Here is a 108,528-nt window from a genome sequence, read left to right as displayed (position 1 = left end):
GCAGTTGCTGGAATGGCCTTAGGTCAGCCATGGCTCTTGCAGAGCTGTCCTTGAAAGTGCAGCTGCTGGGAGAGCTCTCTCAGCCCCACCTTCCTCACAGGGTGTCTGTTGGGGGGGGGGAAGGTAAGGAGATTGTGACCGCTCTAAGACTGAGATTCAGAGTGTAGGGCGGGATATAAAATCAATATCTTCTTCTTCTTCTTCTTCTTCTTCTTCCCTCCTGCTCGCATTAAGTCCCCCTACAATTCCCTGCTGTGCTCCAAATCTTCAGGAATTTCCCACCTGTCGTTGGCCACTCGTCGGTCCTGCTGCTTCTCTCAGTGTTCTCCCTTAGAACAAAGAGAGGCCAGAGGGTAGCACCCTCACCCTGTACCCAGGCGTACTTGTGGCAGGTCTTTCCAAAAAACATCTTGAAAATCATCGCTCCTGAGAGTCCCATTCACATGATGCAACAGGAGAGGCTCTGTGGCATAACTTCAGCTCACAGTCCATGATCAGTGTTCCTAAGTATGATCTTTATTTATGTTATTCAAAAGTTATTCAAATTGTAAGCTTTGCCTGATTCACGGGGCCCAGTCTTGATTAGGCCTTCAAGTGGAACAAGGTTTGAGTCTGGTGAGTTCAGGGTGGTGAGAAACAGAGAGGATTGGGAGGCACTCCAAAGGGATCCGTTGAGGCTGAGTGAGAGGGTTGCCAAGAAACACTCTAGAAATCGTGGTATAACTCTATGGTGCCATAGAGTTTTTCGTGCAAATCCTAGAGTGCCCCCACACCATGTCCCTGGTGCGACGATGGCACTTCCAGGTGATGTCATCATGCTGGGGACGGCACATGGCGAAGGGGCTCTTCAGGGGTTAGGATCCTCCTGGCGACCTGCGCCCTGCAGGTGGTTTGAAACCCCGTTGTGAGCTTGGCAGCCCTACTAGGCAAGTGAGCATCAAAGTGGCAAGTGAGGTTCAACGTGGCCAAGTGCAAAGTAATGCACTTTGGGGCCAAAAATGCTAACTATAAATACAAGTTGATGGGGTGTGAACTGGCAGAGACTGACCAAGAGAGAGATCTTGGGGTCATGGTAGATAACTCACTGAAAATGTCAAGACAGTGTGCGATGGCAATAAAAAAGGCCAACGCTGTAGAATCATAGAGTTGGAAGGGACCTCCAGGGTCATCTAGTCCAACCCACTGCACAATGCAGGAAACTCACAGATACCTCCCCCTAAATTCACAGGAGCCCCGTGGCGTGGAGTGGTAAAGTTGCAGTACTGCGGTCTGAACTCTCTGCTCATGACCTGAGTTCGATTCCGGCGGAAGCTGGATTCAGGTAGCTGGCTCAAGGTTGACTCAGCCTTCCATCCTTCCGAAGTTGGTAAAATGAGTACCCAGCTTGCTGGAGAGAAAGTGTAGATGACTGGGGAAGGCAATGGCAAACCACCCCGTAAAAAGTCTGCCGTGAAAACTTGGTGAAAGCAACATCACCCCAGAGTTGGAAACGACTGGTGCATGCACAGGGGACCTTTCCTTTTCCTTTCCAAATTCACAGGATCTTCATTGCTGTCAGATGGCCATCTAGCCTCTGTTTGAAAACCTCCAAGGAAGGAGAGCCCACCACCTCCCGAGGAAGCCTGTTCCACTGAGGAACCGCTCTAACGGTCAGGAAATTCTTCCTAATGTTGAGCCAGAAATTCTTTTGATTTAATTTCAACCCATTGGTTCTGGTCCTACCTTCTGGGGCCACAGAAAACAATTCCACACCATCCTCTAGATGACAGCCCTTCAAATACTTGAAGATGGTGATCATATAACTTCTCAGATGCCTCCTCTCCAAGCTATGCTGGGGATTATTAGGAAGAGAATTGAAAACAAATCAGCCAGTATCATAATGCCCCTGTATAAATCGATGGTGCAGTCTCATTTGGAATACTGTGTACAATTCTGGTCACCGTACCTCAAAAAAGAGCATTGGGAAAAGCGCAGAAAAGGGCAACTAGAATGATTAAAGGGTTGGAACACTTTCCCTATGAAGAAAGGCTAAAACGCTTGGGACTCTTTAGCTTGGAGAAACGTCGACTGCGGGGTGACATGATAGAGGTTGACAAGATTATGCATGGGATGGAGAAAGTAGAGAAAGAAGCACTTTTCTCCCTTTCTCACAATACGAGAACTTGTGGGCATTCAATGAAATTGCTGAGCAGTCAGATTAGAACGGATAAAAGGAAGTCCTTCTCACCCAAAGGGTGATTAACACGTGGAATTCACTGCCACGGGAGGTGGTAAGTAGTGCTAACAGTGTTTCCTAGGTTAAATCTTGGCGTGTTTTGAAGACCTTCATCTGACCAGGCATATGCAATCATTTCTGGAACTAGGAAGCACGTCACCGCGCAACTACTACCCCACTACTTGGAGAAATTGCATTTTCGAAAACCTGTGCAAGGTTCACTTCCTTTCCATTTGTGGGCTGCCTTCTCCATGCTGGATTTCCAAATATATTGGCCTATAAAGGCCTGTGATGTTGCAGCATTTGCCACAGGCATGACTTGCAAATGCAGTTCTGTTGGGAGGTAAAAATAATAGCATTCAGAGGGAAGCCCCCCCCACACCTCTCCCCAGTGGCAGATTAATCCCTGTGGAGGCCCCCAGGCAGTCAAAATCTTGGGGCCCCCCTCATAAATTATCTCAGAGTCGGTGCGCCTGCCCCACTGCCCATGGACCCTGCTGCAGCCTGCAGGCACCTTCTCAAAAGCCCCTTTTACTAAGCTGCAGGGGAAAGGCTGAGGCAAACCGTTGTGTATGTGGAACCCACTATATTATACAAATGAAGAAGAAGGTGGTGGTGGTGATGATGAAGATATTGGATTTATATTCCGCCCTATACTCTGAATCTCAGAGCAGTCACAATCTCCTTTACCTCCCCCCCCCCCACAACAGGCACCCTGTGAGGTAGATGAAGATATTGGATTTATATCCCGCCCTCCACTCCGAAGAGTCTCAGAGCGGCTCACAATCTCCTTTACCTTCCTCCCCCACAACAGACACCCTGTGAGGTAGATGAAGATATTGGATTTATATCCCGCCCTCCACTCCGAAGAGTCTCAGAGCGCCTCACAATCTCCTTTACCTTCCTCCCCCACAACAGACACCCTGTGAGGTAGATGAAGATATTGGATTTATATCCCGCCCTCCACTCCGAAGAGTCTCAGAGCGGCTCACAATCTCCTTTACCTTCCTCCCCCACAACAGACACCCTGTGAGGTAGATGAAGATATTGGATTTATATCCCGCCCTCCACTCCGAAGAGTCTCAGAGCGCCTCACAATCTCCTTTACCTTCCTCCCCCACAACAGACACCCTGTGAGGTAGGTGAAGATATTGGATTTATATCCCGCCCTCCACTCCGAAGAGTCTCAGAGCGGCTCACAATCTCCTTTACCTTCCCCCCCCCACAACAGACACCCTGTGAGGTAGGTGAAGATATTGGATTTATATCCCGCCCTCCACTCTGAAGAGTCTCAGAGCGGCTCACAATCTCCTTTACCTTCCCCCCCCACAACAGACACCCTGTGAGGTAGGTGAAGATATTGGATTTATATCCCGCCCTCCACTCCGAAGAGTCTCAGAGCGGCTCACAATCTCCTTTACCTTCCCCCCCCCACAACAGACACCCTGTGAGGTAGGTGAAGATATTGGATTTATATCCCGCCCTCCACTCTGAAGAGTCTCAGAGCGGCTCACAATCTCCTTTACCTTCCCCCCCCCCACAACAGACACCCTGTGAGGTAGGTGAAGATATTGGATTTATATCCTGCCCTCCACTCCGAAGAGTCTCAGAGCGGCTCACAATCTCCTTTACCTTCCCCCCCCCCCTACAACAGACACCCTGTGAGGTAGGTGAAGATATTGGATATATATCCCGCCCTCCACTCTGAAGAGTCTCAGAGCAGCTCACAATCTCCTTTACCTTCCTCTCCCACAACAGACATCTTGTGAGGTAGATGAAGATATTGGATTTATTTCCCGCCCTCCACTCTGAAGAGTCTCAGAGTGGCTCACAATCTCCTTTACCTTCCCCCCCCACAACAGACGCCCTGTGAGGTAGATGAAGGTATTGGATTTATATCCCGCCCTCCACTCTGAAGAGTCTCAGAGGGGCTCACAATCTCCTTTACCTTCCTCCCCCACAACAGACACCCTGTGAGGGAAGTGGGGCTGGAGAGGGCTCTCACAGCAGCTGCCCTTTCAAGGACAACTCTGCAAGAGCTATGGCTGAGCCAAGGCCATTCCAGCAGCTGCAAGTGGAGGAGGGGGGAATCAAGAAGATGATGATGATATTGGATTTATACCCCGCCCTTCTCAGAGTCTCAGAGCGGCTCACAGTCTCCTTTACCTTCCCCACCCTCCCACAACAGACACCCTTTGAGGTAGGTGGGACTGAGAGAGCTCTTGCAGCAGCTGCCCTTTCAAGGACAACCTCTGCCAGAGCTATGGCTGACCCAAGGCCATTCCAGCAGCTGCAAGTGGAGGAGTGGGGAATCAAACCCGGTTCTCCCAGATAAGAGTCCGCGCACTTAGCCACTACACCAAACGGGCTCTTTTGGCAATGACACCAGCATCAGCCGCAGTAGGCTCAGTTGCTGGCTCTGCGTATGTAGGATAGGAGAGCTGCAAGCAGGGGAAAACCCAGGGGGAAAAGCCAGCTTGGGGCACCTAAAGGCATGGGGGCCCATAGACCAGTGCCTCCTAGGCCTAATTGTTAATCCGGCTCTGCCTCTCTCCTTTGTGGAATTTCGAGTGCTTTGTGTTCTGCAAAGAAGAACCAGTAGAGGGCGTCCAAGCTAACCTTCAAAGTGCTGCAAGTCCCTAAAAGAACAATAAAACCTAAAGAGGTCACATAACCCTGTTGTTTTCCAGCCTCGCTGCCTGTTCTTTTCGAAGCCCTGAAACTCGGTCACAGTCTGTGGGCTGGAGAGCAGTTCAATTAGACGCGGTTGCCTGGTCTTTGCTAGGCAGGCACTTATATATAAAAACCTTCCTGGGAGATTTTTAAACAGAGGCTAGATGGCCATCTGACAGCAATGCTGATCCTGTGGGTTTTGGGGGAAGGTATCTGTGAATTTCCTGCATTGTGCAGGGGGTTGGACTAGATGACCCTGGGGGACCCCTTCCAATTCTATGATTCTATATCAGGGGTAACCAAACTGTGGCTTTCACACAAATTGTGTAGCTCTCAAAGCCCCCACTGCCTCATCAGCTATCTCCAAGATGGCATTTCTCTCATTAAATCACTTCTCCAAGCCAAGCTAGCCAGCAGTTTGGTGAATGCATTTAAAGTTTTCTTTCCACCTTGCCCTCTCTCCCCCATCTTCCTTCCTTCCTTCCTTCCTTCCTTCCTTCCTTCCTTCCTTCCTTCCTTCCTTCCTTCCTTCCTTCCTTCCTTCCAACCTCCCTCCCTCCCTCCCTTCCTTCCTTCTCTCAAACATTTGACATTCATGTCTTGCAGCTCTCAAACATCTGACGTTTATTGTATGTGGCTCTCACGTTAAGCAAGTTTGGCCAGCCCTGTTCTATATTCTTAGATTCTCTGGTTCAGTATAGCCAGGAATCATTCACGATTTAGCACAAAGGTTTACCGCAAAGCAGAAGCATCTCTAATGTAGGGTGTGTTGGTGAGAAACAAAAGGAATATGGAACTTCTTGAACGGTTTGAACATAAGAGTCCTTTTATTTGAGGAACACCATTCTAGATAGAACAGGGTAGAGGCAAGATAGAAGTCTAACCTAGCCAGGGGTGGAATTCTAGCAGGACCTCCTTTGCATATGAGGCCACACGCCCCTGATGTAGCCAATCCTCCAAGAGCTTACAAAAAAAGAGCCTTGTAAGCTCTTGGAGGATTGGCTACATCAGGGGTGTGGCCTAATATGCAAAGGAGGTCCTGCTAGAATTCCTTACAGGGCTCTCAGTACAGGGCCTACTGGAAGCTCCAGGAGGATTGGCTACATCAGGGGTGTGTGGCCTAATATGCAAAGGAGGTCCTGCTAGAATTCCTTACAGGGCTCTAAGTACAGGGCCTACTGTAAGCTCCGGGAGGATTGGCTGCATCAGGGGGTGTGTGGCCTAATATGCAAAGGAGGTCCTGCTAGAATTCCTTACAGGGCTCTCAGTACAGGGCCTGCTGGAAGCTCCAGGAGGATTGGCTACATCAGGGGTGTGTGCCCTAATAGGCAAAGGAGGTCCTTCTAGAATTCCTTACAGGGCTCTCAGTACAGGGCCTACTGGAAGCTCCAGGAGGATTGGCTACATCAGGGGTGTGTGGCCTAATATGCAAAGGAGCTCCTGCTAGAATTCCACCCCTGAACGTAGCTAACTAGGATGGATGAAGATGCAGTGTACCTGTCTTGCATCTATGATGCCAAGATGGAGAGATTTGGCAATGTGTGTCAAGCCGGAAGGAAGGAAACAGTCCATGGGAGCAGCGATCAAGATTTCAAAGGGATAGCGTCAGATAACAGACACAAAGGACACTCTGGGTCCTGATCGCTCTTTCTTTCTAAGTCTCTTACAATCTTCCTGTGGAATCTGAGGCAGGAAACAGTGTAACCCCCCCCCCCTCTTCCAGCATAGATGAGGTTTTGGGTTTTTTTGAAATAACATTTTATTTTTATGCAACACAAATTACAATATGATACAAAGCGAAATGCAAAATTAACCTTTTTCTGCGATTGCAAGGTAAAGAACAAAATATATTATCTAATCAGAGCCATTAGGTGTTAGTGAAAAATGAGAGAGAGAACAATTAACAATCTTAGATTTACGATAATTGAAGCATATTAATCACGTTGGGAATTTCACCGTTCTTCTGCAGGCACATACTCTATAATAGGGGACCAAATAGAAAAAAAATAAGTCTGCTTCTGGTTCGATGAGCTTTTTCTATGAGCTGGTTCTATGAGACCCAGTTTGGTGCATGGACTCTTATCTGGGAGAACCGAGTTTGATTCCCCACTCCTCCACTTGCAGCTGCTGGAATGGCCTTGGGTCAGCCATAGCTCCGGCAGAGGTTGTCCTTGAAAGGGCAGCTGCTGTGAGAGCCCTCTCAGCCCCACCCACCTCACAGGGTGTCTGTTGTGGGGGGAGAAGATATGGGAGATTGTAGGCCGCTTTGAGACTCTGTCCATAAAAGGGCAACTGCTGTGAGAGCCCTCTCAGCCCCACCCACTTCACAGGATGTCTGTTGTAGAGGGAGAAGATATGGGAGATTGTAGGCCACTTTGAGACTCTGTCCTTGAAAGGGCAGCTGCTGTGAGACCCCTCTCAGCCCCACCCACCTCACAGGGTGTCTGTTGTGGGGGGAGAAGATATGGGAGATTGTAGGCCGCTTTGAGACTCTGTCCATGAAAGGGCAACTGCTGTGAGAGCCCTCTCAGCCCCACCCACTTCACAGGATGTCTGTTGTAGGGGGAGAAGATATGGGAGATTGTAGGCTGCTTTGAGACTCTGATTCAGAGAGAAGGGCGGGGTATAAATCGGCAATTCTTCAATTCTTCTTCTTCTTCATATCAGCTAATTTAGTCATTATATAAATATTCCACAGCTTCATATGCCACAAAGCTAAAGTGGGAGCCGATTCTGCCTCCCATTTTTGCGCAATCGCTACCTTGGGCAGCATAGATTAGAAAAGCGATTCTTCTTTGATTAACCAAGGTTATTTTATGTCTGTTCCGTAAATTCAGTAAAATAAATTCAGGAGATAGAGGCAGTCGCCTTCCCGTAATTTCTGTTATTTTACTAAGTGCCACTTTCCAAAATAAAGTCATCTTAGGGCACCAAAACCAACAATGTATAGATGAGGTTATTAACAACAAAATAATTATGCGCCTAAGGGCCCAAGGGCCATGACATTGGAAGTATAAGGTGCAACCTAATAATATAAAATCGAAATGAAAAGTAGAGATGATGCCCAATAGCATTATTGATTATCTCTGCAATTTCCTCATTTTGCTAAACTGGAGAATAAGGGTGGGTTGCTGGTAGGTTGGGAAATTCCTAGAGATTTTGGGGTGGAGCCTGGGAAGGGCAGACTTTGGGGGATCTCAGTGGGGTACAAGGCCACAGAATCCACAGAATGCCACAGAATGAAGGGCTGTCCTATAGAGGACGGGGTGGAATTGTTTTCTATGGCCCCAGAAGGCAGGACCAGAACCAATGGGTTGAAATTAAATAAAAAGAGTTTCTGGCTCAACATCAGGAAGAACTCCCTGACCGTTAGAGCGGTTCCTCAGTGGAACAGGCTTCCTCAGGAGGTGGTGGGCTCTCCTTCCTTGGAGGTTTTGAAACAGACGCTAGATGGCCCTCTGACAGCAATGAGGATCCTGTGAATTTAGGGGGAGGTGCTTGTGAGTTTAGAGCAATTCCTCAGTGGAACAGGCTTCCTCGGGAGGTGGTGGGCTCTCCTTCCTTGGAGGTTTTTAAACAGAGGCTAGATGGCCATCTGGCAGAAATGAGAATGCTGTGAATTTAGGGGGAGGTGTTTGTGAGTTTCCTGCATTGTGCAGGGGGTTGGACTAGTTCAGGGGTCCCCAAACCCCAGGCCGTGGACCAGTACCGGGCCGTGGCCTGTTAGTAACCGGGCCATGAGTTGTATAATTATTTCATTATATATTACAATGTAGTAGGAAGAAGAAGAAGAAGAAGAAGAAGAAGAAGAAGAAGAAGAAGAAGAAGAAGATGACGACGACAGTGGATTTATATCCTGCTCTCCACTCCGAATCTCAGAGTGGCTCACAATCTCCTTTATCTTCCTCCCCCACAATAAATACCCTTTGAGGTGGGTGGGGCTGAGAGAGCTCTTACAGCAGCTGCCCTTTCAAGGACAGCTCTGCAAGAGTTATGGCTGACCGAAGGCCATTCCAGCAGCTGCAAGTGGAGGTAAGGGAAATCAAACCTGGTTCTCCCAGATAAGAGTGCACACACTCAACCACCACACCAAAATAAAGTGCACAATTGTATCATCCCAAAACCATCGCGACCCCCTTCCCCCGGTCCATGGAAAAATTGTCTTCCACAAAACCGGTCCCTGTTGCCAAAAAGGTTGGGGACCTCTGGACTACATGCCCCTGGAGGTCCCTTCCAACTCTATGATTCTATGAAGCCAACTTTCAAAGCATCCGTCTGCTCCAGGAGGACTGATCTCCTTTATCTGGAGGCCAGTTGTAATTCTGAGAGGTTAAATGTAATTACTGTTAAACGTAACAAGCACCTGAACTTTTCTGTAGGCTGGAAAAGGAAGACAAGGAAGAGGAGAAGGAGAGGTGGAAGGGATCTCTGTGGCCACAATATTGTGCTAGTTTCAGATGGGACAGACTAGGAGGTGTGAATAGTATCAGGTGTGCAGCCGTGGTATCCCGGGAATTCCCAGCATTTAGGACTGAGAAGCCAAAACAATGGAAACTATCCAACTTCAGCGATGGAAACCAGTAGCAATTAGTTGCAATGTGCAAGAGCTTGTAGTGCACTGGTTTCCCCAAACATGTTTACCATGCAGCGCATGCAAATGTAGGCCATTTGCACTACCATCGGCTTCGAAAAACAAAAGAGGAATCCATCTCTTATCTGATTGGCAACCGCCACCCAGTTTCTTCTTTCCATTGGCAGAGATGCAAAACAGCTGTGTTGATCCAAAGCGAAAACTCCAAATGAAGAAGAAGAGGAGGAAAAGAAGAAGAATTGCAGATTTATACCCCGCCCTTCTCCCTGAATCAGAGACTCAGAGTGGCTTAAAATGTCCCATATCTTCTCCCCCCACAAAAGACACCCTGTGAAGTGGGTGGGGCTGAGGGGACTCTCACAGCAGCTGCCCTTTCAAGGACAGAGTCTCAAAGCGGCCTACAATCTCCCATATCTTCTCCCCCCACAACAGACACCCTGTGAGGTGAGTGGGGCTGAGGGGGCTCTCACAGCAGCTGCCCTTTCAAGGACAGAGTCTCAAAGCGGCCTACAATCTCCCATATCTTCTCCCCCCCCAACAGACACCCTGTGAGGTGGGTGGGGCTGAGGGGGCTCTCACAGCAGCTGCCCTTTCAAGGACAGAATCTCAAAGCGGCCTACAATCTCCCATATCTTCTCCCCCCACAACAAACACCCTGTGAGGTGGGTGGGGCTGAGGGGTCTCTCACAGCAGTTGCCCTTTCAAGGACAGAGTCTCAAAGCGGCCTACAATCTCCCATATCTTCTCCCCCCACAACAGGCACCCTGTGAGGTGGGTGGGGCTGAGAGGGCTCTTTCGAGAAATGCTCTCGTGAGAACATCTTAGAGAGAACTTCAACCAACCCAAGGTTACCCATGGGGAGGAGGAGCGGGGAATCAAACCCAGTGCTCCAGATCAGAGTCCGCTGCTCTTAACCCCTACACCAAACTGGCTCTCGTTCCAGTTAAAACTTTTATTTTACTGTGTTGCCATTGGGCAGGGGAGGAGGGGTTGAGCAGGAAAGCATAGGAATGCGGTTCTGTTTGGCTTGGTGCCGGGGGGGGGGTGCGGCCTAATATGCAAATGAGCTCCTGCTGGGCTTTCCCCCCCACTGATGTAGAACTTTGCACTTGCCCTTCTTGAACATGATCGGTATATATTAGTGATGGTATTAGGAATCCAGTGCCAGCAGGGGGTTTTTTTGAGCAGGAACGCACAGGAGCGCAGTTCCGGCTGGCTTGGCCAGGGACTCTGGCAGAAGGAAGGCACTAGGCAGCCGTGAACTCCCAGACGGCGTGCTCCATCTATTCTGCTGCCTCCAGCCTCCATCGGGCTTGAACATATGAACATATGAAGCTGCCTTATACTGAATCAGACCTTTGGTCCATCAAAGTCAGTCTTGTCTTCTCAGACTGGCAGCGGCTCTCCAGGGTCTCCAGCTGAGGCTTTTCACACCTATTTGCCTGGACCCTTTTTTGGAGATGCCAGGGATTGAACCTGGGACCTTCTGCTTCCCAAGCAGATGCTCTACCACTGAGCCACCGTCCCTCCCCAAAGAGGGCTTGCAAAGAGAGCAAGCATGCGGAGCCACCCACAAGCGCCCCCTCCTGGTTGAAGCTGGGCATGCTGCTGCCTGCTCCGTCACATGTGGCTCTCTCTCTCTGGCCGTGTTGGGGTGTGTGCGTGTGTGTGTTGGGCTGCGTGAGCACACACATCTGTGAAATGCAACTGATAGCACTGGACTGTCCTGTGTCAATATGCGGGAAGTGACCTACTGAATGGGTGACGTCATTTCTGGTGATGTCAGGGTGTGGTCTAATTAGGGTTGCCAAGTCCGATTCAAGAAATATCTGGGGGACTTTGGGGGTGGAGCAAGGAGACTTTGGGGGTGGAGCCATGAGGAAGGGTGTAACAAGCATCATTGAACTCCAAAGGGCGTACTGGACATCTCACTTAAAGGGACTGCACAACCACCTTTAAAATGCCTCCCCTCCATTAGAAATAATGAAGGATAGGGGCACCTCCTTTTTGGGCCCACAGAATTGGACCCCCTGGTCCAATCTTTTTGAAACATGGAGGGTATTTTGAGGAGAGGCATCGAATGCTATGATGCAAATTTGGTGCCTCTATCTCAAAAAACAGCCCCCCCATGAGCCCCAGATACCCGTGGATCAATTATCTATTATATCCTATGGCAGGGGTGGGGAACCTTTTTTCTGCCAAGGGCCATATGGATATTTTTAACATCATCCGCGGGCCATAAAAAATTATCAGCTTAAAAAACAGTGCTCCACAGAGGGAGAATGGTTCAGGCCAGCATTCAGGCCAGTGGGGTCTACTGCAGGAAGAAGAACAAGAAGACTGCAGATTTATACTCCACCCTTCTCTCTGAATCAGAGACTCAGAGCGGCTTACAATCTCCTGTATCTTCTCCCCCCACAACAGACATCCTGTGAGGTGGATGGGGCTGAGAAAGCTCTGACAGAAGCTGCCCTTTCAAGGACAACCTCCACCAGTGCTATGGTGACCCAAGGCCATTCCAGCAGGTACAAGTGCAGAAGTGAGGAATCAAACCCTGTGAGCTGGGTGGGGCTGAGAGGGCTCTTACAGCAGCTGCCCTTTCAAGGACAACTCTTGCGAGAGTTATGACTGACCCAAGGCCATTCCAGCAGGTGGAAGTGCAGGAGTAGGGAATCAAACCCTGTGAGGTGGGTGAGGCTGAGAGGGCTCTCACAGCAGCTGCCCTTTCAAGGACAACTCCTGCGAGAGTTATGACTGACCCAAGGCCATTCCAGCAGCCCCAAGTGGAGGAGTGAGGAATCAAACCCAGTTCTCCCAGATAAGAATCCGTGTGCTTTTTTTTAAAATTTAAATTAATATTTTATTAAGTGTACATATATCAACATGTTTATACATCTCATATAAATACATTTCGTTTTTTGCTTATTATCTTCTACAAATCTAACTGAATACTAACAACAAATAAATAAACTCCTTCCTCTTTATCTTATTTCCTTTCTTTACCCGATTTCACCCGATCCCTGTACCACGTTTCCTTATTCTTATTCTAATCCTAATTATATTCTTTTTGTTTCCAAAACTTCTTATTTCACGTACTTACATCTTTACACACTTAATTCTTAAACTTTATCTTCTGTCATGCCTGCAAAGGAAAAATGGACAGAGTTACCTCCAAAGCTGGGTGCTGCAGAAAAATCTCTACAGTCGGAGAGACCTTATATCTCCATGCACCTAACCACTACACCAGACTGGATGGGGAAATCGGTGGAGATTGCCAATGTGGTTTGGACCCAACCCAAAGGATTTTCATCCCTGTCCTCCATCCCCATCAAGTGTTGCTAAATTTACTTGGGGAATTGTTACCGACTGCATTCAAAGTTAGGTTTTTGCCAAAGTACCATGCGTTTCTGCATAGGAGGCAACCTCCACGCGGCCTAGCAAGGACGCTGTATTGCATAATCTTTAACTGTCGTTGACTTATTAACACTGTTTGCTTTTCCTGGGAGAATAAACCTAGAGCAAGCTCGCCCATCAGATAAATGAGTGCGTTTTCCTGCGTCAAAGACTGTGCCTACTGCAAGAGTTCTGTTAGGGTTGCCAGTCTCCAGGTGGGGCCTGGAGATCTTCCTTTTTTTAACAACTGATTTCCAGCTGGCAGAGATCAGCTCCCCTGGAGAAAAGTGGTAAATAGCAACAGGTTCCGATACAAGTGAATAATAAAGCCAGAAAACACCAGAATAACAATAACGCTTTTACACAATAGAGTGTATATGCAACCTACATTCATCAAAATACATGCATAACAATAGTCATCATTAGTAACTTATGAACCACTCCTGATACTAAATTCACAAACGCTGATAATACAAAGGAAAAGGAAAGGTCCCCTGTGCAAGCACCAGTCGTTTCCGACTCTGAGGTGATGTTGCTTTCACGACGTTTTCACAGCAGACTTTTTTTTTACGGGGTGGTTTGCCATTGCCTTCCCCAGTCTTTTACACTTTCCCCCCAGCAAGCTGAGGACTCATTTTACCGACCTCGGAAGGATGGAAGGCTGAGTCAACCTTGGGCTGGCTACCTGAACCAGCTTTCGCTGGGATAGAACTCAAGTCATGAGCAGAGAGTTCAGATCACAGTACTGCAGTACTGCTGCTTTACCACTCTGCGCCACGGGGCCGTGTCATAATACAAACGCAGCTGGAAAAAGAATTCTTTTCACTCTCCCACACTCTGCTGTATGAAGATAATAAGGTACAGTTCCTCAGAGGCAATTGACTTCCTGCTGTTCTCTCTTATGTTCAGCAACTTGGGTGGAGTTCTCAAATCTCCAGCACAGCGTGTCTCCGAGAGAGTATGGGACCGCAGCCTGGGATTCCTCACGGTTTCAGACCTTCATCAGCCTTTTTCTCTCAGTGTTTTATCCTGGAGCCTCAGTACAACATATAACAACTTGGATCAACGCATGCTAATTGCTCTTTCTGTTTCCGGCTCTCCTGGAGAAAAGGGCTGCTTTGAAGAAGAAGAAGATGATATCGGATTTCTATCCCGCCCTCCATTCCAAAGAGTCTCAGAGCGGCTCACAATCTCCTCTACCTTCCTCCCCCACAACAGACACCCTGTGAGGTGGGTGGGGCTGGAGAGGGCTCTCACAGCAGCTGCCCTTTCAAGGACAACCTCTGCCAGAGCTATGGCTGACCCAAGCCCATCTCAGCAGGTGCAAGTGGAGGAGTGAGGAATCAAACCCGGTTCTCCCAGATAAGAGTCCGCACACTTAACCACTACACCAAACTGGCTCTCCTGGTGGACCCTATGGCCTTGTGGCCTGCTGAGGCCCCTCCCCTCCCCAAACTCCCTCTCCTGGCTCCACCTCCAGAGTCTCCAGGTATTTTCCGACACAACCCTAGTCCTGGCCCATGGATGCTTGCAAATGCAGGTCGCCAACTCTGGACTGGTAAATTTCTGTAGATTTGGGGGCTGAGCATAGAGTGGCCAATCCCCAGTTGGGGGCAGAGGATTCCCCAGTTTGGAGGCCCCACCCCCGCTTCAGGGTCATCAGAAAGCGGGGGGAGGGAAATGTCTGCTGAGCACTTCATTGTTCCCTATGGAGACTGATTCCTATAGTGTATAATGGAGAATTGATCTGTGGGTATCTGGGGTTCGGGGGGGGCTGTTTTTTGAGGTAGAGGCACCAAATTTGCAGCATGGCATTCGATGCCTCTCCCTGAAATACCCTCCACGTTTCAAAAAGATTGGACCAGGGGGTCCAATTCTATGAGCCTCCAAAGAAGGTTTCCCTATCCTTCATTATTTCAAGTGGAGGGGAGGCATTTAAAAGGTGTGCGGTCCCTTTAAATGTGATGGCCAGAACTCCCTTTGAAGTTCAATAATGCTCGTCACAACCTTGCTCCTGGCCCCACCCCCAATGTCTCCTGGCTCCACCCCCAAAGTCCCCAGATATTTCTTGAATTGAACCTGGCAAACCTAGGTGAGCATGGGGAGGGTGGAGTATGGGGAGGAAGCTCAGTGGAGATGCGTTGCTGAAAAGTTCTTCTCCAGCAGGGGAACTGATCTCTGGCAATCAACTGTAATTCTGGGGGCGCTTAAGGCTCCACTGGGAAGCAGGCGATCCTAAGGAGCTGAATTCATCAGACATTTAAAACACTCTGCAGCCCTTCTCCTGTCGTGAACGCAGAAAGTTTATGAAACAACCAATGCCCACGCTGCAGGCGGGAAATGGATTACAAAGGTGGAAAACAGTGCAGTAAAAGCAAAGGTGATGCGAACCATAAACACTGCAATAAGCTACAATAAGTTGCAATCCTGTTCCCCTATAAAACGTTCTCTGGAGCAACTGCATAGGCAACAATTGCCCAAATAAAACCTTAAGAACAAGGCCCAAACTAGATGTTACTATTTGTTCATGGCAGAATTGCCAATCCCCAGGTGGGGGCAGGGGATCCCCTGGTTGGGAGGCCCTCCCCCCTCTTCAGGGTCATCAGAAAGCGGGCGCAGGGGAGGGAAATGTCTGCTGGGAACTCCGTTATTCCCTATGGAGACTTATTCCCATAGTAAAAAATGAATTCATCCGCGAGTATCTGGGGCTCTGGGAGAGTTGTTTTTTGAGGTAGAGGCACCAAAGTTTCTGTATAGTATCCAGTGTCTCTCCCCAAAATATCCCCTAAGTTTCAAAAAGATTGGACCAGGGGGTCCAATTCTATGAGCCCCAAAAGAAGGTGCCCCTTTCCTTATTTCCTATGGAAGGAAGGCATTTAAAGAAGAAGATATTGGATTTATATCCCGCCCTCCACTCCAAAGAGTCTCAGAGAGGCTCACAATCTCCTTTACCTTCCTCCCCCACAACAGACACCCTGTGAGGTGGGTGGGGCTGGAGAGGGCTCTCACAGCAGTTGCCCTTTCAAGGACAACCTCTGCCAGAGCTATGGCTGACCCAAGGCCATTCCAGCAGGTGCATGTGGAGGAGTGGGGAATCAAACCCGGTTCTCCCAGATAAGAGTCTGCACACTTAACCACTACACCAAACTGGCTCTCTGTGCAGTCCCTTTAAATGTGATGGCCAGAACTCCCTTTGGAGTTCAATGGTGCTTGTCACACTCTTGCTCCTGGCTCCACCCCCAATGTCTCCTGGCTCGACCCCCAAAGTCCCCAGATATTTCTTGAATTGGACCTGGCAACCCTAGCTCGTGGTGCAGCCACTGTGTGCCTGACTCCATTTCCTGTGGCAGCCATTTTATAACTATGGCCACCACACCGTCCCAGAATTCCAAAGGCACCCGCAAACTCAAAACATTTGAGGATCCCTGTGAAAAATCTACTACCGGGGGTGGGGAGGGCACCTAAGTCTGCAGAAGCGAGAAGCAACTCACGAAAGCTCATGCCCTGGCACAAATCTTGTTATTCTTTAAAGTGCTACTGGACTGTCCCTCTTTTCTGCTGCTAGGATCTTGGGGTAGCTTAAAGTTTTACAGCACAATCCTAAATTGCCAGGTTTGTGTTGGAAAATGCCAGGAGACTGGGTGTGGATCCGGGAGAGGGTGGAGTTTGGGGAGGGAAGGGGCCTCAGTATGGTCCAATGCCCTAGAGTCCACCCTTCCAAGCAGCCATTTTCTCCAGGGGGGCTGATCTCTGCCAGCTGGAGATCAGTTGTAAAAGAGGGAGATCTCCTGGCCCCACCTGGAGGCTGGCAACCCTGTCCGTGGACGTCCCGAACACCTGCATGAATCAGACCATTGGTCCGTCAAGGTCAGTATTATCTACTTCAGAGATCCCCAATCAGTACCTCAGTCTTGTTTGGACTGAGTTTCAGTTTATTGGTTTATCCATCCCATTGCAATCTCCACACAAGTGTTCGGGACTTCCATAGACTCGCCAATTTAAATGTTGAATGTTCCAGGCTATGTACAGGAGTGGCCTTCAACCTCTGTAGATCCAGGGGACGTTGAGCTGGTCAGTCCTCTGACATCAGACTGACATGACACAGGGGAGGCTGTGACCCTCTATTTTATGAATTATATTTATGAGATATTTTAAATTTGCTGTGTTTGGAGGTTCTAGCAGGGGAGCGCAGCTATCGTATACCCTTGAATGGCACACTCCTTCGTGGGATGGTCGTCCTCTTCCACCGAGCGCACAGCTTCGGGAGGGACGCACATGGAGCAGTGAGAGAGGTAGGGGACACTCGCCTAGCCAGCCAGATCAGCCGAATCAACCCTGGCAATCATAGAATCGTAGAGTTGGAAGGGACCTCTAGGGTCATCTAATCCAACCCCCTGCACAATGCAGGAAACTCACAAAGATCTCCCCCTAAATTCACAGGATCCGCATTGCTATCAGATAGTCATCTAGCCTCTGTTTCAAAACCTCCAAGGAAGGAGAGCCCACCACCTCCCGAGGAAGCCTATTCCACTTGAATTCCAATTGAAAACAAATCAGCCAGTATCATAATGCCCCTGTATAAATCAATGGTGCGGTGTCATTTGGAATACTGTGTGCAATTCTGGTCACCGCACCTCAAAAAGGATATTATTAGCATTGGAAAAAGTGCAGAAAAGGGCAACTAGAATGATTAAAGGGTTGGAACACTTTCCCTATGAAGAAAGGTTAAAACGCTTGGGGCTCTTTAGCTTGGAGAAACGTCACTGTGGGGTGACAAGATAAGAGGTTTACAAGTTAATGCATAGGATAGAGAAAGTAGAGAAAGTCCTTTTCTCCCTTTCTCACAATACAAGAACTCGTGGGCATTTGATGAAATTGCTGAGCAGGCAGGTTAAAATGGATAAAAGGAAGTACTTCTTCACCCAAAGGGTGATTAACATGTGGAATTCACTGCCACAGGAGGTGGCGGCGGCTACAAGCATAGACAGCTTCAAGAGGCGGTTAGATAAAAATATGGAGCAGAGGTCCACCAGTGGCTATTAGCCACAATGTGTGTGTGTATATCTATATCTATATCTATCTATCTATCTATCTATCTATCTATCTATCTATCTATCTATCTATCTATCTATCTATCTATCTATCTATCTATCTATCTATCTATCTATCTGGCCACTGTGTGACACAGGGTGTTGGACTGGATGGGCCATTGGCCTGATCCAACATGGCTTCTCTTATGTTCTTATGTTCACTGAGGAACCACTCTAATGGTCATGAAGTTCTTCCTCATGTTGATCCGGGGTGACAGATGTCGCAGCCAGATAACCCCTCACATCCTTGATTTCTAGGGTTGCCAAGTCCAATTTAAGAAATATCTGGGGACTTTGGGGGTGGAGCCAGGAGACATTGGGGTGGAGCCAAGATCAAGGCTGTGACAAGCATAATTGAACTCCAAAGGGAGTTCTGGCCATCACATTTAAAGGAACGGCACACCTTTTCAATGCCTTCCTTCCATAGGAAATAATGAAGGATAGGGGCACCTTCTTTGGGGGCTCATAGAATTGGACCCCCTGGTCCAATTGTTTTGAAACTTGGGGGATATTTTGGGGAGAGGCACTAGATGCTGTACTGAAAATTTGGTGCCTCTATCTCAAAAAACAGCCCCCCCCCCCGAGCCCCAGATACCCATGGATCAATTCTCCATTATTTTCTATGGGAATAAATCTCCATAGGGAAAAACAGAGTTCCCAGCAGACATTTCCCTCCCCGCCCCCCGCTTTCTGACGACCCTGAAGCGGGGCGAGGGTCTCCAAACCAGGGGATCCCTTGCCCCCACCTGAGGATTGGCAACCCTAATGAAAGTGCATTATTTACGGTGTGCAAGTGCAGCCATTATTGACCTTTTTTTTTTTTTGCATCTGTGCACTAGCAGTCATTTGCTGGTGCATAACAGAAAGCACCTTCTGCAAAATGATTGGTTCTATTTAGGGCTTTTTTTGTAGCAGGAACTCTTTTGCATATTAGGCCGCACACCCCTGATGTAGCTAGGGTTGCCAGGTTCAATTCAAGAAATATCTGGGGACTTTGGGGGTGCAGCCAGGAGCAAGGCTGCAACAAGCATAATTGAACTCCAAAGGGAGTTCTGGCCGTCACATTTAAAGGGTCCACACACCTTTTAAATGCCTTCCCTCCATTGGAAATAATGAAGGATAGGGGCACCTTCTTTGGGGGCTCATAGAATTGGACTCCCTGGTCCAATTTTTTTGAACCTTGGAGGGTCTTTTGAGAAGAGGTACTAGATGCTATGCTGCACATTTGGTGCCTCTATCTCAAACAACAGCCCCACCTCCCCTGTCAGAGCCCCAGATCAATGCTCTATTATACCTTCTGGGAATCAGTCTCCATAGGGAATAGTGGAATGCTCAGCAGACATTTCCCCCCCCCCTCCCCGCTTTCTGATTACTCTGAAGCAGGGAAAGGGCCTCCAGACTGGGGGAACCGATGCCTCCACTTGGGGATTGGCTACCCTAGATGCAGCCAATCCTCCTGGAGCGTACAGGGCTTTTATTACAGGGTCTATTGTAAGCTGTTGGAGGATTGGCTACATCAAAGTGTGTGCGACCTAATATGCAAAGGAGGTCCTGCTATAAAAAAGGCTCTGGTTCTATTTCCTTCCCTCCATGTTTCTTTAAAACATCCATTTGTGACTGTTTGTTTGGGGGTTTTTAAAATTTTTGTCACCATTGCAGTGGTGAGATTTTGTTTTGTTTTGCACGCTGCACAATGCATAATGCACAGTTCACAATGTCGGCTCACAGAAAGCTTCCAGAAACCTTTTGTACGTGGATGAAATGGTTTTATTATCCCTCACTCCTATATGACAACACCCAGCTTACCAACTGTGGAGAAACGGCACTTTAGTCTATGGTTATCTGGGAGTTGGCAGAAAGAGGCCATCAAACTGCAGTCAGGCTTCGGCCTAGTCTCTTCCTCCTCTTCCCTCCCTTCCTGGTAGGGTTGCCAATCCCCAGGTGGGGGCAGGGGATCCCCCGGTTTGGAGGCCTTCCCCCCACTTCAGGGTCATCAGAAAGCGGGGGAAGGGAGGGAAACGTCTGCTGGGCACTCCATTATTCCCTATGGAAGACTTCTTCCCATAGGAAATAATGGAGAATTGATCTGCAGGTATCTGGGGCTCTGTGGGAGGGGCTGTTTTTTGAGGTAGAGGCACCAAATTTGCAGCACAGCATCCAGTGCCTCTCCCCAAAATACCCCCCAAGTTTAAAAAAGATTGGACCAAGGGGTCCAATTCTATGAGCCCCAAAAGAAGGTGCCCTGATCCTTCATGAGTTCCTATGGAAGGAAGGCATTTAAAAAGGTGTGCGGTCCCTTTAATTGTGATGGCCATAACTCCCTTTGGAGTTCAATTGTGCTTGTCACACCCTTGCTCCTGGCTCCACCCCCAGTGTCTCCTGGCTCCACCCCCAAAGTCTCCTGGCTCCACCCCCAAAGTTCCCAGGTATTTCTTGAATTGAACTTGGCAACCCTACTTCCTGGTCTGGAAGCAGCAATTCTGAGGCCTCCTAGAAAGACAGATTTTGGGTGGGAAAGTGAAGAGTTTGATTTGAGTCTTGGAGACTGGTGAGTTCTGAAGGTATGGTCATCCAGTGAGGGCAATAGGGAAAGAAGGAGCATTTTTCCTTAGTTTGATTTATTTCTTTTGTTCACTATTTTAAAATGCCTGTATATACCGGTAGTTGTAAATTTTAAATAAATGTTTTGTCTTTTTAAAAAGGTAGTCCCTCTGTACCCCATAGTTTCCTCAACCGCCCTAGACCGCACTACTGCAAGAGGGGAGTCCAGGGAAGGGGGAAGGCATGCAGTTGGCAAGGGTGCCAATCCTCCAGGAGTCTCCCAAAGAAGGACTTTGGTCTCTGGGTTAACCGGGTGCTGGGTTGGCAGAGGATCTTGAGGCCAGGCCTCAGAACTGGCAGGAAGGGGGATTGGGAGTCCTGTTTCTCTCAGTCAGGAAACCCTAAATTGAGCAGGTGGTGGCAGTGAACCCTAGTGGCGGGAAGAAGATTAGCTCCCTTCAGGAGTTGGCAACTCAAAAGGGAGTCGACGGGACTGGGTCTGAAGGCAGAATCGTCCCGGTTCCATAACACCAACTATAATAGCACTTTCAGTTGCTACTCTCTTCCCGCTTGTGGAGGTGGGGGGAAGTTAGTCCAAAATGCTGTGACTAGGTTTCTGATACCTCAACTGATAGGCATACAACACTGGATCCCAATTTCCTCCCTGGTATAAATGAGTTTAAGGGAATTCATAATAGAGCCTTCTATCTGTCCAAGGTCACATTTTACAATCGGCCTTTATAGCTCTTTGTTTTCAGTGCATGCAGTTGGCCACGTTACCAAGATAATGCTCTCAATTACAGGTTACCCAGTGTACATCTATTGGTAGTGCGTCAGAGGTTGAAGATCTTCCTCAAATACTTCTTTGTCCTCTGGAACCCAGAGGTAAATTTTTTGTGGCTACTTTAGTCCATCGGTTTGTGTTTAAGGTAGGCTTCCCAATCCCCAGGTCCAGCGGGAGTTCTTCCGCTTTCCCAGGCTCCTTCCCGCCCTCAGTCAGCTGGCCGGCGGGGGGAAGCCCCGCCCCCAGAGGACCATGTGCCTTTCCACCTCCGGAGGCTTCAGTCTCCAATGGAAAGGCTTCCTCTTGGGATGGTGTGTCTGTGTTGCTGTGAAGAAGTTGGCAGCAACTCGTGAGTAGAGAGGCCAATCCCCTGCTTCAGACTCGCCAGAAACGGGGGGGGGGGAGGGAAACGTCTGCTGAGCACTTCATTATTCCCTATGTGAAGATTGATTCTCATAGGGTATAATGGGGAATTGATCTGGAGGTTTCGGGGCTCTGGGGGAGCTGTTTTTTGAGGTAGAGGCACTAAATTTTCAGTATAGCATCTAGTGCCGCTCCCCAAAGTACCCACCAAATTTCAAAATGATTGGATCAGGGGGTCCAATTCTATGAGCCCCAAAAGAAGGTGCCCCTATCCTTCATTATTTCCTATGGAAGGAAGACATTTTAAAAGGTGTGCTGTCCCTTTAAATGTAATGGCCAGAACTCTCTTGGAGTTCAATTATGCTTGTCACACCCTTGTTCCTGGCTCCACCCCCAATGTCTCCTGCCTCCACCCCCAAAGTCTCCTGGCTCCACCCCCAAAGTCCCCAGATATTTCTTGAATTGGACTTGACAACCCTAGTTTAAGGGTTTACTGGATTTATATCCCACCCTCCCCACCGATGCAGGCTCAGGGCAGCAGAGAAAATCACATTCCTTCTTGTGGACACAGACTTACGTGTTACCTGTATAGTAGCATTATAGACTTGGGTGGCCAAGAAAATTCATCTAAAAAGCTGTGTCTAAAAGTCATACATTTTAGTAATATAACTTTTAAACAATACTAATTGCTTGTTTGGGTAGAATGGACATAAGAAGAGCCCTGCTGGATCAGACCAGTAGTCCATCTAGTCCAGCATCCTGTCTCACAGAGTGACCAACCAGTTCCTCTACAACAGAGCATAGAGGCAGAAGACTTCATAAGAATGTCAGAAGAGCCCTGCTGGATCAGACCAGTGGCCCATCTAGTCCAGCATCCTGTGTAACACAGTGGCCAACCAGGTCCTTTGGAGGGCTAACAACAGGGCACAGAGGTTGAAGCCTTTGTCAGAACACCAGAAGAGCAACATCTGCTGGAACAGACCAATGGTCCATCTAGTCCAGCTTCCTGTCTCACACAATGGCCAGCCAGTTCCTCTGGAGGGCCAGCAACAGGGCAGAGAGGCCGAGGCCTTCATAAGAACATCAGAAGAGCCCTGCTGGATCAGACTAGTGGTCCATCTAGTCCAGCATCCTGCCTCACACAGAGGCCAACCACTTCCTTTGGAGGGCCAACAACAGGGCAGAGAGGCCAAGGCTTTCATAAGAACATCAGAAGAGCCCTGCTGGATCAGACCAGTGGTCCATCTAGTCCAGCATCCTACCTCACACAGAGGCCAACCAGTTCCTTTGGTGGGCCAACAACAGGGCATAGAGGCTGAGGCCTTCATAAGAACATCAGAAGAGCCCTGCTGGATCAAACCAGTGGTCCATCTAGTGCAGCATCGTGTCTCACACAGTGGCCAACGTTCCTCTGGAGGGCCAACAACAGAGCATAGAGGCCAAGGCCTTAATCAGAACATCAGAAGAGCAACACCTGCTGGATCAGACCAGTGGTCCATCTAATCCAGTATCTTGTCTCCCACAGCAGCCACCAGTTACTCTGAGGGTCCAAACAAAATAGGGCATAGAGGTCAATGTTGCCTCCTGATGTTACTTTGAAATTCGGAGGCTTAGTGCCTCTGACGAATGTGACGGCTCTCCTCAGCCCCCATGGCTAGTCGCCATTGATAGACGTCTTGGAAGCTGAGTCTCTGATTCAGAGAGAAGGGCAGGGTATAAATCTGCAGTCTTCTTCTTAAATCACTTTTCTAAGCCAAGCCAGTTTGGAGAAAACATTTAAGTTTAAAGTTGCTTTCTTTCTGCCTCCCCTATCTATTTGCCTGCCTGCCCTCCTTCCTTCCTTCCTTCCTTCCTGTCTTGTGGCTCTCAGACTTCTGATGTTTATTCTATTTGGCTCTTACGGTAAGCAAATTTGGGCACCCTGGCTTGTACAAATCCAGCCTTGGACACAATCCAACCCAATCCTTTGCAAGCTTTCTTGGAGTCTTGGGGTGGAGCCAGGAGCAAGGTTCTGACGTCACATAACTGAACTCCAAAGGGAGTTCTGGCAATCACATTTAAAGGGACCGCACACCTTTTAAATGCCTTCCCTCCGTTGGAAATAATGAAGGATAGGGGCACTTTCTTTTGAGCTCAGAAAATTGGACCCCCTGGTCCAGTCCTTTTGAAACTAGGACAGTATTTTGGGGAGAGGCCCTGGATGCTATGCTGAAAATCTGGTGACTCTATCTAAAAATAACAGCCACCCCCCCAAGAGCCCTGCATATCAATTCTCCATTATGCCCTAAGGGAATTGGTCTCCATAGGGAATAATGGAGTGCCCAGCAAATATTCCCTCCCGCCGCTTTCTGATGATCCCCTGGTCCAGTCCTTTTAAAACTTGGAGGGTATTTTGGGGAGAGGCCCTGAATGATATGCTGAACATTTGGTGCCTCTACTTCAAAAAACAGTCCCCCCAGAGCCCCAGATACTTGCAGATCAATTCTCCATTATACCCTAAGGGAATTGTTCTCCATTGGGAATAATGGACTGGCCAGCAGACATTTCCCTCCCCCCCCACTTTCTGATGATCCTGAAGCAGGGGGAGGGCCTCCGACCAGAGGATCCCCTGCCCCAACCTGGGGATTGGCAACCCTTCTCAGAGCAGTCACAGTCTCCTTTACCTTCCTCCTCCACAACAGACACCCTGTGAGAAGAGTGGGGCTGAGAGAGCTCTGACAAAAGCTGCCCTTTCAAGGACAACCTCCTTTCAAGGACCCAAGGCCATTCTAGCAGCTGCAAGTGGAGGAGTGGGGAATCAAACCTGGTTCTCCCAGATAATGCACTTAACAACTACACCAAACTGTCTCTCTACACCAAAGTTCCTCCTCTCCTTATACCACAGTCCCAACCAGAACTGGACCTCTGCAGTACTTCTAAATTGAGTTCCCACATAGAGCTCACAGCTGATATCCTGCTAATAGTTCCTGTGGTGAACACACAGGAGATGTAATATTTAGTTTGGCTCCCATTAGGGCTTAACTATTGTTGGAACTCTGTCTGGGGCAGTGATGCTCTGTATTCTTGGTGCTTGGGAGGGGTCACAGTGGGAGGACTTCTAGTGTCCTGGCCCCACTGATGGACCTCCTGATGGTGCCTGGTTTTTTTTGGCCACTGTGTGACCCAGAGTGTTGGACTGGATGGGCCATTGGCCTGATCCAACATGGCTTCTCTTATGTTCTTATGTCTGGGGCAGAGATGCTCTGTATTCTTGATGCTTGGGAGGGCTTCTAGTGTCCTGGCCCCACTGATGGACCTCCTGATGGCGCCTGGTTTTTTGGCCACTGTGTGACCCAGAGTGTTGGACTGGATGGGCCATTGGCCCAATCCAACATGGCTTCTCTTATGTTCTTATGAGACACAGAGTGTTGGACTGGATGGGCCATTGGCCTGATCCAGCATGGCTTCTCTTATGTTCTTATGTGTGACACAGAGTGTTGGACTGGATGGGCCATTGGCCCAATCCAACATGGCTTCTCTTATGTTCTTACTGAGGCTTACTTCCAATATAGTTGACAGGACAGAATGTGGAGAAACAGCATGGTTTCCAGTTGGCAAAGGTATCAGACCAGGATGTAGTTTATCTCCCAGCTCCTCAACCTATGCAGAGCATATCATTAGGAAAGCTGGCTTAGAGTTAGAGGAAGGTGGAGTGAAAATTGGTGGAAGGAAAAGAAACAAATGTGAGATATGCAGATGGCACCACATTACTGGTGGAAGATAGTGAAGCTTTGAAACGACTACTGGGGAAGGTTAGAGCAGAAAATGCCAAAGCAGGATTGCAGTTGAACATCTAGAAGACAAAAGGAATCACTACTGGTAGGGCTTTTTTTTGTAGCAGGGGCTCCTTTGCATATTAGGCCACACCCCCATGGTGTAGCCAATCCTCCAAGAGCTTACAGGGCTCTTCATATAGGGCCTACTGTAAGCTCTTGGAGGACTGGCTACATCAGGGGTGTGGCCTAATATGCCAAGGAGTTCCTGCTACAAAAAAAAAAAAGCCCTGAGGAAAATTGCACAAATTTAAGGCTGACGATGAAGAACCTGAGATTGTGAAAAGATTTTCTGTTCCTTGGCTCCATCATCAACCCAAAGGGAGGCTGCAATCAAGAAATCAGAAGGAAGGACAGCGGTGAAGGAGAAAAGATCCTTAAGCGCAGGGCTTGTGGAAAAAAGCCAGCAGGAACTCATTTGCATATTAGGCCACACCCCCTGATGTCACCATTGTTTCGCGCAGGGTTTGTTTGTAGAAAAAGCCCCGCAGAACCTCATTTGCATATTAGGCCACACCTCCTGACGCCAAGCCTGCTCGGAAAAAAAGAGCCTTGCTTAAGTGTAAGGATGTGTCACTGGCAACCAAGATCACGACATAAGAACATAAGAGAAGCCATGTTAGATCAGGCCAATGGCCCATCCAGTCCAACACTCTGTGTCACACATAAGAACATAAGAGAAGCCACGTTGGATCAGGCCAGTGGCCCATCCAGTCCAACACTCTGTGTCACATAAGAACATAAGAGAAGCCATGTTAGATCAGGCCAGTGGCCCATCCAGTCCAACACTCTGTGTCACACATAAGAACATAAGAGAAGCCACGTTGGATCAGGCCAGTGGCCCATCCAGTCCAACACTCTGTGTCACACATAAGAACATAAGAGAAGCCATGTTGGTTCAGGCCAGTGGCCCATCCAGTCCAACACTCTGTGTCACACATAAGAACACAAGAGAAGCCATGTTGGATCAGGCCAGTGGCCCACCCAGTCCAACACTCTGTGTCACACATAAGAACATAAGAGAAGCCATGTTGGATCAGGCCAGTGGCCCACCCAGTCCAACACTCTGTGTCACACTTAAGAACATAAGAGAAACCATGTTGGATCAGGCCAATGGCCCATCCAGTCCAACAGTCTGTGTCACATAAGAACATAAGAGAAGCCATGTTGGGTCAGGCCATTGGCCCATCCAGTCCAACACTCTGTGTCACACAGACAAGTCACACAACAAGTAATCCCACAGCATTTCACAATGGGTGAAAGTTGGCAATAAAGAAAGCGTCATTTCACCTGCTAACTCATGCGGGGGGGGGGGGAGGCAGGGAGGGGGTCACACCTGCCCTCCAGATTCTGTTTCTCCAAGGGTAAGGAAGTGTCGCTGGTGACGAAAAACAAGATAACTCAGATCATAGTATTCCCCGTTAGCAGCCCTTGAATTCAGCAGGAGCTCACAGGAGCACAGCTCCTGAACCTTTCTGATGGCCCCCCTTCCTCCCCACCTACCTTGTCCACTGAATAGTAGGTGCAGCTGCATAACAACCCCTGGATGAGGAGAGCAGGCAGCCAGCCAGCCACCAGAAGCTTTGCCACACCCCCAGCAGCCCTCATTAACCCCTGGAGAAGCCCACGTGTTGGGATTTAAATATACTATCAGCAGAGTAACATGGAGATAGCCACGAATAACAGCCAGGCACACGGTTTAGCTTAAGAATCAAAGTAGTTTACTTTACTCATGAGGAAAAGGTATGACTGGGATTTCTAATATAATAATAATAACTTTTATAATAATAACTTTTTATTTATATCCCGCCCTCCCCGCATAGCAGGCTCAGGGCAGCTTACAACACAAAGAAAGAAGGATTCTAGAAATCAAAGAAGGATTCAATATCCTGTCTAGCTTCTAGGCTGCATCTCGGCTCTCTTAAGTCCTAACCTCAACTGCATGGAGATCTAAGGGCTTTACACAAAGGGCAATAAAACTGACCAAACGGTTTCCCTCAGACCACCACCCAAATATATGGATTAGCCTATTTTGGCTCTCCCTCACTGGTCACTATGCATTTTGACACCTAGCCTTGGCGGGAAGTACGTGCACACATTCTCATTGGCTCTACCTACTCACTGGCTAAACATCAGCATGCATATACAAACACTTAATTAACTCATGACAACAGGAAGTGAAATTGCATCAGAAACCCAACACCACGCCACCCTTTCTTCAGTTCTTATGTAATTTTGGGCAATGGGTGGAGAGCCCCAGGGAACAAGGCCTGCTTGGGTTGGCTAGAGATCCAGCCAACCCAAACAGACCTCGCTCACCTGGGGCTCTCCTGGGCTACCCCTCCCCACACAGTCCAAAGCACAGCAAGCCACCCAGAATCACATAAGAAATGGAGAAAGGGTGGCGCGGGCTTCTCCAGGGGTTTATGAGGGCTGCTGGGGGCATGGCAAAGCCCCTGGTGGCTGGCTGGCTGCTCTCTCTCCTAATCCAGGGATTGTTATGCGGCTGCACCTGCTATTCAATGGACAAGGTAGGTGGGGAGGAGAAGGGGGAACCCTCAGAAAGGTTCAGGAGCTGTGCTCCCGTGAGCTCCTGCTGAATTCGAGGCCTGCTCAGTAGCATTAGCTGTACGCAGCTCAGACGAGCCCCAGTCGTGCCAGCCCAGAAGCAACCAACAACCCACAAGGAAAGCTGTTATCGGTAGCAGCTGTGTGTTGTGGGGGGACATGCAGAACTCATGAAGAAAGGGTGAAGAATGGAGTGGCAGGGAAGAACAAAAGAAGAGTAGGGGAGTTGAAGGGGAGGAGAAACAAGGAGGACGAGACGGAGTCAGGAACACCCCAAAAGCAAGGAGTGACTAACAAGGGTGGTGACAACTGGGTGAAAGGAACAGTCTGGAGAGGAGAGGGAATGAATGGGCTGCTCCATTTTTATGGGCTTCTGTTGCTTTGCTGGGAATAGCAGCTCCGTCTCCAGACATCTGTCAAACACAACAAGAACCTGGCGGTGTGACACCCTCAAGATAATTTCTTCCAGGAGCGCTGAGTCAACCCCAATTTCATCAGGAGCATAGGAGTGTCATTCCATCGGGTCTGATTTATACATAGAACAGATTACGATCTGCCGCTGATTGCACTTCTCAAGAAGAATTTCAGTGCAGCAGGGAAAGTCCGGTCATTAACATTAATCAAGACGTTTAACGCTATCCTTGCTCTGTCATCGACAGAGAACCAGTTTGGGGTAGTGGACAAGTGCCAGATTCTTATCTGGGAGAACCGGGTTTGATTTCCCCACTCCTCCACTTGCAGCTGCTGGAATGGCCTTGGGTCAGCCATAGCTCTCGCAGAGCTGTCCTTGAAAGGGCAGCTGCTGTAAGAACTCTCTCAGCCCCACCTACCTCACAGGGTGTCTGTTGTGGGGGAGGAAGATAAAGGAGATTGTGAGCCGCTCTGAGACTTTGAGATTCAGAGTGGAGGTCGGGATATAAATCCAATATCATCTTCTTCTACTGTCAGTAGAGGTTAAGATGGGGCTCCCTTGTCAGGAGCACATTCAGCCTGTGCTAAAAGCTATGCACTGGCTGCATACTGCATTCCGAATCCATTTCAAGGTGCTGGTACTGACCTATAAAGCCCTATATGGTTGGGGACCTATCTACGGGACCGCCTTTTCCCAGAGAGCCCTGTGTTCCGTAAGTCAAAATCTTCTCTCCATCACCGGACCAAGAGAGGCCAGGCTGAGTTCCACCAGGGCCAGCACCTTCTCAGTGGCAGCACCTTCTCGGTGGTGGAATACCCTCCCAGAGGCCATAAGGGCTCTGCAGGACCTCTCTCAATTCTACAGGCCCTGTAAGACAGAACTATTTTGATTGGCCTACAGCAGGGGTCCTCAAACTACGGCCCGCGGGCCAGATGCGGCCCACTGAGGACGTTTATGCGGCCCGCCGGGTTATGGCAAAATCAGACCGGAAGTGACGTTCGACCTAAACTCGCGTTAGCAACGCACACTTCTGGCACTGGGCTGAGGCGGCGGAGACAGAGTGTGAGGCAATACCGAGGTGAGGTGATTTCCCAGGCCAGGGGGTGTGGTGTGGGGAAGGGAGAGAGATGCAGAAGACGGAGAACTGACGGCCCGCGGCCTTGTACAGTAACGGCAGTCCGGCCCTCCAACAGTCTGAGGGACAGTGAACTGGCCCCCTATTTAAAAAGTTTGAGGACCCCTGGCCTACAGCATCTGAGACGGGAGAGGGCTGCCACATCCTACAAGAACTGTGCAATACCATCTACTGCAGAGGTGTCAAACATGTGGCCAGGGGGCCACATGAGGCCCCCAAGCAAATCAAAAGTGGGTTTGCAACTTACAGGTACACACCTGAACAGCATACTCAAGATTGCTACAGCACAGATGTTGACTCCAGTTAGGGCTGCCAAGCCCCTGGTCCGGGTGGGGAATCCCCTACCTGGGAGGTTCACAACCCACCTGCCCACATTGGGCCAGCAGGGGGAACCTCCCCCTGCGTCGCTGGCACGATGACGTCACCTGGAAGTGACATCATCAAAATGGCAGCGCACACGCAAGCCATTCTAGGCATTTCTGGGAAAACGTTATGGTTTTCCCAGACATCCTAGCCATTTGGGAGGTAACACTCTATGGTACAATAGGTACCATAGAGTTTCAACCTCCCAAAATGGCTAGTGTCTGGGGAAAACCATAGAGTTTTCCCAGAAACGCCTAGAGTGGCCCACATGCGTGGCACCATTTTGATGACATCACTTCCAGGTGACGTCATTTCACTGTGCATGCGTAAAAGTCCCCTGCCAGGACTTGAAGAGGACTTGGCAACCCTAACTCCAGTTTTTGATGCAATAATCCGGAACAAGAGGTGTCAATTTTCAGATACTGTTAAACATCATTGACAGCCTTTCTCAGGTCTTGTAAACTGAGGGTTCTTGGCTTCCTTAGTCAATCGGGGCTTTGCAGATGAGGTTATAACCCCCCAGTGTAGCCAATCCCCTTGGAGTTTACAGTAGGCTCTGTGCTAAGAGCCCTGAAAGCTCTTGGAGGATTGGCTACATCAGGGGTGTGGCCTAATAGGCTACGAAAAAAAAGTCAATGAGATGGAGTCAATCCATCTCATGTTGTTGGGTGTTCCTTTTTCTGCTGCCTTCAACTTTTCCTTGTCTTAGTGTCTTTTTCATTTCTAGTGAGGGTTAAGGACGTAAGAAGAGCCCTGCTGGATCTGACCAGTGGTCCATCTAGACCAGCATACCCTCTTATTCAGAGGGGAAACCAGTTCCTCTGGAGGGCTGACAACAGGGCATATAGAGGCCGAGGCCTTCTCCTGTCGTTGCCTCCTGGCTTTGGGCTTCTGACTACCTCAGAACACGGAGTTTCTGTTGAATCACCAGGGCTATTAGCTCTTGAAATTTTTAACCCCTCCCGAGGAAGCCTGTTCCACTGAGGAACCACTCTGAACTCCCCCTAAATTCACAGGATCCTCATTGCTGTCAGATGGCCATCCAGCCTCTGTTTAAAAACCTCCAAGGAAGGAGAGCCCACCACCTCCTGAGGAAGCCTGTTCCACTGAGGAACCGCTCTAAACTCACAGACACCTCCCCCTAAATTCACAGGATCCTCATTGCTGTCAGATGGCCCTCTAGCCTCTGTTGAAAAACCTCCAAGGAAGGAGAGCCCACCACCTCCCGAGGAAGCCTGTTCCACTGAGGAACCACTCTAAACTCACAAACACCTCCCCCTAAATTCACAGGATCCTCATTGCTGTCAGATGGCCCTCTAGCCTCTGTTGAAAAACCTCCAAGGAAGGAGAGCCCACCACCTCCCGAGGAAGCCTGTTCCACTGAGGAACCACTCTAAACTCACAGACACCTCCCCCTAAATTCACAGGATCCTCATTGCTGTCAGATGGCCATCCAGCCTCTATTTAAAAACCTCCAAGGAAGGAGAGCCCACCACCTCCCAAGGAAGCCTCTTCCACTGAGGAACCGCTCTAAACTCACAAATACCTCCCCCTAAATTCACAGGATCCTCATTGCTGTCAGATGGCCCTCTAGCCTCTGTTGAAAAACCTCCAAGGAAGGAGAGCCCACCACCTCCCGAGGAAGCCTGTTCCACTGAGGAACCACTCTAAATTCACAAACACCTCCCCCTAAATTCACAGGATCCTCATTGCTGTCAGATGGCCCTCTAGCCTCTGTTGAAAAACCTCCAAGGAAGGAGAGCCCACCACCTCCCGAGGAAGCCTGTTCCACTGAGGAACCACTCTAAACTCACAGACACCTCCCCCTAAATTCACAGGATCCTCATTGCTGTCAGATGGCCATCCAGCCTCTATTTAAAAACCTCCAAGGAAGGAGAGCCCACCACCTCCCAAGGAAGCCTCTTCCACTGAGGAACCGCTCTAAACTCACAAATACCTCCCCCTAAATTCACAGGATCCTCATTGCTGTCAGATGGCCCTCTAGCCTCTGTTGAAAAACCTCCAAGGAAGGAGAGCCCACCACCTCCCGAGGAAGCCTGTTCCACTGAGGAACCACTCTAAACTCACAGACACCTCCCCCTAAATTCACAGGATCTTCATTGCTGTCAGATGGCCCTCTAGCCTCTGTTGAAAAACCTCCAAGGAAGGAGAGCCCACCACCTCCCGAGGAAGCCTGTTCCACTGAGGAACCACTCTAAACTCACAGACACCTCCCCCTAAATTCACAGGATCCTCATTGCTGTCAGATGGCCATCCAGCCTCTGTTTAAAAACCTCCAAAGAAGGAGAGCCCACCACCTCCCAAGGAAGCCTCTTCCACTGAGGAACCGCTCTAAACTCACAAATACCTCCCCCTAAATTCACAGGACCCTCATTGCTGTCAGATGGCCCTCTAGCCTCTGTTGAAAAACCTCCAAGGAAGGAGAGCCCACCACCTCCCGAGGAAGCCTGTTCCACTGAGGAACCACTCTAAACTCACAGACACCTCCCCCTAAATTCACAGGATCTTCATTGCTGTCAGATGGCCATCTAGCCTCTGCTTAAAAACCTCCAAGGAAGGAGAGCCCACCACCTCCCGAGGAAGCCTTTTCCACTGAGGAACCACTCTAAACTCACAGACACCTCCCCCTAAATTCACAGGATCCTCATTGCTGTCAGATGGCCATCCAGCCTCTGTTTAAAAACCTCCAAGGAAGGAGAGCCCACCACCTCCCAAGGAAGCCTCTTCCACTGAGGAACCGCTCTACACTCACAAATACCTCCCCCTAAATTCACAGGATCTTCATTGCTGTCAGATGGCCCTCTAGCCTCTGTTTAAAAACCTCCAAGGAAGGAGAGCCCACCACCTCCCAAGGAAGCCTCTTCCACTGAGGAACTGCTCTAAACTCACAAATACCTCCCCCTAAATTCACAGGATCTTCATTGCTGTCAGATGGCCCTCTAGCCTCTGTTGAAAAACCTCCAAGGAAGGAGAGCCCACCACCTCCCGAGGAAGCCTGTTCCACTGAGGATGGTCAGGACGTTCTTTCTGAAAACTCTTTTTATTTTAACCTGTTGGTTCTGGTCTGATTTTTTGTGGCAACAGAAAACAACTCTGCACAATCCTCTATATGATAGCCCTTCAACCAGAATCACAGAAACATAGAGTTAGAAGGGACCTCCAGGGTCATCTAGTCCAACCCCCTGCACAATCCAGGAAACTCACAAACACCTCCCCCTAAATTCACAGGATCTTCATTGCTGTCAGAGGGCCACCTAGCCTCTGTTTGAAAACCTCCAAGGAAGGAGAGCCTGCCACCTCCCGAGGAAGCCTGTTCCACTGAGGAACCTCTCTAAACTCACAGATACCTCCCCCTAAATTCACAGGACCTTCATTGCTGTCAGATGGCCCTCTAGCCTCTGTTTAAAAACCTCCAAGGAAGGAGAGCCCACCACCTTCTGAGGAAGCCTGTTCCACTGAGGAACCGCTCTAACGGTCAGGAAGTTTTTCCTAATGTTGAGCCGGAAACTCTTCTGATTTAATTTCAACCCATTGGTTCTGGTCCTGCCTTCTGGGGTCACAGTAAACAATTCTGCACCCTCCTCTATAGGACAGCCCTTCAAATCCTTGAAGACAGTGATCCTATCACCTCTCAGCCGCCTCCTCTCCAGGCTAAACATGCCCAGCTCCTTCAACCTTTCTTCATAGGACTTGGTCTCCAGACCCCTCACCATCTTCATTGCCCTCCTCTGGACCATGCATCAATACATACACCTCTTCAGAGACTGAATGGAGGGGGCTCACTGCTGAGAAAGAGAGCCTGGAGTCACTGGGAGGGGTGCCAGGGCTGGCAGAGGATGTAGTGATGGCCATAGGAATATGAATATATATGAACATCTGAAGCTGCCTTCTACCAAATCAGACCCTCGGTCTATCAAAGTCAGTATTGTCTGCTCAGACTGGCAGCGGCTCTCCAGGGTCTCAAGCTGAGGTTTTTCATGCCTATTTGCCTGGACCCTTTTTAGTTGGAGATGCCGGGGATTGAACCTGGGACCTTCTGCTTACCGAGCAGATACTCTATCACTGAGCCGCCGTCCCACCGTCCACCGTTTAAATAGCTTTAAAAGGGGGGAAAGTGGAGATGACTGGGGAAGGTAACGGCAAACCACCCTGTAAAAAGTCTGCTGTGAAAATGTTGTGATGCGACGTCACCCCAGAGTCGGAAACGACTGATGCTTGCACAGGAGACTACCTTTACCTTTAGATAGATTCATGGAGGGCAATTCTATCAAAGGCCCTGGTGGCTGAGGAGAACCTCCACATTCAGAGGCACTAAGCTTCTGAATCCAAGAGCCAGAAGGCAACATTTATATCCCGCCCTCCCCGCCGAGGCGGGCTTAGGGCAGCTTACATAGACATGCATATGCGTGAGGAGGCATACTGGTGTAACATTAAAACTGTAAAGCGTGGAGCAATATAAAACATAAAATGCATAAAAAATATTTCGGCGCTATGATCTTAAGTTTTCAAATTTAGAATTCTCTGTAAAGCAGATCTCAAGTTGTCCTCTCCGCAGCTGCTGTACAGCAGATTGTAAGGGGTGGTTCGTATGGTGACCAGAACTATAGTGACCAGCAGTCTAGTTTACAAACGCCTAGTGGAAGAGTGCTGTCTTACAGGTCCTGCGGAACTGTATGAGCTCTCACGGGGCCTTGACCTCTTCCGGCAACTCATTCCACCAGCGTGGAGCCACTACAGAGAAGGCTCTGGCTCTAGTTATGAGCCTGGCCTCCTTAGGGCCGGGGATTGTAAGTAGATTTTGTGATCCAAACCGAAGTGCTCTCCGGGGAACATGTGGGGAAAGGCGGTCCCTAAGGTATGCAGGCCCCTAGCCATATAGGGCCTTAAAGGTGAGAACCAACACCTTGAAACGAACCCGGTATGCGGAACCCAGATTGAAAAGGGATCAGTATGGAAGAGTCATTCAGAAAGCTCTGTAACTGCACTGCGACCGCCCTCTCAATAATCTTGCCCAAGAAAGGCAAGTTTGACACCAGCCAATAATTTGCCAATACAGCCGGGTCCAAAGATGGTTTCTTTAAGAGGGGGCAGACAACTGCCTCTTTAAGAGGCTGAGGGAACGTCCCTTCAGATAGGGGAAGGCCTCAGCCTCTCTGCCCCGTTGTTGACCCTCCAGAGGAACTGGTTGGCCACTTTGTGAGACAGGAGGCTGGCCTAGATGGACCACTGGTCTGATCCAGCAGGGCTCTTCTGATGTTCTTATGAAAGCCTCGGCCTCTGTGCCCTTTTGTTGCCCCTCCAGAGGAACTGGTTAGCCACTGTGTGAGACAAGAGGTTGGGCTAGATGGACCACTGGTCTGATCCAGCAGGGCTCTTCTGATGTTCTTATGAAAGCCTCGGCCTCTGTGCCCTGTTGTTGCCCCTCCAGAGGAACTGGTTAGCCACTGTGTGAGACAGGAGGTTGGGCTAGATGGACCACTGGTCTGATCCAGCAGGGCTCTTCTTATGTTCTTAGGAAGGCTTTGGCCTCTCTGCCCTTTAGTTGCCCCTCCAGAGGAACTGGTTAGCCACTGTGTGAGACTGGAGGTTGGCCTAGATAGACCACTGCTCTGATCCAGCAGGCCTCTTCTGATGCCCTTATGTCCCCTCCCACCTCTCCATCCCTGGTCACCAGCAGAGGATAGGAAGGTAGTGTTGGCAGATCCATCTTGGGCAACTCCTGGAGATTGGGGGGTGGGGGGAGTCTGGACAGACCAGCAATCTCGCGGGAGCTTTAATTCCAAGGGATCCCTGGGTGGTCTCCCCCACCCTGGAGGCTGCCATTCCAAGACCGGGCACCAAGAAGCCCGAGATCCTGAAGCCCTGAGCCTGGGCTAAGGTTGCCAAATCCAATTCAAGAAATATCTGGGGACTTTTGGGGTGGAGCCAGGAGGCTTTGGGGGCAGAGCCAAGAGCAAGGTTGTGACAAGCGTCACTGAACTTCAAAGGGAGTTCTGGCCATCCCACTGAAAGGGACTGCACACCTTTTCAGTGCCTTCCCTCCATTGGAAATAATGAAGGATAGGGACAACTTCTTTTGGGGCTCACAGAATTGGATCCCCGGGTCCAATCCTTTTGAAACTTGGAGGGTGTTTTGAGTGGAGGCACCAGATGCTATGCTGCAAATTTGGTGCCTCTACCTCAAAAAACAGCCCCTCTGGAGCCCAGATACCCACACATCCATTCTCCATTGTACCCTATGGAAATCGATCCCCATAGTGCGGAATGGAGTGCCCAGCAGTCATTTCCCCCTCCCCCACTTTCTGATGACCCTGAAGCGGGGGGAGGAGAGCCTCCAAACCGGGGGCTCCCCTACCCCCACCAGGGAATTGGCAGGGCTGGCCCTAGGGTTGCCAATCCCCAGGTGGGGGCAGGGGATCCCCCAGTTTGGAGGTCCTCCTCCTCCCGCTTCAGGGTCATCAGAAAGTGGGGGAGGGGAGAGAAATGTCTGCTGGGAACTCCATTGTTCCCTATGGAGACTTATTCCCATAGGAAAAAATGGAGAATTGATCCATGGGTATCTGGAGGCGTCTGTTTTTTGAGGTAGAGGCACCAAATTTTCCGTGTAGCATCCAGTGCCTCTCCCCAAAATACCTCCCACGTTTCAAAAAGATTGGACCAGGGGGTCCAGTTCTGTGATCCCCCAAATAAGGTGCCCCTATCCTTCATTATTTCCTATGGAAGGAAGGCATTAAAAGGCGTGCGGTCCCTTGAAACCTGATGGCCAGAACTCCCTTTGGTGTTCAATTATGATGCTTGTCATGGCTCCACCCCCAAAGTCTCCTGGCTCCACCCCCAAAGTCCCCAGATATTTTTTGAATTGGACTTGGCAACCCTAGCTGGCCCTAGATTGCTTGGCACCCTAGGCAAGGTTAATTTCTGTCCCCCCCTCCCCCGCCCGCACTGATAATATCACCCAGCCACAAGAGCCCCGTGGCGCAGTGTTAAAGCTGCAGCACCGCACTCCTAAGCTCTGCTCACGACCTGAGTTCGATCCCTGGTAGAAGCTGGGTTTTCAGGTAGTCGGCTCGAGGTCGACTCAGCCTTCCATCCTTCCGAAGTCGGTAAAGTGAGTCCCCAGCTTGCTGTGGGGAGGGGGAGAAGCGTAGACGACTGGGGAAGGCGATGGCAAACCACCTCGTAAAAAGTCTGCTGTGAAAACGTTACGAAAGCAACGTCACCCCAGAATCGGAATCGTCTGGTGCTTGCACAGGGGACCTTTCCTTCCCACATGGGGGACACCCCATGCTGTGCCCTCCGAAGGCCGGCGCCCTAGGCCGTCGCCTAGTGCCAGAGCCCGCCCTGGGGATTGGCAAGCCAAGGCTGGGCGCCGCCGGATAGAAGAGCCAGGCCGGAGCCCAAACTCCTCCTCCCCAGGCGGGGCGTGCCCGGAGAGAAGGGCGCTGATAAAGTGGCCGGCGGGGAGACGTCGCTCCGCTGCTGCTGCTGCTGCTGGCGGGCTGACCATGGCGGACTACCTGGTGGCCGTGCTCTCGGCCGTCTGCTGGCCCTGCGTGGCCAAGGCGACCCTGGCGGCCTTCGTCCTCTACCTGCTCGTGCGCTTCGCGATGCGCACCGACGGCGACCTCACCCTGCGGTGGCTGGAACGGCGCGGCAAGAAGCCCGGTGAGCCAGCGAGGGCGCCCCCCTCCCCATCCCCGGCCCCGCGTGTGCGACGTGGCAGCGCCTGCTGCGGCGAGGGGGGTGGGGGGTGGCGGGGCGGACTCTTCCCCGGAGCTCCCCTTTTGCAAGCTCCCAAGTCTAGATTAAGAGCTCCGTGGCGCAGAGCGGGAAAGCTGCAGTACTGCAGTCCTAAGCGCTCCGCTCACGACCTGAGCTCGATCCCCGGTGGAAGCTGGGTTTTCAGGTAGCCGGCTCGAGGTTGACTCAGCCTTCCATCCTTCCGAGGTCGGTACAATGAGTCCCCAGCTTGCTGGGGGGAGGGGGGGGAGTGTAGATGACTGGAGAAGGCAGTGGCAAACCAACCTGTAAAAAAGATTTCAGGTTTTCACGGCTGGCATCATCATTAGGGTTTGTAGAATCTTTCGGGCTCAAGTGCCGTGTTCTACTGGAGAAAGGTTGAAAGAAAACCAACGTCTGGAAGAAAACCTTTCTCCAGTAGAACACGGCACTTGAGCCCGGAAGATTCTACAAACCCTAACCTGTAAAAAGTCTGCCGTGAAAACGTCACGATGCGATGTCATCCCAGAGTTGAAAACGACTGGTGCTTGCACAGGGGGCTGCCTTTTTTTTTACCTTTAAGTTTAGATTGCCTTGCAGTGTCCCCTCTAAGCTGAGCTGGCGTGAGCGAGCTCACAGATTTTTAGCCTCCAGCTCACACCTTTTTGTCTTCACTCAGGAAGGATGACCCCAGAGCAGGGTTCTCTCAAAGCTGAGTTAGTGTGAGCTAGCGCACAGATTTTTAGCCTCCAGCTCACAGCTTTTTGTCTTAGCTCAGGAAGGATGACCCCAGAGCACACTCATGGATGCAGGAGCTCACCACTTTATTGCTACGAGCTCACCAAGAAGAATTTTTGCTCACAAGACCAATGGTCCCTCTAAGCTGCAGAGTCTTGTGAGCAGAAATTCTACTTTGTGAGCTGCTGATATTAAAATTGTGAGTTACTGGCCTTAAAGTTGTGAGCTGCTGCATAAATTATTGTGCTCTGGGGCCATTTTTCCTGAGCTAAGACAAAAATGTGTGAGCTGGGGACTAAAAATCCGTGAACTAGCTCACGCTAACTCAGCTTAGAGGGAACACTGCACAAGACTCTGCAGCTTAGAGGGAACATTGTTTCCTTGCAAGTCAGCATTACAAGGTTGGAAACTCAGCCTCTTGAGATGGGGGGGGGGAGGTCTTTCTTGCAAAGGGGATGGCCCTAGGGAAAGGAGGGAAACCTAGCGCTCAGCCTCTTTAGAGAGAGTGTGTGTGGGAGGGTCTCTTTAGCCTAGGGGGGGGTCTTGCAAAGGGGGCTGGGCCTGGGGAAAGGAGGGAAACCCAGTGCTCAGCTTCTTTAGAGGGGGTGTGTGGGGGGAATCTTGCAAGTCTGAATATAAGCTTTTGGTGCATGCACACTTCATCAGATGCAGTGTGCTGTGCAGAGGACAGCTTCTACCCAGAATTAAACTTCTGTTGGTCTTAAAAGTGCCGCTGGATTAAAAGTTTGTACTGCTGTTTCAGACTGACAGGGCTGCTTGCCTGAAACTATTTGCCTATCTGGCTGTCAGTCTGATTGTCCCTCCCTCCCTCACCCACCCCATTTACCTTTCACCCCAAATGGGTGAAAACAGCTTGTGCCCTGTCTCCTTTACTTCATTTTTCACCTCATCCACACCTCCCTTGCAGGGCTGTTAAGTGAATTGCAAACTGATGGTATTTTGCTGTTGGCCTACCTCCTTGCTTGTCCTTTCCCTCCCTCTCCAACTAAAAGCTTGCCTTCCCTCCCTCCCTTCCTCCCTCCCTCCTCCCCTCCCTCCCTCCCTTCCTCTTCCCTCCCTCCTTCCTCCTCACTCCCTCCCTTCGTCCTCCCTCCCTCCCTTCCTTCCTCCTCCCTCCCTCCTCCCTCCCTTCCTTCCTCCTCCCTCCTTCCCTTCCTTCCTTCCTTCCTCCTCCCTCCCTCCCTCCCTTCCTTCCTTCCTTCCTTCCTTCCTTCCTCTTCCCTCCCTCCCTCCCTACCTTCCTTCCTCCCTCCCTCCCTCCCTTCCTCCCTCCCTTCCTCCCTCCCTCCCTCCCTCCCTTCCTTCCTTCCTTCCTTCCTTCCTTCCTTCCTTCCTTCCTTCCTTCCTTCCTCCCTCCCTTCCTTCCTTCCTTCCTTCCTTCCTTCCTTCCTTCCTTCCTTCCTTCCTTCCTTCCTTCCTTCCTTCCCTCCCTCCCTCATCTTGAGCAGCAGATAAGGAATCTTTATTTCTTTAAGGAAAATATCGCAGAGAGATATTTGGTTACAGCCAGTGCAGTTCTTCCATCTCTATCCACTAACATCATATGGGACAGGGAGGCAACCTTTACAGCTAGTGCAGAACGCTGCGGCACGGCTGTTAATGAGGCTGCCGCGATGGGAGCACATTCAGCCAGTGCTGAGAGAGCTGCACTGGCTGCCTGTTGTGTTCCAAGTTCGCTTCAAGGTGTCGGTATTAACCTTTAAAGCCCTCTATGGTCAGGGGCCTGTCTATCTACGGGACCGCCTTTCCCCATATATCCCCCAGAGAGCACTGCGTTCAGGGGCAAAAAACCTACTGTCCGCCCCCGGGCCAAAAGAAGCCAGGTTATGCGTAACAAGATCCAGGGCTTTTTCGGTGGCAGCACCAGAACTTTGGAACACCCTTCCGGAAGCCATTAGGGCCCTGCAGGATTTGTCTGCGTTCCGCAGGGCCTGTAAGACCGAATTGTTTAAGCAGGCTTTCGATGTTTAATTGAAAGAGGGCTGCCCCCGGACATCACATAGAAAGCTGGTGATCGCCGTTCGAGAACTCAATGCCGCCTATACTGTACTGATGCAGCACCATAGAATGGTTTTTAAAAATTGAAATATGTAAATTATGGTTTTATATGTTTTATTGGTTTAATTGTATTGACGTGATGTTGTGAGCCGCCCTGAGTCCACTTGCGAAGAGGGCGGGATATAAGCGGAATGTAATAATAAATAAATAAATAAAATCACATTGGCAAAGGCAAATTGCAGTATCTCCCGCGTGCATCTTTGGTATGCGGATCAGAAACAACATCGTAGCATTAATAAAACATCAAAGATAAGACGGTGACAATTAGAAATGCATCCCAGGGCAATGCAGTAGGATCTTGATATAACAAATGAGACTCTGAAAACCACAACTTGAAAACAGAGAGGGTGTGGTTGCTAAAGCAACTGCAAAGAATCCAAGTGGGCGGAGGAGGTGAAAATGTTTTACCCCTTGTGTCTAAAGGAAAACTTGTACACTGCCAGGCCAACCTATGTGGAGAGGAGTTTCCAAAGCGTCAGTGCCAGCACCAAGAAGGCCCTGCCTCTCATGCCCACATACCTAGCTTCCGCACCAAAGTTTTGTTGCCCACTCTGACTTCCAAAATGCATTGTTTTATTTTAATTGGGGCATCCGCATGGCATCGTAAGAACGTAAGACCACTTGATCAGACCAGTGGTCCATCTAGTCCAGCATCCTGCCTCACACGGTGGCCAACCAGTTCCTCTGGAGGGCCAACAACAGAGCAGATAGGCTGAGGCCTTCCCCTGATGTTGCCTCCTGGCTCTGGGCTTAGTGCCTCTGAACCTGGAGGTTCCCCTCAGTCACCACGACTACAGGGCTTTTTCTGTAGCAGGAACTCTTTTGCTTATTAGGCCACACCTCCCTGATGTCGCCAGTCCTCCAGGAGTTTACAGCAGGCCCTGTAAGAAGAACCCTGTAAGCTCTTGGAGGATTGGCTACATCAGGGGGGCATGCCCTAATATGCAAAGGAGTTCCTGCTACAAAAAAAGCTCTGGTATCCTCCATGAATCTATCTAATCCCCCTTTAAAGCTGCTTATTCCTCTGGCCATCACTACCTCCTCTGGAAGCAAATTCCACATTTTAATTGTCCATCCTGAGCCTAACGGAGCACCATTGTGCTCCAGTTGTCCCATGCCTTATGCTCTTTCCCAAACCTACTTTGTTCTGATCTTTGGGGGAAGAGCACAGTTCAAACACGTGGTCACACCATCTAGATTGGGGTCCTTGAACCTTTTCAGCAGGTGAGCAGAGGTCCATCAGTGGCTCTTAGCCACAGCGTATTGTTGGAACTCTCTGTCTGTGGCAGTGATGCTCTGTATTCTTGGAAGGCCATAGTGGGAGGGCTTCTGAAGTTCTGGCCCCACGGATGGACCTCCTGATGGCACTTGGGGTTTTTTTGGCCACTGTGTGACGCAGTGTTGGACTGGATGGGCCACTGGCCTGATCCAACATGGCTTCTCTTATGTTGTTATGTCCATCACTGGCTATTAGTCACAAGGTATAGATGGAAGTCTCTGTGAGGGGCAGTGATGCTCTGTATTCTTGGTGCTGGGGGGGCAACAGTGGGAGGGCTTCTAGTGTCCTGGCCTCATTGGTGGACCTCCTGATGGCATCTGGGTTTTTGCCCACTATGTAACAGCAGATGGACCACTGGCCTGATTCCACATTGCTCCACTTACATTCTTATGTCTGGAGCAGTGATATTCTGAATTCTTGGTGCTGGGGGGAGGGCGGCAACAGTGGGAGGGCTTCTAGTAGTCCTGGCCCCACTGATGGACCTCCTGATGGCACCTGGGTTTTAGCCACTGTGTGACGCAGTGTTGGACTGGATGGGCCACTGGCCTGATCCAACATGGCTTATCTTATGTTCTTATGTGTGACACAGAGTGTTGGACTGGATGGGCCACTGGCCTGATCCAACATGGCTCCTCTTATGTTCTTATGTGTGACACAGAGTGTTGGACTGGATGGGCCACTGGCCTGATCCAACATGGCTCCTCTTATGTTCTTCTGTGTGACACAGAGTGTTGGACTGGATGGGCCACTGGCCTGATCCAACATGGCTTCTCTTATGTTCTTATGTCTGACACAGAGTGCTGGACTGGATGGGCCACTGGCCTGATCCAACATGGCTCCTCTTATGTTCTTAAGTGTGACCCAGAGTGTTGGACTGGATGGGCCATTGGCCTGATCCAACATGGCTCCTCTTATGTTCTTATGTGTGACACAGAGTGTTGGACTGGATGGGCCACTGGCCTGATCCAACATGGCTTCTCTTATGTTCTTATGTGTGACACAGAGTATTGGACTGGATGGGCCACTGGCCTGATCCAACATGGCTTCTCTTATGTTCTTATGTGTGACACAGAGTGTTGGACTGGATGGGCCACTGGCCTGATCCAACATGGCTCCTCTTATGTTCTTAAGTGTGACCCAGAGTGTTGGACTGGATGGGCCATTGGCCTGATCCAACATGGCTTCTCTTATGTTCTTATGTGTGACACAGAGTGTTGGACTGGATGGGCCACTGGCCTGATCCAACATGGCTCCTCTTATGTTCTTAAGTGTGACCCAGAGTGTTGGACTGGATGGGCCATTGGCCTGATCCAACATGGCTTCTCTTATGTTCTTATGTGTGACACAGAGTGTTGGACTGGATGGGCCACTGGCCTGATCCAACATGGCTTCTCTTATGTGTGACACAGAGTGTTGGACTGGATGGGCCACTGGCCTGATCCAACATGGCTCCTCTTATGTTCTTATGTGTGACACAGAGTGTTGGACTGGATGGGCCACTGGCCTGATCCAACATGGCTCCTCTTATGTTCTTATGTCCATCAGTGGCTATTAGTCACAAGGTATAGATGGAAGTCTCTGTCAGGGGCAGTGATGCTCTGTATTCTTGGTGCTCGGGAGGGCAACAGTGGGAGGGCTTTTGAAGTGCTGGCCCGGCTGGTGGACCTCCGGCCTACGAAGCACAGGCACCCCTAACACCGGGCCTGGCTGGCATGGACCTCTGGCGTCATCTAGTCCAACCCCCTGCACAATGCAGGAGATTCACCACTACCCCCCCCCCCCCCATGACCCTTGGTGTATGCCCATAGGAAGGCAGAAAACCTCTAATTGGCCTGGAGGGAAATTCTTTCCTGACTCCAGAGTGTCAGTTCGCATTACCCTGGGCATGTCAGAAGAGCACTGGCTCGTCCCTAAGGAAGCTGCCTCGGCCATGCATTTGTGGTTGCGAAATATAAAACAGAGAGCCTTTGCCATGCAGAAGCCGCCCCTGTTGGCAGGCCCGGTGCTCGGGTTTCTGGCGCTCCACGCCGTACCCTGCACCGGCCCCCGCTTTAATCTTCGCCTCGCACACGCAAAGTGTGGGCGGCTCGATGAGGTCACCGGAAGTGACGTCATCAGGCCGCCCGCCATGCCGCGTGAATACTCAGGCCGGCTCTCTCCCTCTTCAGAGGGGGCCGGGAAGAGGGAGAGGCACTCCAGTGCGCCAGCAGCTTCACAAGCCTCAGTGAGGTCCAGAGAGCAGTGCGCGCGCTTAGAGCTGGGCGGCCACCTACTTGGCCTACTCCCACGTGCCGGCCCTTCCTGTTGGGGAGCAGTCCTACATCAGGGGAATTACTGGGGGGGGGAATACGTGAACCGACGCTCTTGGGCAGGCCCAGTTCTGCGCTCGTTTGGGTAGAATGGGGACACGAAGCTGCCTTATACAGAATCTGACCCTTGGCCCATCGAGGTCTGCTCAGAGGGGCAGCAAATCTCCAGGGTCTCAGGCAGAGGGGCTTCCACGTCGTTTCCCCACATCATGCCACCTTTTTTATTTTTTGCCATCTTCTGGACATAGGTCAGGGGTCACTGGGCATGTGTGTGGGGAGGTGTTTGTGAGTTTCCTGCATCGTGCAGGGGGTTGGACTAGAAGCATAGAATCGTTCAGGGCTTTTTAGAAAGCAGGAACGCAGGCTTGGTGTCAGGGGGTGTGGCCTAATATGCAAATGAGTTCCTTCTGGGCTTTTTCTACCAAAAAAAGCCCTGGAACCATAGAGTTGGAAGGGACCTCCAGGACCATCTAGTCCAACCTCCTCCACAATGCAGGAAACTCACAAACACCTCCCCCTAAATTCACAGGATCGTCATTGCTGTCAGATGGCCAACTAGCCTCTGTTTAAAAACCTCCAAGGAAGGAGAGCCCACCACCTCCCGAGGAAGCCTGTTCCACTGAGGAACCACTCTAAACTCATAAACACCTCCCCCTAAATTCACAGGATCCTCATTGCTGTCAGATGGCCATCTAGCCTCTGTTTGAAAACCTCCAAGGAAGGAGAGCCCATCACCTCCTGAGGAAGCCTGTTCCACTGAGGAACCGCTCTAAACTCACAAACACCTCCCCCTAAATTCACAGGATCTTCATTGCTGTCAGATGGCCCTCTAGCCTCTGTTTAAAAACCTCCAAGGAAGGAGAGCCCACCACCTCCTGAGGAAGCCTGTTCCACTGAGGAACCGCTCTAAACTCACAAATACCTCCCCCTAAATTCACAGGATCCGCATTGCTGTCAGATGGCCATCTAGCCTCTGTTTAAAAACCTCCAAGGAAGGAGAGCCCACCACCTCCCAAGGAAGCCTGTTCCACTGAGGAATCACTCTAATGGTCAGGAAGTTCTTCCTAATGTTGAGCCGGAAACTCTTCTTAATATTGAGCTGGGAACTGTTGAGACAGAAACTAGGTGACCCTGGAGGTCCCTTCCAACTCTATGATTCGGTGGTCACCGACTGCCCTGTTCCCCTTTAACTGGAGGTGGTGGGGATCGAACCTGGGACCCTCTGCGTGCCAAGCAGTGGCTCTACCCCTGAGCCACAGCCTTTCCTCGAAGTCCCTCTGTCTCCAGCAGGGCCTCCTTCCATGTTAAGCGAGCACAGGGTCTCCGCTTTTGGCCATGCCCCTGAAATGGAATCGCTGCGCCAATGTTATTTTGTTCACTGTGCAATTTCAGAAACCTAATACCTCTCCGTGCCGGCCTGCCCTCTCCTTTAGTTCCGGATTCTCAATTGCTGTGTTAGTCAAAAGCTCCAGCAGATGGAATGTGTATTACAACCGCTGCAAACCATGGCGGGGAAAAAAAACACCCTTTCCCCAGTTCTTAAAAGCATACTGTCCAAAGCAGTTAAAACGGGAAGTAACTAACAAGGGAAACGAGGCTTATCCCTTTCTAGAGAATAAATAACTATAAAGTGCTATATGGCAGGGGTGGCCAACGGTAGCTCTCCAGATGTTTTTTGCCTACAACTCCCATCAGCCCCAGCCATTGGCCATATCGGCTGGGGCTGATGGGAGTTGTAGGCAAAAAACATCTGGAGAGCTACCGTTGGCCACCCCTGCTATTTGGGTGTTTTTTTTAAAAAAAATTAAATCACTGACAAAGGAAAACAAAGAAGTTATTGTTGGAGGAAATGCCTGCAAGCACATGCCAGAAGCTTCCCAAGTGTTTCTGAAAGCCGCAGCATTTGCACGCATGCTTGTAGCTCTTGACCTTTGGCAGAAAGATATGTTGCCGCAGTAACTTGTGACCTATAAAGTCAAAGACAGAGGAAATACCAGCTGTGTATTGAGCCCTGCTTGAAACCGTGGTATGGTGCAAAGGTCCCCAGTGTTTTACAGTTGGCAGGCACTTTCAGAATCCTGCTACAAGGTGGTGGGCGCAGCCACAAAAATGGCTGCCATAGGAGGCGGGGCCAGCTACAAAACATCGGGGAGTGAGGTTATGGGTTATGCCTGCCCAACTTTTGCAGGCATTGTTATTTTGCAAAGAATTTCTGCAGGGAGGGCGCCAGTTTGGTGTAGTGCTTAAGTGCACGGACTCTTATCTGGGAGAACCAGGTTTGATTCCCCACTCCTCCGCTTGCAGCTGCTGGAATGGCCTTGGGTCAGCCATAACTCTCACAGAGCTGTCCTTGAAAAGGCAGCTGCTGTGAGAGTCCTCTCAGCCCCACCTACCTCACAGGGTGTCTGTTGTGGGGGAAGGAGATATAGGAGATTGTAAACCGCTTTGAGACTCTGGTTCAGAGAAAAAGGTGGGGTATAAATCTGCGGTGGTGGTCTTCTTCTTTAATATAGCAGTGCTATGTCAAGTCACAGAAGCTGGATACTGAGTAAATAAATGTTCCAAGAAACTTACACTGGGCAGGGGGGAAGGTAAAGGAGATTGTAAGCTGCTCTGAGTGTAGGGTGGGATATAAATCCAATTTCTTCTTCTTCTTCTTCTTCTTCTTCTTCTTCTTCTTCTTCTTCTTCTTCTTCTTCCTGTCTGATAGGTCTTCAGCATTTCTGCAGAAGATTTGCTTGAAAGGATGCCTCATTAAAACATAGACATAGTGCTGAAAATCATTTTCTTGCCTGCGCAGAGAATGAGTCTACATATTGAGCTAGCAGCCCTGACTCTGGAAGACAATACAGGGGCCCCCCAGGGGGTGGGATAACTTAACAGCTCGCTGCCGAATTGCCATAGTTGGCACCCAGGGACATATGGAAGGAGATGGTCCCATTTTTATATCCTGCTTTTCTTCAAGCAGGACCCAAAGTGGCCTGCAAGAAAAAAAAAACATCAGCAAACAAATGCACATCAAACAACCTCCCCCTCCCAGTTTGGTGTAGTGGTGAAGTGTGCAGACCCTTATTTGGGAGAACCGGGTTTGATTCCCCACTTCTCCGCTTGCACCTGCTGGAACGGCCTTGGGTTAGCCATAGCTCTCGTAGGAGTTGTCCTTGAAAGGGCAGCTTCTGTCAGAGCTCTCTCAGCCCCACCCACCTCACAGGGTTTGATTCCCCACTCCTCCACTTGCACCTGCTGGAATGGCCTTGGGTCAGCCAGAGCTCTCGTAGGAGTTGTCCTTGAAAGGGCAGCTTCTGGGAGAGCCCTCTCAGCCCCACCTGCCTCACAGGGTGTCTGTTGGTGGGGGGGAAGGTAAAGGAGATTGTAAGCTGCTCTGAGACTCAGAGTATAGGGCGGGATATAAATCCAATATCATCATCTTCCCCCAATAAGTAGACCTGGGGTGGTGCTGAATTCACTGCCTGGTGCAATTGAGGTCATAGGCTGTGAGCGACACAGTTCAACTTTTGCTCTGTGTCCGGTGCCTCTGGTCACACCAAACCTTCAGAAAAGTAACCGAGACAGGAAGGGGAAAGGCTATACTCAGCAGAGAAGTTCTCCCCTTCACTCACTTCCTCCCTTCTTGTAAAAGAAAGCCCTTTGCCCACACTGCGTAAGGAAATAGCGGTGGAGCTGTGGCTCACGGGAAGGGCTTCTGCTTTGCGTGCAGAAGGTTCCTGGTTCAGTCCTCAGCATCTCCGCTTAAAAGGATCCTTTAGAACAGATAAAATGAGGTGCTATGGGTCAAAGGAAGTCCTTCTTCACCCAAAGAGGAGTGAACGCGTGAGATTCACTGCCTCAGGAAGGCAGCGGCTATAACTTCAGACAGCTTCAAGAGGGGATTGGATAAACATGTGGAGCAGAGGTCCACCAGTGGCTATTAGCTACAAGGTGGAGATGGAACACTCTGTCAGGGGAAGGGAGGCTCTGTCTTCTTGGTGCTTGGGGGCAACAGTGGGAGGGACCTAAGCGATCTCATTCCATTGTCACAACTAGGCTTTGCCAAGAGGCCTGGCCAGCAGTGCCTTCTCCAGGGCTTTTTTATTAGCAGGAACTCCTTTGCCTATTAGGCCACACACCCCTGATGCAGCCAATCCTCCTGGAGCTTACAACCCCGCCTCCTATGGCAGCCATTTTTGTGACTGGCCCCGCCTCCCACAGCAGTCATTTTTGTGGCTGTGCCCACCACCCTGTGTCGGGATTCTGACAGTGCCTGCAAACTGGAAAATGTCGGGGCTCTGTAGGAAGAGCCCTGTACGCTCCAGGAGGATTGGCTACACCAGGAGGGTGTGGCCTAATATGCAAAGGAGCTCCAGCTACAAAAAAAGCCCTGGGCTTATCCCTTTGACAGAGGCCTCATGGATGCTATTTAGCGGGCGAGATTGTTTTATCTCCATGCCACAAAGAACTGGCCGCTTCCACACGGGACCAGATCGCAGCCCTGAACAGCCCAGCCCAGCCCGATCTTGGAAGCAAGGCAGGGTCAGCCCTGGGTAGTGTTTGGATGGGAGGAAGTCCACCGAGGAAGCCCAGGGTTGCTACGCAGAGGCAGGCAACGGCAAACTGCCTCTGCCCATCTCTTGCTTTGAAAGATGGCACAAAATTATTATCATATGGGCCGGACCTTTTGTCTTTCTCTGACCACAGTGATTAGTAGTCACGGCATCCCGTTCCTTTTTTAAAATTATGATTTTCAAAGGGTTAGACCAGGGGTGGCCAAACGGCATCTCGGGAGCCACGCGTGGCTCTTTCACACATATTGTGTGGCTCTCGCAGCCCCCACTGCCCCCTCGGCTGGCTTGAAGAAGAAATTTGTCTCTTTAAATCACTTCTCCAAGCCAACTGGCAGCTTGCAGAATGAATTTAAAGTTAAAGTTGCTTTCTTCCCACCTCTCTTATAAGAACATAAGAGAAGCCATGTTGGATCAGGCCAATGGCCCATCCAGTCCGACACTTTGTGTCACATAGTGCCAAAAATCCAGGTGTCGAGGTCCCTTCCTCCTCCACACATCTTCCTTCCTCCCTCCCCTTCCCTCCTCCCTTCCCTCCCTTCCTTCCTTCCTTCCTTCCTTCCCCCCTCCCTTCCCTCCCTCCCCTCCCTCCCTCCCCTCCCTTCTCCCTTCCCTTCTCCCTTCCCTCCCTCCCTCCCTTCCTTCTTCCTTCCCTCCTCCCTTCCCTCCTCCCTTCCCTCCTCCCTCCCTCCCCTCCCTCCCTTCCTTCCTCCCTCCCTTCCCTTCTCCCTTCCCTCCTCCCCTCCCTCCCTCCCTTCCTTCCTTCCTTCCTTCCTTCCACCCTCCCTCCCTCCCTCCCTCCCTCCGGATTTCCTCAGAACTCAGTGGTAAAAACCATAGTTTTGGGCAATCCTAGAGCATCCAGTGAAGCCACATTGCCACATTTTGGGATGTTTTTTGGATTTCCCTGGAACTCCATGGTAAAGAAATGGTTTTGGAGAATCCTAGAGCATCCTGTGATACAGTGTCACTGCCTTGAGGGATGCTCTACAATTTTCGTTGAACTTTATGCTCAAAACCTCAGAGTTGGGGGCATCCTCCAGGCATCCCAAGACACAGTGATGGCACTTTTGGCTTTGTGGCTAGAAACATCCTCACGGTCATCATTTCAGTGCCTGCATTCCCCCCCTCCTTGCTAGAGCGAGGGCTGCAGGAGTTCCCTCTTCCCCAGGGGACAAACGGCAACCCTGATCCGTATCCATTCCAAGACGTTCTGCTCACTCCCCAGCCAATGCTTCCTCTAAGCCGTCGAGTCTTGTGAGCAACAATTCTACTTTGTGAGCTACTGGCTTTAAAAGCTGTGAGCTGCTACATAAATTAGTATGCTCTGGGGCCATTTTCCCTGAGCAAAGACAAAAAGGTGTGAGCTGGAAGCTCAAAAAATGTGAGCTGGCTCACACTAACTCAGCTCCGAGGGAACACGGCTCCCAGCTACTGGCGACGGGGGAGGCCTGTGCCACCCTGACGTGTGCCCCTGACAACCTGCGGCTGTGGTTTTGCAAAAGAAGACGACGACGACTGCAGATTTATACCCCGCCCTTCTCTCTGAATCAGACTCGGAGCGGCTTACAATCTCCTATATCTTCTCCCCCCACAACAGACACCCTGTGAGCAGTGTTCCCTCTAAGCTGAGTTAGTGTGAGCTAGCTCACAGTTTTTTTCGCTTCCGACCCACACATTTTTGTCTTAGCTCAGGAAAAATGGCCCCAGAGCAAACTAATTTATGCAGTAGCTTACAACTTTCATGCAAGTCGCTCACAAAGTGGAATTTTTGCTCGCAAAAACTCCACAGCTTAGAGGGAGTGTTGCTACTGTGAGCTGGGTGGGGCTGAGAGGGCTCTCACAGCAGCTGCCCTTTCAAGGACAACCTCTGCAAGAGCTGTGGCTGACCCAAGGCCATTCCAGCAGCTGCAAGTGGAGGAGTGGGGAATCGAACCCGGTTCTCCCAGATAAGAGTCCGCACACTTCACCACTACACCAAAAGCTCGGGCCTGTTCAGAAGCAAGGCCCAAATGTTCAGACATTTGGAAGCTGTTGTGTTGTTGCTTCTTCGGTGGTTGTTGTTTAAACCTGTCCCATATAAAAGTTTTTTTTAATCTGTCCCATATAAAAGTCTCATGTAAATTCCTCTACCCGAAGGCTGAGAGCAGCACTTGATAAGAAGTAGAAAACACTCCACAGATAAGATCCTGTATGAAACCCGCCTCGATTGAAACAAATTACACCTCAACCGCATCTCCATACCTCACACAAATATTGTCTCAACCACATTTCCATACCTCACACAAATATTGTCTCAACCGCATCTCCATACCTCACACAAATATTGTCTCACCGGGGTGTATTGCGATGCTCGGATGAACAGCATCTGGAGGCCTTTTCTGAAAAAAACAGCCCTGTCTTACAGGCCTTTCTAGAAGGCCAAAGCGGGGTTGGAGATTATCGAATGTCCTCCCAGACATTGCTCTAGAAGTGGAGTGAGCTACTGCCGCAAACCCTTCTCAGAAATGAGGGGTGGTATCGGGTGAGATGGGACGGAGAGGCCAAATACACAAGAAAAAGAAGGTGATATTGAATTTATATCCCACCCTCCACTCCGAATCTCGGAGTTTCAAAGCGGCTCACAATCTCCTTTATCTTCCTCCCCCACAACAGACACCCTGTGAGGTGGGTGGGTCTGAAAGAGCTCTCCCAGAAGCTGCCCTTTCAAGGACAGCTCTGTGAGAAGTATGGCTGACCAAAGGCCGTTCCAGCAGCTGCAAGTGGAGAAGTGCGGAATCAAACCAGGTTCTTCCAGATAAGTGTGCACTTAACCACGACACCAAACTGGCTCCCTGAAACATGTGGAACTGTCTTCTACTTAGTCCAGGGCTTTTTTTTTGTAGCAGGAACTCCTTTGCATATTAGGCTACATCAGGGGGATGTGGCCTAATCCTCCAAGAGCTTACAGTAGGCCCTGTAAGAAGAGCCCTGTAAGCTCAAGTAGGGAATTGAACCTGATTCTCCCGGATCTTAGTCTGATGCTCTAACCACTCTACAACACCACTTCTCCCGGCAGGAAGTTGTTTCTGCCAAATGTGTGGGGCACCACTGCCCCATCCAATCCCCCCTTGGGGTCGAGGAGACACAGCCCAAAAGCGACGTACGGTGACTCCGATCGCTTTTTATCCAATGCAGCACAAAAGCATAGATATCAAGGCAGACGGTCTGTTTTGCAGCTGAGCTGGGCGGGACGTGCCCTAAAGGAGGCGGGGATGGCTTCCCCCCATGTGCAAGGCCGGTTCTGTTCTCCATATCTGCCGTGTGCAGATCTGTTAGCTGCAGGCGTTCGTTTGCTTATCAGCAGCGCACTGAGTTGTGACAGAAACCCACACCGACACACCTCTGGCGCAACTTTCCCCCTTGTTTTTTGCCTGCGCAGCGGTGTGTACACCTTTGACGCCTGTTGACTGTTTACCTCAGCTACAGGAATTGGGCTGTTGGCATGCGTGCATACTGAGTAGGGTTGCCAAGTCCAATTCAAGAAATAGCTGGGGACTTTGGGGGTGGAGCCAGGAGACTTTGGGGTGCAGCCGGGAGACTTTGGGGGTGGAGCCAAGAGCAAGGTTTCAACAAGCATAATTGAACTCCAAAAAGAGTTCTGGCCATTGCATTTAAATGCCTTCCCTCCATTGGAAATAATGAAAGATAGAGGCACCTTCTTTTGGGGGCTCATAGAATTGGATCCCCCCTGGTCCAATCCTTTCGAAACTTGGGGGGGCATTTTGAGGAGAGGGATTGGATGCTATGCTGCAAATGTAGTGCCTCTACCTAAAAAAAAGCGCCCCCCCCCGAGTCCCACATACCCGCAGATCAATTCTCCATTATACCCTATGGGAATCTGTCTCCATAGGGAACAATAGAGTGCCCAGCAGACATTTCCCTCTCCCCTCACTACTTTCTGATGACCCTGAAGCGGGGGGAGGGCCTCCAAACCGGGGAATCCACTGCCCCCACCTGGGGATTGGCAACCCTAATGCTGAGCCCATCAGCTCACATAAAGAATTTTCACAGTCATCCTTCAGCCAGGAGAACTGGAAATGTAGGTGCTCCTGAGCCATAATTGTATACAGTGCGTCTGTCTCCCTCGTCTGCTATTATTTCTGCCCACTCAGCACAAACTGGCGATTACCAGACCCTACCTTGTGATTCTTTTAATCTGCTAAAAAACATTTCCACTGTTTAGCATACTAATTCACTGCCCGCTCTCTCTCTGTGTAGGACTGGTAATTACATCCCATACTGTTGTCTGAGGAAGTGTGCTTCTAGCACACAAAAGCTTACATTCTGAATAAAACTTTGTTGGTCTTAAAGGTGCTACTGGACTCCAACTTTGTTCTACCCAAAGGAGTCTCAGAGCAGTTTACAATCTCCTTTCCCTTCGTCTCCCCACAACAGACACCCTGTGAGGTAGGTTGGGCTGAGAGAGTTCTGACAGAACTGTGACTGGCCCAAGGTCACCCAGCGTGTGGAGGAGGAGTGGGGAATTAAACCTGGTTCTCCAGATTCGAAGAAAAATTGGTTTTTATACCCTACTTTTCTCTACTCTGAGCCCTGTGGTGCAGGGTGGTAAAGCTGCAGTACTGCAGTCCTAAGCTCTGCTCACAACCTGAGTTCGATCCCCAGTGGAAGCTGGGTTATCAGGTAGCCGGCACGAGGTTGACTCAGCCTTCCATTCTTCCGAGGTGGGTAAAATGAGTCCCCAGCTTGCTGGGGGGAAAGTGGAGATGACTGGGGAAGGCAATGGCAAACCACCCCGTAAAAAGTCTGCTGTGAAAACGTTGTGAGAGCAATGTCGCTCCAGAGTCGGAAACAACTGGTGCATGCACAGGGGACCTTTCCCTTTTCCTTTCCTTTCTCTACTCTAAGGAGCTACAAAGTGGCTTACAATCGCCTTTTCCTTCCTCTTCCCACAAATAGCTACTTTGTGAGGCAGGTGGGGCTGAGAGAGCTCTGAGAGGATTGTGACCGGCTCGAGGTCACCCAGCTGGCTGCATGTGGAGAAGGAGAGGGGAATCAAACTTGGTTCTCCAGATTAAGAGTCCACTGCTCTTAACCACTACACCAAGCTGGCCATACAGGGACAAAGAGAAGAAGAAAAAGAAGAAGAAAAAGAAGAAATTGGATTTATACCCCGCCCTTCACTCTGAATCTCAGAGTCTCATAGCAGCCTACAATCTCCTTTATTTTCCTCCCCCACAACAGACACCCAATGAGGTAGGTGGAGCTGAGAGAGTTCTCCCAGAAGCTGCCCTTTCAAGGACAGTTCTGCAAGAGCTGTGGCTAACCCAAGGCCATTCCAACAGCTGCAAGTGGAGGAGTGGGGAATCAAACCTGGTTCTCCCAGATAAGAGTCTGCGCACTTCACCACTATACCAAACTGGCTCTCCAAAAGGAGCAAGAGGTCTAGGTTGTGCTTTGGCATGGGAAATTCACCCCCTCTCCAGACTACACAGGGAGCGTTTAGTCTGGGAGACCCATGTTCATTGCCAAGTGCCCATGTTCATTGGGGGAACGACTTTGTATCAAACACACAACAGGAGTTTTGTGCCTCCCAAATACCCACTGGCTTTTTCTGTTTGCAAGCTGGATACGGGGGGAGAAGAGGCTTCGCCCTCCTGTTCCATTTTTATGTCCTCAGACTGCCACCGTGGAGCCACCTCCATTGCGAAAATCATGCTACGTGGCTGTGCATAATTTTTTGCACCGGAGGTAATAGCAGCACCGCATGCAAAGGACTGAGCAGGGCTTTTTTTGTAGCAGGAACTCCTTTGCATATTAGGCCACACCCCTGAAGAAGAAGAAGAAGAAGACTGCAAATTTATACCTCGCCCTGCTCTCTGAATCAGAGACTCAGAGCGGCCTACAATCTCCTTCCCTTCCTCCCCCGCAACAGACACCCTGTGAGGTGGGTGGGGTTGAGGGGGCTCTCACAACAGCTGCCCTTTCAAGGACAACTCTTGCGAGAGCTATGGCTGACCCAAGGCCATGCCAGCAGCTGCAAGTGGAGGAGTGGGGAATCAAACCTGGTTCTCCTAGATAAGAGTCTGCACACTTAACCCCTACACCAAACCACTACATCAAGATGGATAGCCGTGTTAAGTCTGTCGATAGCAACTGAAGAGAGCAAGATTTACAAGGCTGGTGGCAGGGCAAGAGTTTTCATGAGTCACTGCTCACTTCTTCATCGTTGTCTGAATAACAGAATCATGGAATCATTAAGCTCAGGAAGGATGACCCCAGAGCACAATAATTTATGCAGTAGCTCACAACTTGAATGCCAGGAGCTCACAAAGCAGAATTTCTGCTCACAAGACTCTGCAGCTTAGAGGGAACATTGATTACAACTGCTCAGCAGGCAAAACAAGATCAGTTCACCTGGACAAAATGACCACTTTGGAAGAAGAAGATATTGGATTTATATCTCGCCTGCCACTCTGAATCTCAGAGTCTCAGAGCAGCTCACAATCTCCTTCCTCCCCCACAACAGACACTTTGTGAAGTGGGTGGGGCTGAGAGGAGTCTCACAGCAGCTGCCCTTTCAAGGACAACCTCTGCCAGAGCTATGGCTGACCCGAGGCCATTCCAGCAGCTGCAAGTGGAGGAGTGGAGAATCATACCCGGTTCTCCCAGATAAGAGTCCATGCACTTAAACACTACACCAAAATGAGGGGTGCGGCCCTGAAATGGGGGTGAGGGCCCCCAAAATACTGTCAGAAGGCCAGGCCCCATGGGCTTCTGATTAGCTATGGGCCTGTATCCTGCTCTCCCCGCCCCCCTGCAAGCAGTCCGCACAGTTAACCACTACACCACACCACACTTTCCAATCCTCCAAGAGCTTATAGGCATCTTAGTACAAAGCCTACTGTAAGCCCTTGGGGGATTGGCTACATCAGGGGTGTGTGGCCTAATATGCAAAGGAGGTCCTGCTAGAATTCCTTACAGGGCTCTTCTCACAGGGCCTACTGTAAGCTCTTGGAGGATTGGCTACATCAGGGGGTGTGGCCTAATATGCAAAGGAGGTCCTGCTAGAATTCCTTACAGGGCTCTTCTCACAGGGCCTACTGTAAGCTCTTGGAGGATTGGCTACATCAGGGGTGTGTGGCCTAGTATGCAAAGGAGTTCCTGCTACAAAATAAAAAGCCCTGGGATTGAGTATGCAAAAATGAAGGGGGGAGGGAAGCTGCAGCCATTTCACCCTGCGTGCCACACGGGCGTCTAAGCCAAAGTCCTCACTTGTGCCCTCAACAAACACAAGGCCTGTAACCCCACAGAGGGGCCGCCCAGCCTTCAGCTAATAACCTTTGTTTCAAAAGGCTTTCCCGCTGCACAGCAATAGCATGCAAAGCTGCCACTTTCCCAGATATGTAGGCCACAGGTCACTTGCGGTGACTCAAGGAGGGCCGCACTGGATCGGCTGAGCGAAACACAGCAGTTGAGTTGCATCACCACCCCAGCCTGGGCGGGGGCAAACCTTGGCACCGGTCGGATGTGGGTAAAAGGGCAGGACTGGAGAGAGGGAAGCGAAAGGCTGCGAGCGATCGGATCTGGCACTGCAGATGCCCCCCTGCCTCCCCCGCTTTTCAACTCCTTGCAAAACCGAGGGATGCAATCAAACCGTTAAAGGTTGCTTCTGTGCACGGCGATGTCTCCGGGCTCGCCTCTTGAGCGCCAGTCAAAACGGGGCCAGGCTCTTGTTAAAATCAGATCAGCCTTGGGTAGCCTCGCTTTCCGCCTCGGGTTCAGGGTTTTCGCCGCTGCTAGGTAAACAGCTTGGCCCGTCCCGTGTAAACAGTTATTACTGCCAGTACCTCTAGGGTAGTCATTTGTACTTCTAGAAAAAAATAAAGTTGGCTTTTAGATGGAAGAGAACAGGCTGTGCTGGACTCTGCGATGTATCAACAACACGTACTGGCGAAAGCGGGCCCCCTTCTTGGTTGTTAGAATGAAGACCTCTTTTCGCTGCCTGGGAAAAAAAAAACTGTGCGATCCAGTGCCCTTCGACATCTGTTGAAATCAGTGGACTTAGAGGGAGGGGATTGTGAGGTAAATTGCCTCTGGGCCGGATCCAAACGTCACGCAGTCAGCATAAAGGCACTTCCTCTGACAGAGCAACGTTTGAGCAGGAAAAGAGAGGGTTTTTACTGATCCTTCCCTATCCACAGCAGACCCCCAGTTTGCCCCCATAACGTTGGGTCCTCAGGGGTACAGTTGGGGGCGGTGTAGAAGGTTTTCCAGAGATTTGGGGGGGGGGGGGGACAGCAAAGGCTTCCTCCTCTAGTGCAGTTCTGCTCAGATGGTTTTTCTTGAGGGACCACTGTGTGAGGCAGTGTGTTGGACTGGATGGACCACCAACCTGGCTGCCCTTATATTCTTATAGCTTGCAATCTGAGCCTGTTAACTCAGGGCCAAACTAGATATAGCAGTCCCCATGTGGCCACCACAAAGATGCCGCCGCCATTTTGAAATGCCACAAGAGCTCAATCTCGATTGGGCCCACAGCACAGGATTTTTGGTCCTCCCCTTGCACCTTATCTAGTCCCCAAACAGCCATGGAGGGGCTGTTTGGGGACTTGCTGAGGTGTACTTGTGTGGGGAGGTAATATAAGATGGCTACAGGAATATTTAGAAAAGAGACGACTAAGGTGGGGGCGTGATAGAGGTTTTTAAAATTATGCAGGGAATGGAGAGAGTTGAGGAGGAGAACTTTTTCTCCCTCTCCCAAAAGACTAGTATTTGAGGACATCTAGGGGCAGTAAGTTCCGGATGGACAAAAGGAAATTATACAGAGTGATTAAAATGTGGAGTTCACTCCCAGAGGATGTTATGATGGCCATAGGAATAAACAGCTTTAAAGGGAGATTAGATAGATTCATGGAGGATAAGCCTATTAATGGCTACTAGCCGTGGTAGCTGAGGGGAACCTCCACATTCAGAGGCCCTAATCCTCTGAATTCCTGAACCAGGAGATGACATCAGGGGAAGGTTTCGGCCTATACACCTTGTTGTATAGGCCTAGTTCCTGAGGAACTGGTTGGCTACTGTCAGGCAAGATGCTGGACTGGATGGACCACTGGTCTGATCCAGAAGGCTTTTCTTATGTACTTATGAAGGCCTCAGCCTCTATGCCCTGCTTTTGGACCTCCAGAGGAACTGGTTGGCCACTGTGTGAGACAAGATGCTGGACTAGATAGACCACTGGTCTGATCCAGAAGGCTCTTCTGATGTTCCAATGAAGTCCTTGGCCTTTATGCCCTCTTGTTGGCCCTCCACAGGAACTGGTTGGCCACTGAGTGAGACAGGATGCTGGACACGGCACATCCTTTGCCCTGACCTGGAAAGCCAATTCAAGCCCAATCTTGTCAGATCTCAGAAGCTAAGCAGAACTGACTCTCTGGCAGGTACTTGGACCTTCTTGGAATACCCAGACAGGGGGCAGAATCAGGCTTATTCAGCCACCTCCCTGAATATCCTCCAGGCCCCCAGTAGCGGTCAGTCACCAGAGGTCAACATGACTTCCAGGTGCACACACACACATTCTCACACACAAATACAAAACTACCAAAAAAACAAAGTCAACGGCACATCCTTTGCCCTGATTTGGGTGGCCCAGGCTGGCTTAATCTTGTCAGATGTGGCTTTTAAGTCTCTAGGTAGGCAATTGTTAAAAGAATTACAAAGTTCTATGTCGCGGTGGCCAAACTTGCTTAATGTAAGAGCCACATAGAATAAACGTCCAATGTTTGAGAGCTACAAGATATGAACGTCAGGTGTTTGAGAGCTGGAAGAAGGAAGGAAGGCAAATAGGTGGGGGAGAGAGGAGGGAGGGAGAGGTGGAAAGAAAACAACTTTAAATGCATTCTCCATGCTGCCGGCCAGCTTGGCTTGGAGGAGTGATTTAAAGAGACAAATGCCTTCTCGAAGCCGTCCCGACAGAGTGGTGGGGGGCTTTGAGAGCCGCAGAATATGTGTGAAAGAGCCACATGTAGCTCCCGAGCCACAGTTTGGCCACCCCATTTCTAAGTCATGTCGCTACGCAGAAGCAGGCAATAGCCAACCTTCTCTGCTTGTCACCCATTTTTATTTCTGTATTTATTATGGGATTTCTAGCAAGGCTCAGGGTGGGGTCCAGCAAGTTAAAACAATATTATAATTATTCAAACAGATCAATATGACCTGGATTCCCCCAGGAGACTTATGAGATAGTACGCCTTCTGTTTCCATCACAAACAGAGCGAATACTTATGGAATAATGTTGACCCTGACGCTGCTGAAGAGAAGCCCAGGATTAATGAAGTGGTTTAGCAAAGGAATCTTGACGTCCGCCTTGTTGAATGCAAATTCTGAAAAACGTGACTGAGCCCAGCGGTGTTGAGACAGTGGGGTCTCCCTTATCTGCACAGTTGACTGACAAGGTCCTTTGGATGGTTGAATTGTCCAAACGATGCCAGATTAGATCTTGTCCATGGTTGCTTCCTTTGGTCTACAATAGTGGTCTTTTCAGCTCTTGGGTTGGGAACCTCTGCGTCCAGGTCTTTGGGGGGAGTTTTTGGAAGGGCCCAGGGCTTTTTTTGTAGCTGGAACGCCTTTGCATATTAGGCCACACATCCCTGATGTAGCCAATCCTCCAAGAGCTTACAGGGCTCTTAGTACAGGGCCTCCTGGAAGCTCCAGGAGGATTGGCTACATCAGGGGTGTGTGGCCTAATATGCAAAGGAGATCCTGCTAGAATTCCTTACAGGGCTCGTAAGTACAGGGCCTACTGGAAGCTCCAGGAGGATTGGCTACATCGGGGTGGGTGTGGCCTAATATGCAAAGGAGGTCCTGCTAGAATTCCTTACAGCGCTCTTCGTACAGGGCCTACTGGAAGCTCCAGGAGGATTGGCTACATCAGGGGTGTGTGGCCTAATAGGCAAAGGAGGTCCTGCTAGAATTCCTTACAGGGCTCTCAGTACAGGGCCTCCTGGAAGCTCCAGGAGGATTGGCTACATCTGGGGTGTGTGGCCTAATAGGCAAAGGAGGTCCTGCTAGAATTCCTTACAGGGCTCTAAGTACAGGGCCTACTGTAAGCTCCAGGAGGATTGGCTACATCAGGGGGGTGAGGCCTAATATGCAAAGGAGTTCCTGTTACAGAAAAAGCCCTACCTGCTGCTAGCGTGTAGATGTGTGGCCTCCCGTCCCTCTTTGCATGCTCACTAATAGGAGCAGAAGACATCAATGAGACATCGCTTAGTGGGACAGAGGATTCCTGCACGGCTTTGCTTCTAGACTCATTCCTTGCTAAGGAATCGGCTGTTCGTCCCGAGCTCTCTTGGTCTGCTGTCTGGGATTGACGCTGCTAAGGTCATAGGTCTCATCTTCCTGTCCCATGGCTCTCGTGTCACATGACTTCCCGTGCATTCTTCCTGCTCCGTTGACTCAGTTCACGGTCGGTCTTGGATTTGGAAAAGCGGAAGACCGTTGGCCTACAGAACTCTTGAAGGCGCAAAGCCAGCGTGGTGAAGTGGTTTAGAGTACGGTTGCCAAGTCCCTCCGCCACTGCAGCGGGGGATTCCTCTCTATGGTACCATGGAGTTTTACCACAAATCCTAGAGTGTCCTTGGTGTGATATGCCTTGTATGATCACATAACTTCTGGGTGCGGGACCAGATCTACATGTTTTTATGGGGCGGGGGGGGAATTAAAAAATGATGCCCCCTCATGGGCCCATTCTATCTTACGGGCCCATATAATAGAATGGACTCCATACCCAATATGGTGCCGCTGGAAGGGGCAAGCACCCCCTTCTGCTCTCCCCTAGATTCGGCCCTGTCCGGGTGACATCATTGCACAGGGCACATTACGCAACGATGGGACGTTTTGAGGACAGGGATTCCCCTGGCTGCCTGCTCCATGTTGGCAGGTTGGGGACCCCCAAATTGGGGATCCCTCATCCCCAGCGGCAGCTTGACAGCCCAAGTTAAGAATGTCAGATTAGTATCTAAGAGTTCAAATCCCTACTCATGCCATGGGAACTCGTTGGGTGACCTTGGGCTGGTCACGTTCTCTTAGCCTAAGCATGAAATGCAGGAGAGGGAAATTATATGTCACTTTGGATCCCCTTTGGGGACAAAGGTGGGGTACAACTTAATCATCATCATCATTTTATCTTTATATCCCGCCCTCCCCGCCGAAGCAGGCTCAGGGCGGCTAACAACATGAATCAATACATTAAATTATACGGTGATATTTAAAACAAAAGTATTTCTCTCTCTCGGCTTGACTTGGCGAACGAAGATTTAAGAAGGGTGCAGTAGTCCACGTCTGCTGCAGGCTCGCTGGTGGCTGACAAGACCAATGCGGGACAGGCAGGTCCGGCCACAGTGGCTGCAGGGAAAAGTCTGATTTGGGGTTGGTGCTCTAGCAGTGCGATTTAAGTATTTAACAATTGATTAAAATTCTAACATTAAAATTAGTATGCTGGTGCTATTACAATGGATGGTAAGTTTACTTAGCAGTTTCTCTGTTTAGTCGGTGAAGGCCATCCGAAAAAGGATGGTCTTGCAGACCCTGCGGAACTGTTCAAAACTGTTAGAATGTGGCACAGTACAGTGTTTCTGCTTGCACAGAAGCCCTTGCCTCCCTGTCCTGTTTATACCTCTGAGCCACTCTTCTGGTTGGAAGAAGGCAACTCCAGAATAGCATTTCATGCAGATGGCAGCTTCCTCAGCAAGTAGGTTCTTAGACCCATAGGAGCTTTTAATTATTGCCTGCAGCAAAAGCAGTTCTCTCATTCCATGTTTGAGAATTAATTAAATAAGCCTCTTTGCAAAGGGTGCTCTTGATCCTTACTTACCTCCTTCCCCCCCCCCCTCCCTCCGCTCTCTCTGGACAGAGGAGGAACTTCCCGGGAAAGTGATCTGGATCACAGGAGCCTCCAGCGGGATCGGCGAGGAGATGGCCTACCAGCTAGCCAAGATCGGCTCGCCGCTCGTGCTCTCGGCGAGACGGGAGAACGAACTGGAGAGGGTGAAAAAGAAGTGCCTGGGTAAGAGGCGTTCGTCATTCGATGAAATGCGGTATCTGGGATTTTATTTTCTGCAGAGCAAGGGACGATGGTCAGAAGCGCGAAACGGTAGCCGAATCCGTTGTGTGTGCTTATTGGTGTGCGCTGGGCGGTCATCCTTCTTCCAGCGAGGGGTTAGTTTTGCGAAGGTAAAATACAAAGGACGTTAAACGCACTTGGTAATTGCTATGGGGAGGAGGGCAGACTGTTGACCTACCTGTCAAGCAACGCAATCTTTTTGCCTGGGGAAGGATGGGGAATACTGGGTAGGGGCCGTGGCTCAGTGGCAGAGCATCTGCTTGGCATGTAGAAGGTCCCAGGTTCGATCTCCAGCATTTCCTCTTAAAAGGATCAGATGGTGGGTGATGGGAAAGACCCTGGGGAGCTGCTGCCGGTCTAAGTAGGCAATACTGATCTTGATGGACCAATGGTCTGATTCAGTAGAAGGTAGTTGTGAATATCTTAGCCTCTGGCCTGGTTTTGTGAGACCAGCTCTTCCCAGGAGGAGGAGAAGAAGGAGATGAAGATGATGATGATACTGGATTTATGATACTGAATCTCAGAGTCTCAGAGCGGCTCAGAATTAAGAACATAAGAGAAGCCATGTTGGATCAGGCCAATGGCCCATCCAGCCCAACACTCTGTGTCACACAGTGGCCAAAAAAAAGGAGGTTCACATGTGGGGCTAGAAGCCCTTCCACTTTGCCCCCCCAAGCACCAAGAATACAGAGCATCACTGCCCTAGACAGTTCCAATAATATGCTGTGGCTAATAGCCACTGATGGACCTCTGCTCCATATTTTTATCCAAACCCTTCTTGAAGCTGGCTATGCTTGTAGCCGCCGCCACCTCCTGTGGTAGTGAATTCCACATGGTGTTTTAACCTTTCTTCATAGGGAAAGTGTTCCAAACCTTTAATCATTCTGGTTGCTCTTTTCTGCACTTTTTCCAATGCTATAATATCCTTTTTGAGGTGCAGTGACCAGAATTGTACACAGTATTCCAAATGAGACCGCACCATCGATTTATACAGAGGCATTATGATACTAGCTGATTTGGTTTCAATTCCCTTCATAATAATTCCCAGCATGGCGTTGGCCTTTTTTATTGCAGTCGCACACTGTCTTGACATTTTCAGTGAGTTAGCTACAATGACCCCAAGATCTCTCTCTTGGTCAGTCTCTGCCAGTTCACACCCCCTCAACTTGTATTTGTAGCTGGGATTCTTGGCCCCAATGTGCATTACTTTGCACTTGGCCACATTGAACCTCATCTGCCACGTGGATGCCAACTCACCCAGCCTTCCTCCCCCACAACAGTGTGATGTGGGTGGGGTTGAGAGAGCTCTGACAGCAGCTGTCCTTTTAAGGACAGCTCTGCGAGAGCTATGGCTGACCCAAGGCCATTCCAGCAGCTGCAAGTGGAGGAGTGGGGAATCCAACCCAGTTCTCCCAGATAAGAATCCGTGCACTTAACCACTACACCAAACAGGAGAAAGACCTGCCCAGCTTCTCTTTCCTCCCACAGGGCCAATTTAGGACCAGGTGAACCTTTTTAGATTCACAGATGACTCCCAACACTTTAGGCACCAAATCCCACCAGTTCTGTGGAATTCATGTTGTCTGCATGGCGGCAGCTGGACTGACGAACCGATCGAGAGTCTGCCCAGCCAGGTTAATGGGCAACCAAATGGTTGCCAAGTTTTCAGCCATTCACTCCTTGGGCAAACCAGCTTAGCGACACATCCGTCCAAGTGGGTTTTGGCTCTAGGAAAATTTCTGCCTTCATAGGTGACTTTCACCTAGGGACTCCAGATCCAGATTTGGAAACTCTTGGAGATTTGGGGTTGGAGCCTGGGGTGGACAGAGACCTCAGTGGGGTACAGTGTGAATAGTCCACCCTCCAAAGCAGCCATGTTCTCCAGGGGAACTGAATTCTGTAGTCTGGAGACAAGCTAGAATTCTGGGGGATCCCCAGGTCCCACCGGGAGGCTGGCATCTCTAGGTATAATGACAAAGAACCCACCCTCCAAAGCAGCTATGTTCTCTAGGGGAACTGAACTCTGTAGTCTGGAGACAAGCTAGAATTCTGGGGGATCCCCAGGTCCCCCCTGGAGGCTGGCATCCCTAGTTCCACCTGGGGCTTTGGGGCTGATTGTTTCTAGGTACATGGTGTTGGACATTCTCTAGGGGAAAGGTGGTGGCCTTGGAAGGATGGGCTCGTGTTCCAGAAGTCCAGTTCCACATGATGTTTGCTCACCAAACACCGAGGCTCACTCCTGTTCAGCCTATGGGAAGACTGATGAGGTTTAATCGTTAATTGGATGTTGTTGCCTAAGTATCTTTCGTCATAGTGTTGGGAAGAAAGGAGTCACGAATTCCATACTAGACATTTAATCCTGGTCCAGCCCTGTCCCCAAACTGTTTTCTAGACTAGAATAATAGAATTATCAACTCATAGGGTTGGTTTCTGTGATTCCATGATTTCAGTGTAGAATGTCAGTTTGGGGACAGGGCTGAACCAAGGTTAAAGGTTATAAGGAGAGCCAGTTAAAGGAGAGCCAGTTTGGTGTAGTGGTTAAGTGTGTGGACTCTTATCTGGGAGAACCGTGTTTGATTCCCCACTTCTCCACTTGCACCTGCTGGAATGGCCTTGGGTCAGCCATAGCTCTGGCAGAGGTTGTCCTTGAAAGGGCAGCTGCTGTGAGAGCCCTCTCCAGTCCCACCCACCTCAAGGGCGTCTGTTGTGGGGGAGGAAGGTAAAGGAGATTGTGAGCCACTCTGAGACTCTTCGGAATGGAGGGCGGGATATAAATCCAATACCTTCATCTACCTCACAGGGTGTCTGTGGTGGGGGAGGAAGGTAAAGGAGATTGTGAGCCGCTCTGAGACTCTTCGGAATGGAGGGCGGGATATAAATCCAATATTTTCATCTACCTCACAGGGTGTCTGTTGTGGGGGAGAAAGGGAAAGGAGATTGTGAGCCACTCTGAGACTCTTCGGAGTGGAGGGCGGGATATAAATCCAATACCTTCATCTACCTCGCAGGGTGTCTGTGGTGGGGGAGGAAGGTAAAGGAGATTGTGAGCCGCTCTGAGACTCTTCGGAGTGGAGGGCGGGATATAAATCCAATATCTTCTATAGCATTATAGATTATAGCATTATATATAACATTATAGATTATAGCATCTCCAAACTACTGTGATCACTTTCCCCAGATAAAATGGCACCTTTAGGGCAGACAGACTCTGTCCCATCACACCCCTGCTAAGATTCCCCCCCCCCCACTCCAAACTCCATCCTCCCCATATTCTACCCCCAATCTCCAGGAATTTCCCAACCCAAAGTTGGCAATCATAGAATGGAGCTGTCCTCTGGAGGATGCAGCCCCTGAGAGGACCCTTTTCCTGAAAATCAAAATTAACCTGGGTTATTTAAAACGATGTCTGAACGTAAGAGATGCTCATATTCATCTATACTCAGATTCTGCACCTATACACAGATTCTGCACATCCATCCAATGCATTGCATGAAAGAGAACCAGGAGGAAACTGTGCAGCTTTTAGAGTTAGGTAGAAGTAGAACCTGCAAGGACTTGTGGGGTGGGCATATAATCCCCCCCCCCGTGCCCCACTGTTTCTTCTTTTCCCTTCCCTGGCAGTCCCCGCAGCCTCTCCCCTGTCCTTCTCAACTTCCCAGCCAGCAACCAAGCTACCTTTTTACCACCACCACCACCACCACCCCCCGGTCTTCAGTTCTCCTCCCAAGCCTCTAAGTCTCTCTCCCAGTGTTCTCTCTAAGCTGAGTGAGTGTGAGCTAGCTCACAGTTTTTTAGCCTCCTGCTCACACATTTTTTGTCTTAGCTCAGGAAGGATGGCCCCAGAGCATACTAATTTATGGAATAACTCACAACTTTAATGCCAGTAGGTCATAGAGTAGAATTTTTGCTCACAAGAATCCACAGCTTAGAGGGAGCATTGCTCTGTACCTAACCTACCTCACAGGGTTGTTGTGGGATAAAACAGAGGAACGGAGAACCGAACGTACTGCCCCAATTTAATTTAATTTTTTAAATTTAATTTTTAGATTTATACCCCGCCCTATCCCGCAAGCGGGCTCAGGGCGACTCACAACAATAAAACAACAGAGTTAAAACAATACCATAAAAACAGACATTACAAAACAGGAGGAACAGCAGAGTAAACAATCTTTGCAGACTTAGGCAGTAAACAGCATGGGGTGGATGTCTAACACCATAACAGAACACCATAATGGCGAAATGCCAGGGGAAGTGCTGACTTTCAGAGGACGCCCGCTGGATTAATTAAAAGTCTGGCGGGAGAGCTCCATCTTACAGGCCCTGAGAAACCTTGATAAGTCTCACAGGGCCCGGATCTCCAACGGGAGCTCATTCCACTAGGTAGGGGCCCGGACCAGGGACTATGAGAAGATGTTGAGCAGCAGACCTCAGAGCCTGGGGGGGGGGGGGGGGTTGTTCATATGGAAAGATCTTCCTCAGATCTCCTCAGAGGAAAGGTGAGGTAAAAAGGTGACAGATATTCAGGATGCGCTATAGAAGACGACGACATTGGATTTATATCCCGCCCTCCACTCCGTATCTCGGAGTCTCAGAGAGGCTCACAATCTCCTTTACCTTCTCCCCCCACAACAGACACCCTGTGAGGTGGGTGGGGCTGAGAGGACTCTCACAGGAGCTGCCCTTTCAAGGACAACCTCTGCCAGGGCTATGGCTGACCCGAGGCCATTCCAGCAGCTGCGAGTGGAGGAGTGGGGGATCAAACCCGGTTCTCCCAGATAAGAGTCCGCGCACTTAACCACAACACCAAACTGGCTCTCTAATTAATCCAGCAGGTGTCCTCTGAAAGTCATCATTTCCCCCGGCATTTCGCCATTATGGTGTTATGTTATGCTACTATACTAATGAGGGGACAGACCCTGTCCGCACTACCTAGGATGTTCACACCTTACTGAACTGACAGAAACAGATGGGATCCAGGGTGTTTCTTGTCCTGGGCGCATTCATGCCAGACTCCCAACAGTGCCTTTTGGGCACGGATAATCTGGGGCATAGGTGGCTGCCTCTTTTCTAATCCTCCCTCCGCCGTGAGTTTTGCACTCCTTACCCTGAGCTCACCTGGAAATGCATGAAAGGTTTTTTCTCAGCCAGGGCTTTGAGAACTGCATTCTGTACAGCCTCGGGGCTGCGGATCAACAGAGGAACCTGTCTTGACGCCTTTCCTGACCAGGCTTCTCTCCTGAGTCACACTTCAAAGCGCCTGTAATAGGACTTAGTTGCATGCCAGCGCTTAGCAACTAGGAAAGGCAACAGATTAATTGGTCTTCCTGTGGAATCTTTGGCTAATGCCCTAGGGCAGGGGTGGCCAACGATAGCTCTCCAGATGGTTTTTTTTGCCTACAACTCCCATCAGCCCCAGACAGCATGGCCAATGGGTGGGGCTGATGGGAGTTGTAGGCAAAAAAACATCTGGAGAGCTACCGTTGGCCACCCCTGTCTTAGGCTACATGAAGCTGACTGTTGATTTGTGCAAGGGATTTTGTGGGAGTCACACACACACACGGAGATTTTTTTTTCGTGGCTTCAAAGTTTCCGGAAATTTGACAGCTGTGGGGGTGTGCACAAACACTGCCCCCCCCCGGAAGGAAATGGAAAGTGGGTGGGGATATTGCAATGTATACAATACTTCTAGGGATGCCAGCCTCCAGGTGGGACCTGGGGATCCCCTGGAATTGTAGCTCATCTCCAGACTACAGAGATCATTTCCACTGGAGAACATGCATGTTTTGGAAAGATGGACTTTGCAGTGGAGAAGGTTGCCAGACGCAGGCTAGGAACAGAAGAACAGAAAAGAGCCAGTTTGGTGCAGTGGTGAAGTGCGCGGACTCTTATCTGGGAGAACCGGGTTTGATTCCCCACTCCTCCACTTGCAGCTGCTGGAATGGCCTCAGGTCAGCCATAGCTCTCATAGTTGTCCTTGAAAGGGCAGCTGTTATAAGAGCTCTCTCAGCCCCACTCACCCTACAGGGTGTCTGCTGTGGGGGTGAGGAAGGTAAAGGAGATTGTGAGCCGCTTGGAGACTCTGAAATTCATAGTATAGGGTGAGATATAAATCCAATATCGTCGTCGTTACCTTCATCATCATCATCTTCTTCTCGTAAAAGAAGCCATGTTGGATCAGGCCAGTGGCCCATCCAGTCCAACCCTCTGTGTCACACAGTGGCCAAAAAACAAAACAAAACCAGAGGCCATCAGGAGGTCCACCAGTGGGGCCAGGACACTAGAAGCCCTCCCACTGTTGCCCCTCTCAAGCACCAAGAATACAGAGCATCACTGCCCCAGACAGAGAGTTCCAACAATACCCTGTGGCTAAGAGCCACTGCTGCACCTCTGCTCCAGATGTTGATCCAATCCCCTCTTGAAGCTGTCTATGCTTGTAGCCGTCACCACCTCCTGTGGCAGTAAAGGAAACTCCTCAGGCCCGCAGCCACCGGGGGGGGGGGCGTGGGGGCACTGCCCCCTGACCTCCAGCGAGCAGCCCGCTTTTTTCATTTTCTTTTTGCCATGGTTGAGCCGGCAAAGCATTACCAGTGGCAGCCAGAGACAGGAGAGCTGAGCAGGGCACAGGGCACTGCGGCAGCAAAAGCAACAGGTGGACCGAAGGGAGGCCGAGGAAGCCACGTGGAATGGGCCGAGGAGGGGAGACAGATGGAGCCGCTGGCTGCAAAGTGCCAGGGTGGGAGAGAGGGAAGTGGAAGGAAACCCCCCTGCTAGCACGCAGGGCGCAGTCCCTTCTTCACTCCAAAGTCTTAGGGCTGGCTGCCTCAATTTGGTCACATTCAGAGCCTCCAGCTCTTGCCCCTACCCTAGAAAGCTTCTGAGAAGCGGCAAGCCCTGCAGTGGATGGGAAACAGGGCCCCCTGACTTGAGTTTGGAGCCTGGGGAGATTTGGGTTTGGAGCCTGGGGAGAGCAGGGACCTCAGTGGGCCCCAATGTCACAGACTCCACCTTCCAAAGCCTTTGTTTTCTCCAGGGGGACTCATCTCTGTCACCTGGGGATAAGCTGTAATTCTGGGGGATCCCCAGGTCGTACGAGGAGGCCAGAATCCCCAATGGCCCTGAATCCCACCGAAGACCCTGTCCTCTCCTGGCTCCATTCCCAGTCTCCAGGAGTTCCACAGCCTGGTTCTGGCCACCCTATCCCTCCCCCCAATTCATATGAACCTATGACGCTGCCTTCTACTGAATCAGACTGTCGGTCCATCAAAGTCAGTATTGTCTACTCAGACTGGCAGCGGCTCTCCAGGGTCTCAAGCGGAGGTTTTCCAGGCCTATTTGCCTGGACCTCTTTTTAGTTGGAGATGCCAGGGATTGAACCTGGGACCTTCTGCTGACCAAGCAGATGCTCTGCCACTGAGCCACCGTCCCTCCCCTGTTCTCCAGGGTCTCAAGCTGAGGTTTTTCATACCTACTTGCCTGGACCCTTTTTAGTTGGAGATGCTGGGGATTGAACCTGGGACTCTCTGCTGACCAAGCAGATGCTCTACCACTGAGCCACCAGCCCTCCCCTAAATTGCTACAAGCACCCTCTTTTTATGAACATATAAAGCTGCCTTATACTGGATCAGACCCTCGGTCCATCAAAGTCAGTATTGTCTACTCAGACTGGCAGTGGCTGTCCAGGGTCTCAGCTAAGGTTTTTCACACCTATTTGCCTGGACCCTTTTTAGTTGGAGATGCCAGGGATTGAACCTGGGACCTTCTACTGACCAAGCAGATGCTCTGCCACTGAGCCACCGTCCCTCCCCTGTCAGAGGGACCTGGCAACCCAAACCTAAACTTAATTTACTGATTAACAAACATAGAACACACCAATGGAACTTTGGTAGCATAGGCAGTCGTACTATACTGTTCACCATATTTATGGCACTTAAAAAGTGTGCATTACTGTTTCTTGCAAGGAAATAAGCCCAGTACAGTGCTGAAGAGAGAGAAAACGAGAGTTACAAACTCCTGCATCCTTGCAGTCTTAACATGGAGTCTAGTTTTTGCCATCAGAGAGATTGGGGTGGGGTGGGAGGATAAAAGTTGGAGGCAGAATGCAAAAGTTTTGTAACAAATGGAAGAAAGTGGCAGAAAGTGCTTGGGGGGGGGCAACCGTGGGAGGGCTTCTAGTGTCCTGGCCCCATTGATGGACCTCCTGATGGCACCTGGGTTTTTTCACCACTGTGTGACACAGAGTGTTGGACTAGATGGGCCATTGGCCTGACCCAACATAGCTTCTCTTATGTTCTGAAGAAGATGATGAAGAAGAAAAAGACGGTTGCAGATTTATACTCTGCCCTTCTCTCTGAATCAGAGTCTCAGAGCGGCTTGCAATCTATTCCCCCACAACAGACACCCTGCGAGGTGGGTGGGGCTGGAGAGGGCTCTCCCAGCAGCTGCCCTTTCAAGGACAGAGTCTCAGAGCGGCCTACAATCTCCTTTCCCTTCCTCCCCCACAACAGACACCCTGTGAGATGGGTGGGGCTGAGAGAACTCTCCCAGCAGCTGCCCTTTCAAGGACAACCTCTGCCAGAGCTATGGCTGACCCAAGGCCATTCCAGCAGGTGCAAGTGGAGGAGTGCGGAATCAAACCCGGTTCTCCCAGATAAGAATCCGCACACTTAACCACGACACCAAACTGAATTGTGTCGTACAGTGCCGGGTTAAACTTTGTGGAGGCCCCTAGGCAATTGAAATTTTAGGGGCCCCCTTGCAAATTATCTCAGAGTCTGAGCGCCCGCCCCACTTCCCACGGCCCACACTGCAGCCTGCAGGCACCTTCTTAAAAGCCCCTTTTACTAAACTGCAGGGGAGAGGCAGAGAGAGGCAAACTTGGCGATGATGCCGGCAGCAGCTGTACCAGGCAAGGTGGGCAAAGAGCAACTCAGGCTGGGAGGGCTGCAGGCAGGAGGGGAACCAAAGAAAATGCCAGCCTGGGACCCCTGAAGGCGTGGGGGCCCCTTAGGCCATTGCCTGCTTGGCCTAATTGTTAATCCGGCTCTGGTGTCTTAATAGCGTATTATTTGGATTATAGAGATGATTGAATAGCCTGCCCTTCTCCCTAGGATTTAAGATACATTATATGGTATAAAGCAATGTGATCAAATAGCGCGAGGTACCTAATAAACAGACAAAAGAGTTAATAGCCTTGGAAGTATTGAACTTGTCAATGCAGGGTTGCCAATCCCCAGGTGGGGGCAGGGGATCCCCCGGTTTGGAGGCCCTCCCCCCCCCGCTTCAGGGTCATCAGAAAGCAAGGGGGGGGAGGGAAATGTCTGCTGGGAATTCTGTTATTTCCTATGGAGACTTATCCCATAGGAAATAATGGAGAATTGATCCGCGGGTATCTGGGGCTCTGGGAGGGCTGTTTTTTTAGGTAGAGGCACCAAATTTTCAGTATAGCATCCAGTGCTTCTCTCCAAAATACCACCCCCCAAAGTTTCAAAAAGGTTGGACCAGGGGGCCCAATTCTATGAGCCCCCAAAGAAGGCGCCCCTATCCATTATTTCCTGTGGAAGGAAGTCATTTAAAAAGGTGTGCGATCGCATTAAATGTGATGGCCAGAACTCCCTTTAGAGTTCATTTAGGATTGTCACACCCTTGCTCCTGGCTCCACCTCCAAAGTCCCCAGATATTTCTTGAATTGGACTTGGCAACCCTATGTCAATGGTTATTATCGCATACAGTTTCAGCATAGAGATTTCTCAACACGGCCCCATCTTTGTATACTTAAATCCAGGGACTGGGGCCACGAGCAGATCTTTTGGACAGAGATAGCTGCAAACTTGAGAAAAGACCAAGATGAAATCTGAATAAAAATGCTTCGGGGTGTGTGTGTGTGTAGTTAAAAACCCCAAATAATAGAAACAGTGCCTGTACCTTTAAGAAGCACATGCCCTTTTGGTGGCCCTTAAGGGGGTATCTTGGCAACCAATGCAGAGTTACCAGGCAACGTGCCTCTTTTCAGACCAGCTTTTAATGAAGGACTCCACCCTTTTGCTTTTTTATGGTCTTCCTCTAGCCCGCAGGGCTGTTCTAGAAATGCTATTTTAGACTGCTGAATGTTGTTTTTCAATCCCCAGCAGGCTCTCGGCTTGTTTATGGCATGGTTCCCTTCATTCAGCTTTTATTACGCTGTTTATTGTAGGTTCTATAATGTTTTGCTACCTTGTTCGCCAGTCTTGCGATTGCCGCTTTACTGTCTGCGTTGTACTGCGTTTTAGAGCAGTGTTCCCTAACCTTCTGAGTCATGTGTATTATGCTGTTCTTGAGCGCTTTCATCAGCGCTGCCTTCGCACCATCCTCAACATCCACTGGAGTGACTTTGTGACCAACACTGAAGTCCTCAAGCGGGCGGAGGTTACCAGCATTGAGGCACTGCTGTTGAAGACGCAGCTGCGCTGGGCAGGGCATATTTCTAGGATGGAAAACCACCGCCTTCCCAAGATTGCCCTGTATGGCGAACTCTCCACCGGTCATCGAAATAGAGGGGCACCGAAGAAGAGGTACAAGGACTCCTTGAAGAAATCCCTTAGCACCTGTCACATCAACCATCACCAGTGGTCTGACCTAGCCTCAGATCGCAAAGCATGGAGGCACACCATCCACCAGGCTGTCTCTTCCTTTGAGAACGCACGCATAGCTGGTCTTGAGGACAAAAGGAGATTGAGGAAGAATCGCACTGCTACAGGACCAACCCTAAATCAGACTTTTCCCTGCAGCCGCTGTGGCCGGACCTGCCTGTCCCACATTGGTCTTGTCAGCCACCAGCGAGCCTGCAGCAAACGTGGACTATTGCACCCTTCTTAAATCTTCGTTCGCGAAGCCAAGCAGAGAGAGAGAGAGTTACCATGTTGTGTTTTCAAGATCCAATCCAGTCAAATCTAAGTCCGCACAGGAATTCTAGATCAGGGGTGTCAAACATGCAGCCCAGGGGCCAAATCAGGCCCCCAGAGGGCTCCTATCAGGCCCCCAAGCAACTGGCTGTCATCTGCTTCCTTCTCCCTCTCTCTTGCTTCCTTCTGCACCTCAGCTTGCTTTGCAAGGCTTGCTCAATTGCACAGGAGCTACAGACCAAAACCTCGATTTTCTCTTGGTTGTGGCTCCTTCCCCTCCTGGTCCCCTGGGGAGGGAGGGAAAGAGCCGGAGCTTCCTTTGCCCAGTTTAGGGCTGCCAAGCCCCAGTCCAGATGGGGAATCCTCCACTTGGAAGGTTCCCAACTGGGCTGGCGGGGGGGAACCTCCCCCTACATCACTGGCGTGATGTTGTCACCTAAAAGTGACATCATCAAAATGGTGGCGCGCACACGGGGGCCGCTCTAAAAGTTTCTGGGGAAACTTTATGGTTTTCCCAAACGCTCTAGCCATTTGGGAGGGGAATCTCTATGATACAGTTTTGATGACGTCACTTCCGGGTGATGTCATCACACCGCGAAAGTCCCCTGGTCCGGGAAGCTGGAGACTTGGCAACCCTAGCTCAGTTCCCTGGATCCCATGGGAGAAATACAAAGAAAGCACCTTGAAAACCAACAAGAGCTAATGTTTTGTTTTATTTTAAGATTTATTTTTTTAAAAAATCTTTAGTTGTGTTTGTCTGTGTCCTTTAAAAAGTTTATATCTCTGTTACCTAATCTTAAATAGGTACACACATGGCCCAGCCCAACACAGCCCGGCCCGACTGGGTCTCATTTATATCAGATCCGGCCCTCGTAACAAATGAGTTTGACACCCCTGTTTTTAGGCATGTGAGCACAGTCACAAAATGGCTGCTGCAGGAGGCGGAGCCAACCACAAAATGTCAGAGAGCCAGGTTATGCACATATCTATCATAGACAGAAGTGGTGCTTAAGAGGATGCCTTTTAATCTGCACAGCCAATCAGAAGCCCTGCTGAGCACAAGCGGCACCGGGCTCTTCCACCTTTCAGTAAAAACATATGGTGGGCCCCAGGAAAGGTGTTGGTGAGGTCTGTGTTGGGAACCCTTGATCCAGTTTGGTGTAGTGGTTCTAATCTGGGAGAGCCGGGTTTGATTCCCCACTCCTCCACTTGCAGCTGCTGGAACAGCCTTGGGTTGCCATAGCTCTCACAGAGCTGTCCTTGAAAGGGCAGCTTCTGGGAGAGCTCTCTCAGCCCCACTTACCTCACAGGGTGTCTGTTGTGGGGGAGGAAGGTAAAAGAAGATATTGGATTTAGAAGAAGATATTGGATTTATATCCCGCCCTCCACTCCAAAGAGTCTCAGAGCGGCTCACAATCTCCTTTACCTTCCTCCCCCACAACAAACACCCTGTGAGGTGGGTGGGGCTGGAGAGGGCTCTCACAGCAGCTGCCCTTTCAAGGACAACCTCTGCCAGAGCTATGGCTGACCCAAGGCCATGCTAGCAGGTGCAAGTGGAGGAGTGGGGAATCAAACCCGGTTCTCCCAGATAAGAGTCCGCACACTTAACTGCTACACCAAACTTGTGATTGTGATTGTGAGTTGCTCTGAGATGCTGAGATTCAGAGAGAAGGGCTGGGTATAAATCCAATATCTTCTTTTTCTAAAGACCAACACTGCAACAAAATTTGAGGGGGCTCAGAGGTGGGAGTGGAAGGTGAGAATGCCCCCCCCTCTGCAAAATCCTCAGGTCATTGGATGAACGTCAGGATGCTGGATGGGGTGGACTCTGATCCGATCTGGCAGGACTCTTCTTGGGGTCTTGCCAAGGGTGGAATTCTAGCAGGAGCTCCTTTGCATATTAGGCCAACCACCCCTGATGTAGCCAATCCACCACGAGCTTACAAGGCTCTTTTATGTAAGCTCTTGGAGGATTGGCTATATCAGGGGTGTGTGGCCTAATATTCAAAGGAGCTCCTGCTAGAATCCCACCCTTGGGTCTTGCACTCCAAAATTAGCGAGTGTGATAAATACGCACCGTCCTCGTTGCTTCTCAAAGTGATCCGTTTCCCCAATTTTTGTTTCTTTATTTTTTACATTCAGAAATCAGTCAACTAAATGACAAAGATATCCTTATCGTGCCGCTCGATCTGACCCAGAGGAATACCCATGAACCTGCCACTAGCACAGTCCTTAAGCATTTCGGAAAGGTGAGTCTTCCCCAGGGGTCGTTTTGTAGAAAAATAGGTGGTGGAGCTCATTAGCATATGCCACCCCACCCCCAGCCAGCCAAAAGCAACCAGTTGCAAGAAAGGAGAGCCCCGGGTGAGCGAGGTCTGCTTGGGTTAGCTAGAGATCCAACCAGCCCAAGCAGGCCTCACTCGCTTGGGGCTCTCCTTAGCCACCCCCCCCTCCGTCAAATGGCCAGCAAACCACCCACCACCCAAAATCGCATAAGAAGTAGAGGAAGGGTGGGGTGGGCTTCTCCAGGGGTTAATGAGGGCTGCTGGGGGCATGGCAAAGCCCCTGGTGGCTGGCTGGCTGCCCTCTCTCCTAATCCAGGGATTGTTATGTAGCTGTACCTACTATTCATTGGACAAGGTAGGTATGGAGGGAGGAGGAGGGGGGCTATTAGAAAGGTTCAGGAGCTGTGCTCCTGTGAACTCCTGCTGAATTCAAGACCTGATCTTCCCTGACTGTCCTCTTTATTGGTACTACAATTCTTTGGAGCCCTTTGCTTTGGAGTGGAGCAGGAAACAGGTCCCACGCTAATGCTGCCTAACATTACAGTAGTGTGTCATCATTTCTGCGTGGAATAATCAGGCGTGTTCTGAAAACAGAGGGGGAAACCGACACTGCTTTTGGCTGAGGCTTAGAGTGGGCGGCAGGTCAGGCAGCGTGGTATCTCAGCAGTCCCTCAATGGCCCTGTGCCTGAAGCCAGACCCAGTAAATTGATTCTTGCCCCTAAATAACACTGTCGGGGAGGAGAAGGTTGTTGCTTCGTGGTAACGTTGGGCAGAAGCAGCCGCAGCACTTGAGCTTCTGAGTATATTCACTGGACAACCTGAGCGGAGAGGATTTTTATGTTCCGCATTAGTGCAGTCGTAAGCAGAGCTGTATGCCTCTAAGTCCAGTGACTTCAGTGGACTTAGAAAGATGTGATTTTTAGAGAGCCCCGTGGCCCAGAGTGGTAAGCTGCAGTCCAAGCTCTGCTCATGATGTGAGTTCGATCCCAGCGGAAGCCAGTTTGGTGTAGTGGTTAAGTGTGCACTCTTATCTGTTAGAACCGGGTTTGATTCCCCACTCCCCCACTTGCACCTGCTGGAATGGCCTTGGGTTAGCCAGAGCTATCGCAGGAGTTGTCCTTGAAATGGCAGCTGCTGTGTGAGTCCTCTCAGCCCCACCCACCTCACAAGGTGTCTGTTGTGGGCGAGGAAGGTAAAGGAGATTCTGAGACTGTGAGATTCAGAGTGAAGAGCGGGGTATAAATCTGCGGTCTTCTTCTTGGTTGACTCAGCCTTCCATCCATCTGAGGTCGGTAAAATGAGTACCCAGCTTGCTGGGGGTAAAATGTAGATGACTGGGGAAGGCAATGGCAAACCATCCCGTAAAAAGTCTGCCGTGAAAACGTCGTGATGCAGCGTCACCCCAGAGTCGGAAACGACTGGTGCTTGCACAGGGGACTCCCTTTACCTACCTTACCTTTATTTTTTAAATTGTTCTGTTAGAGGTCCCTGACTTTTCTCAGCTTGCCCAGCCATTCATGGCCTGATTCCTGCACAGAGTAACTCCTGGGTTATAGATCCAAGCGGGCAGCCATGTTGGTCTGGAGCAGTTGATCAAAGCAGGAGAAGTTGCACCTTTAAGACCAACCGGTTTTTATTTTGAACGTAAGCTTTCATGTGCTTTTAAGCACACTTCATCAGACGAGGAATCCAGCACAATGAGCAAAGCCATACATAGCTGAGCAGAGCCATACATAGCTTGTAGGCAGTGGCCCGGAATGCAACATGGTACAGATTTAAGAACCAATGACAGTGAAGTAAAATTATCTGTTAGGCAGTGATTTAGAATGTAAAATGGTACGACAGAATAGTACAATTAACAAATTGAGCAAACCTTTGATCTGAGTAGTACGAGCATGCGAAAGCGGCAAAACAGCAGTATGCAGTAAAATTAACAAACTGAGCAAACCTTTGATATGAGTAGCACGAGCATGCGAAAGCGACAAAACAGCAGTATGTCAAAATGTGGGATTGTCTGTCAATGACAATGGGAGATGGGTTCAATATACATAATGGGATAAGCAACCAAAGTCCCTGTTTGAATGTGTCAATACAGCTAAAAGAGAAATACATTGGATAGTGATGTTCTTGTCCACCTAATTTACTTTTTAACATGTAAACATCATTCTAGTTTGCCACAGGAAAAAGGAATACAATAAAATATAGTGAAAATGCGTAAACCATATGTAATGAGATATACAGCCAATATCCCTATTTTGAGTACGTCAACACAAATAATTATACTGATACACAATTCTAAAAGAGAAACACATTGGAATACTGTGGATGTATAGCTATACTCACTGAGAGTGGGTTTAGCATCTGTAGAACCAATATCCCTGTTCAGTCCTGGGGAGGTGTTTGTTCAAGAGGGCTCCTATTTAAACTAGGGTTGTCTTGTAAATTTTTCTCCCTCTCCTCAAATACTAGAACTCGGGTGCATCCAATAAAGCTGATGGGCAGGAGTTTTAGAATGGACAAAAGGAAATTCTACTTTACATACATAACAAGCGTTTAAAATATGGAATTCGCTGCTGGAGGATGTAGTGATGGCCACGACAGGCCATTTTCAGAGGGAATTAGATAGATTTGTGGAGGATAGGTCTTTCAGTGGCTAGAAGTCATGGTGGCTAAAGGGAACTTTCACATTCAGAAGCACCAACCATCTAAATGCTAATTCAGGATTAGGGGTCGTTTTGTAGAAAAATAAGTGGTGGAGCTCAACCAGGGATTGTTATGCAGCTGCACCTACTATTCAATGGACAAGGTAGGGAGGAGGAGGTGGAACCCTCAGAAAGGTTCAGGAGCTGCACTCCTGTGAGCTCCTGCTGAATCCGAGGCCTGGTCAGGAGGCAACATCAGGGAAAGGCCTCGGCTTCTTTGTCCTGTTCTTGGCTGTCCAGAGGAACTGGTTGGCCACCATGTGAGACAGGATGCTGGACTAGATGGACCCTCACTGGTCTGATCCAGCAGGGCTCTTCTGATGTTCTTATGAAGGCCTCCGCCTCTCTGCCCTGTTGTTGGCCCTCCAGAGGAACTGGTTGGCCACTGTGTGAGATGAGATGCTGGACTAGATGGACCATTGGTCTGATTCAGCAGGGCTCTTCTGATGTTCTAATGAAGGCCTCAGCCTCTCTGCCCTGTTGTTGGCCCTCCAGAGGAACTGGTTGGCCAGTGTGTGAGATGAGATGCTGGACTAGATGGACCATTGGTCTGATTCAGCAGGGCTCTTCTGATGTTCTAATGAAGGCCTCAGCCTCTCTGCCCTGTTGTTGGCCCTCCAGAGGAACTGGTTGGTCACTGTGTAAGAAAGGATGCTGGACTAGATGGATCTCTGGTCTGATCCAGCAGGGCTCTTCTGACATTTTTATGAAGGCCTCAGCCTCTCTGCCCTGTTGCTGGCCCTCCAGAGGAACTGGTTGGCCACTGTGTGAGTCAGAATGCTGGTTTAGATGGACCATTGGTCTGATCCAGCAGGGCTCTTCTGCTGTTCTTATGAAGGACTCAGCCTCTCTGCCCTGTTGTTGGCCCTCCAGAGGAAATGGGTGGCCACTGTGAGACAGGATGCTGGGCTAGATGGACCATTGGTCTGATCCAGAAGGATCTTCTGATGTTCTAATGAAGGCCTCAGCCTCTCTGCCCTGTTGTTGGCCCTCCAGAGGAACTGGTTGGCCACTGTCAGAGACAGGATGCTGGACTAGATAGACCACTGGTCTGATTCAGCAAAGCTCTTCTGATGTTCTTATGAAGGCTTTGGCCTCTATGCCCTGTTGTTGGCCCTCCAGAGGAACTGGTTGGCCTCTGTGAGACAGGATGCTGGACTAAATGGACCATTGGCCTGATTCAGCAGGGCTCGTCTTGTGTTCTTACGAAGGCCTCAGCCTCTCTGCCCTGTAGTTGGCCCTCTGGAGGAACTGGTTGGCCACTGTGTGAGATGGGATGCTGGACTAGATGGACCACTGGTCTGATCCAACTGGGCTTTTCTTCATAGAGATCTTTCAACTCAAACAATCATTGTTGTGAGTTCTTTTTTGGGAAATAGAACATACCAGGTCTTACAAAAAATAATGAAAATACACAGGCATGTTCTGTGCAATAGTATTGATGCAGCAGTGTAAATCTGAGCATGATTTGCACAGGGATTCCCACAACTGTTCCCCTCTGTCATTTCCACTGCTATAAAGTATTTCCAAGAAGCCCTTTTAGTCTCATGAAAATCTTCATCTGTTGTTCCCTTTGCATTCCAATAATTTAAGCATCCTGCGTACCCCTCCCATAAACCTGATTGTAAAGATTTCATTTCCTTTTTAAACAAGAGCCATCTTGGGTTCCACAGCTGGACATGTTTAACCTGGAGAGGAGGAGGCTGATATGATCATCATCTTCAAGTACTTGAAGGGCTGTCATATAGGGGATGGTGCAGAATTGTTTTCTGTGGCCCCAGAAGGTAGGACCAGAAACAATGGGTTGAAATTAAATCAGCTCAGCATTAGAAAGAACTTCCTGAATGTTAGAGAGAGCCCCATGGCGCAGAGTACTGCAGTCCTAAGCTCTGCCTGAGTTCGATCCCCGGCGGAAGCTGGGTTCAGGGAGTTGGCTCCAGGTTGACTCAGCCTTCCATCCTTCCGAGGTCGGTAAAAGGAGTACCCAGCTTGCTGGGGGGAAAGTGTAGATGACTGGGGAAGGCAATGGCAAACCACCCTGTAAAAAGTCTGCTGTGAAAACATTGTGAAAGCAACATCACCCCAGAGTCGGAAACGACTGGTGCTTGCACAGGGGACCTTTCCTTTCCTGACCATTAGAGCGATTCCTCAGTGGAACAGGCTTCCTAGGGAGGTAGTAGGCTCTCCTTCCTTGGAGGTTTTTAAACAGAGGCTAGAGGGCCATCTGACAGCAGTGAAAATCCTGTAAATTTAGAGGGAAGTACTTGTGAGTTTCCTGCATTGTGCAGGGGGCTGGACTAGATGACCCTGGAGGTCCCTTCCAACTCTATGATTCTATGATTTGACTCCTCTGTGGCCGACCACTGCATTATCGTCCTTTGCCCTTTGGTCTTGATTTAGCCGTTGACGCTGTGCCAAAATGGAGGCAGCAAAAGCTTAATTCATTCCCCGTCTCGCCTCAGATCGACATTCTGGTGAACAACGGTGGACGGTCGCAGCGTTCGCTCTACGTGGACACCAACGTCGACGTCTACAACGCCATCATGGAGCTCAATTACCTCGGCACCATCTCCTTAACAAAGCCAGTCCTGAATCACATGATCCAGAGGAAGCAAGGGAAAGTGGTCACCATCAGCAGTGTCATGGGGATCATGGGAGCTCCCTTGGCCACTGGCTATTGTGCCAGCAAACATGCCCTAATGGTAAGTGAGGTTTGGAGGGAGTTATTTGTTGTTCCACAGTCTTCTGATTCCAAGGTGTGCAGCAAAAAACTTCCAAACAGAGGGAAGGTCATCCATATGGAAAGAGAAAAAAGAAATGAAAATAAGCTCCAGGCTCTTTAGCTTGGAGAAACGCTGGTCGAGGGCTGACATGATTGAGGTTTACAAGATTATGCGTGGGATAGAGACGGTAGAGAAATAAGTACCTTTCTCACAGTATGAGAACTCGTGGGCATTCAATGAAATTGCTGAGCAGTCGGGTTAGAACTGATGAAAAGAAGTACTTCTTCACCCAAAGGGTGATTAACCCGTGGAATTCACTGCCGCAGGAGTTGGCGGCGGCTGCAAGCATAGCCAGCCTCAAGAGGAGATTGGATCAACATCTGGAGCAGAGGTCCATCAGTGACTATTAGCCACAGTGTATTGTTGGAACTCTCTGTCTGGGACAGTGATGCTCTGTCTTCTTGGTGCTTGGGGAGGGCACAGTGGGAGGCTTCTAGTGTCCTGGCCCCATTGGTGGACCTCCTGATGGCACTTGGTTTTTTTGGCCACTGTGTGACACAGAGCGTTGGACGGGATGGGTTACTGGCCTGATCCAACATGGCTTCTCTTTTGTTCTTGTAAGGACCTCAAAGCAAAAAGGCAAGCAATAATGATGTGAATAATTATGTGCAGGGCTTTTTTTGTAGCAGACGCTCCTTTGCATATTAGGCCACACACACCCTGATGTAGCCATTCCTCTCAAGAACTTACAATATATGCCTTGTACTAAGAGCCCTGTAAGCTCTTGGAGGATTGGCTACATAAGAAGGGTGTGGCCTCATATGCAAAGGAGTTCCTGATACAAAAAAAGCCCTGATTATGGAAATAAAAAATAGTTTCAGAAGGGAGCCATGTTCATCAGCAGTACAACAGCTGGATTCCAGGCCAGTAGCAGTTGTGATATTTATTACTACGGCCAGCGGCCAGCAATGAACAATATTTCCATTAAATCAATTATGATCCCATAAAAATCAACAAAAGGAAAAATGCAAATACATTTACAAATACTAAAAGCCCTATATATAAAAAATTAGCCTCGTTTCACAGAACGCAACAATGTAACTACTTCTCCAACGAAGCAGGGGTAAATTTTTTATGCCATTGAGTAGAATTTAGCTACCTTCTCCATAATCTGATGGTATTTATTGGCTAGAATAGTAAGAGAAGATTTTTTTTCTGTTTTTCCTGGAAATGGGAAGAAATTGCTTCCTTGTAGGATGTGTGGGGTAAAACTGAATAGTTAGATTTTTCCGACAAGGAAGCCTTAACTTTAGTGGGATCTGGGCTTTTTTTGTAGCAGGATCTCCTTTGCATATTAGGCCACACCCCCTGATGTAGCCAATCCTCCAAGAGCTTACAAGGCTCTTCGTGCAGGGCCTACTGGAAGCTCCAAGAGGATTGGCTACATCAGAGGGGTGTGGCCCTAATATGCAAAGCAGCTCCTGCTAGAATTCCACCCCTGCCTCTTATATAGCCAATCCTCCAAGAGCTAACAGGGCTCTTCTTACAGGGCCTACTGTAAGCTCTTAGAGAATTGGCTACATCAGGGGTGTGTGGCCTAATATGCAAAGGAGATCCTGCTACAAAAAAAGCCCTGATTAGGACACTCGTTGGAGTGTTAATGGATGTGTCTCCTAGCTACCAAGAGACTTCTTTTTGTTTGACCTTGGAGAAGAAACAGCTGTATACCGATGTGATTTGTTAACACCCTGCTTGTCCCCTAGGGTTTCTTCAACTCTCTCCGGCCTGAACTCACGGAGTATCCTGAAATAAGCATAATCAACATTTGCCCCGGGCCTGTCCAGTCACAGATCATACAGAATGTGTTTACTGAAGAGGTTTCAAAGGTATGGCTGGTTGAGATGCTTTTTGAAAAATCGGCTGCGTTGTACTGTTCTGCTTGAAGAAGAATGATATCTTCCTCTGTAAAGGGGAAGTGCCTCCAGCTTTGGGAGGAAAGTGTTGCCATTAGCAGAGCCGATTAGCTTCACCGGAAGGGGCCAATGGGCTAAAAAATTCCAAAGAAAGTCCTTCTTCACCTAAAGAGCAGGGGTGGAATTCCAGCAGGAGCTCCTTTGCATATTAGGCCACACACCCCTGATGTAGCCAATCCTCCAGGAGCTTACAAAAAAGAGCCTTGTAAGCTCTTGGAGGATTGGCTACAGCAGGGGTGTGTGGCCTAATATGCAAAGGAGCTCCTGCTAGAATTCCATCCCTGCTACAGAGCATTTAGCACTTGGAATTCTCTGTCACACAATGTAGTGGTGGTGGCAGTTACAAGCAAGTTTCCAGAGGGGACTAGATCAACATATGGCTCTTCAATAAAATGGATAACCCTTAAAGGGAGATTTGAGTTTCTGTTTCTCTGGAAAGCTGACCCCCAAATCCTAACTTGAAAGCCAAATGAAAGCTTGGCTAAGTTGATGCTCCTTTCTGGAGCCACAAAATCTCCTGTCCAAAGAGGAAAAAAAAAAAAATTCTTCACCCTTTTTAAGGCTGGGAGTGGCTCAGCCCCACCCCTCCAGTGGGGTTCCCTTGGCTCTGATTGGCTGATAATCCCTTGGATTTGCATGAGGCCTAAATCGCAAGGATTGGTTCAGAGCCTTGGAGGAGAGGCGGGACTTTTAAGGAGGACTGCCGCATTAAGGCTGCAATCACACACACTAAATCAGGAGTGTCAAACATGCAGTTTGGGGGCCGAATTAGGCCCCCGGAGGGCTCCTATCAGGCCCCTGAGCAACTAGCTGTCATCAGGCTCCTCTCTTGGGGAGGAGGAATAGCTTGCTTAGCCAGGCTCTCTCAATTGCACAACAGAGCTACTGAGCCAAGCCTCTCTTCCTTCTATTGGCTGAAGCTCCCCCCCGGCCAGTCCCTGGGGAAGGAAGGAAAGAATCAGAGCTTCCTTTACGCAGTTCCCTGGATTCCATGGAAGAAATACAAAGAAAGCATCTTTAAGACCAATGAGTGCTAATATTTTAAGCATGTTTTAAGTATTTAAAATATATATATATTTGTGTTTGTCTGTGTTCTTTATAACATTTATATCTCTGCTACCTAATTCTTAAATAGGTACACACCTGGCCCAGGCCGACATGGCTTGGCCTAACCTGACGTGGCCCCTCAAGGTCTCAGTTATGTCAGATCCGGCCCTCAGAACACATGAGTTCGACACCCCTGCACTAAATAGTGCATTTTCAATCCACTTTCTCAGTGCACTTTTAACTGGATTTTACTGTGTGAACTGGCAAAATCCAGTTGGAAAGTGCATCGAAAGTGCATTATTTATTGTGTGTGTGATCGTAGCTTAGGAATACCTTTTCGTTGGGATCAGCCAAAATTTTGCAAAAACGATGTGCGAGCTTTAGAGTTCTCTCGAACTCTTGATGGGGTTGTGAACGTTCGGTACAACAGACAAAGAGAGGGAGGGATGAGTTGTTTGGAGAGGCTGAGAATCTACAGATGCAGAGCGCTTTCGCAAACACTGAAACATGCACTTGGCAACCGGATTTTACTGGGTAAAATTTGGGGAGGGGGGGAGAATCCAATTGCCCAAGGTTGCTGGTTTGCATTGAAAGTGAACTGAAAGTGCCTTATCCAGTTTGTATGGAAGCATGGGAGTCTTGAAATTAAAAGCAGGCTGTGGAAAAGATCGAACTGGAACAGGTTTAGGTGCGAAACTGGTTTGAGCTGCACCACAGAACTCGGACAAAGGAGAAAGGGCAATAATCGGCATTCTCCTTGTGTGGATTCGAAAGGCAGCAGTTGGTCAAATGTCCCTCCAGCTCAAAATGAAACAAACCTTGAAAAGTGGAGAAAACAGAAAGGATACAGTGGCCCTCCTAGTAGGGTTGCCAATCCCCAGGTGGGGGCAGATCTCTCGGTTTGGAGGCCCTCCCCCTGCTTCAGGGTCATCAGAAAGCGGGGTGGTGGTGACGGTGGATGGAAATGTCTGCTGGACATTCCATTATTCCCTACGGAGACTGTGGAGAAACGCCATCTGAGAGTGTTGGTGCTTCATCCAAAAAGGCAGGGATCAGTAAATCCATTCAGCAGGCTTTGTAGCCTTCCTCTCACTCCCCCCCCTCCCTTCCAGAGCCAAACCAACAACGCTAGGGGGAAAGTCTCCTAGAGAGGCAGGAAGGGCTGTTGTTCTTGCCATGTGCTAGGCAGGAAGAGTTTCTGAGATTGGAACTGGCGCTCGAGCAAGCATGTGGTGAGCAATGGAGGCTCCTGCCTGGGGGGGGGGCCCCCAGGCAGGCAGACTAAGTAAGTAATTCTCATAGGCAGATCAAGTATAGACCAAGGGACAGTAGAAAGCGTTTATAATCAACTTTTCTTTGTTATGCTGTGTGCTGTGCTGGGCTGTGCTGTGCTAACTTTTTAAAGGCAACTGTTTTTGTTTTGGTGTTTTTCTTTTCCCATATTTTTCTCTTTTAAATAAATGTTTTTTTTTTAAATGCTGGCAGTTCATCTCTGTACCACATAGATCCCCAGACCGCTTTAGACCACGCTGTTTTTAAGAAGGGGGCCCCAGGTGAAGGGGGGGGGAAGGCATGCAGTTGGATAAGGTGCCAATCCTCCAGGGGTGCCCCAAAGAAGCGCTGAGGTCTCTGTGAAACCCAAGTGCAGGGTGGCAGAGGACCTGGAGGCCTAGCCTCATAGCTGGAGAGGGGGATTGGGAGTCCTGTTCCTCTCAATCTGAACCCCGGGACTGAGCAGGTGGTGGCAGCGCGCCCAAGGGGCAGGAGGAGACATAGCTCCCTCCAGGAGTTGGCGACTCCATAGGGAGCTGACGGGACCGGGTCTGAAGGCAGAATCGGGCCGGTTCCGCCACACTTGGCGGCAGCGGTGGGATGAGAACAAACAGAGAACTTGATTGGCCAGGCATTTTTGTTTTTTGATACACGCAAGCACCCAGAGGAAGCAACAGCGGTTTTGTTTTATTTTCGGGTCAACTGGAGTAGGGAAAGTTTAGTTAGTTAGGATGGAGCGTGCTAAGAGGCTGGAAATCCTGGAGATGACAAAGCCACAGCTCCAGGAAGAGTGTGCAAAGCTCGAGCTGGAGTGTGACAACCTGACTGTAGTAGATATGCAAGACCTCCTGTTGGAGTATCATCAGCATGCAGGGGCACTTGCAAAAATGTTCCCCACCCAGTCAGAAGAACTCTTGCGGCTACAGTTGGAATTGGCAAGAATCCGTACCAAGGCGTACCAAGAGCGCAGACGGGAGGAAAGAGAGAGAGAGGAACGAGAAGCAGAGATCCGCAGACGGGAACAAGAAGAGCAACGTCGCCATGAGCTTGAGGTGCTACGTCTGGAAGCTGAACTAAGCAAAGAGATCCAAGTCACACCCAAAGACTTTGCAGTGTACAAGGAGGGAGAAGACCCCTCCACATACCTCTCCAACTTTGAGAGGGCAGCCAAACAGTGGGGGATTGCAGAGGAGGACTATATGTCTTACCTCTGTAGCAACCTGACTGGAGAGCTTTCAGCCATCTATCACAGCATGCCTATGGAAGATGGGGGGATAACTTTTGCGGCCTATAAGGCCACTGTATTTAAAAGGTTTAAACTGGGGCCAGACCACTCCCGAAAGCAGTTCAGGGGTTTAGCTCCACAAGAATGTGAAGCCTATTCTGAATTTGGGGTAATGAAGGAACAGACAGTTCCAGTGTTATTGGGCCAGGATTTGGTGGTTGGCCAGTACTCTATCAAGGCTGTACCCCGCAGCCAAACCCCCAGGGGGAAGTGGGAGGAGGAAGGCAACTTTAAGGAAGCCACCTCACCACCAACCAGGGAGGGGGAGATAGCCCAGGTTACTGAGGACGAAGAGAGGGCAGTCACCCAGGAGGGGGAGGGCCAGCCTGTCTCAAGTCCTGGAGTAGGGTGTTCCCAAGGGGAAGAGGGGTGTAGCTTTCCCCAAGTGCAGCAAGAGGCTGTGGATGTTCCTAGCAAGGAAGGGAACCTGTCTAGCGTAAAGGATGTGCAAGCTGAAGAGACCGAGGTGGAGAGTGGAGATTTCACAGGAGGTTCTGAGAGCAGCAAGGCTAATGTGGGCTCAGAGGAGCACATAGCTGAAGGCTTGGGGGGACGGGAGCGGTTCCAGAAGGAGGTCCGGAGTGGCCTTAGGTTGGAACCGGTTCACCAAGTAGCTGTGGATCAGGAAGTGGGATCGTCCGAGACGCTCTCAAAACAGGTCGTCTTGAAGCAGGGCAGACAGGAATCCTGGGAAGCTGTGGGACCTTCCAGGCAGGAAGGGGGTCAGTTTGGTAGTGCTGAAAAACCAACCGAGGGGACTGAGAACCCAAGCCAAACCCTCAGGGGAAGGTGGGGGGAGGAAGGCAACTTTAGGGAAGCCACCTCACCACCAACCAGGGAGGGGGAGGACCGGCCTGTCTCAAACCCTGCAGGAGGGTGTGCCCAATGGGAAGAGGGGTGCCAATTTCTGCAAGGGCAGGAGGATGCTGTGGGGCCTTCCAGGCAGGAAGGAGCTCAGTTGGCTGACACTGAAAAACCAACTGAGGGGGTGGAGAACCCAGATCAAACTTTGGCTGAGTGTTCTGGAAACAGTGGGACTAGGGGTGGCTTGAAGGAACAGATGATAGGAAGTCTGGGGCAGCCAGAACTGTTCCTGTCTGAGGTTCAAAGTGACCCTAGGCTGGAAACACTGTGTGAGGTGGCAAGGGACCAGAAAGTGGAGTTCGCAGAAGCTGAGACAGGGGCTAGGGTGATGGATGTCCTGCCACTTCATACTGGTGAATGGAAAGTGGAATGGGAGGGACCCCATGTGATTGTGGATGACCTGGGCGATGTTACTTATGTGGTGGCTACGGAGAAAATGGGAAAGGCAGTTCAAGTGGTGCAGGTGAATATACCACAGCCATTCTCTGCGAGGTCCATGGTGGTGCATATAGGTAGGAAGGAAGGAGACAAAAAGAAGCTGGGACAGCAATTGTTTGCAGCACCAGAGGTAGTTTTCTGGGAGGACAGAGTGGACAGAGGGAATATTCCACCAATGAGGGATAAAGAAGAGGCAACTGTGTGGGAAGTGGGCAGTTTCCAACCCCATATGTGGGGCCAGGGATTTCCTCCTTTGATGGACCACTCATCCCAGCAACAGCAGCAACGGAAGGAGAGCACCAAACTCCAGAGGTGGTCCTGGGAGATGGAGGAGTACATCTTAAAGACTGGACATTCCTGCTGCATGCAGCCATGCAACGTTTTGTCCAGAAAGGGCATGGACACCGAAGTTGTGAGACTTTGTGTATTATTGGAGAAATACCTGAATGTTTGTGTAATGTTTTGGTTAATGGGTTTCTCCTTGTTTGGTTGGATTCTGCTACGGGGTCACCTCTGTAGGAGGCAACCCCTCCGGCTCAGAATGTAAGGAGGGGGACGTGTGGAGAAACGCCATCTGAGAGTGTTGGTGCTTCATCCAAAAAGGCAGGGATCAGTAAATCCATTCAGCAGGCTTTGTAGCCTTCCTCTCACTCCCCCCCCTCCCTTCCAGAGCCAAACCAACAACGCTAGGGGGAAAGTCTCCTAGAGAGGCAGGAAGGGCTGTTGTTCTTGCCATGTGCTAGGCAGGAAGAGTTTCTGAGATTGGAACTGGCGCTCGAGCAAGCATGTGGTGAGCAATGGAGGCTCCTGCCTGGGGGGGGGGGCCCCCAGGCAGGCAGACTAAGTAAGTAATTCTCATAGGCAGATCAAGTATAGACCAAGGGACAGTAGAAAGCGTTTATAATCAACTTTTCTTTGTTATGCTGTGTGCTGTGCTGGGCTGTGCTGTGCTAACTTTTTAAAGGCAACTGTTTTTGTTTTGGTGTTTTTCTTTTCCCATATTTTTCTCTTTTAAATAAATGTTTTTTTTTTAAATGCTGGCAGTTCATCTCTGTACCACATAGATCCCCAGACCGCTTTAGACCACGCTGTTTTTAAGAAGGGGGCCCCAGGTGAAGGGGGGGGGAAGGCATGCAGTTGGATAAGGTGCCAATCCTCCAGGGGTGCCCCAAAGAAGCGCTGAGGTCTCTGTGAAACCCAAGTGCAGGGTGGCAGAGGACCTGGAGGCCTAGCCTCATAGCTGGAGAGGGGGATTGGGAGTCCTGTTCCTCTCAATCTGAACCCCGGGACTGAGCAGGTGGTGGCAGCGCGCCCAAGGGGCAGGAGGAGACATAGCTCCCTCCAGGAGTTGGCGACTCCATAGGGAGCTGACGGGACCGGGTCTGAAGGCAGAATCGGGCCGGTTCCGCCACAGAGACCGATTTCCTTAAGGTATAATGGAGAATCAACCCATAGGTATCTGGGGCTCTGGGAGAGCTGTTTTTTGAGATAGATGTACCAACTTTTCAACATAGCATCCAGTGCCCTTCCTCAAAACACCCTTCAAGTTTCAAAAAGATTGGACTAGGTTGTCCAATTCTATGAACCCCAAAAGAACGTGCCCCTATCCTTCATTATTTCTAATGGAGGGAAGGCATTTAAAAGGTGTGCGGTCCCTTTAAATGCGATGGCCAGAACTCCCTTTGGGTGGGCCAGAACTCCTTGCTCCTGGCTTCCAAAGTCCCCAGATTTTTCTTGAATATCTTGGGACCTGTCAACCCTACCTCCTAGTATCTGGGCTTGCCAACCTCCAGGTAGGGCCTAGAGGTCTCCTGGAATTATAGCTGATCTCCAGGCTGCAGAGATCATCTCCAATGGAGAAAATGGCAGCTTCAGAGGCAGTTTCAAATGGCAGCTGTGCTGTCTCCGAAGTCCACCCTCTCCACCCCCAAATCTTCAGAGTTTTGCCCGGTTTGGCAACCTTAGCAAAGAAGGCGTTCTACTGGGTGAGGAGTCAGTGGGTTAAGACCATGAGGCCCACTTGTAAGGGGGCATAATTTGAAACAGTCACATGGGGATTAAAACCTCTTTCGCTGAATTAAAGCAATGCATTAACCGCTCTAAGTCACAAGCCGGTAGAGGAGATGATTGTGTCCTCAAACGACCGTCCTTTGAACAGGGAGTCCAGAAATTGTGTTTATTCCAAGTTCAGAATGAGACCCATTTACTCCTCAAGGAATAATCAAACAAGGGTTTTGCTTTAAAAATGTCATTTAAAATCGGCCTAGCTGGAAGCCGAAGCTAGATTGGGTATCATTACTCAGCAGATGGGTGGCAAGTGATAAGTATGGTCACGTTCGGAGGTCAATCTTCTTCCAGTTGAAGTGTTTTTGGATTACAACAGCTGCAACGTCTTTGCTCCCATATCTTGAAAGTGCCTATTTCTACCCCACCCTTCTCTCTCTAGGGTTTCCAAGTCCCTCCGCCACTGCAGTGGGGACTGTAGTGCGCATGGCACGATGACATCACCTGGAAGGGGCGTCATCACGCTGGGGATGTCGCAGTGGGGATGCTCTAGGAATTGTGATAAAACTCTATGGTACCATAGAGCAGGGGTGACCAACGGTAGCTCTCCAGATGTTTTTGCCTACAACTCCCATCAGCCCCAGCCATTGGCCATGTTGGCAAAAAACATCTGGAGAGCTACCGTTGGCCACCCCTGCCCTAGAGTTTTACCTCAATTCCTAGAGCGTCACACCGGGGATGGTCTAGGGTTCATGGTAAAACTCTATGATACCATAAAGTTTGTACTGCGAGTCCTAGAGCTTCCCTGGCATGATGACGGCACTTCCTGGTGACGTCATTTCACGGGGATGGTGTGCAGTGATGGGGCTCTTTGGGGGTGGGGACTGCCCTGACTCCCTGCCCCCTGCCAGTGTGTTGGGGCCCTCCAGACCTGGGGATTCCCCGCCTCTGGCAGGAGCTTGGCATCCCTTTTTTTTTTTTTTTAGTACTGGAAACTGAGCCAAAGGAAAATTTCTGCCAAACTCAGAAACTTGCCCATTGTTTTGTGACCTTTTGGTTGACCTCTTTTCATACAAGCTGTGACATGGCTTTTGTGTGTTGGGCTCGTACCTTTCTTTGCCCTTGACATTTGGTGATGGCCGTGTAACAGCAGTTCTGGTGTAGTCTTAAGTGTTTGATTGCAGATAGCAGTCTTTAGTGGCTGCAGCCGAGCATGCTCAATAGCATTGGGCTGCTGAATTTGACCAGTGGCTCTTTTGGTGAGCCTGATAATCCACACTCTTGCTTGGAGGATAGTCTTTTCCCAGACTGTGGATCCAGACTGTGAATCCAGAAGAGCATTTGTTTTGCATGCAGAAGGTCCCAGGTTCAACCCCCAGCATCTCCAGTTAAGAACATAAGAGAAGCCATGTTGGATCAGGTCAGTGGCCCATCCAGTCCAACACTCTGTGTCACACATAAGAACATAAGAGAAGCCATGTTGGATCAGGCCAGTGGCCCATCCAGTCCAACACTCTGTGTCACACATAAGAACATAAGAGAAGCCATGTTGGATCAGGCCAGTGGCCCATCCAGTCCAACACTCTGTGTCACACAGAGGCCAAAAGAACCAGGTGCCACAGAACGTCCACTGGTGGGGCCAGGACACTAGAAGCCCTCCCACTCTTGCCCCCCCCCCCGGCTCAGGGACCAAGAATACAGAGCATCATTTGCCCCAACAAAGAGTTCCATCTGTGGCTAAAAGCCACAGTTAAAAGATCAAGGCAGTAAGAAGAAGATGATGATATTGGATTTATGTCCCATCCTATACTCTGAATCTCAGAGTCTCAGAGTGGCTCACAATCTCCTTTATCTTCCTCCCCTACAACAGACACCCTGTGAGGTGGGTGGGGCTGAGAGAGCTTTTACAGCAGCTTCCCTTTCAAGGACAACTCGTATGAGAGCTATGGCTGACCCAAGGCCATGCTAGCAGGTGCAAGTGGAGGAGTGGGGAATCACACCCTGTTCTCCCAGATAAGAGTCCACACACTTAACCACTACACCAAACTGGCTTTATCTATACCCTGTGGCTAATAGCTACAGTTAAAAGATCAAGGCAGTAAGCGGTGTGAAAGTTCTCACCTTTGAGACCTGGGAGAGCCACTGCCAATCTGAGTAGACAATACTGATCTCGATACATTGACGTTCTGATTCAATATAAGAGCTTTATGTTTTCATGGAAGCCTTGCCCCAGAATCCCCTGTATTGTTGTGTGTACACACACGAGGTTGCGTATGTCCTTCGAATTGCACACCACTACCTCCTGGAATTATCTTGCCATTCTTCTCGCAAGTTTCCAAATGCAGGCGTTGGGACAGTTGTGGGGCGGAATCCTCCTAGAAGGCCGCTGCCCTATTTAGTAGGAAGCCAGGCTAGCTTTCCTTTTGTGGGGATATTTTGACATCTGGAAGCTTTTGGCTGTCGGGACCTTCCTGCCGCTGTGTCCAAACTCTGAGTCAGAGCAGGTTTTGAAACGCAGCAAGCGTCACAAGGCCTTTCTTTGTTTGCCCAGATCCTTTCTGCCGTGTTGACTAATCTGCAGTTCCCTAGCAAATCCACCCTGGCGGAGTCTAAATTATGCTGTCACCTGACTCCTGGTCAGATTTTTGTTAAGTGATTTCGTGTCTCCATCTGCAAGACTCTTTTCTGCCCGAAAGAGCGACCGGAAAGCCAGGCAGGGAAAGAACTGACTTCTCATGCTGAAATATCTCTGCATCGGGGTAGAAAAAGCCCAGCAGGGACTTATTTGCATATTAGGCCACACCCCCTGACATCACCATTGTTCTGCACAGGGCTTTTTTTTGTAGACAAAGCCCAGCAGGAATTCATTTGCATGTTAGGTCACACCCCCTGATGGCAAGCCAGCCGGAACGGCATTCCTGTGTGTTCCCCTGCTCAAAAAAAGCCCTGTTCTGCATGGTCCAGAAGCTGCAAATCTGAAAGATTTATTAATATTAATTAATATTAATTATCAATATTAAGCTTTATGTTTTCATGGAAGACTTGCCCTAAAATCCCCTGTATTGTCGAGTGTACACACATGAGGTTGTGCGTGTCCTTCGAATTGCACACCACTATCTCCTGGAATTATCTTGCCATTCTTCTCGCAAGTTTCCAAATGCAGGCCGGTTTGGTGTCGTGGTTAAGTGTGCGGGCTCTTATCTGGGAGAACCGGGTTTGATTCCCCACTCCTCCACTTGCAGCTGCTGAGATGGCCTTGGGTCAGCCATAGCTCTGGCAGAGGTTGTCCTTGAAAGGGCAGCTGCTGTGAGAGCCCTCTCAGCCCCACCCACCTCACAGGGTGTCTGTTGTGGGGGAAGAAGGGAAAGGAGATTGTAGGCCGCTCTGAGACTCTGACCTTGAAAGGGCAGCTGGTGGGAGAGCCCTCTCAGCCCCACCCACCTCACAGGGTGTCTGTTGTGGGGGAGGAAGGGAAAGGAGATTGTAGGCCGCTCTGAGTCTCTGTCCTTGGAAGGGCAGCTGCTGTGAGAGCCCTCTCAGCCCCACCCACCCCACAGGGTGTCTGTAGCGGGGGAGGAAGGGAAAGGAGATTGTGAGCCACTCTGAGACTATGAGATTCGGAGTGGAGGGTGGGATACAAATCCATTATCTTCTTCTCAGATAAATTCTGTTGCATGGTATGAAAAAGAACGTTGCATTTTGGCTCCAATAGGACGCGTAGCTGCTTTGTTTCCACTACTAATTTTCATTTATTTCAGAAGCTGTAGAGAACAGCAATAATAAACAGGGTGGCTTGTTAAATCTCATTATAGGCTGTCTCTCTAGAGACTTTCTCAAGGCAGGTAACAAGATTTTTTTTTTAAAAGCACAGAACTTGAAAATAATAATAACTAGAGCTAGATGTCTATCTTCTTCTTTTAACAGCACTAAGCCAGTATGGCTGTTTAGCCACAAAGGGAAGAAAATATGTGCTTCTCTAGTTCTGGACTCGTGGTGGGTAGGGTCCTTTGAGAAGGCCCAGGGAATTGTGAAACACGAGAAGGTCTGGTTCCTCCATCCTAGTGATTTGTGGAACAAATACCACTTTTCTCCCCCTCCCAGCTTTGTATTGTCCTAACCACAACACTGAGATTCCCAGCTCCAGGTTGGGAAATACCTGGACATTTGGGGAATGGCGCCTGAGAAGGCAAGGGTTTGAGGAGGGGAGGGACTTCATTGGTTTTTAATCGGGGCTTTTTTTTGTAGCAGGACCTCCTTTGCCTCTCAGGCCACACACCCCTGATGAAGCCAATCCTCCTGGAGCTTCCAGTAGGCCCTGTACTAAGAGCCCTGTAAGGAATTCTAGCAGGACCTCCTTTGCCTCTCAGGCCACACACCCCTGATGCAGCCAATCCTCCTGGAGCTTCCAGTAGGCCCTGTACTGAGAGCCCTGTAAGGAATTCTAGCAGGACCTCCTTTGCCTATTAGGCCACACACCTCTGATGTAGCCAACCCTCCCGGAGCTTACAGTAGGCCCTGAACTAAGAGCCCTGTAAGGAATTCTAGCAGGACCTCCTTTGCTTATTAGGCCACACACCCCTGATGTAGCCAATCCTCCTGGAGCTTACAGTAGGCCCTGCACTAAGAGCCCTGTAAGGAATTCTAGCAGGACCTCCTTTGCATATTTGGCCACACACCCCTGATGTAGCCAATCCTCCTGGAGCTTACAGTAGGCCCTGTACTGAGAGCCCTGTAAGGAATTCTAGCAGGACCTCCTTTGCCTATTAGGCCACACACCCCTGATGTAGCCAATCCTACGGGAGCTTCCAGTAGGCCCTGTACTTAGAGCCCTGTAAGGAATTCTAGCAGGACCTCCTTTGCCTATTAGGCCACACACCCCTGATGTAGCCAATCCTCCTGGAGCTTCCAGTAGGCCCTGTACTGAGAGCCCTGTAAGGAATTCTAGCAGGACCTCCTTTGCATATTAGGCCACACACCCCTGATGTAGCCAATCCTCCTGGAGCTTCCAGTAGGCCCTGCACTAAGAGCCCTGTAAACTCCAGGGGGATTGGCTACATCAGGGGCGTGTGGCCTGAGAGGCAAAGGAGTTCCTGCTACAAAAAAAGTCCTGGGTGTGTAATGCTATAGAGCCGCCCGTCCAAGGCGGCCATTTTGTTCCAGGCGGTCACCTGGAGATCAGTTGTAATCCCAGGAGATCTCCAAGCACCACTTGGACGTTGGCAACCCTATACCCCTCTGAAAACAAGTCACTCTAAAGCAGGATCTCAGGAGGGTTGGGGATAAGACCTTTCACTGAGACCCTAGAGAGTTGCTGGCAGTCAGAGTGGAAAGTTCTGGGCATTGTTTAGGGTTGCCAGCTATGGCTTGGCAGCAGGCCTGTAGCCAGGATTTTTCATTTTTGGGGGGGTAGACTTCCCAATCCCCAGGTCCCAGTGGGGGGGTCCCCCGGTTTTACAGGTTTCCCCCCGCCCCCACAGTCACCATGTACCTCTAGAGCTCCGGCAGGTTTAGAAACCTGCAAACAGGTCCGTTTTTAAAATATGTGCCTTTAAAGTTGAGGAAGGGTGGTGTGGGCTTCTCCAGGGGTTAATGAGGGCTGTTGGGGGCGTGGCAAAGCCCCTAGAGGCAGGCTGGCTGGCTGGCTGCCCGCTGTCCTCATCCAGGGATTGTTATGCAGCTATTCAGTGGACAAGGTAGTGGGGAGGAGGAGGGGGAGCCATCAGAAAGGTTCAGGAGCTGCACTTGTAGTGGTGAAGTGTGCGGACTCTTATCTGGGAGAACCGGGTTCGATTCCCCACTCCTCCACTTGCACCTGCCAGCATGGCCTTGGGTCAGCCATAGCTCTCTGGCAGAGGTTGTCCTTGAAAGGGCAGCTGCTGTGAGAGCCATCTCCAGCTCCACCCACCTCACAGGGTGTCTGTTGTGGGGGAGGAAGGTAAAGGAGATTGTGAGCCGCTCTGAGACTCTTCGGAGTGTAGGGCGGGATATAAATCCAATATCTTCTTCTTCTTCTACTACTCCTGTGAACTCCCGCTGAATCTGAGGCCTGATTACAGATATAATGAAGACAAGTAGAAATGTTTGGTCTGTATTCTGTTCCTCCAGTTGGCTGGCAACTGACACTAAGTTTCTTGGAGGCTGTTGAAATGCTCTTGGTGAATTCATGAGATGCTTTCAACCCTCTTCTTTCCCAGCCTCCCTCTTGTCTGATTCCCTCTTTCCTCTTCCTCCCCTCCCTTTTTCATACTGACTCGAGATTGAGCCTCTTGCCTTCCAAGCTTATAGATAAGGATTGCATTTCTTTGTTGTTGTTCAGTCACACAGTCGAGTCCGACTCTTTGTGACCCCATGGACAAAGTCAGGCCAGGCCCTCCTGTCTTCCACCATCCTCCGAAGTCTGCTCAAATTCGTGTTTGTTACATCAGTAACGCTGTCCAGCCATCTCACCTTCTTCTTTTGCCTTCTGTCTTTCCCAGCATCAGGGTCTTCTCCAGGGAGTGCTCCCTTCTCAATTGGAAGCACCACAGCTCAAAAGCATCTATTCTTCTGTGCTCGGCCTTCCTTATGGTCCATCTCTCACAGCCATACATTACTACTGGGAATACCATCGCTTTGACTATACGGACTTTTGTTGGCAGGGTGATGTCTCTACTTTTTATTATACTGCCCAGGTTCGCCATAGCTGTCCTCCCAAGGAGCAAACGTCTTTTAATTTCATGGCTACAGTCACCATCTGCAGTGATCTTGGATCCCAGAAATGTGAAGTCTGTCACTACTTCCATGTCTTCTATTTGCCAAGGTGTGATGGGGCCAGATGCCATGATCTTAGTTTTTTTGATGTTGAGTTTCAAGCCTACTTTTGTGCTCTCCTCTTTCACCCTCAACAGGAGGTTCTTTAGGTCCTCCTAACTTTCTGCCATTACAGTATTGTCATCTGCATATCTGAGGTTGTTGATGTTTTTCCCGGCAATCTTAATTCCAGTTTGTGCTTCATCCAGGCCAGCATTCCGCATGATGTACTCTGCATATAAATTAAATAAGCAGGGTGACAATATACATCCTTGTCGAACTCCTTTTCCTATTCTAAATCAATCAGTTGTTCCATATCCTGTTCTGACAGTTGCTTCTTGACCCTTATACAGGTTTCTCAGGAGACTTGTGAGGTGGTCTGGTACTCCCATCTCTTTAAGGACTTGCCACAGTTTGCTGTGATCCACACAATCAAAGGCTTTAGCATAGTCAATGAAGCAGAAATAGACGTTTTTCTGATACTCCCATGCTTTCTCCATAATCCATCGATTGTTGGCAATTTGATCTCTAGTTCCTCTACCTCTCCAAAAGCCAGCTTGAACTTCTGGTAGTTCCCGATCTACATACTGCTGAAGCCTTGCTTGTAGGATCTCTAACATGACCTTGCTGGCATGTGAAATGAGTGCAATGGTGCGATAGTCTGAACATTCCTTGGCATTACCCTTCTTTAGGATTGGAATATAAACTTCTTTAGGATTGGAATATAAACCGTTGTGTTTTCCAAATTTGTTGACATAATGTGTGCATCACTTTAACAGCATCATCTTTTAGGACTTGGAATAGCTCAACTTGGATACCATCATCTCCGCTCGCTTTGTTGTTAGTAATGCTTTCTAAAGCCCATTTGACTTCACACTCCAGGATGTCTGGCTCAAGGTCATCGATTTCACTGTCATGGTTGTCCGGGACATTGAGATCCTTCTTTTATAATTCTTCTGTGTATTCTTGCCACCTCTTCCTGATCTCTTCTGCTTCTGTTAGGTCCGTACCATTTTTGTCCTTTATCATGGCCATCTTTGCACTAAACGTTCCCTTGATTTCTCCAATTTTCTTGAAGAGATCTCTTGTCCTTCCCATTCTATTAGTTTCCTCTGTTGCTTTGCATTGTTCCTTCAGGAAGGCCTCCTTATCTCTCCTTGCTGTTCTCTGGAAATCTGCATTCAGTTGGGTGAATCTTTCCTTTTCACCTTTGCCTTTCATTTTCCTTCTTTCCTCAGCTATTTGTAAAGCCTCATCAGTCAGACAGCCACTTTGCTTTCTTGCATTTCTTTTTCTTTGGGATGGTGCTGATTGCTGCCTTCTGTACAATGTCATGAACCTCCATCCATAGTTTTTCAGGCACTCTGTCTATCAACTCTAGTTCCTTAAACTTATTCTTCACCTCCACTGTATATTCATAAGGGATGTGATCAAGGTCAAACCTGAATGGCCTAATGGCTTCCCCAGTTTTCCTCAGTTTAAGCCTGAATTTTTCGATGAGTAGCTCATGATCTGAGCCACAGTCAGCTCCAGGTCTTGTTTTTGCTGACTGTAAGGAGCTTCTCCATCTTTGACTGCAGAGTATATAATCAATCTGATTTCTGTGTTGCCCATCAGGTGATGTCCATGTGTAGAGTCGCCTTTTAGGTTGTTGGAAGAGGGCGTTCGCTATGACCAGCTTGTTCTCTTCACAAAACTCTATTAGCCTTTGCCCGGCTTCATTTTGTTCTCCAAGGCCAAACTTGTCAGTTGTTCCCGTCACCTTTTGACTTCCTACTTTTGCATTCCAGTCCCCTATGATGAGGAGGACATCTTTTTTTGGCGTTAATTCTAGAAGGTGTTGTAGATCTTCGTAGAACTGCTCCACTTCAGCCTCTTCTGCATCAGTGGTTGGGGCATAGACTTGGATTACTGTGATATTGAATGGTTTGCCTTGGATATGCACCGAGATCAATATGTCATTTTTGAGATTGTATCCCATTACTGCCTTCCTCACTCTCTTGTTAACTATAAAGACCACACTATTTCTTCTACGGGACTCTTGGCCGCAATAATAGATGTAGTGATCCTCTGAGTTAAATTCACCCATTCCCATCCATTTTAGTTCACTGATTCCCAAGATGTCGATGTTCAGTCTTGCCTTCTCTTGTTTGACCACATCTAGCTTACCTTGATTCATAGATCTCACATTCCATGTTCCGATGCAGTATTATTCTTTGCAGCATCGGACTGTTCTTTCACCATCAGACCCATCCACGACTGAGCATCCTTTCGGCTTTGGCCCAGTTGCTTCACTCTTTCTGTGGTTACTTGAACGCTCTTCCCCAGTAGCATATCGGGCACCTTCTGACCTGAGGGGCTCATCTTCCAGCGCCATATCTTTTAGCCTTTTGTTTCTTTCCATGGGGTTTTCTTGGCAAGGATACTGGAGTGGTTTGCCATTTCCTTCTCCAGTGGATCACATTTGGTCTGGGTTCTCAGCTGTGGCCTGTCCATCTTGGGTGGCCCTACATGGCATAGCCCACAGCCTCATTGAACCGCGTAAGCCCTCTTGCCACGACAAGGCAGCAATCCACGAGAGGGTGCATTTCTTTAGCATGTGTTTATTGCACAATCGACAAGTTTTATTGTCTTGGCAAAGCAGCATCAAACACATGCAATACATCTCTTGCAAGGTGTGGGGGCTGAAAGGGGGGGCATAATGGTTTCAAAGAGATTTGATTGGTAGGGCCAGTAGCCCTCAGGCCCACCCCCTTGCTGTGGGCCCGCTTGGGGGATTCCTGGAGATTTGAGGTGGGGCCTGGGGAGGGAAGAGAGCTTCATAGTGATGTGATGTCCCTCTAGGACTTCCATCTTCCTAGATTCTATGGAATTCCATAGAGTCTACCCTCTGAAGCTGCTGTTTCCTCCAGGAGAACTGACCCCTGTTCAGTGCCGGCCCGAGGGCTGCCGTCCCACTGTCGCCACCCTCCCTTTGTGGCGCTACAAGGCGGCACCGTGCTCCGCCCCCACCCCCCATCAGAGCACACCATGCTGAGGCTGGTCCTTACCAGCTTTGATGCGGCTGGCGCGGCATCTAATCCTTAGAAGAACCCGGAAGTGAGGGAGGGCGAAGGCTCCTCTCGCAGCCTCTTCAAAGGATTAGATGCTGTGCCAGCTGCATCGAAGCCGGTAAGGACCAGCCTCGGCGCTCTCCTCTGATTGTGCTGGGGGCGGGGGGGGGGCGAAGTGCAAGGGAAGGGGCGGGAGGGGGCTGGCAGGGGAGGCAGGCAAACTAGGCGTTTGCCATGGGCACCGGGGGGGAGGGGGAGAGCCCAGTTTGATGCACCCCACCTCCCGGTGCTCTAGGCAACCACCTAGTTTGCCTAGTGGGCGAGCTGACCCTGACTCTGTTGTAATTCTGGGGGAACTCCAGGTTCCACCTGGAGGACAGCAACCATGCACTGGTCTGTTATGGCAGGGGTGGCCAATGGTAGCTCTCCAGATGTTTTTTTTTGCCTACAACTCCCATCAGCCCCAGCCAGCATGGCTGATGGCCGGGGCTGATGGGAGTTGTAGGCAAAAAAAACATCTGGAGGGCTGCCGTTGGCCACCCCTGTGTTATGGCCTGGCCTAGTTCTCATAAGATGCTGGTGAGAGGGTAGATCCATCTTGACAGTACTCCTTCAGGCAATGAATGAGGATTCACGCTACGAGATGTTTACAAAACGGGCTAAACCGAATCTACCTATTTAAGAAACCTACCCATTAAAAGAGTGCCGGGCTGTCGTTCTTTTCCTGGATGTGCTGCTCTTTTCGATGGGTGGGATTGTGTTCCATTGTGAAGCGGGTGCAAGAGAAGTATCACCTCCTCTGATTTGCGATACGCGGGCCAGTGGGGTAACGTCATTGCCTCCCGTACTACACAGCGTGTCTGGATATTCTGGTTTTTCCGCTTCTGTGGCTGTGAGGGCTCGGCCCCTACCGCGGGATCATGATCGCCTCAGGGTTTCGTTAGATGAAATCAGAGCCGTGAACTCAAGCCATGTGTGTCGGGCTGCCAGCCTTTAGGGGCAAAATAGTAAAGTATCCAGTAGCACCTTTAAGACTAACGGATTTTATTGTACAGGGCCATAGCCAGGATTTCATGTTTGGTGGGGCCCACAGCAGGATTTGTTGTTTAAGGGGGCCAATGTGAGCTGCCTTGAGTTCCGCAAGCTAACTCCCCTTCACCTGGCCAGCCGAAGCAGCTCCGCTCCCTCAGCCCTTTCATACGTGCCTCTGCACCAGTTTGGTGTAGTGGTTAAGTGTGCGGACTCTTATCTGAGAGAACTGGGATTGATTCCCCACTCCTCCACTTGCACCTGCTGGAATGGCCTTGGGTCAGCCATAGCTCTGGCAGAAGTTGTCCTTGAAAGGGCAGCTGCTGCGAGAGCTCTCTCAGCCCCACCCACCTCACAGGGTGTCTGTTGTGGGGGAGGAAGGTAAAGGAGATTGTAAGCCGCTCTGAGACTCTTCGGAGTGGAGGGTGGGATATAAATCCAATATCTTCATCTACCTCATAGGGTGTCTGTTGTGGGGGAGGAAGGGAAAGGAGATTGTGAGCCACTCTGAGACTCTTCGGAGTTGAGGGTGGGATATAAATCCGATATCTTCATCTACCTCATAGGGTGTCTGTTGTGGGGGAGGAAGGGAAAGGAGATTGTGAGCCACTCTGAGACTCTTTGGAGTGGAGGGTGGGATATAAATCCGATATCTTCATCTACCTCACAGGGTGTCTGTTGTGGGGGAGGAAGGTAAAGGAGATTGTGAGCCACTCTGAGACTCTTCGGAGTGGAGGGTGGGATATAAATCCAATCTTCATCTACCTCACAGGGTGTCTGGTGGGGGAGGAAGGTAAAGGAGATTGTGAGCCTCTCTGAGACTCTTCGGAGTGGAGGGCGAGATATAAATCCAATATCTTCATCTACCTCATAGGGTGTCTGTTGTTGAGGAGGGGGGAGAAAGGTAAAGGAGATTGTGAGCTGATCTGAGACTCTTCGGAGTGGAGGGTGGGATATAAATCCAATACCTTCATCTACCTCACAGGGTGTCTGGTGGGGGAGGAAGGTAAAGGAGATTGTGAGCCTCTCTGAGACTCTTCGGAGTGGAGGGCGAGATATAAATCCAATATCTTCATCTACCTCATAGGGTGTCTGTTGTTGAGGAGGGGGGAGAAAGGTAAAGGAGATTGTGAGCTGCTCTGAGACTCTTCGGAGTGGAGGGCGGGATATAAATCCAATATCTTCATCTACCTCACAGGGTGTCTGTTGTGGGGGGGGGGAGGTAAAGGAGATTGTGAGCCGCTCTGAGACTCTTCGGAGTAGAGGGCAGGATATAAATCCAATATCATCTTCTTCTTCTCTTGCAGCAGAGAGTCTAGCGAACGACCAAAGCACAGTTCCAAAAAATGCTGCAAAAACTTGTTCCGGATGCAAATACTCCATTATGCATTTATTCCCATCTGCTGACTCACACAGAACAACAAGCAACCTGTAAGCAATTTGCAAGGGGTGCCTACGCCATTCAGTGTTGCTTGTGCAAATGTAGATTTCTGCAACATTGAATGGAGTAGGGGCGCCTTGCAAATTGCTCAAAGGTTGCTTGTTGTTCTGTGTGGGTCAGCAGATGTGAATGAATGCATAATGGAGTATTTGCATCCGGAACAAGTTTTTGCAGCATTTTTTTGGACTGTGTGCCCTAGCGGTTTTGGATATTCACTTCTTTGCACAGTCCCCTCTCGTTTGGCTTTTTTTGCATTGGCAGAGAGAACAGCAGCAATGCTCCTATTTGTTCAGAGTGGTAGTGAGCAAAGGGGACAGATGGAGGCCCTCTGACCACAATGAAGATCCTGTGAATAAACAGAAGCTAGATGGCCTTCTGACAGCAATGAAGATCCTGTGCATTTAGGGGGAGGTAGAGCCCCGTGGCGCAGAGTGGCAAGGCTGCAGTACTGCAGTCCTAAGCTCTGCTCACAACCTGAGTTCGATCCCAGCAGAAGGTAGCCGCCTCGAGGTCGACTCAGCCTTCCATCCTTCTGAGGTCGGTAAAATGAGCACCCAGCTTGCTGGGGGGGAAGTGTAGACGACTGGGGAAGGCAATGGCAAGCCACCCCGTAAAAAGTCTGCCGTGAAAACATGAAAGCAACATCACCCCAGAGTCGGAAACGACTGGTGCTTGCACAGGGGACTACCTTTTTTTTTTTGTGAGTTTCCTGCATTGTGCAGGGGGTTGGACTAGATGACTCTGGAGGGCCCTTCCAACTCTATGATTCTGTGATTCAATGGAGGGGCCGTACAGTTGGAAGGGGGGTATGAAAGGAGGGGCCTGGGCCCCACTGTAGCTACTGGCCTGTTCTTGTAGCATGAGATTTCACGTAAGATGCACAGAAATGGTTTACTGCAGCCCCTTCTTCCTCTCTTCCCACCAGACAAACGCCAACGTGGGCGACCAGTCGCATAAAATGACCACCGAACGCTGCGTCCGACTCACGCTGGTCAGCATGGCCAACGATCTGAAGGAAGCCTGGGTCAGCGACCAGCCGTACCTGACGGTCTGTTACCTCTGGCAGTACGCCCCCACCTGGGCCTGGTGGATGCTGAACCGCATGGGAAAGAGGCGAATCCAGAATTTCAAGAGCGGAGTGGTACGTTCCGTTCCTGACCCAAAGATGCTGTGATAAACTCGGAGCCTTGCATCGGATAAAGCAATCTACAGCCTATATTGACGGCCAAAACTTATTGCCAGCGTTTGGCCTTGTGAATTCTCCGAGAAGCTTCCCGGATTCTGGAGACTAGTCGTGTGGGCAGGGGTGGCATTCTAGCAGGAGCTGTTTTGCATATTAGGCCACACAACCCTGACGTAGCCAATCTTCCCAAGAGCTTACAGGGCTCTCTTTTGTTAGCTCTTGGAGGATTGGCTGCATCGGGGAGGGGTGTGACCTAATATGCAAAGGAGCTCCTGCTAGAATTCCAGCCCTGCAGGTGGGCATGTAGATTATCAGAGCTTGTGCACAGGCTTCGGTGGGAACCTCCATGTTTAGAGGCAGTCAACCTCTGAATCCCAGAGCCAGGCGGCAACATCAGGAGAAGGCCTTGGCCTCTAAACAGAGAGCCAGTTTGGTGTAGTGGTTAAGTGTGCGGACTCTTATCTGGGAGAACCGGGTTTGATTCCCCGCTCCTCCACTTGCACCTGCTGGAATGGCCTTGGGTCAGCCATAGCTCTGGCAGAGGTTGTCCTTGAAAGGGCAGCTGCTGTGAGAGCCCTCTCAGCCCCATCCACCTCACAGAGTGTCTGTTGTGGAGGGAGAAGATATAGGAGACTGTAAGCCGCTCTATGTCTGATTCAGAGAGAAGGGCGGGGTATAAATCTGCAGTCTTCTTCTTCTCTATGCCCTGTTGTTGGCCCTCCAGAGGAACTGGTCAGCCACAGTGTGAGACAGGATGCTGGACTAGATGGAACACTGGTCCGATCCTGCAGGGCTCTTCTGATGTTCTTATGACGGCCTCGGCCTCTCTGCCCTGTTGTTGGTCCTCCAGAGGAACTGGTCAGCCACAGTGTGAGACAGGAGGCTGGACTAGATGGACCACTGGTCTGATCCATCAAGGCTCTTCTGATGTTCTAATGACGGCCTCGGCCTCTCTGCCCTGTTGTTGGCCCTCCAGAGGAACTGATTGGCCAGTGTGTGAGACAGGCTGGACTAGATGGACCACTGGTCTGATCCATCAAGGCTCTTCTGATGTTCTAATGACAGCCTCAGCCTCTCTGCCCTGTTGTTGGCCCTCCAGAGGAACTGGTCAGCCACAGTGTGAGACAAGATGCTGGACTAGATGGACCACTGCTCTGATCCAGCAGGGCTCTTCTTATGTTCTAGTCCAGAGTGCACTTACTCGAGTACATATAAGACCAGCTTCTAGCATGTATGTATCATTTCTTTCTATGTAGCTTCCAAACACTGAATAAAGAGGGTTGGAGGCCTACCCCCAACAAGCCAAAATTTAGTTTGCAGGAATCTTCCCTGCCCATCTAAAGTATTAGAATCATAGAATCACAGAGCTGGAAGGGGCCATACAGGCTATCTAGTTTAACTCTCTGCTCAAAGCAATAGTATTACTGAATACTACTAACTTGTAGTAGACGAACACATAGGCACTAGCTAAAAGGGTAGGGTATATACCGGGGTGGCTGAACTTCCTTAATGTAAGAGCCACCCACAATAAACGTCGGATGTTTGAGACCCACAAGATGGAAGGAATTAAAATAGATGGGGAAGGGGCAGGGAGGGTGAGGTGGAAAGAAAGCAACTTTAAATGCATCCACCAAGCGACTGGCTGGCTTAGCTTAGAGAAGTGATCAAGAGACAAATGCCTTCCCCTAGCCGACCGATGGTGTGGTGGGAGCTTTGAGAGCCATACGATATGTGTAAAAGAGCCACATGTGGCTCCCGAACTACATTTTGGCCATCCTCGATATATCCCTTGATGGCAACGTTCCCTCTAAGCTGAGGAGTCTTGTGAGCAAATATTCTATTTTCTGAGCTACTGGCATGAAAGTTGTGAGCTTCTGCATAAATTAGTGTGCTCCGGGGCCATCCTTCCTGAGCTAAGACGAAAATGTGCGAGTCGGAGGCTAAAATAATAATAATAATAAACTTTTATTTATATCCCGCCCTCCCCGCCAAGGCAGGCTCAGGGCGGCTAACGAGACATAAAAAACCTGTGAGCTAGCTCACACTCGCTCAGCTTAGGGAACGCTGCTTGATGGTGTAAGAAATTAGCTCAGAATTTTATGTTTTTGGTTCTTTTTGCAGGATGCAGATATTTCCTACTACAAAAAGACTTCTTGAGGCACGTACCTACTCCTTTGCGCCGTGACCAGCATCAGACAAGAGAAGCGACCGTCTTCCCCTGCGTCAATTTTTTTTTAAATTATGTAGCTTTACTTCTGGCTGCCATATAATCTGACAACTATCACACCTGTTTTAATGTATTTCCTTTGAATAAGTTTCTATATAGGATGTTTGATAAGGTCTTACGGATAGCCATGAATGATTCTTTTTTTGTTAATATTCCCGGGCTTCCACCGGTGCTGTCCTTCCGCTGAACAGAGACTGTCTCAACGTAGACCAGGACTGCCCAACACTGATGACCCTGACACAGGGTGGTGGCCCCAACCACAAAATGGCTGCCACAGGAGGCGGAGCCAACCACAAAATGGCTACCGCAGGAGGCGGGGCCAGCCACAAAAATGTCAGGGAGCGAGATTATGCATAACTCTTAAGAGCAACATTTCAGCATTTCAGACAGAAGCTCTGCTTAAACAAGACTCTTTTAGAATGAAAATAGTCTTTTAAACTACTTCATTCCTGTGGTGAAGATCCTTGTGGTGGGGTGGCGGCTACTGCCAAAGCAATCTTTTTAAAGATCTGCAAGGTCAGTCAGAAGCTGTGCTAGGCCAAATTCTCCCTGGCCCCCACTTTCTAAAACATGTGGGTGCCATAAATAGTGTCATCTGTCGCCACAGTCCTCATGGGCACCGTGTTGGGGTGTAGACTTTTCAAATCTTGTCCCCTTCCCAAGGCATTCTCTCAAGCAGCAAGGCCTTGGACTACACACAAGCTTTCTAATATTGCACCTTCTACCTCTGAAATATTGCAAGACTGATAGCTCGGGTCCTGAGGAACACCTCAGTTGTCTAGAGAAGGAAACCGTGCTCTCAAGATGCTTCAGGTGCTGAATTAGATTAGATGTCCTCCAGCATAACGGACATTTCCCTTCTGCCCTTCCTTGCCAACAGATCTACCAAAGGTATTTTGCAGATGTAAAAAAACTCTTCCTTCGTAATACAAAATAGAAAGCCAAAGGCAATAAAGCACAGTTCTTAAACAGAGTGCCAGTTTGGCGCAGTGGCGAAGTGTGCAGACTGAACCGGGTTCGATTCCCCACTCCTCCACTTGCAGCTGCTGGAATGGCCTTGGGTCAGCCGTAGCTCTCACAGAGGTTGTCCTTGGAAGGGCAGCTTCTGTCAGAGCTCTCTCAGCCCCACCTGACAGGGCGTTTGTTGTGGGGGAGGAAGATAAAGGAGCTTGCGAGCCACTCTGGGATTCAGAGTGAAGGGCAGGGTATAAATCCAATGTCTTCTTTAAAAATGAAGCATGCACAAACAGGGTCCATGATATGCCTCACAGGGAATCCTGGTTAAGATTTCAAGGTTCCTTTGTCCGTTTCTCTAGGAATGCTCTTTTTGGAATGGTTCTTGTACAAAAAAAAAACATCCTATGGAACTGCTCCTGATTATGGGATGTAGGACAACCATACTCAAGTATGCCTAGAACTGTGTGGGATTAGAGCAAACCGCACAGGAGCTTTTTACCAAAGCAGTAAATACCACATTTGTGGCACTCGGACTACAAGCTTTGTGAAGAGAACGAGAGATGGACGATTCACTTGTTTTCAGGTATTCCTTTTTATGCAAATAAACTTTAAACAAATCGTAACGTCTTCAGGCTGTTGTAATTCCAAAGTCAGAAAAATAAAACCTTACTCGACGAAGTATTTTGGTATTAATCCATATGGCTTTACAAATCTATAATACACTGTGTAACCTTGCCTTTCAATGCAAATCAGGTTCACGCAAAGAGCCAGTTTGGTGTAGTGGTTCAGTGCACGGACTCTCATCTGGGAGAAGTGGGTCTGATTGCCCTGCTTCTCCATACGCAGCTGCTGGTGTGACCTTGGATCAGCCACAAGTTCTCTCAGGGCTGTTCTCTCAAGAGCCGTGCTCTGAGCCCCGCCTACCTCACAGGATGTCTGTTGCAGGGAAGGGAAGAAAAAGGGGATTGTAAGCTGCTCTGAGACTCAACGGGTAGGGTATAAACAGGGTTTTTGTAGCAGGAACTCCTTTGCAGATTAGGCCACACACCCCTGATGTAGCCAATCCTCCAAGAGTTTACAGGGCTCTTCTTGCAGGGCCTACTGTAAGCTCCCAGAGGATTGGCTGCATCAGGGGGGTGTGGCCTAATAGGCAAAGGAGGTCCTGCTAGAATTCCTTACAGGGCTCTTCGTACAGGGCCTTCTGTAAGCTCCAGGAGGATTGGCTACATCAGGGGTCTGTGGCCTAATATGCAAAAGAGGTCCTGCTAGAATTTCTTACAGGGCTCTTTTTACAGGGCCTACTGGAAGCTCCAGGAGGATTGGCTACATCAGGGGTGTGTGGCCTAATATGCAAAGGAGGTCCTGCTAGAATTCCTTACAGGGCTCTTCGGACAGGGCCTACTGGAAGCTCCAGGAGGATTGGCTACATCAGGGGTGTGTGGCCTAATATGCAAAGGAGGTCCTGCTAGAATTTCTTACAGGGCTCTTTTTACAGGGCCTACCGTAAGCTCCAGGAGGATTGGCTACATCAGTGGTGTGTGGCCTAATGTGCAAAGGAGTTCTTGCTACAAAAAAAAGCCCTGGGTACAAATCCAATCTGTTACTCTAAAGAGCTTATTGTGTATGTTAAAGACTTCACCAAATCTCAATTGTGATTAGTACAGGATCAGGCAAAGACTTCTGGGTACTGAACAAGGGATGTCTCCCCACCAGGGCTTTTTTTGTAGCAGGAACTCCTTTGCATATTTGGCCACACACCCCTGATCCTCCAAGAGCTTACAGGGCTAGGGCCTACTGGAAGCTCCAGGAGGATTGGCTACATCAGGGGGGCATGGCGTAATATGCAAAGGAGGTCCTGCTAGAATTTCTTACAGGGCTCTTCGTACAGGGCCTACTGGAAGCTCCAGGAGGATTGGCTACATCAGGGGTGGGTGTGGCCTAATATGCAAAGGAGGTCCTGCTAGAATTCCTTACAGGGCTCTCAGTACAGGGCCTACTGGAAGCTCCAGGAGGATTGGCTACATCAGGGGTGTGTGGCCTAATATGCAAAGGAGCTCCTGCTAGAATTCCTTACAGGGCTCTTACAGGGCCTACTGGAAGCTCCAGGAGGATTGGCTGCATCAGGGGTGGGTGTGGCCTAATATGCAAAGGAGGTCCTGATAGAATTCCTTACAGGGCTCTCAGTACAGGGCCTACTGGAAGCTCCAGGAGGATTGGCTACATCAGGGGTGTGTGGCCTAATATGCAAAGGAGCTCCTGCTACAAAAAAAGCCCTGCCCGCCACCCTTCCCTAAAAGAAAAGTATTGATCCAGGGGGCATCACCTCTTTGCAAAAGAAACAGTTTGGTATAGTGGTTAAGTGCACAGACTCTTATCTGGGAGAACCAGGTTTGATTCCCCACTCCTCCACTTGCACCTGCTGGAACGGCTTTGGGTCAGCCAGAGCTCTTGCAGAGCTGTCCTTGGAAGGGCAGCTTCTGGGAGAGCTTTCTCAGCCCCACCTACCTCACAGGGTGTTTGTTGTGGGGGAGGAAGACAAAAGAGATTGTGAGCCGCTCTGAGGCTCTTGAGAGTGGAGGGCAGAATATAAATCCAATGTGGTCTTCAAAGA

The 108,528-nt window shown here is 49.8% G+C and overlaps 1 protein-coding gene across 1 annotated transcript; it reads left to right on the top strand.

Annotated features, from left to right (window-relative positions):
* Positions 1-37,392: 37,392 nt before the first annotated feature.
* On the top strand, positions 37,393-106,535 carry DHRS7 (dehydrogenase/reductase 7). The gene is made up of 7 exons (XM_060262028.1): positions 37,393-37,626; positions 61,558-61,710; positions 74,787-74,893; positions 80,095-80,334; positions 82,119-82,241; positions 102,476-102,691; positions 104,855-106,535. Exons 1-7 carry the CDS (start codon positions 37,467-37,469, stop codon positions 104,888-104,890), a joined length of 1,035 nt encoding a protein of 344 aa, XP_060118011.1. The 5' UTR covers positions 37,393-37,466; the 3' UTR covers positions 104,891-106,535.
* Positions 106,536-108,528: the final 1,993 nt, after the last annotated feature.

Source organism: Heteronotia binoei, chromosome 21 (genome assembly GCF_032191835.1).
Source record: "Heteronotia binoei isolate CCM8104 ecotype False Entrance Well chromosome 21, APGP_CSIRO_Hbin_v1, whole genome shotgun sequence".
Taxonomy (NCBI): Eukaryota; Metazoa; Chordata; class Lepidosauria; order Squamata; family Gekkonidae; genus Heteronotia; species Heteronotia binoei.
The sequence above is the reverse complement of the archived record's forward strand: the minus strand, read 5'-3'. Positions and strand labels throughout refer to the sequence as shown.

Coding starts and splice junctions, on each gene's coding strand:
- DHRS7 (XM_060262028.1), top strand. CDS start 37,467: ATGGCGGACTACCTGGTGGCCGTGCTCTCGGCCGTCTGCTGGCCCTGC. Junction 80,335..82,118: donor CCAGCAAACATGCCCTAATG/GTAAGTGAGGTT, acceptor CTTGTCCCCTAG/GGTTTCTTCAACTCTCTCCG. Junction 102,692..104,854: donor AGAATTTCAAGAGCGGAGTG/GTACGTTCCGTT, acceptor TTCTTTTTGCAG/GATGCAGATATTTCCTACTA.